This window comes from Dermacentor andersoni, chromosome 2 (genome assembly GCF_023375885.2).
Source record: "Dermacentor andersoni chromosome 2, qqDerAnde1_hic_scaffold, whole genome shotgun sequence".
In the NCBI taxonomy this organism is placed as follows: domain Eukaryota; kingdom Metazoa; phylum Arthropoda; class Arachnida; order Ixodida; family Ixodidae; genus Dermacentor; species Dermacentor andersoni.
Window position 1 is genome coordinate 194,081,172 of NC_092815.1, and position 139,125 is coordinate 194,220,296.

The 139,125-nt window shown below is 46.3% G+C and overlaps 1 protein-coding gene across 7 annotated transcripts; it reads right to left on the minus strand.

Annotated features, from left to right (window-relative positions):
* Positions 1-3,506: 3,506 nt before the first annotated feature.
* Positions 3,507-94,008, minus strand: LOC126540268 (uncharacterized). Of its 7 annotated transcripts, none has more exons than XM_050187066.3 (14): positions 93,278-94,008; positions 88,376-88,532; positions 83,126-83,865; positions 78,877-79,150; positions 65,238-65,650; positions 57,723-58,048; positions 53,329-53,445; positions 45,377-45,463; positions 38,757-39,056; positions 34,648-34,875; positions 26,273-26,299; positions 22,629-22,724; positions 15,575-15,684; positions 3,507-10,656 (listed from the first exon to the last, which is right to left on the minus strand). In XM_050187066.3, the coding sequence occupies exons 1-13, from the start codon at positions 93,550-93,552 to the stop codon at positions 15,590-15,592; spliced, it is 3,135 nt and encodes a 1,044-aa protein (XP_050043023.1). In that variant the 5' UTR covers positions 93,553-94,008; the 3' UTR covers positions 3,507-10,656; positions 15,575-15,589. The 7 variants fall into 7 exon arrangements, with proteins under 7 accessions (XP_050043023.1, XP_050043028.1, XP_050043026.1 ...); XM_055075931.2 differs by lacking the exon at positions 3,507-10,656 and adding an exon at positions 12,022-12,571; XM_050187067.3 differs by lacking the exon at positions 3,507-10,656 and adding an exon at positions 12,022-12,591.
* Positions 94,009-139,125: the final 45,117 nt, after the last annotated feature.

The following is a 139,125-nucleotide window of genomic DNA, read 5'->3' on the forward strand; positions in this document are numbered from 1 at the left end:
TTCTAAAGAAATGGTGTAGAAAGTAAGCTTGCCTTTTTCAACCTCTATAAAGCTGGTTGCGTTCAAAGGTGCATTGCACTACAGAGCCCCTTCGGGGCATCCTTGAGCCAGATGAGAACATGCGCGTGAACACTGCCTCGTAAGCTTCGCTGTATTAGATTCCAACAGGGCACGTTGAATTTGCTACATTCATTACATATAGAATTCGAATCTGTCCTAAACTAGACAGGAAGATAATAATAGCAAATAAGTTAATGAAAGTTAAGAAATACTGTAAAATCATCCGTGTCCATACAACCGTAAACAAGTTCTAAAATTCGGGCTGTTTACGATAAACTCGTCAAAGTTGGCAGCTATGTTCATACTTCTCAACTGGAGTTGTTACGAGCTGTTGGCAGTTTATCTGATACATTTCTACAAAGCATAGGTTATACTACCTTGGTCCAAAGTGTTGTGAAGGAGAACAGAAAAAAGCAGTCTATTTTCGTTAGTGCACGAAGTTTGTAAAGCATGCACAAAAAAAAAAAAAAAAAGAAAGATAGAAACACCTACTTGGGATATACAGAATTTCTAGCAGATTTATGGATTTAGGATTTTCGGATATGCTTTTAAAGGTGTGCATTCGTAGTTTCCAAAATACGTAACCAGATAAATAGAGAGAATTAAGCTGTCAGACAAAATATTTTATTTAACCCCTACAGAAGAAGAAGAAGAAACTTTAGTAAAGAATAGTCCGGCAGTTCTTGATGTGGTGGCCTCAGGTGACGGCTCGAAGTTCTTGGACTCGAGCGGCATCTTCGGCTTGCTGGACGGCCCAGAGCTGGTCTGCCAGCTCTGAACTTCTGATAGCCGCCTCCCAGCGGCGGCAACGCCTACGGAGAAGGTCCCCGGCGGCTCCCGCATCCGGGGCGGCGTCGGGAAGAACAGAGCTTGAGCCTTCACCTGCTCTGGCAACAGCCGCGATTATGGACGCGTCGCCAACGGAGCTGCTTTGATTACCGTTGTTGCCGGCACACTCCCAGAGCATGTGTCGCAGCGTTGCTCTGTGTCCGCATGTTTTACACGCGTCTGTTGGATACAAACGCGGATAGCAGTGGTGTAAGATAGCGGAGCTAGGGTAGGTGTGTGTCTGGAGCAAGCGTAAAGTTACAGCCTCGTTCCTGTTCAATTTATCATGCGGTGGCGGGAATGTGCGTCTTTCGAGTCTGTAGTGTTGGGTGAGGTCTCTGAACGTGGTTAGGCGTGTTTTATTATTTTGACCAGGTCACCTTACTTTGCTTTTTTATGGCTTATTTTCAAACTTGACTTCATCAAAAACCTTTTCAAAGCTTTTTCAACCAATTTGCTTCGTATTATAAGCGTGAAAACGCTGCATCATTGTCGGGACAAGTAAATTACATTTTTGTTTTCTGAATCATCACTTTGGTAAAGAAGCGATGAAAAGAATATCGCGATCAAGAAAGCACTGCTGAATTGCTTTCCCTCTGTTTCCCTGTCAGAGCAGAACAGTGGCTTTCCTTTGCATGTGCAAGCTGTCAGTGACAGACACCGTTGTTTCAAATCTGCCAAAAGGCTCAAAAAGTGTGCTATTCCAAGAACAGGGTCTTTGAAGGCTGACAAAGTTCTGCCATCTACGAGCGGAAAACTAAAAGTGCAATACATGCGTCTCCAGCGCTGATGAAATGGCTGCCATCTATGTTGTAAAACATGAAGACTAAATCAACGCGGCCTTCAAGGTGTTCCAGGCGCTGAAAAAGTGCCGACATCCAGGTAGTAAAACAAAACAGAGCGGAATAACTGCGTATTTCAAATGCTAGCACTGCAACCGTCCATGTAACAGAAGAAAAACTAAGTGGACATGCCGAGTTCATCCAAATTTGATGGCTCATCCTCATCCTTCAGTTTAGTTCTGGTTGACTAAACCTGTGCCTACTGCGTGCGTCATTGCACACATCACGTCGAAAGGTGTGGCCTAGTTCATGCGTCATTGGGTGCATGATGGCACAGCAAAGGAGGAGGTGGCACCACGTCATGAGTGTATAAAATAAAAAGCATTAACGTCTAATTATTGAGGTACTCCCTAAGGAGCGGTCATCTCCTCCTTGCTATTCAACATAGTCATGAAGGGCTTATCGGAGAGGCTCAGATCCTTTCTTCAGATAGGCCACTCACTATACGCGGAGCGATATCGTGATCTAATGCCCCGGAGTATAACTCGCAGAAGTAGAGCACGTGCTGCAATCAGTCCTAGATGCCACGGAGTCCTACCTTGAAGACACAGGCCTCCAACTGTCCCCACACAAATCTGAACTGTTACTGTACAGGCCGGCCAGGCAAGGTGTTAGAGGACTGACGCCCCTTAATCAACTTCTCATATCCCTCTTTGCAAGAAACGAGCAGCCCATTCCTCAAGTCGAATCTATACGAATCTTAGGATTACTGATTGACACAAGAGCATGTAACGCCAAAACGCTCACGCGCATCACGGGCAAAACCAAAAGCATGCTGAGACTCGTTGCTAGAGTATCCGGACAAAAGAAGGGACTAGGTGAAGACAACCTCCTCAGGATCTATCACACTTTCCTAATGAGGCACATCAACTATGTAGCCTGGGGCCCTTAACTGGACCAAAACCGAAAAGAATAAGTTTAACATTTTAATGCGCAAGAGCATCAAAAAGGTACTGGGGTTACCAGTAATCACTTGCTCGGACAGGTTAAGCAAACTCGGTATGCACAACGACACTGATGAAGTGATCGAAGCGCAGGTCACCGCTCAGGTAGTCAGGCTCTCGTCAAACAGGGCAGAAAGACGCATCCTAGACTGGGCCTGCATGGCTCCCAGAATTCTCAACAAGCAGGAAATCACCTTATCATTCCCCTCGCGGGACTTTCTCAGCTGTATCTCCACAGACATCAATTCAAACTGTCCGGACTGTAATGAGATGTATTGTTCCTTAGCACACATGCTCTGGCAATTCCCCGCGTTACCTAACGGATCCAGCAAAGCCGACTGGAAAGAGGCACTCCGGAGCCCATCGCTCCAGACACAACTACAGGCAATCCAGAGGGCCCAAGAAAGCGCGGAATGTCACGGTATTCCTGCCCCAACTTGAACGCGGCCAGCGGCTTCCGTGGGACCTCGATAGGGGCCCCGCGGAAACTCCTCAGGATCTAATAAAGTTAGTTCACTGTCTGTCTGTCTGTCTGTCTGTCCAACGGAATGCAACTGAGTGGCCCTTTGAGTTATGAACTTCTCGCAGACAAGTGAGTGCACCGAGACGCATGGTGCATCTTGATATGGCCTTACCGAGATGCAGATAGAACATAGGCGAGAACTTGTGCAGTCAAGGAACGCACAGAAAAGAACATCTGACCAAAGGGTCTTAATGCTTTCGCATTCCCACACATATGCAGTCTTAAGGGTCTCTGCCTAATTTTTAATAATCTGTTCCCTTTTCGTTGGCATCTCTGTCATGTTTCTTCGGAATCAACAAACGGAGCGCAACAGTTTTCACTGCAATATATTTAAGATCACGAAGCCATTGTTGACAACACAGACAACATGACAACATGTAGTACACAAAGCTCATCAGTTGCTGTACAAAAACAATGCCGATGACAGGGCGATCAATGAATCGAATGCAACAAAAATGAAGAGAAAAAAAAAGAAGGGATGTGGTGAAGATTAAATGAGAGCATGTGCAAGTTCATGCTCATGGGCTTAAAGTGCCAGTGAGTGTAATTATGTGTCAATGAACCTGCGTCGGCAAGGTTGAGTGGAAATGTCTCACACAAATGCTACATTAGTTGGTTAAGCTACCATAAAAATAAGGTACAAAAAAATAGGCTTTGGTGTCAATGCAGCACAATTATTACAACCTTTAACACTCTTTCCTAGAAAGGAGCTCTACCACAACGAACCAGAATTAGAGGTACAGGGAATATACACGAGCACACGCTTTTGCGGACAATAAGACTTTCTTTTCTCCCCAATGACTGAGAGAGATTTGTCACGCTTCTCAACCTGCCAAAATGGGACAAGGTATTGCTGTAGACTGGGCTGTTCTCTACAATAACATGAGCTCTGGCGTTCAGAAGAAAAGAAAGCCTATTACAAAAAGGAATCTACGAGATGACATGTCAACATGTTACACATCAATCAGTACCTTCTGGGGGACAACAATATATTCAGATCACTGATTAACACATGGCATGAATGAATAAATGCAACACATTAAGACAATGAGCACACTACTACTAGCACTGCGCATTCAAACAAAACATGTACATGCAGTGGAAATTGCGCAGCACCAATTTAGCCATGACAAACTATGTGGTCATGACTAGAGCAGCTATCAGTGCACCCTCTCGAAGGAACCCCAATGCAGTCGCTGAAGAGTGTGGGAAGACATCAAAACATGTCTTGTAATAGACTTTGTGGTCACGCTTACTACATTCACAAAAAATGCACTTGTGTGGAGTTGGGAAAATGAAAACTGCTGCAAAACATAGTTTTTACTGGTCCAAGCACGTCACAGTTGCAAAGTTCAGCATATGTCATGGGGCTAAATTGAATAGTTCCTTAGCAGGGGAACTATGAAATGCCATCATACCTTGCGAGCTAATTGCTATTTCTTGCTTACTGAATGACAACCTAGTTTTTTTGATCAGAACATGACTGACACTACAGTGAAAGGTTGATTGTGTGAGAAGGCATTGGCAGATGTCTTTGACAGTTAAGGTAGTTCGTCCAGCACACAGAAACTATTTGCTATTTTGCTGCTGTGCCGATATGCTCAGCATGCCATCATCTCGCCTGCTGATGCAATCCTTAACAATATGTTCTAGCATATTGTTAGGGATTGTTAAGCACTCGAGTGCAGTGCTGCAGAGTAAGCAAAAAGTGATACCGCAGCAATCCGAAGGCTTGGGATGATGAGATCAACATTATGTGGCACACATGTTTGTGGGGCTGCTGCTTCCAGCAAGCATCGTCTATCAGACTGAGCACAAACACAATATATCACTTGCTTGACTTCACAGTGCACCAATCAAGTGCTCCAAGTTAGAATTATGAACGTCTGTACATGCCATCTACATGCGCATGTTGATCCTACATTAGTGTATTACTGAGGCAGTGGCTGCAGTTGTGCTGGCAGCCAAAATATACTTTTGTCTTGCCCTGATATGTTACAAAGAAGGGATGGAGGATTTGAAATCTTTTTTGGCTGCCACTGGCTTCCCTAACAAATAGTGTGGATTTGCCTTTAAATGTTACAATCGCGTGAATCGTTTCAGTCATGAAACTGATTTGGGGTTCCCTTGAGAAGGATGGACTTATCAGCCATACAAAAAATAAAAAGAATACAATATGTACAAGTTATTATACATTACATGTAAACAGCTGATGCTTCATGTGGACTGTTAATCAGTTTCAGGTCACAAATACATCAAGATGACTGTACACTGTGGATCAGCATGATGAGAAGCAAGCAGTTTATGTCTTTTGGTAAGCACCGCCTTCGTCATTAATATACGCCCCCATAAAACATACACCGATACCAAAGAATGTGCAGAAACTGCACACATATTCATCTGAAATGAATGTATGTAGTTTGAATCAGTGGATTAGAAATTAACCTGACATGGTTGTTCTTGAGCCTCGTGTACTTATTTTTACAGTCTTCCCATTACGCAGAAAAGTGCCAAAACACACCACAAGCTTTGGCTACACAGTTATTGGAACATTGTCCTTTTATACCATAAGACGTGACAACACTATTGTACAGCAAACCAGGGTTCCTATTCCTACATCAATAAGCTGATGACTTAATTAATGAAACAAAGCATGAAGGAACTGTGAACAGATGACGAATAATTGTTTTCCGTCATATTGGCCCCAGCAGGCTCACAGGCTTACCTTTCAATGTAGCCCATAACATTACACCACTGCTTTCTTCACATGATAATGACTGCAATGTTCAATCCTTGTGACAATGTCCCACACTGAAAATGGATGCGAGAGCTGCACCACTACCTCCTGCACAACAAGCCTTGCAACAAGTGATTCAACGCTGTGATTACAAACTCCACAGGTTTCTGATGTCAGTGAGGAAAGCCAAGGATCCAACGCACTTTGTGCGAGTGTCCATCCACCAACAGAGTTGTCATCAACTCGGAGAATGCCACTACCACGATGGAAGTCAGAAACCAGATGACTCAATCTCTGGAAATTTCTTATTCAAAAATTGCCCTACAGTTTGAACAGGATGAACAGCTACATTATGGCAGTCAACTCAATATGACTGTGCCATCTTCTATGCATTTGATAAATTTACTGTTGTTTGCCTCACGGACAAGGGCTCCAGAATACCAATCCTTCACCTTTCACACCTTTGACCTGGTCAGTGAATACAATTACAGTATTTTATCGCAAAACTATACAGAAGGAAGCTTCACTAACCACTTGAATATGACGAATACCAGCTTCGTTTGTCCTTGCTCAATCTTGAATGCATTGGAAGTTTTATATTGACGCTGCAGCGCTTCCGAGAAATTGGCTGGCTTGATGCTGGCAAACAAGATTACCCAAGAATGCCAGTATGAGAGAATATTGCAATATACAATTGCCGCTTGTTTGCACTTGCTAGCATAAAATCATTCAGCGATGCTACTTGTAACAGCAAACAGTAATGGAGAGTAGACACATGTGCACTAACGTAACGCGGCAACTAACAAATCATCGACGACTTCTAAAATTTCAGAAACAAGGAAAGCTAGACGGCAGTTATTACACAAACTAATGATGCATCATGCAGCAGACCGTGTAGAAGTCTGCTGCCGAAGCAGATCGAGCTGTTGGCCTCGAAGCCCTTAGATAAGCACTCCCGACAAATAGAAATCACCTGAACCTCGTTTCTTACTTGCTGCATGCTTGCTTCATTGCCGACTCTCGTCCTCTAATGTGCATGCGCACATCTGCATTCCCCATAGGACACTAAAAAGCTGGCTTTCCCGTGTGATTCGGTTAATTCGTAAGGGAGCTCGCTGAATTTTTAAGTGTGAAATAGGGGTAAAAATCTATTGCATTTTATGCAGAACACAGTTAAAAATATAATGCAAGGTATTTTTAATGGTTCTAATAGATCTAAAGAAAGAAACAGTCGTTCACATTATATTCGTGCAAATATGTTGAAATAGGAAAGCACCTTATGCAAATTGCTACCTTGCAATTCTATAAGTGAAAAGAAGTTTGAAGATTACTATTTGGTGCGATCAACAACAGCCTAAAGATTTACGAAGGCACCATTCCTCATATGAAAACAGCAGCATCAGTACATGGAGCACAATGGTTGCCGTATTCTCCCGCGCATAACCCAGTCACGACAACCCACAAATAAAAAACAAAACATGGAATATGCGATATGCAAAAGTAACCACATGAAACAACGCCTCATTATAATCAGGAGAGAGCAAGCATCCAGAAAAATTTTTTTGTACATTCGGGCAACAACCATTTCCCAAATGCTCTTTGCACTCGCACGGTTGATGGCAATGCACAACGGGTTGCTGTGAAGCCAAATAGCAAGGCTACATTTTTTATCGCTTCATCACTTGCATACCCGCTTCAAAGTTCAACTTCTTAAATTTCTAGTGCAGGGAGTACACAAGAAAATACGGCATATGTATGCTATGTGCTCAATCGAGGCAGTGTAGAAAAGTGTTGACAGGCCTGAGGATGCTACAACTGACTTTAAAGTTTTTTTTTGTATGTCACAAGAAAATAAATGCAGATGTGAACATGCCAAAATATTCTTTGTAAGACAGATTTTGCTCAAATGATTGAGCAGCGGAATGATGTGAAGTAACCTTGAAAAACTTGGAATTAAAAAATTTTCTGTTTTTGCTTAAAGGGATACTGATGACAAACACTAAGTCCAACTACAGCAACAGATTGTGGCCCAGAAAGCCTGCCGATGTCCTGTACCACAGTCGTTAACAAAATTGCAACAAGAGAGGGCAGGTTTCCTGACAAAACGGGTGAATGTAAGTTATAAAAATGCAATCTGTAAGTTGCTGCCGACAAAGACCCCTGTGTGTTGACTGCGGTCTTGGAGGTCATGCTCTGGCAGAAACCACCACCCTTGTGAGTTTGGTACCCTTGCGAGTACCAAGAATGTGCGAGGTATAATACCCCAGTCAGACGACCAAATTAATGACAATGACGATCTATGAAGCCATAGTGGTTGGTATGATTCTCGGCATTTTGAACTTTAGAAAGCGTTACTGTTTCATTAGGAAAAAATAGAATGCTTACTTATAAGAACCTTTGCAATTAGAAATAGAAATACTTTAATCCCATTAACATGTATACTTGTTTTGAGCCAATAAAAGCAAGGAACATATAAAACATTCACAGGGTCAAAATGACGGAATCGACGGAAAATGAACATTTCAAGCCCGTTCTGGCTTCATTGATGTCGCAAAGATGCTCATAACAAATGAGGTCACGGAAAAGTGGTCTAAGAATTAGTGCTGATTCATCTGTGAGCATTTATTTAGATGTTCTTGAAGCACGGTTACCGAAACTACACACTTGATTGCAGCAAAGTGAGTTTGTCAAACACACTCACTGGCAAGTGCACCCCGCAGCAAGTGTCACTAGAGCTTTCCATCTCATAGAGTGACACTAACCGCGAAGCGCAGTCACTCAGTGTCACTAAATTTAATCGTTTGATTGGAGTACAAGACCACATTGGGAGACGATTCTGTACTTCTGAAGCGGTGGTGCCGATCTAGTCCACACATTTACGTATTTTCTTACAAAATCTGTGTTCTAGGAAACATTACGCTTTTTACATTTCAAAACACTAATGTGACACGTTAACAGTACCTAATATTTGCCTTTACTGTTCCTTTAAAGATTGAGTATGTAAGTGATTTCTGCTTTTAAGGTTTACTTTTTTGCAACACTTGGCCAATAGTGCAAGAACTTGTAAAAAAGAAAACATGTGTGTTGCCTTTTCCTGCTGTCCCTTGCATCATCCATCATTCTGGCTCGTTCTACAAGGAGGCTGCTACGGTGGTGCCACCTCGTTGTTACGCCGACCCTACACATCCCTCTTTGCTGAAACACAAGGACTGACATTGTGCACAACAAACCACCCTTAAACCAACAAGGCATCTAACTCACGGTGCACAGGTACCGACAAGTGGATCCGTACTGCACAAAAGTTGTGAGCTAAGGTTCACTGACAGCGAGGGGAGGCTGTTACACTCTCGCGAAAGCAGCAACAGAGTGGCACAAAAAGGTAGCATTAGTGACTTCTTAGTGGTGTGAAGTGATAGATGGGCAGGCGGGGTGATGGCACAAACACTTTGCAGTTGCTTGTGCTGCCCTGAAGGAAATTAATTTCTTGCTACAGCTGCCATTCAACATTTCACAACAGTCATCACTTTAAGCACAGTACAGGAAATCTCAATTTGATGAAGAAATAAAGCAGTCTTCAGAAAAAATCGAGGCAACCATAAAATATTCCACGCGTAAAGTATATGCAGTTCCCCACAATCATAATGAAAGTAAAGATATAATTAGCACATCCTAAATGCAATCACAGCATACTTGGAGGATGCAGAGCAGAAATGTGCGAGTCTGTCGGAACTGCCGTAACGCACGCTGTAAAAATTCCAAATAACCAAGGGAACTTGTTGGCGTGCAGGCATGTGGCCACAAATGTAGGAGATCTGTATGTGACACACGCTGCCAGCCTCCAATTATGTTGATGACCATCACAAGCAACGTCTTCCAAATAAAGCGCACAATACAAGGAGGTATGTCTATGCTTCACAATGAGGTGGAGTTCATTGACACAAAACTAGCAATGCCAGGCGCACTGTCGAAGGGACGGTGGCACAAATACCACTCTGCGTGCTTGGTCAAACTTCTTGAGCTTGCTTTGAAAACACGCCACAGTGGGTGCTTCTGATACCAAGAATGTCTCAATGACATCAGTGATGTGCTGTAGTACTGGCTCATAAAGGGGTAGCGCGTGAATTTACAGTGGGAAGTTCGTCTACATAGCTGATGCATACAACAATGTCGCTACCTAGCCAACACATTGCTATACCAGTACTTCACAAGGAAAGACAGGGAGTACAGGAACAGACAGGCACACAGGAGCAACACAGTGGGCATGCAATGGGTGAAAAATGGCCACACAATGTAGCTGAGGTCAATGAATGCGCGTCAATCAGCAAAGAAGGTGAGAAAGAAAGACTGAGTGGGAGACGCACTTTCAAAATCCGGTGCACTTTCTTTTCTGGTGGCGGTAGGATTGGGAAAGATGTGGTGCTGACGATTCACTTAGAATGACGCAGAATGACACGCAAAACCTGTGTCGAAGAGCACACATGGTCGCCGTCTCTTCCTCAGTGGTATAACTGTCTGCCAACTGTGCTTCCCGAATCACGATTCCTTTCCACTGTGCAAGGGATGTGCCATAGAACACAGCTTGAGTAGGGCTGCACTGTACTGGGTTCAAGTCTTTCAGTTCATGGACAGAAAACAAGCCTTTTCACGGCTCTCATAGCGATGACCATCCATGAAGCAAGGCAGTCACTGTAGCAGCACTGAGCATGAATCAGCAAGATCCAGCTGGAAAGCAAAGAAACGATAAAGAATTGTTCACGTTCAACGTGCATACATGCACACATAAGGGAGGGAGAATAGACACTAAAATTTACTTGGGCCTTGCCGTCACCCTTTGTAAAGCCTTGCACAACATATAAGCGATAAGTTTACACTTATTAATGCGAAGCTTTCTTTGCTTCTTCCTTCGACTCTTGCGCTGCTCCTGCTGCTGCTGTTTCCTTGCACACCGCGTTGGGAAGTGGTTCAGAGAGTGTATATACGTGGCAGGACTGTGGCAGAGAGGATAGGTGATATGAGATATTCTTTTGGACCTTTGCACTGCGTCGAATACGCACAATGCCCTCTAAAGCTCCCCGGGCATCGCCACAATACCCTCTAGATGGCTGTAATTATCCGTGACCCCCTGCAAAAGCATTGCAGATACTGCAACGTTCTATTAAAGTGCAACCGTCCAGAAGGGAGATATACAGAATGGCAGAGAGGAGGGGGGAAAGGAGGCAGAGAATGGATAGAACACACGCAGCCACGAAACTCTTGGCACTCTTCGCCTGCAAGTCACATACATGGGGGGAGGGTGGGAAAGGGAAAAGGCAACATGAGAAAGCAAGGAAACACTACTACTTGAGTGCCTTGATTCGTGCGCCCTCAAGGCACCCTAAGCTCCTACTAGACACGACAGTGGTTGCAGAAAAGCTGGATAAATTCATGTTCAAGGTACGGTACAGTACGCTTCTGCTATACCTGAAAAATAAACACCATGCAACTTTGTCAAGTGGACAACTGACGTACAGCCTGCAAACTCAAAGCCACATTAAAGCACCGTAGAGTCTACGCCACCGCACTTAAATTCAACACTTCTGTGCCCGCCATGGTAGCTTTGTGGCTATGGCATTGCTCGAGGTCGCGGGTTCAATCCCAACTGCGGCAGCCGCATTTCGATGGGAACAAAATACGAAAACGCTCGTGTAATAAAGTTTAGGTGCTCGTTAAGGAACCCCAGGGGCTCAAAATTAATCCATAGTCTGCCACTATAGCGTGCCTCGTAATCCGGTTCTGGTTTTGACACGTACAGTCCCACAATTCAAGTGAAGTTTAACACTTCTGCCCCAATGCTACGTGCCGTGTGAGGCAATGACAACAGTAAACTTCTCGGAGGTTATGAGTAATGGCGGACAACACTAGCTCAAACAAACACGTCTCGCTGCATGTTCTGTATACTACAAAGACAAACAGCAGTAGTGCACGTGAGGTAATATTTACCACCAACTCACCACTCTTGTATTGCACTAAACGTTGAAGAAATGAAACATTCGCCGTCAACGTCACCGCTCATTATTGTCAATCAAAGCAAACAGCACAGAAAGCTTCGCTTATGTCGATTCCCACAGTGCGTGGGATCCGCATAATTTTTTTTTTATTCAAAAGTTTGCTTTGAAGCATGGAATGTTTGGCGCGTGCAAGTTATATATACATGTATAGTTGGTCATGTCCAATGAAATCTAACAAGGGTCTATGGTGCCAACCACAGATCCACATAATAGTCAGGTGGGTGGCTTGGTTGTAGGCCCACTTTTGACAGGTAGTGGCGTCTTGATGAGTGCAGTCTAGGGCAATTCCACAAGAGGTGCGGTAGATCTGCGAAGGCAGCTGGGTGAGGGCAGAAAGAACAAGTTGCACTGAAGGCAGGCCTACGGTCCAGAGCCCATAAACAGGTTGCAGTTGGCGTCAATGCAGCACCCACACGTATCCTTCTTAATGCAACCTCTTTGCGGTGGAAGACCGGGTGGGAGGTCTGATCCACACGGAGTAATCAATGGTCATGTGGAGTGTCGAAGGACTTCCTTTTCTGATAGCCAGGTGAGGGCGGGGTGTTGCAGGAAGAGCGGCAGTGGATATATCACTGGAGGTTGGTGACTGGCTGCGTTGGCATGATGTGTGCTGGTGAAGGGTATCGAAACAATTCGCATTGTGCACGGGAACATTGACACTTCACGACATACTTTTTCAGACAAAGGCGATCCGTTCAATACCGTGCAAAGGTCTTTCACTGCTTGGGCTGAATCTGTGAATATAACTAGTTTTGATGTTTCTTGTAGTTCTCATTGCAAGGTGGTGAATGCGTCACATATAGCCTGCAGCTCGGCGAATATAGACAGCAGCATAAGTGGAATGTAATAGTGGCAGTTTACAGTTAATCAAGCCGTATCAAAGGTTCCCCACGCAACCTAGTTAATATGAAATAAAGCAAAAGTTATCTATTCTTGTTTTTCAGTAAAGATATGTCTCTGTGGAGGTTCTGTGTGCTTTCAAAACTATAAGTTAGGCTTGCAATTTATGCATCATGGCAAAGCGTGCTATTGATAACCTGGAGAGATGCAAGTACAAGTAATTGTAAAATATAGAAGAAAAATTGCCCCTGCTTGTGGGTAAGCCTTCCAGAATTGTTTAAAGTGAAGCAGGCCACTGACCAAAGTAAAAATAACAATAAAAAAATGTTTTGGGATCCATACGGATCCTGAAGCATTGTTTTATTTTTATTTCGACCTTGGTCAGTGACCTGCTTCATTTTAAAGGGAAGCTGAAACGGTTTTCAAATTCCATGAATTGCTTGGGTTGGGAAGAACAGACCTATTATTTTCGGTTCTGAAATTTTTTTCTTCGTTTTGTTAATATAAGGGGCGGAAATTGCTTTCTAAATTCCCCCCGTGGACACGCCCCCGTTGCTTCCCGGAGTGCCGTGTGAGGAGGCAGCCGGAGGAGAGAATCAGCGAGAGTGACGTCATTCCCGGGGAGCGTGCTGGCGGACCGACGCGCTGGCATGTGCTGGCGTTTCTTTCCATCCTGTGCTTTACTAAACAATGCTACGAGAGATCTGCCGCCGCTGATGTTTGCTTTCTTTTGCGATTCTCGTGAACTGTGCTTCCTTTTTGTGCTGCGTGAGTGCCTACAGCCAAGGGCGCCCAACATGCCTTCGTTCTGTGCAGCATTCGGCTGTGCGAACACAGGCGGGCGAGAGGATGTGGTGTTTCACATGTTCCCGAAGGACAAGAAGCTTGCAGCGCAGTGGGTCCGTGCGGTGAGGAGAGAGAATTTGGTGCTGACGAAATCAACTGTGCTGTGCTCGGACCATTTCCGCGACAGTGATTATCATCGAAGCTTGACAATGATGCGATTCCAATTCCGGTGTTCCGGTGCCCACATTGATGTACTCGAGAAATGCGAACATTTGCAGCCATGAACATCTGGTAACACAGTTTTAGCGCAGCCGGATAGCCTTACGACCAATGCGGAAACGTGTTGTTGCTAGGCTTGCCTAGCGACATTCGACATACGGCTGCAGTTACTGTAAAGTTATTGTGTTTACCACACGGCGGTGCTAAAACTGCCTAATATCTGTGTGTCAAGACTAGCACGCAGCACGCATACCGAATCTTGATCGAGCCACAATCGCAAAGTCGTCGAACCATAGTCTGAATATTGCACATATAATCGTCCTGCAGGGCCACATCGATCTGGATGTGTATGATAAGCAATTTCCATGACTGTACCTCGCAGCATTGTATGTGCACGCTTTGAAACGTGGTACTTATATTCGCGATCGCGTATCAACACGCAATAAAAAACACCGAACTTTAGACAAGCAGCGGCAAGGTGCTTGACATCGCGGAATTGCACCCGTGTTTACAATCTAATGAGAAGTTAGTGCTTCGACATTCTTCCAGCAGCAAGTTCCCAGTGACACTTTAGCACGTTATTTTTCCTGTCATTGCAACGTGCAGCTACATGAAAAAACATACGTACCAGCTAATATTTCCAATGCGCGAGAAGCTCGACACATCGTTCTCGCTGTTGGCACACTCAACATCGTCGTTGTCGCCATCGTTTTCTGTATCGGCAGTCGGCTCGAACATGTAAGGCGAAGATACAAGCTGTCCGAGACAGCGAGAATGTTCCATAATGCTTACAACTCATATGTCAAGCCAGACCAGAACAGCGTGCTACGCTCTGAAACGGTGGCGCCGACCGGTGATCCCCGTGAATGACGTCACAGCGGTCCCGACCAATCACAGGCTACAGCGGCGTTCGCACGATGCCATGAGGCGCCGGTGCACGTTTTCTTGAAAAAAAACAGCCGCTTGCGTTTGTTTCCGCCCTTTTTAAACTAGGTATTCGTGTTCAATGGACTAAAAACTGTAGTATGCCGCAGGGAACTCATCTTTTCTAAAAGTGTTTCAGCTTCCCTTTAAGCAATGATTTTACCTGACCAGACGGTATTCCGTCGAACTCTTGACTGCCTTTCAGAATGTGGCAATGTTTTCACAATGCTTGCCTGGCTTCAAGTACGAGTGCTCGTGTTCACTTTTGAGTTCTTTTGCACAATCACTTTAACTCATGCGGGTGCTCATGTGTTCAGGAACGGCTGCTCTGCGGCACCGTGCAACAGTGGTCACAGTTGGCAGATTGCTATGCCGTGGGAATCACTTGATGAGCCCCCAAAAGCGGTTGGAGTTAACATCGCAGGTCGGCATACTCACTCACGTGTGCATTGACTCGTAATCTTTGCATACACAGGCACGAGACAGATCATTAGTAAGCGAAGAAGGGCACACGTGAATGTGAGTATTAATGACAGTGGGCGCTGGTGAGCTAGAGTGGAGGTGACTATCAACGGAGTGAGTCCTGGTTAACGTGAGTGCGAATGGAAGTCAGTGACGGTGATTTTTTGTGGACATGAGTATCAACGTGAGTGACCGCTGGCGAGTGGGAGTGGATGTGAGTATGCGAGTGAATGAGTGCCAGTGAGTTGGAAGTGACATGAGTGTGATCGCGAGTGGGTACAGCACTAACCACTTCATGCTTTGCCTTGGCTTTGAATTGTTTTGCATGCCTTTTGGAGAAGCATCTTTAAGCTAATTCGTACCTGGATGGCCTAGAGTCATTGAGATGGCGCCTCGGAGCTGGCTTTGATGTCTTCGAGCAGGCTGCGTGCCGCGCTCTCCATGCTGGCTTGAAGCTGCTGCCCAGTTGGATCTATGGAAGGGTAACACAAGGACAGCAACCATCGTTATGCCATGTTCACCACAGTCGCACCTCTATACAAAGAATGCGAATATAATGAATTATTGAATTTAATATGTTTCTTGTTAACAACAGCATTTTACAGATACAGTTGACTTCTGTTCATTCAATCCTGACGGGGTCAGCAAAAACGTCAAAATACACTGCTGCTTCATTTGGCAGAATTGGCCCGATTATAACATGTCACTGAATTGCACGCACATCCACTTTGCATGGATTCAATGTAGAAAGCTAACACAGAAATGATTAGAGCTCCTAAACAAAGTAGACGTCAAACACGTATCCGATTTTTAATAAGTAAAGCGTAGCATGCCTCCAATTCTGGGTATAAGAAAAAGACGAAACCAGCAAATTTTACCTTCACAAAATGTCAATTTATTTTCTTAATGTTCATCATTATCACTCCCAGACAGCACTTTATCGCTGTTTATGAGGAACCACAAGATGCCATCCTCCGTGTGGTCTGCAGATCGTTTCATATGCTGCACTTATCAAATGACTCCGCAACAACTGCAAACGGGATGGTGGCCAGAGCCTAGACTGACCACTTCACTAGTTTGCCCTCCGACGCACGAAATTCTCCAGAACGCCAAGGTAATGTGACATGACTTGTTGCTGCTAGCTCAATATGTAAAATAAATGATTGTTTGATTGTGCTTTGGTAATCAGACTACAAGCAGTGCATTGTGACATTATGAGACAAGTTTTCTGCTGCCATCCATGGTTGCCCATCTTGTGATGAAAAGGCCATTATGCTGGCTAAGCTGGATCACAGTGTAGGCTGTTGCGAATGCGGTTTCGGTTTCAAATCAGATGGCACCGCGCAGTCAATTTTCAGATGAATTTCCTTGGCAAAAAGGGCACGCGTCTGATTTGGGTAAATAGTACCAGGGGTGCGCGAATATCAAATGGTAGATTTCAAATCAAATATCAAATCGAATTAAGAAAAAAAAAGGCGTTTATCACAAAATTTAGTGCTCACAAATTTTGGTTCCAGAAAAGACAGAGCTTCTCATTCTCCAGAGTCTCCTAGCATTGCCTAACAAGAATGTAACAAGTTATCAGTAACTAGGGCACAGAGAATTCAAAATATACAGTACAGTTTACTCTTGTAAAAGGCAACTCCAAATTAGCACTGATTACAGACCAGTTCTAGTGTATGAAGGTCTGGAAAATATTTTATTGTGGTAGCAATTATATGGAGACCCCAAGCGAATTTTTGCTGTCGTCGCTGTGAGGTTCTATATATATTTAGATACATGTAAGGTGTATGCCATGCTATATGTGATGATGATGATATGTGGTGTTTAATAGCGCAAGGGCCAGGTATGGCCAAAGAGCGCCATGGCAAATGGTAAAACCATGCTGTATGTCACGCAGTATATGTGGCTTATATTGCCATGCCATCCTATCAATAAAGTTGCTCCTATCAGGTCTTGCATTCTTGACAAAATTATTCCTCAGAATTTTGAGAATGGAGGCCCAAAAACAAATGTCACAAAACAAAACACTGACAGCGCATGCCTTTTATCTTAAATCTTCTCAGACTTAAATATGAAAAGTATGAAACAATAACAGAGCTCAAACGTGATAATGATGTAATTTTATCGGCACGGCTGTACACTGGCTCCGGGATCGGCCCATGAAAGACATTTTAAACATACCTGATACGGGAAAGTGGTGGTAAAGCCACAAAGAAAGACATTGGTTTTAATGAATAAACATAAATGAATTTATCCGATGGCAGAGAAATATTCAAACAGAGGACCCCTAGCACAACAGCTTGTTTTTACTTAGTGCGTTTGCATTTACTTCAATTCATACTGCCACTACAGCTATGAGTCTTACACTTCGTGTAATATTCTAAGATGTTGATATCTCATTCATTGCATTGCCCTTCCAGTGAACTGTGAAATTTTCTTATTAACAGAATGTCTGTTGAATAAAATATAGAGATTTTTTCCCTACGAAGTTAAAGAATTAGTGATGTTATGTTGTACTGAATAACATTGAGGCTCTCAGTTTAATAGTGGACCTGTGTTTTAGGGCAAACTTTTAAAGCGGACAATGTTTTGCTTCTCAGTTTTCCTCCAAAATACAGAAGGGTTTTCCTATCTTAAATGCAGGTAGGTTAGCATAAGGCTAATCTGTGTGAAAGATGAAAGCTCGGACCGCGCATCATGTGACACGATCACCTTTATGCACATAGCTATCGTTGGTGCTGTGCAAGTCCATTGCGGTAGACACCGATGGGAAACAGTACTGCATCCGCTTGAATCTAACATGCACTTTTTTTCCAATAGAACGGGTCCAAAAATTGCATGCGCGTTAGAATCGAGTACAATCAAACCCACTTATAACGATACCGGTTTTAACAATATATCGGTTATAACAATGAGAAGCTGCTGCACCGGCGACTTTTGCATGTTTTCCGTGGTGAAAAGATCCGCTTACTACAATGCCTCGATGCAGCATTTTTGGTTATAACGATGAAGTCTGGCTGCTGGGTGTCCGAGCTGGAAGGTAGTGAAATGCGAAATCCTTGAAAATAAAAAAAGAAAATGAGAAATTCGAGCCACTGCACGATGGACTGCTGCTCCAATAGCCACCGCGCACTCATTTTCCAGCCATCTCCACGCGGCTCTCTTCCATCACCCTTCCACCCCTGCGAACAGGAATGGGCTGCGCCCATAACTCTATACCGCCTTACCCTTCACAACACGAATGGACCGTGCCAACTGCGCCGCAAGCAGATTGCTCGCATGTTGCTCACTGGCTCCTCATTCAATGCAGTTCTGCAAACAGCTTAGTAGCGTGCGTTCGTCTTTGTTGGTTGTGTCGAACTCGTTCCTGGCCACGCGGTTTCTCAGCTTCATTTGACTTGCTGCCGAAACAGAAGACGGCTGGTCCATCCACTGATCATCGGCAATGCACCACGTTGCCGGTGAAAAGAAAGCGCACGGCTATAGATTTGGAAACTAAGTGCTTCTAACTGATGAGACGATCGTCGTGAACGTGCTTGCGTCAGATAGCAACGGCGATGACGGCAGCGATGACACGGTAGGGCAGGCTGCCTCAACGTTGTCCTCACAGGTGGCCCGGCAGATGATTCAGTCCCTCTCGGGCTTCATTTTTGCGAGGACCCTTCTGCTGCACTACATGGAGCACTTGAATGCCTTAGAGAAGGATGTCGGCAAGCGTTGCGTAAAGCACGCATGGCTGACAAACATAGGTTTTCTTGTGCAAGCCAGTGAGAAGTACGTGGCGAGATGCTTATGGTGATCTCTCCTCAGTGTTTCTTGCAGATTTATCAAGCTGACAGGCTGCCGCAGCAGGCTTCTCGCAATTTTTAAAAGGCCACTTTTGGGGCTACGATGCCCCGGCTGTACTCGCATGCATGTCACTTGCCACCCGTGACACCTCTTTGCAGTTGTTATGGCAGTGCCATTCTTTAACGCCAACAGCCGTGGTTTGTTACATGTGATCGGAGCGCCCAGGAAGCAGTTAAACGAGAGAACACAATCAGCAGACGGGTGGAGGAAGGTGGTGGGGAAGCGCACTAGCCTCCCCACCTATATAGTTTTCTCACATCAGCTCTGCCATCCCCCTATTTTGATTTTTTCATGCAACCTGGTTATATAACAATTATCGGTTATAACAATAGAAGTTTCGTGGCACTTGAATATCGTTATAAGTGAGCTCAACTGTATGACCCTAAATCTGCGAAGTGCGTACGGCCGCTTCGTACGCGCTTTGCGCCTAGCCGCTGTAGCTTCCTCCAAAGAATGGCTTAGGTTAGTCCACCGTCCATCTTCCCGTATTCTGCGTTTGCTCTATCAGCATAGAAGTGCTGACTGCAAAGACACGCCGAGTACATCACAATGCTGCAATTAAAAGGAAAGCGATCATGTGTGCGGAGACGGACGGAAGTTGGGCTGCCTCCCTGGCATTCGGAATTCCTGCAACTTGCGTGCCAGACTGGTGCCAACGGGAGAGGTGTTCCACTCCGGTGGCTGCTGCGTACGGTGTGGCCCCTGTCTTGAAAGCGATCTGTGATGGAGATAGTCTACGCATCTAGGCGCACCGCACTGTGTTCTTGTCGCTTCGTTCGTGTTGAAGCGAGAAGTCGCACAAAGGTCGATTTGCTCGGTCCTGCTACCGCACTTCCTCACTCCAGAGTTTTGATAAAGAGTTTCCGCGGTCATTGAGTGAGACATGTCCATGTTTGCTTGCGCGCACTTGACACCATGCTTGTTAATTTAATTAGTAAGCATATGTCTAAAAGTTTACAAGGCCAATAAAACTACAATCCTTACTTTTCGTATAGCTGTCTACTAATTTGACACTGCAATCGATGCTTCGCCTTTAGGACGAAGCTGCAACTTTTATTTATCGCGACTTTAGTGTATTGCGAGTAAATATTTGTTTTTCCAAATGAGAGAAAGTTGTATTTCTGTATGAAATAATGAGATGCGCGTTACAATTGAGGGCGTTTTTTTTGTCCTTTCTTTAGGACACAGAAAATGGCCGCACGTTACAATCGACGGCGTGTTAGAATCGAGTAAATACGGTAGGTGCCTTTTCATTGTTAAATTCAGTGTGATTTCCCACATGCCAACGACTGAGAAATCGGGAGGTTACGGCAAGTTTGCGAAACGCTGCCCCTTATCTATGTAGCTGGGCAGCCAGCGCACTAGTCACATGACGCTTTCATGCCTGCTGTGCAAGTCCAAAGTGTCTTGTGACGGGTTGCACGAAGCCACAAACAAGAGACCGATGTGCATCTACTAACAGCGCTAGGGACGAGAGGCCGCCGTATGGTGTCGCCAAGATGGCGACTATGAGAAGCTATGTTGTTATCCCATATACTTCTCGCTTTGGTTTGTGAGGTGGTTTGTCAGCTTTCCGGGTGTCATGTGGCTGCTCTGAATAGAACTGCATCTATTCGGCGACAAACCGCAACTTTAGTAATTGAAACCCGACGAATCAGCGTCAATTAGGCAGTGTGGCCGTGACAAAAATTTGTCACTGCCATGTGCAAAGGACTGCAAGCCATTATGGAATGCTTGCCGCTAATTTGTTTGCACACGTGACTCATTAGTGATTGGTCCCAAGATCATGTGTACGGCTACTGAGGTGGCGTTAAGTTTGTTCCGGCGGCTAATCGGCCCGATCTTTGCATATGCTTTCTCGCTTTCCAAAATACCTGCTGCTTTTGGTAATGTTCTGTGTCTCGTTATTGTTTCAGTCGGCCCTTTTGACCTGGAAGAACCTTGTACCGACAAGGGCAGCCCCCGGCCAGAGCAGCACCGTTCTGTGAATTGTGGTGTTCAGGCACAGTGTGTGTGATCCTTGCATCAGGCTGACGTCTAGGAGCACTCGCAAAGACAAAGTCTGCAACCATGTCCGCAGCATGCTCGGCGTTCCTTTTGTGACGAAAACAATGAAGCGTGGTACTCGCTTGCGTGGCTTCATGCAAGAGAGGCTCCATGGCTCATCCGACATGCAGCGCTGTGCTAGTCTCTACACCGAATGTACGAAAAAAATAAAGAATAGTGAATGTTCAATTCACGAATCAAATTATTCGAACTATTTAATTCAATTTGGTGATATCTGAGTATTCACACACTCCTAGTAAATACTGTAATAATTAATTGTGAGCTACCATTCTCACTTAAAGATCTTCCTGTGGAAGGCTGAAGATAGGTATTTTTTGAAGAGGGATGACTTAAGTTCAATGCATTCACTGCACACCAAGTGACCCCAAGACAGCCACTGCCGCTATTAGAGTCCCCACTGGGGTCAGGCGTGTGGGGCTGAACAGCCAAGTTCAAATTATCCGACCAAGGTCAATTTTAGGATAGAAATATTTAAAGTTTGGGCCCATAAGAGTGCACAAGCACTGGCTAGCACCTTCCGTTGTGATCAAATTAACTGCAAAATTGAATTGACCGGAGCAGAATTAACGGAAGTCTACTGTAAATGCTTATAATGAATAATGAATATAATTAAGATATTTTTGTGCAGAAGACAACTTCTATGCAATGAATTCAAACTGTATTGCCATTTTTAGCAGTTTCTCATTAGATGGGGTAGATCTTTTACAACAGAAAATGTTGTAACCTGCCATAGTAATGTAAGGGCTTCGTTGCTGGTGCTGCTAAGTCCGAGGGCACAGAATCAATCTCTGGCCATGGCAGCTGTACTTCGATGGCGGTGAAATGTAAAAATGTCCGTGAACCGTGCATTAGGTGCACATTGAAGATCGCCAGGTGGTAAAAATGAATTCGAAGTCTCCCACACTACGACGTGCTTCACAATCATATCATGGTTCTGGCACGTAAAACTCCAGAATTTAATTTTTTAATTTAGAAAATATTGTAGCAGGTTCTAGATCAAACCTTTTTTTATCCTTTTCAAACCTGTCAAATATCTTCCTCTTTTCATTCAGGCTTTCTCCAATCATTATACAATAGACTTAAATTGAGCGCTGAACAAAGCTTTGCAGTAAGGGCACCATAAAGCTAAAAAAACGACTTGTGCTTGATATTATTTTATTGCTACTGTTAGTGCTTTACGACTCTTACGAGCATAAAGAAACAGACAAACTTCATGTAGATACCCAAAACAACTACAGACGTTGAGCAGCTTGCTAGTTATGTGGCGAGATCTGGGGGTGGCTTACAACATCCCAAGAGCTGAGAAAAGTCATAATGATTACGATTTTAAAAATACCGACAACTAATGCACACGACAGACAGTCGGTTCGATTTTCATAATGGTTCTCCATGCACTGCATTTTACTTGACATACGCGAATGGGCAATTTTCATTTGCTACATTGTAGGGCTATGGTGTGAATTCAACCAGCGAAGCAAAGCAACAAGCGTAACTCACCGGTAGCCATCATTTCGTCTGCTACACAATCGAGCTTCTCCGATGCGTCTGCTTCCATGATGCTGTCCAGGAGCTTGTAGCTCTCCTCATTGTCCCCTGCAGAAACACTCACATCAAAGAGCTGTGCATGCTTTCACCAATCCTACTTGCACAACTGGCCACACAGATGTCAGAAACAAAGGCTACAATGAAACTATTTGGGCCATCGGCAATGTTACGCTGAACAAGGTAGATCTAGTCAGATCACTGAAGCTAAGCAACAATGTGTTTGCTTAGCCTCTGGGAATGCCAAGTGTTGATGGTTTCTTGCTGTACAATAGTCAGGTCTTCACCTTGGGCAGGACAGTTACAGCATTCACAGTTGTCCGCATTTTACTATCCTCAACGAGCACTACTGTTAATAATAGCAGTAGTGGGTTTTGCGTGATGAGAAAATGATGTCATTGAGCATCACTAAGCAACACTGGTGCACAAGACGTGGGGTCATCTTTTGTCCATCCCAAGCCTTCATTTTGTCCTGTCAGTTTCCGACTATCTCAACTAGTGGAACCTTGTAAGTGAAATAAAATAAGAATTTTAAGCACGTGGGACGCCATCCGCAAGTCCTTAAGTGAACAACATAGTTGGATGGGGAGAAATAGGCAAACATTAGCAGATAAAACACTTTGCTGCCATGCAGAAATGATTACAATGTATAAAAAATCGAGACATTGGCCTAATGAGGAACCTTATTCCAGGTCTCCTGGGCAGTTTTGGCAGACTCTGGTTTTGGCCAGTATGGGCTCTTCAATCTACACTGAAATTTCAGTTCTGAGGCATTCTTGTATTCGGTCCTGTTGAAACCTACCTGCAGTGCTGGTGAATTGATTTTATGAGACTGCTCAGTGGCAAGATGTTTGGGATCAACGGGCAATGTGGCACATGTTGTTGGCTATTGGCCAAGCTCCATCTCCCCAGAACTGTTGCGGTCGAAACAAGGTGGGCATGGCAAGTGCACTGGACGAGCTACTTTCCTTCACAAACCGTGCTTCCCCCTCCTGAACTCGAGTGACATGCGCAAGCACATGGCTGGTTCAGGGACTCCTCATCCAGGGGCTCCAGAACCAAGGGAGCAGTGGGAACAAGCACCCCCACAGGTTTCTTTTCAGGGGGATTGAGAGGGAGCAGAACTGCCCTAACAACCCTGACGGCTGACACCCTTTTGATATACTACATTAACCATTGGTTTTACAATAAAACAAAAAATAGTTTGTGCAGGTGAAATGAGCTGCAGATCCCACCCCCACTCAAATATCACTTCTGAAGCCCTGCTCTTACTCTTAGCTCTCAATTCCACTCAGCGCTGTGTTGCTATGGCAGAAGTCTTACAGGCCCACTACGAGTTGGATGTGAGCCCTTTGCTCCCACCACTTGTTGAGCTTGGTAAACTGCTATCCTATCAGACTAGAGTAGTGTCTATGCATAGCCTATTGTTCTTGCAAAAGCCCTGACCTGTTAAGCTGCAAGTGTATCGCTGTCAAAAAAATTTCACGCATAAACAGGCAAAGGCGTACAGAAGAGAACACAACATGAGCACCAACTCCAACTAAAGGTTTATTTCTGAAAACCAAGGTTATATGCTGTTTATATATTGAAAGTATATACAGTCAACAACCAATTTTTCGGACATGCTCAATAATTCGGCCGTCTTTACGGCACCGCCATGTACCCCGAAGCTTCGGCGCTATGTAACGCCGAAGCCCTTCACTGTATGATTTCCGTTTTGCCATGACCGCAGGTTCGAAACGGCAATAATCGAAACCACAAATGCAGCTATTTTGTTTATCTCGCAGCATCGTGCGTCTCGCAGCATCGAACAAGCACTCTTGCACGCCCATCTGCTAGCAGCTGTAGCCGCTGTGGCAACACGAGGCCTAGTTGCTTCAATGTTCGCCACCAAGCTTCCTGCTGTTCGATGCGGCGTTTTTCATCAAAAGAATTCGCCGCTGTCAGCAATGGCACCGACTCCGCCTTTGTCACCCTCGCTGATGGCTTCGAAGCACATAAAGTACGGCACGGGTCAAACACTGCATAGTGCCTGCTCCCGAAAGCCAGCTTCACCGCAATACAGCAGTGTTAGGCAGTCAAGCATAAGCAATGTATTGCGGTGAAGCACACCGAGAGGGGAAAGGGGGCCACTGTCGTGGGACACAGTATCCATTCTTTAATTATACATGCAGGCACCCATCATTTCCCGTCACAGTACAAGAACCGATACTCCTAGTAGGTGTGCTGGCAGGCCTTCAGAGCTGTTTCAGACGTGCCTGTGATGATTACAGCCCTTCGGGGCAGTAAGAGGCATGCATTCTCTTTTTGTACTGCCCGATTTTTCGGACATTTTCATGGCACCTAGGAAGTCCAAAAAATCAGATGTTGACTGTACATGTTTTCCAAAATAAACCATCAGTTGAAAGCAGTGTGCTGTTCTCTTCGTACATCTTTGTCTGTTTATGCGCCAAATTTTTCGGCATGAAACAATACCAACTTGCTGTGTAGCATCTCTGGGTTAATAAACATGCTGCCGGTAATGATACGACTTTGGAACCTTCTCTGCGCTATGTTTGAGAGTCAACAAACATTTCTGCAGTGTCATACACACTAAGACCTCTACTGACCATTGCATGCTTGGTGAGTGCTGTGTAAGCCAATTTCTACAGAGTGTAGCCACTGAACAATTGTGGTGGCCAACTTACCAAGATTAAACTGTTCAAGCAGTGTAAGAATTGCCCATGTCACAGTGCTTCACACCTACACATGCATTAAGAGAAAAACTTGAGCACCAGGGAAGTAGCTCAGTGGTTACTGCTGTTAAGCATGAGGTCACCGGTTTGATTGCCAGCTGTGGATAGAGGCCACATTCCAAAGCAGGCAGAATGGAAAGACGTTTGTTTACCTAGTATTGGGTGCACGTTAAAGAATACAGTTGGTCAAAATTATTCCAGAGCCACAGCTTCTTAGCTTTCTTGGGAAGTACATAACATTGACTGCAGAGCAGTCAACAGGATTGATTTGACTTTGCTACAAATGCAACCGATCCGTCCTCACAACAATGCTCCTCAGTCTCTTCTTCGATCATGGCGAGCTGCCAAAGCCCTCTGTCAATTGGTCTGTTGAGCGTGCCCGTCTGCCTCAACCCAATGACACGAAGTCAGGCATTTATGTGCCATGCTTTTCTCAAAATGTAGTCATCTACTCGTGATTGATTGCAAGTATATTCATCATACACTCCACACCTAGTACCATGTGACCTCTCTTTTGCTAGCTGTATGCTCTTGATGTGCCATCACACATGTTCCATGTGACCTCCCCCTTTATGCAAGCTCCCTCCCTAACATGCTATGTGCCTCCAGTGTAAACACCGATTCTACAAGATTAAGAAAAAAGAAATTTTCTAGCGGAGGCTCGAGGTGTAGCGATAGAATGTGGGAAGAGGTTAAGCTTGGGAAAGAGTGGTGAGGCTATACTACAGAGGTGCATTATTTGCTCTTGGTTTCATTGCAGCCAGTTCGCCAACGCAAGGAGTATGTGCCCCGACGGAACACACCAAAGCACTCCACTGCACTACAGAACACCGCAACACAGTGACACATGAAAATGTCACTCACATTTTATGCGTGCCACCTCCTTGGAACCTGGAAGAGCAAACAAAATGAGAAGAAGAGGTCAGAAAGTCTAATGTTTCCAATAAGGAGAACTGCCAGCTGACACTCGGAAGGAAATGAAAGCCTCACTTGTGTGAACCAATTAGTCGTATTGCTATTCGAGCTTGCTGGTGATCCATAAGAACAGTAAACATAGCGTATCAGTTAGCGCTAAGTGTATCCAGTTCATTCATTGTTTGACCTTGTCTGCAATGGGTCACGTTTACTGCTCTTTATGTACCAACGAAGTGTCAGTCAAGCAAACTTGTTGGTCAGGTGAGGTGATACCATATACGCTGACCATTTGTCCTGTTTACACAAAGCCGATTTTGACAGCTCAGACAGCAGTACTGTTTTGTGTTGGAAGTGGGCCGTGCAAGAAGCTATCCTTAGAGATCGCGTTGGGCTGCCACTTACTAGGACCCAACCCACCTTGATATTCCTTTGCACCAATTCCCTAGCAACATGGAACCTACGTCTAGATTCAGGATTGGCAACCCAACTTTGTTGGCTTTATGTAAACAAGGCTATATATATATATATATATATATATATATTTATATAGCTTGGACATTTTTTATGGAAGATGCAAAATATGAAGCAGCCAAATTTGTTTTCGACAGAACGGTGATTCATTCTTGGAGTGCCGACTACTGTATATCGCGTTGGTAAGACAGTCCTGCATAAATTGCTTTTCTGACTGAACTGCTGGCTTATTCGCACTTAATTTTACACCGAATTCATCTTCACGGTGGTATTTAACCCCATGCTTAGATGCAGTGCTTCTACATTCCTCACAGAAGAATTCAGATGTACAGACGACTTCCTTTCATTTGACCTTGATGAGACGGACTAAATTGATAGAATTATCCGGCGGGTCGACTTAAACAAGATGCAGGAAAAATACCAAAACACACAGCTGAATTATTTGGTAGTGTTAGCCCGATCCTAACATGCCTCCGAACCCAATGCGCGCCACCTTTTCATGTGTACAAAGTATAAAACTAACACAAAATTGACACTAAAGCTCCTAAGCAACGTTGAAATGCAACGCGAACCCGATTTTTCAGCAAGAAAAATGGGAAAGGGTTACGCATGTGAAGGAAAATGGCGGCCGGTTTTCTAAAGTCAGCTTCACCGCAATACAATAGTGTTATGCGGTAAAGCATACGCCCGCCGCGAAGGTGGTTTTGGCTTTTGCATTTGATTGCACCGCGCAGGCGACTTTCGGCTCAAATTTATTTGAAAAAATAAATAAATATGGGCCTTAGAGCCGGGTAAATACCGTAATCAGACATTGTGATCTCTGATTATTGGTTGAAATATTCCTAGGGCAGGCCATAAATGAATGTTTTCGACGGGAGATGACGTCCTTAAACACGCTCACTGTACCCTAAGCTCCGACGAGACAGACACTGCCACTAAAGGGGTCGCTATTGGGGTCACCTTAGGGGTCAGGCGCGTGCGTACTGACTGGTCAAGCTTGAATTATTCGGCGAAGGCCAATTTTAGAATCGAAATAACGAAAGTTTGGACCGATAGAAATGCATGGGTGTAGGCCGGGACCTTGGTTGGGGATCAATTAACCGGAAAATCATGTTAACTGGAGTAGAATTTACGGAAATATACTGTACACGTCATTTGTGGCATACTGCATCAATAAAAAGGTTTTTTTCTTCAGCAAAGGAGACACTGGTGCTATCTGTCCAAGCATGGCAAAAAGTCTGCTGTGGAGATGATGGAATGTGGAGCTGTTTTGCATTACGTGTAATAAGCAGCACCATTATTAGTGATGCAAAACTATAAGTAAATTGACTATCGACAATATTCAATGTTCTTTAAACTACAGATAGTGTAAAAAAAGATCGATCATAGTCATATCAATACTATCATAGTCAATTTACTGATAGCATCGCAGCACTATTACACTGTTGATGGCATAATACTATTGATAGCTTAAAAAACTATCAGTTAGAATATTATTACATATTACGCATTACAATATTTCACTATGAAGCTATTGATAGCGTAACAAAAATATAGATAGTATTCTGATAGTTTGCTATTGATGGTGCAATCAACAGCTTTGCAATAACTGACTATCAGTAACACTAGTTCATGCTACTGGGAACAGGAAAGCATTCCCAGTCAGTGGCATGAACAAAAAATGTCGCTAAGTTCATGTTATAGTGTTTACGAGTGGTACTTCATGTAATTTCGCAGTATTGATAGTGTGCTATTGATAGTATGATAATGACCGCACTGTAGATAGTACCAATAGCACTTCCGATTGTTCTGCATCCTTAGCTGCTGTTCTTTTGATAGGGACAAATACACTGTCAGTGCTGCATCACCGCAGAAAACAGTGATTGGTGATTTATAGGGTTTTACAATTCAAATCAACACAGGGGCTACGAGAGACACCCATAGTGAAAATGGCTTCGGATTAATTCTGACCACCCGGGCTCTATATGTGCACCCAAACCTCAGCGACAAGTGTTTTTGCAAGCTGCCTGCATCAGAATGCGGCAGCTGTGTCTAGGAACCAAACCTGCAAACCTCACAAATAGCACAAGGACCAAGCCACTGTGGCAGGTGATTGCATGCAGTCCACAGTTGTCTCATTCTACACAAAGCAGGGACATTCTACCATCCAAACATGGTGTTAAGCGAGACCCACCACCAAAAATTCAAGTGTAAGGGTGAGGGAGATGAGCTACTTTTCATTTACGCAGGCTTTTAGACGAAAGTCACCAAGGCCCACCATGGTGTAAAAATTAATGATGCTGAGGCGGTGAATTACATGAAGGTGCATTCTTGCTCCAACACATAATATATAGTACAGAAAAGCCGTCTTCTTGTACATCAAGGTAAAAGCTTTGCTTCCTGAAAGAAACTGGTAAATGAAAGACACTCCACATGTTTTATGCTAAATAATAGTCCTGTGACAGACGTCTTTCATTGTCTTACAAGTATTACAACAAAACTATTAGATAAAGTAACTCTTCTATTGACTTAAAACCACCAGTTTACCGATAAAAAGCACACTCGGTCCATCACAATTAAAAATCTAAAGACTTGACAAACATGCGTATGTGTATTTGCTGCCTTCCGAGGAAAGTTGTTATGCGCTTATGTGTATCTCTTGATGGTGGTGCCAGTTTGCTACATTATATCATTAAGCAAGCAGCAGCCAGTGCAATGAGATGTCCTTGTGCTCTCCCTCTACGTAACTTTTTTGCTTGCCTACTGTTGCAATTCAGCCGCATAATATCAGCGACATTACCATTCAGTGAAGTTATCACACACCACCAATCTATAGCCTGCCAAAGAAGACCGAGCATATGCAATCCCCACGGACAAGCTGTAATCAAAGGGGCTTTAATTAAGTGTGTTGAGCAATTTCCTGAGCAGTCAAAACAGTTCTTTCCTTTTTTTTCCCTCACTCCAAGTTCCTTGGAATTTGAGATGTGATAAGCTACTGTGAAGTACTATAGAACAAAGAGATGATCCATGTTGAAGTAAGAGCTCATATTCAACAAAACGTTTTTCGCCTCAGTGGGACCTCAGGACAATAGCTGGCATGTTTCTGGCTTACACTAAGGCCTGCATTTCACCCAGCAATGGGCTGAACTAGGCTGAACGTCACAGAAGCTTCCCTATGCCATGAGATGCCATGAAGCTGTGCTTATGTCTGTTTGCAAGGTGCTGCGGTTTGATGTCAGCCACCCACAGAGCCTTTAGAACTGGGTCAAAGATACTGTATATACTTGTATATAAGCCGCACTTTCTTTCACTCAATTTTCTTAGGTACGGGTTACACATGAATCAGGCCCATTAACACACTGTACTGCCAGTGCGACAACTGCGTCAGATAATAAAAAGAACTGGTGACAGATATCAACATTTCATTTTCCTATTTATCGCTGCTTTCAAGCTAATCACTCTCGGACGAGCTCAGCTCATCGGCACTCTCACCACTGTTGGACGAGCTCGCCTCATCGGTGTGCATCCAAAGATGGTCGTCCTCTATGTCGTCCATGGCGTTTGATAGCCCTGTGACTCTAAAGCTCTTTGCAATGGTGTCCACTGACACGGAATGCCACGCGTCCAGAATCCAACCGCACACTTGCTGAAGAGATGCTCGCTTCAGTCGCCCTGTAGAGTTGTTTCGTGGTTGCCAGCGGTTATCCACTTGGTGTAGCACTGCCGAAATTCTGTCTTGAATGGCTGGTTTACACAAATATCAAGTGGTTGCAGCACGCTTGTCAAGCCACCAGGAGCTACGGCCAAGTCTGTTCGGCAGTCGGCCAGTCGAGCCTCCACTCGGTCTGTTAGGTGCCCTTTGAAGCTGTTGAGCACAAGATGGGCTTTGCAGAAAAACTAACTGGTGCCATCTTGTAGCACTTTGTGGGACTAAGCGCATTTCAAAAAAAAAAAAAAAAAAAAAAAAAAAATTGCGTATGAAAGTAGGGGGTGCGGGCTATACATGGGGGCGGGTTATACACGAGTCTATTTGGTATATGTGTGCATGAGTGACTGGATGGTGCCGCCTTCTAAACTTTCAAATTATTTATCACTGCTTCTACAAGACAAAGTGGTCAACACACATGTGCAAATTACTGTGAAAACTGGAATGTAGGTTGATGAGGAATAAAGGTTGACCTGTGGCATTGAGGTGAATAAAATGAAAAAAAAAAGAACTATATATATTGTCACGTGGTAGTGACGGTGAAGAAAGCAGCAATACGGTGGAATACAAAACTAGCTTTTATTGGGCGAACCTGTGCCCACAAAAACAGGCTACACTTATAGCACAACGATAGCGGCGAACACGGTCGGCGATCGTCGGAAATCTGATCAGCGAGTCAGGCGCGTCGGCTTTTATACAGCAGTCGTCGAATGTTCCAGACTAATCGTTCGGACCCGCGTACCTTCCACAAAGTTCTACACCATTCGCGTCACGCGATGAAATCAGATAACACAACGTTCGGCGACAACAGACAGCCGGGTAGAAGCATCGATAACATTCCAGAAACTTCGGATACATGCAGGCGCGTCCCGCGCTATGCGATTAGATTTGTTAGGTGGCGAAACGTGGTCGCCCGATAAAGATAAGTACACGTGTCAATATATATATATATATATATATATATATATATATATATATATATATATATGCGTATTTCAATGCAATAACTACAGACGATACTTTATTTGATACATACGCTCTTTTGTCATCAGAAGCAAAAACTGCACTTCCAACTGACAGGATGCTCATTCGGGTACGATTGCTTGTCACTTATGTCATCCTACAGAACATCATTGGTGATGTCCAAGGAATTTGTTATGCAGGACTAGGCATGCGCAACGATGTCATCGTGCGATGAGCGGCACACACTGTGCCCCGAGGTGCTCTTCGACGATCACTGCAGCAGAACTGCAGGCTTTGAGTGATGCAGGGTTTGAGTGACGTAGGTTGCCTTGGCAACAGGATCGCCATCGGTGCATCGGCGTGACCGCTCTGCCGGAGTGACAACGGCCAATGCGTGGTGCTACTGCCATGCCGACGCCTCCACGTCCGCTTGGACGGGGATCATGAAGTGGCCCATTTGTCCATATCGTCTGCTACGGCCAAAAAAGTGGTTTGCAGCGCCTGAACTTTACCATGTTGTAAGCTAATGAATTTGGGTAGGAACCTTTTGAAAATTTGCGTCATCCCAAAATTTGTATCAGGCACGATCGCATTATCGAGATTCTAATGTAGCACGCTGAAGCACAGCAAAGGGTTGAGACATCGTGAACTAAACCACAAGTTGAGGGATGTCCTCTGAGTTTGGCACTTCATAGGTGCCAAAATAGGAAGCAGTGGCATCTACGCGAGCATTCAAAATCAAATCTGAATTGCGCGCCACAGTGACGTTCAGTTGGCAGAGCATTGTGCATGCCCTGCTGCGCCACAGCCTTTGCAGTGCAAGGCGTTGAAGGGGGAGTGGGAGCACTCCAAAGGGGATCAAAGGCGATCTTTGAATTGCCAATAACTCTGCTTCAGTTGAATGCATTGAATAACTTCTTGCTTCGAAGTATTTCTCAAATGGTATATTTTTACGTGAAACATATTTCTCATTTCTCAACTTAAAAAATGTTTCAGGACCCTTTTAATCCAATACCTGTTAAATTTACACCCCGAGACAGCAGTTAGCGCACTTTGCACAACATATACATAGTCTACGTGTTAACAACAGCAACAATAAAAAAAATGGCGACGCTTTTTCTGTTTTCTTTCTTCCTCGTCCAATAGTGCCCAGATGGCAAGAGAAATTGTGCCAATGACCGCTACAGTTGCTGACCGTCTATTAGGACCTCACGGGGACTGCGAAAATGTTCGAATAAACAGGTGTCCAAAAAAGCAGATTAAGAAAAAAAAAAAAAAGAAAGAAATCCTTTATTTCCACGCACTTATTCGGGCTCGGCAGTAGGTTTGAAGAAATCGTGAATGCGCCGTTGCACGGTGTTCCATTTACGCGCAATCAGATAAGCCTGAATCTCGGAGAGGGTCGCATGGTCAGTGGCAGCTAAAAGTGCAGTCACTGCTTGTACACGCTCCGCATGCGACTGCAGCGTAGCATATGGTGCGTCATCTTCCGACTTGTATCGTCCGGTGGTGCAGCAGAAACCTGACGAATGATCTCGCCGTCGCCGAGTTCTGTGCATATCAGTACAGCAGTGTCAGCACCTGTGAAACTGTCAAGTGAGACGGTGTCCGGAATCGCAATGCAACCACTGCGCAGGTCTCGGCAGAACATTTTCGGCGTTAGTAGGCAGCACATCGGAAGACGACAAATCCTAGGCCTTCCGGCACCCACTTGCCAGCATTCCCCAGCGCAATCTGCGCGGGCACTGTCGGCGCCATTTGACACTTGATGCGATGTTTCCGTATGCTGCGCTGGATTCCCGCAACCTCGACACAGCACACAAAGAAAACATCACCACGCCGTCACCATTCGCACAAACAAAAAACGTGGCCTACTCGCAGCGTCGTGCACGAAGAAAGAAACAAATTGGCTGCTGCAGATTCTACTGTACTAAGCTGAGACCGGAACTGCTGTAGCCACGAACCAGGCAGAAACGATGATGATGAGCGGGGATTTGCAGTAGCGCCACTTCATGGGGTAGCAAGGAGGCTCCGTTCAAAACAAAAATGGCGTTCAGCAAGTCAAACCATGCACCGTCAGAGTCGGTGCATCGTGCTCTCGATCGAGTTGGCTCAAGGAGTGTCCGAAAAATCAGACGAGAGGTTGCAAGGTGTCCAAACTTTCGGCAGTTGTTATACATTATGGTCTATGGGGAGAATGGCGGTGCCGCAAAGCAGACCGAATAATTGAGCATGTCCAAATTTTCGGAGTCCAAAAAATCAGTCGGCGACTGTGTATAAGATGAGGGGGCATTTCTCCTTTAATTTTTTTTAAGGGGGAAAACACCATCTATATTCCGGTTTTTATGGCAAATAGCATATTTACTCGAATCTAGGCCGACCCTGATTCTAAGCCGACCGCCAAATGTCCGAAGCAAAAAAAAAAAAAAAAAAAAAAAAAAAAAAAAAAAAAAGCTTATCTCGAATGTAGGCCGAACAAATAAGTGAGGGCAGAGTTCACAAAATGAAAACAGCATTTATTTAACATGAACATGCCGAGCGCACTCTACGTCGTCATTGCTGCTAGCCTTATACACTTGCGGACGCGCGCAAGCTTGCCGCGTCCACGCACCAACGCATGTTGCTACACGGCTCGTACATGTTGAAACGCAGCGCGATCTCAGTGAACAACTCCTCTCTGTTGTCGCACGTTTATCGTCCTTATTGCTGCCATTTCCTCGTTGCGGCAAATGCAAAAAGCTTCTTGAGTTACCTCCTCCAATGATGGATGTTTTTCTCATCGATGCCGAAGTCCTGCCCGGCTTGAATGTTTGACGATGCCTCTGCAGCTAGCATAAATTTTCGACTGAAAGCGGTACTGCAGTGGCATCACCTGTTTGGTGTCATTACGATAACGCTGCGCCCCACTTCAGTTGGCTACTGGTGCAGCTAGTAGTGGCTGCAATACTGACTTTTCGAGATGGCCCTAGCTATGCACCACATTTATTATTTTCAATTACAAACTGGGCGTTTTTTAAAATCCCTGAATCTAAGCCGGCCCTAGAGTTTGGCATATATGATTATTTGAAAAGAACTATCGGCCAAGATTCGAATAAATACGGTAACAAGGATAACTTGACTTCAAACATTGGCATCAAGGCTCTTTCCAGAAATGCCACTGACAGAAGGAGATGAAGTCACTTACCGTCACTGAGCTCATCGTCCTTGATGCTAAGCAGCACAGGACTGTCCCGACCCTCGGCCTGGAGGCCCTTGGCAAAGTCAGAGCCATAGCCAAACAGGTCTCCCAGCTGCTCTCCAGTGGCTTGTGCTCCCTCGTTACCCCCACCGATGCTGGCAGTGAAGCATGACAGGTCCCCAGAGTGCAGCCGGTAGACTTCTTCCTCGGCCGACAGCTTCGCCTCCTCACACGCTGGTCCCACGGGAGAGGAACAACGAGATGTTAAGAGGTTCATTTCCACATTCTGAAAATGGTACGACTGTATACGGTGCGAGGGCCTTAGAATTCAGAGCAAGCTCCACCCACAAAACTGCATTTTCCTTCCACGCTCCAAAATATAGTTGATGATGATGTGTGGTGTTTGATGGCGCAAGGGCCAGGTTTGGCCAGAGCGCCAAGCCAATGGTAATTAGATCAAAGTGAAGCGATATATTACGAGCAATGAATGTTACAGGGCTGTAAAGGGGCCTAAAAGACGGTCACTGTAAAGTGTGTAAGAGCTACATGTAATAAAACTATGACAATGACTATGAAGTGTGCCAAGGACGCGAAAGGTGCATTGTAAAAGAGTTACGATGTGCTAAAATTGGTCATTTGGATAAAAATTCGAAAAAGCACTACTGCCCTAACAGATTCCTTGAAGCGCAAGGACCTGAAGGCGTGTGCTATACAAGGACTACTATCACAGCAGTATCCTCTAGAGAGAGGATGCGCTACGATACTATTTGGCCATTAACATGTAAAACCACATCATTCAAGAAACCTAGGACAGCTTTGGTGGTAAAAAGGGGTTCCTTACCAAGAAACATACCGGGATGGAGAGGGAGACAATATCGGTATGCTAGAGGAAAATGTTTCATTCTTTCTCTTTCGGCTTCCAGACACTCCACGAGGACGTGGAGGATGGCGAGCCTTTCACCACATCTACCACAGGTAGATGAACCAGGAGGTTCGTTGCCAGTAAGCACAAAATTGTGAGTACCATATGTGTGTCCTATTCTGAGTCTACAGAATAGGACATCAGTCTGTCTTGTTTTTGTAACAGGGGGCCAGAAACCTATCTTTGGCTTAATCAAGTGCAGCTTATTATTTGTTTCTTTGTCTCACATGTGTTGCCAGTAGCTTCGCAGTTTCGTTCACAAAAAAGACGAGGTCTGTGGCTCCAAAATATAGTTACCATGCATACTAAAGGAATTTCACCCAGGTCGGCCTCTTCTGCGAAATCACAGAAATGAGTGAACATGATTGGCTGGTGCATATATAAAAATTATTTTTGAGTTGGATGGCACTGTGTTTACCACTGCTTTTTTTTTTAGGTTTTCAATGACTGCAGTAGCAACCACCGTGTAAAAACGTGAACTGTGTGCACCAGAAGAAAATGTAGCTGATTTCACATTGCCCCAAAATGAACCAATACTTTTCATCATGTGTATTTGAGGCTGATTTGAGAGGTAACTGAGATGTATATTTCAAAACCAGTGGCCGTCACGGGATAACCTACTAAGTAGACACGTCGCCTTGAGCTTCAGATACCGATTTCAATCTGGCATCGCAATACGTGCTCTGAAATAGAAGCATGCGAGTGTTTGAAAATTTAGAATGCCAGCAGAATATTTAAATAAAGAACATGCGCTCGTGTGTCTCAGCCTGTTCTTCACCCTCGTCTTGTCTGCAAAAAGCTGCCTTCATGTCCTACCAACATGCCCAACAGTCACCTTACGTATACTCAATTTGACATACAATCTTTCAAAATTTTATAATAATCCAGAAATATCTAAAGCAAATCAAACACAATGCTGGCCATGTGGGAGCAGATGCAATTGCTAGTGTCTGCCTCTATGTAACCTGTGAATATATGCCCGATTTTGAGCTACTGAGCGTGTTCCTGCCATGGCATTATTTAGCGCATAAGGTAAGCTTAGCCACTGAATGACTATGGTTTTTGGGAAAGCCAACCTCTTGGTAGCAGAAAAGGCACAGTCTGCATAGAGCACGGGAACAACTTAGCACAACAAAAGGAAGTGGAGGAAACTGCGGAAATAATCGCAATAATAATGCTTCTTTAGCGAGTATAATTCCAATGAGCCAATCCACTACAGAAACGCCTGTCCATGTGGTTTAACTATGCTAATGTGCCAGCTTCCTGCTGTACACTCATCTGGCCCCTCAGCAAAGAACTTCATGCTCCTACAGCATATCAGGCTCAGCTAACGGGGAGCTTTAGAAATAATGTCCCCAAGTAGCTTTGTGTACCCCAGAGCCCAAACTCCTCTGTACGTCTTTTGCATTCTTTTGTATTTTCCTTGCTTCCCCTCTGTAGGCCTGGCCGATAGCATCTCTCTAACTTTGGGTCCATTTCTAAATCTTGCTGTTCACGCCTGTGACAAATGCCCAGAACTACAAATTTTTTCTCTTTCTTTTACAAAACAACGGGTGAAGAGTAAGGACTGTGTTGGCAATATTTATGGGCTGTTTGTTCAGTAATAAATAATAACGAGTAACAAACTTTCCGCTATGTAGCCTCGCAAAATGCACTGCTCATCACTAAGCTTCCCGTTAAGCTTACATACAATGTGGTGACAAACACTCCACACAATGAAATTTCACGCATTGGCTTTCTACTGCATTTTGTTGACCAAAGCAACAGCAAAGCAAGAAAAAATTTTCTGTACAACTGGCACAATTAGTACTAGTTGTTTCTGGTAGCACCAGATGGATTAGTCTAGCGGTTCTCAAGTGAGACCCTGTGAACATCTTGGAATTGTAAAGACATTTCTGGAGACCTGGGGTCCATGCAGCCTTTACTTGTTACTGTGATAGCAACTATAGGGTTGCTTGTGGTGCGATCCCGCTACCACCGTTGTGCTGTCCTGGTATTGAGGGCACGAGCACATGGCCCCTGCGTGAAGGGTTACAAGGCCTCCGAAGACGCTCAGTGTGTTTGGCTGCAAAGACGACGGAGCCAATTGGATGGACGCACCCTCACGCTTGAGGTGCAATGCCTGCAACGTCGCTGCTCGTGCTTGTCATTGCACCAAGGTTGCGACAAGCCTGGTATTTGGCAGGGTTCCCGCTATGCAGCAGCAGTTGTATCACATGCTGCGTTGATCTAATAATGTTCCTTCGCATGTTCTTAGATCACCGTGTGAGGAGCTCGAGTGTGACACGAAAACTTTGCTATCCCTTTCAATGCTTTGTTTTTGGGGCGAAACTACCAATTTATTTAGTGAGCACGTTCAATGTTATTTTGGTAGTTGCTGTACACAAGGAAAACGAGTGCCTAGAGGATAAAAACTGGAGGGGATTAGACAAAGTGCACGGTACAGAGTACAATGCCCAAGAACCAAAATGAGTGGGTGGTAGTGAATTTATGCACAGAGGAAATAAAACTGACTGATCTTGAATAGATGCATGAATAGTCAAAAGTAGAAAGGGGCAGCTAAAGCGGGCTTAGCTATTGTTGTTGCACGTCCTTGTGTCACGGACAACACTGTGCACCCCTCCTCCAGCTCAAACACACCGTCTTCACTTGAAGCCTGCCATCACGGTCACTATTCCACCTGGATTAGTGTCCTTCGAAAGCAGCTACCATATCACCAACGTCTACTTCTGAACATTTAATTCACGTCCAAATTTTTGCGCCATCTTTCTCCTGGATACAACACTACAGACCCTTTAGCTGTTTACTAGCATAGGCCCTGGATGGCTTCCAGTATCACCCACTTACAGAACCCGCTAAATTTAGAAGGGGCAAAAATCACAAGGGTGAGTAGCAGGAGCGCATTAAAACAGAAGCCTGCCGATTTTCTTCCCTTTTTACCTCTGTTGATAATCAAAATTTTACAAGATAGGTTTGCTGTAAGTTACACGAAAAATTATAAGCAGTACGCACCTTTCTTTTATATGAAAACGTAAAGTGAAGCTTCCTGTACATGAAACCCTAGAAAACAAACTTTTTGTTCAAGCATAGTAGACTGATAAGGCATGTGGCCGGAAGTTTCTTGGGGCCACAAGATTGTTGCTGTCATCGCGCGCGCGCACTTGGAACTGCCTATAAATTGTTAGCCACTCACCAGGCGCACTGGTTGTGGACGCGGTTGTTCCAGCCACCGTGGAGACGACGCAGTGCTGGTGGTGGTGCTCGGTGCCGTTCCCCGCTGCCTCGGTCGCCCCGTCCTTGAAGATGCCCCCCGAAAAGCCAAACACAGCATCGTCGGGCATCTTGATGTTGCCCAGGCCGGACGCCGTCACGCCGTCGCCACCGTCTCCACCGCCCTGGTGGTGGTGGTGGTGATGGTGGTGGTGACCACTGGGCACATTGAGCAGCCCGCCGGGGGAGCAGGGGGGCTCGGTTTTCTCTAGCTGGGTGGTGCCTGGGTGCAGCAGAATGACGCAGTGAAGTCGCACACGTGGGAGGAGAAGTAGAGGGGACTCGCACCAAAGTGAATGCAATGCCTATATACTCCGTCTCGACCAATTCATGCAGTGCAAGAAAGGCTAGGGTACAAGTCAGCCAATCAGCAACAAGAGCTGGCTGTGTGTTCTAGAGAAGGAAGGACCCACGCATCGTGCGCTACTAATCCTTCAGTGAAGCTTGTACTCAAGTGTCACACAGAGCCATCAGAAGCTTTGCCTGAGATGTTCACAGCAGCGCATAATATTCCCAGAATGTGCTTCTTCACCAAGCCAGAGACGTGGTTCAAGGCCCTTTTAAGACGAAGGGATTTGCAAGCTTGGCTCGGTGATAACGAGCATTTCAGCAAGTGCACTAAAAACACAAAAAGGGAAGAAAGCATAACACACAGAGTGCACTGTGTGCTTGTTGGTTCTTGCCTTTTTAAACATGTTTTTAATGAATAGCATTAAAATGTTCAATAGGTTCAATGCATCGAGCTTTCAACTACAATGACGAAGGGAAAATCTGGCACTGCAGGTATTCCAGCCACCATGGGAGTGATAGGCAGGATACATTTTTCTACGAGTTGACATGGCTTCATATACACAATCAAATGCAACTTCTCTTATTTTTTGTGGTTCAGCTGTACACTGTGCTAGTTGCACAACCTTTATTTAGAGCGTTTGATTGTTATTGCATCAGCAACAACTGTTTCCTTTTGTAATGTAATATCAAATGCATAGGTAAGTATGCATAAGTAAGTCTCAACACCTCGGGATATGCCTGTCGCTAGGACCTGATGCTGCATTATGTAAGGGTCCATTTTATTCAATTATAGCTATTTGCTTATCACCCATCCTAGCAAGTGGCTGATACCAGCATTAACGAAGGCATGGTACTATGCCATACAATGACAAAAGACACAGAGAATGAAAAATGCAAAGAATCATTTTGTAATACGGCTGCCGGGTGTTACGGCCGCTCATTTGATTTCTGTGTTCACTACGGCTGCCACCCACATGCATAGCTAAGAGAAATGCACATGGTCTTCTTGCTTATGTTTTAATGAATAGCGTCACACTTAGTCTTATCGCTACAAGATGTCAAATTTTGCTCTGTGTCATGATGTCATAATAATGTTGATGATGTAGGGCCTCGCATTTCAAGATGACTTAGTACCACTTTAAAATATCTTATAAGCATTTCCCAACCTTCATATTTGATAAGCCTGATTCTTTTACATAGAAGAAACATCTAGTTGACTTTATACAACTTCGAAAAATATGTCAGTAATTCTCTAAGCTATGACGCCAAGTTCACGAAAAATGTTTTTTGAGAAGATTTAGAATGCAGATTATCAGTCTATTTTCTGTTCTATCAGTCTATAAAGCAAATTTTTCTAGGCAAATTAGGGTCCTAAAGAATGCGTAATACTTTTTAAAATAATTTGATATTTGAAAGATTGTTAACAAATGTAGGTCTCATGCCAGCACTTATAATTGAAGTTTGGCTCCCCATAACCAAACAATTTTCAGCAGTAACATAGAAGAGGTTTTCATCTATGCAATGAACCAAAAATAATGAAATAGAAATAATTTGGAGAGTGTAATAAAAAAAAGAAAGCATGCTTTTCTGAGAGGTTTGCCTTGCTATAAAACAGAGCCATGTCAGAAGTTTTCATACAATTTCATTTTTGGTCATTCATCACATGACCAACTAGGCATGAAATAAGTGTACAATGTTTTATTTAAAAATATTTATTAGAAAAAGAATTATGCTTTTTGGCATATGAAAGAACAGCAAAAGGGGGTTGAGGGCACTCTCAGGAAATCAAAAAGAATGAATTGAAACACCAGAAGCGCTAACAAAAAAACATCCTAGAGCGCTAAATATCCCCCAGAGTCGTAGCTTGTCTCCTTCCGATTCTTAATTTTGTAAATTTTGCCCACGAAGCACCTTGTATTGCATTTTCTAGCTTGTTTTGCAGCATCAGTATGGTAAAGGGCGGCCTTTACGTTGAGTGACCAGTGATTTGTGAGACAAGTTTTGACAGTGTAAAGGTGAAGTTTTATTCTGTATTGTTTCAGCGTACCAAGTATGCCTCTCTTGCAACTGCTGAAATTACAAAGAGCGTCATATTGTTTGCTTTTAGTGCAGAGCTTGACTCCAGAATGCTGCAGCCACCCTCCATATTAATAACCAAGCTTCAATGCACTTACTAAAGCGCTCCTGTCACCGTGTCCATAGCACACTGTGATTTTTACGTACCAACTTCCAGCAAGCTTCTACCTGCCTCGCCTTTGCCCTTCGAGCTTCACCATACTGTAGCTACTAGTATAAATCAGGATACTACAGTGTATAAAGACAACAAATAGAGACGCTCCATCGTTCTTCAATGCGCAAGAAGTATGCAGAGTATAAACACATTGCAGAAGTAGTGTATCCTCCATGTTAAAGCTTATGTTTATCACAGATGGAAACATTTAAGTTCTTACTACTTGTTAGTATTTCATATTAACATTAAAGAACAAGAAGATGCAGTAACAGCTCGGCCATTCGACTCTCATTAACTCTTTCCATACCACACCCATTGGGCATCGTTAGTCCACTAACGATGGTTTGAAAGGCCATTTTCGAGACCTTCCGCGCTGCTCATGGACACACTATGCTACAGGATGTGAAGTAGAACTATATTTTTGTTTTCTAAGCAATTTGCTTTCTCCACCAGGATGCGATTTTCGAACACGCTCCAAAGTTTTCGCAATCGTCAAAGTAAAAACAAAAAATGGTTGCTCACTATTGATGGTTTGAAACGCCGCTTTTGAGACCTGCCATGCAGATCACGGACACTGTGTGCCATAGGACATGAAGGAAGAGAACTATATTTTTGTTTTCTAAGCAGTTCGCTTTTTCCCTGCCACGTGCGAATTTTTGAACGCACTCCAAAGTTTTGCGATCGTCAAAGTAGAAAGCAAAATACCAGCTTCAGGGAGCAGCGCGCATGCTTTGAAAGATCGCAGATATCGTGATTCCGCTGTATCTGAAGCTGATTTTATCGATGGATTGGGCAGCAGCGAGTCTGAGGATGAGGCCTTTTAGTTGGACTTTCACTCTGAGATCGACGATGACGTAAGCCAGCCTGGAACATTGTGGCAGCAGCCTAGCATGACAAACTGTAGTGCTTCCTCTTAAAGTTTTGTAGCGGAATACCTGTTCAATGAAAAATTTGGACTTTTGCGGAGATAGTGCCTATCAGACGGCAATACATTTTGTATATCTCATAACTTTTGTTATCTTTTTCTCAGTAGATACAAGCTTGTCTTTATAAACCGTGTTCAATTTTACCCCACAATCTTTATTCTGGCTTTATTCTATGTTTTTTTTATGACATACATTTCGTTAATAAAACTATTATGCATGAAAAGTGCACTCATTCTGCTTTTTGTTTACGTCATAAAATATTGAGTGCAGCAGTTCTTTAAAAAAAAAAAAAAACATCTGTTGTAACCTACAAAAAGCACCTATTTTTCTCATCTTAGGGAAAGAGCTAATTCAGAAAATCGGATAATTCGAACTCGTCCTCTGGTCCTGGCAGGCGTTATTTGATGCAATCAAACTCTCCTTAGTTTGAATGTATTTGGCCGCACGTCGATGAATTCTGACAGCTCTCGGAGCTCAGCGAGCGCCGCAAATGTGCGACGTAAAAGAGCAACGGCGTTAGCGTCCAACGAAAATGAAGCGGCGGAGTCCACATTGCTAGAGACATTAGTGGAAATCATATGTGAATGACAGCAGGGAACGCTATGTGCCTATTTGTACATTTAAAGCCTTTATTTTTTCGTTTACCACCTCGCATAACACCGTGTTGGTCGCGTGCCCTCATAACTGCATAATCGCGACCCATGATCGCGTTGATAGCCACCATGGTTTAGGCCGGAGCAGTTGCGGAAGACAGTAGTTTCGTTTTGAAACGGTGCACGTGTTGGCTGCGTGTCTTCCAAACTGCGTAGTCACCACCCAAGATCGCGTCCGCAGTTGCTGCAGCAAATGGCCGTTTTGTTTTTATGGTGCGTGCGTTGGCCACGTGCCTTCAGAACCCCAAGGTCTCCGTCCACGAGAGCGTCGACAGCGGCCGCGGTTTCATCTACAGCGGTTGTGGCAAACAGTTGTTTTGTTTTGAGTCGGTGCAAAGGTCTCAAGGATGAAGAGCACCGGCTACACAGCGAAGGATGGACAATTATTTGGCGACTGGCTCACTGGCAAAAAAATAATCTGGATGTGTGCACAGTAGTGAAAGGTGTGTCTCAGATGAAGGCACGTGCAATGGCTGCGCTGCGAAGGAAGTCGCTAGGCCTTCACTACTACGAGTGCTAATCAGTCACGAGATGGCGAGGATTGCAGCTTCCGCACTGCGTTTGTGCAGAATAGAAACAGGATTTTCCTTTTCATTCAGCAAATAAAACTGTCTTGACGTAGTAAGCATCCGTTTACTATTTTCTTGGTACCCTCGATGACTCGACATTCGGGTAATTTGGACATGTTCTTCAGTCCCATCAAATCCGAGTTAACGAAGTTTTACTAGTATACAATTTGGGCATTTTTATGTTACACGTGAAACTGTTACCGTCAGTTTCAGTATCAAGGACACTGGGTGGGTTACAAGCTTCACTATATCTTTTGAAAGGAACAACATAGGCACATAGTTAATTAATTTTTGTTGCAAAATGTTCTCTAATGAATTGCACATCTGATTAAAAAAAAAAGTTTTCTGAAAAAGAAAAAGAATATGTGTACAACTGAGCCGTCTGTGCTCAAACTTTGAACACCACATTAGGCAGTTTACCTATCTAATAATGCATCTGCCTGGTGCGTTCAGGTGAGCGTGAACCAAACTACAAGTTAGCCATGACAAAGTGAGGACAATGAGCCATACGGCCTGGCAGCGCTATCTGCTGGCAAAGCATGGAGCCAGAAATTTCACCACTGCTCCCAGTGTTGCTTGCTGTGCTTGACTATTATCATGATAGTACAAGAGAGTTTTCACCTTACCAGAACAAATTGTGCACGTACCAATATCAAACAATAGTTAACAAATACGGACTTTGCGTAAGAGTTAGGCATAATGAAGTGAGGAGTTCCGTATCATAACTTCTTCCGTTCATGTTGTTATACCAAACACGCCACGCGAGTCCCAAATCTTTTAGTAGACACTGCAAATAAAGATAAAATGACGTATAGTATTGGGCATTTTACGTAAGCATCAAACAGCGTTTTATGCCAACTTAAGCATATTTGAGAAAAGAAGCCCATGATTTGGAAGATGTCAGTGGAATCCGAATCCATTTTGAAATGCAAAATCCATTCAATGTTGAAATGAATTTTAGGAAAGCCAATGGAGATTCAATCAAGATCAACAAAAGGTAACAATTGGAATGAATGGAAATTCAGTGGAAGCCACATGAATCAAGAGATGAAATAATTGTTCCACTAGATGACATAACAACGTGCCGTAAATTGTGTGCACAAGATCCAGATTGGTTTCTGGATGTCCGAGCAGGCAGCTTTTTTTCTGTGCAGCAAGTGAAGAACTAGGTGTCCAACTTGCCTAAAAGTATGCTTGCTTTGTCCTTTTCCAGCCATTCTTTTCACTCTTTTGAAGTGACATAGAGTTGCTGGGCATCCTTCAATTTACAGTGAGCCATGCTCATTACACATTCCTTTCTTGTGTTTACCCAAGACTGCATTAAGGTTTGGGGTGCCACTTTTTTGCTTGACTTAGGTAGTATTATACAGATTTCTTGCTTGTTAACGATCGTGGCCACCAAGAAAAGTATGCCATTTTGATGCTGCTTTGTCATAAAATAACAGCACACGCACAAACCCCACATAATTTTCAGTAAAGGAGTAGTCAGCAACAAATGCCTACATACTAGGTTACTTGCTTTGTGGAACTGTTAAGTCCGATTATTATTCTGTTCAAAACAACAACAGCCACCAGCTCTATTTGAGCATGTCTCATAGCTAGGTGAAAGCAATGATTGTGATTCTCAGTACAGGGCCAATTAGTAAGGAACGCACATTTGGCTGTCTTCTCGTTACATTATAGAGTTGTCAAACATGTTCATTATTGCCTTCAGATACACAGTGGTTGAATGCTTGCTGCGAGTCATTTCTTGTGCGGAATCAGCAATAAAGCCTTGAAACTTTGCAGTACATTGACTTGTTTGTGGAAACACATCAACCCTATTTCTGACGGTTAGCTGTGCTCAGCTCAGCTGATCAGTTCAGCAGGCATACCGGCAAACACGTTGCTCTTGACGCTGTCACGTGGCATGTCGGCGTCATCGTCCGAAAGCATCGCAGCGTGGTGGTTGTCTTCCAGGCCTGAAGTGAGGAACAAGCACAGCGGCAATTGGTACCAGCACATGCTCGCTCGTAATGAATGCTGTCGCACACGTCTTGTGATGCGCACACTGCTTTTCACGCACTCAAAAGTGCAAAGCAAGCGGGTAAAAACAATGATGTTCAAGTCATCATTCCTTTCTTCTTGGTACTGATATATAGCTTAATACTAGCAAAGATATTAAAAAGAAAGACATTAAAATCGCCACTTGACGGAAATGACACTGCTTTTGAAATGAATCATAGCCTTGGTCCTTTGGCATCATTGTGCTGAATTTTTAAATTGAAGAAAAGGGTGAAAAGTTGCAAGGCGGGTCATTTTTCTTATTCTACGGTGCTGGATGTGAAATCACATCACTACAAACAAGAAAATCAAACGACAAGTAAGCATTGACAATTAATGGCTATCACAAGGCGTGAAACAAGGACATGTGTTCAACATGGGAGCAGCCTGAGAGAGTGACAATTGCAGCAAGTCAGCCTACTGCCCAGAGCACGAATGGCTTGGCAAGTGAGAAAAATTTCCAAGCACTGCTTTTCTGCAGTAAAGAATTGCTGACATCACTGACGACTGTAGATAAGCAGAAACATCAGCACTACGTATCTTTCACACACTGCTAATATTTGTCCAATAACTAAACACTAACTATTATGACAAAAAAGACTGTCTTAATATATTCAAATTCATAATGCTGTGTGTGCATCCTCTCAGCTGCTTTCAAAAAGATGCGCAGTTTTATTCTGTTTTACTTTAAACCCGACAGGCGCTTGACAGGCATGAAGTGGAAGTAATGTACTGTCCCCATGCTTGTAGTATCTTAATTTAATTGTTCAAGGCCAGAGGACATTGCAGATTTGACCATACAAAAGGACTCATGAATGCGAGAATATACATCCAAGTAAGTTAATTTTTTAAGGGGGAGCGAATCAAAAACCTTCAACTAACAACAAACCGAAGAAACTGTGATAGATTACTGGAGACGTTGCCAAGAGACTTTGCGAAATTAACAGACCCGAATGTGTTAGAAGTGAGACTGGTCGCCCTGTCCAGATTACGCATTCCTATAGCCACATCTAGATGTTGGTAAAAAGACAGCCTCAGTCATGCGCATAATCAAATGAGTGCAAAGCTTTACCTACAGCAACAGACGAAGAGAAATAAAAAAAGAAAACTGCAAAAAGCTAGCGCATGCCAAAATGAAACGCAACATCACTGGGAAAGTCTTACAGCCCCTGCACGTGACTGTGGTGTACCCAAATGCAGTGACTTGTGGAGACTTTGCACTCTTCTAAGGGCGTATTCGCACTGGTGATTGACAGAGCTCGCATGACTGACTGCAACTGTGCAACCACTATTCACATCGGAAACCGCAACCTGCCCGTTGCCACACCAAAATGTCTCGTGATTAATACCATTCTTGCTAGCTCTAGCCGCCATAACAATGTAGAATAACTGTCAACATGTTCCAATGTCCTGCTCCTCTGCCACTAATTGGTTCAGCGGCTTTGCAATTGACAATGTGAGGCTGAAAATAGGGCAGCGAGCAACTGAAAAAAACAAAAACAAAAAACAGTTGCTCTCCTACCAAGGTGATCATTTGCGACTGGTCTCTTTTCAATCAAATTAACAGTGCAACCTCTGTGAGTCGCTGAGGTTAATGAGCCCTAATGGTGTGGCATTGTGTTGTGCTGACTGCCATGACTACACTGCCATTCTCAATAAGCATTTGTGGCCTAGAAAGCAGTGTCTTTGATTTCAGCAGAAAATGGAGTGAACATTCAACCAGGATTAAGCTGTCCCTGCTAAGCAATGCAGTGCGGACTGAATGATCTGACTGTTTCATGGTAACATTACGGAGAACTGATGCGACGTGCAGATTGTGGTACTGCCCTACTGGGAACGTTGACTGTTGTGCACCAGACCACTGTGTTAAGAAGGCAGCTGTCTAACTGCCCCCATGAAATGTCTTTTATGCAGACAGTGCATCACATCCCTTTACAACATTTCCATATAAATACAGTAGAACCTCGTTGATATGTTGTGCTTACATACGTTTTCCTGGAATCAACGTTCGCAATAGAGAACACAAAGAAATGACCCAACAGCGTTACGCTTAATTTTTACCAGTCCACACGTTCCCGGAAAACACAATCTTCTGTCACCAACATTCAGTAGGTCGCCAAACTGCGATCGTATGATACGTTTTCCGGCAACTAGATTTCATGTTAACAAGAAAATGCATGAGACATGCGAGATCGAGAACAGTATATAGCTGCCCACCACAGGAGCTTCACTGCAATACTCATCCGCCCATCTCACATGAAAGCGCCAACGCGCACTCAGTTTTTTATTCTGGTACCACCAAATCTCCTCCCAGGTTGTCACACGCGCCATTCACAGCTATTACCATCAACCGTATTGCAATAAGCATCTACGCTTACCTGTTTCACAGCGTGTGGTGCCATTGGAAGCATAGCGCATGCTTTTTATAGGTGATAAATTAAATGCACCGCCGTTTTCTGCTAGAAGCTGCGATCATATACGTTTTCCGGCTGCTAGATCCCATGTGAACAAGAAAAAGTGCAAGGCGCGCTCAACTGGGAACAGTATGCCTGTCTCACGTGAAAACGACAGCACACACAGTTTCTTATTCCAGCGCCAGCAAATCTCTGCCCGGGTTGTCGAACGCTGCATTCACAGCTGTTGCTGCCAAACCTTATTGTGATAAGCATCTTCACCTATCTCTTTTACAGCACGTGGTGAGTAGTGCCATTGGTAGTGTACTGCACACTTTTAGTAGGCGATAATCCAAATGCGCCGCCCTTCCCTGCTGCAGGCAGTGTGATGTGGGCATCACATTTCGCTTTGGTGGCATCCGGCGTCGCCCACCAGCTCGATTTGGTCTCGGTTTCCTGTCGCCCTCCTTGAACACCACGCAATAGGAAAACAACCACATGCGTCTCGGGCTGCCGGAGCAGCACCAGATCGGCGCGCGCTGGCGTCTTGTGCCGCAACGATTCCCGCGAGGCTTCGCATTACGTAGAGGTCAACGATAGTTGAGTTTGCCTAATTTCTTTTTACTTCGTGTCGTACGTTTTCCCGGTTAGTATGTTTTTGTCACGTTTTTTTTTTTCAATACATAGGACGAGGTTCTACTGTATATAGCAATATTGCTTGTGATTTTATTATGTGCCATTATAATTGATAACCTTGTGCTGCTCCCACGAATGATGGCACTAGAACAGAGCAGCTCACAAAACTAAAGGTGCACATGGGGGCATAAAGCAGGAGAAGGCAATGCAATCTGTTAAGCTCGCAGAAAGGGTTGCAAATTTGCCAAGCAATGTATGGTCTGCTGAAAAACTTGCAGACGAGTATCATCAAAGGTAGCTCAACATGATGAACAGCGCAAGTGATATGCACATGGCACAGTGCTCATGTCACTTGTCAGCTGTGTTTCCATGTTGAACACATAGCTAACCAACACTAATGTGAAAGGCAGGTCGTGTCGTCGAAGGGTATGGAAGAATGAGTGAAAGTTTTCTATTCATTGAATGAAATACTCCTGAACGGATTTATATGAAACGCTTGTCAACATGTGCTAATGCGAGCTAACAAGTGATAATGAATGTGCCAAGGAAGTGGGTGCAGTGGAGGGGACCCTTGGCAGGTGCCCCTGTGTATGCCTACTTGCAGAACAAAACCAGAACAGTAGAATGCAGCAGTACGGCAACATGCAACACTCCAAGAATGCCACACAAACAGCGCCATGACATATGGTGTCCCGACCCACTTATCAAACATCTATTGTCTAGTTTCTCAGAATAGGTTATGACAACTGCTGCCATTGTGCTTTTCATAACAGATATTTTTTTGCCTAAGTCTTTTGCTGCTTAACCCTTTCCCGGACAGCTTAACAATATTGTTCACCTAATGAAAACATAAAAAAAACGAGACAAATGTAAATATTAGTCTGTGCCTTTAAACTTACCTTTATTTATCTACCAGATAAACTGTGCTACTCATCAAAATGTTGATCGTGATTTGCAGAAGATGTCTTGTTGACAAAACCCGCAGGCGTCATTATTCTCAGTATACATAATGGACATATTCTAGCCACTGTGAAAATTGTTTCGTTTGTTTAGGCAAGCTCTTGTTTTTTTATCTACATAGAGGTGCATTTCAAGAACATGCACTGACCTTGTCAAATCAAGTATCTCACACCAGCCTTGTGGCCTACATTCACCTTTAACCAGCAGCTGAACAATATTTTTGACTTACTGTATCCTGCTTAGATTTTGCAGAAACACTTTCCTATTTCGTTTGACATGTATTTGTGCAATATGAAGAATAAATAAAGCAACAAAATACCAGACCAGGTGTTTCGCGTCTTGTCATTAAAGGCCCACTGCAACGAAATCTTGAACCAAGTAAAAAGCTTACTTTAAGAGAGCATAGATATAGAGGAGCCTCCGTACAAAATTTGATGTTCCATATAAGAGCGGAAGCATTACGAAAAGCTAAAAAAAAAGAAAGGCTGTTTCTGATGCCAAAACTGAAAAAGGAGCTCAGCCATTACTACTCGCCGGAAGTGACGCATGATTTAATGCACGGCACCTCGGCGTTACCTCCAAGATAAGTCCTCACCTCAGATATGTTTGCTATTCATACTGCTCCAAAATGCACAGTCTGGATTTGGCTACTATCATTGGTCAAGCTGGCACAGGACAAAGCCGGTCCGCACCACGTAGTACGACCAGACTGGAGCGCGCAAGCAGTGTTACGCACTCCAGCTATTGGCGTACATATGCTGTGTGCTGCAGACGCCACAGGCGGCACGGGGGGCAGCAATGAGCCTGTTCGCTGTTGAGACACTCGGACAACGGCTCGCTCCGACTGGTCTCTGTTGGTGACCTAACCCCAGGTGCTTGGCGATGTGCGCCAGCCCGAGCGTCCGGTGCCCGCGGTTGGCTGCGGCACACTGAAATACCTCAGAGGCGGCGTGTTTGGATTTATGTGCTAGTGACAAACACACCAGGTGCACGCATCATCTGCTTGGGTGCTGTCTAAAGGCTGCTGACAAGAAAACTACAACTACCAGCCCTGCAGCTTTGCAAAGGTTGGTTCAGTGGTATATACAGTTGAATGTGACTATATGGAACCTGTTTATATAAAATTATCCCTTATATCGAATGATTTCTGAACACCATAAATTTACAATGAGAATATACAGCAAAAATTAAGGTTACATCAAATAAAAACAGCAGCTGCCAACATATTGAACTTTTTAAAAATTACTTTTTATTTAGAAAGTTTGCCAACAGTATAAACTATTAAATATATAAATGTCGGCCAGTTTTGGCTATGTACATCAATTGTGCTCAATGATATCGAACTTAAAACAGCGCAAAACAGCCCGAGAAGTTGTCTTTCCTACATTTCAGCTGGACAAGCTGCCAATGTCCCCTTGGGAAAAGTGTTTCAGTCTAGCTGCACCTGCGCGGTTCTGTTGCACCGTGCTTGAGCACTGTCCTGCAAAAAGGTCACTGGCTTGTGCAACACACGAAGCGCAGTCACTGTGTAAGCTGAAGGATCGGCTTCAATGTAGGTCCATTTTCGGCAGCACCCACTTGAAGGTCTTTGTGGCAAAGTCTTTTTGTGTCATTTTCTCGAGAACGAACTGAACTGTCCACCCAGCGTCGATGGCGAGCTGTGACTTGTGCTTCTCTTTGCACAGCAGTCTGCTGAGCCGGACATTGCCTGGCTGCAGCCGCGCATGTAGCTCTACGATTCGCTTCTTCAGCAGCTGTTCCCAACTTGCGAGGAGGCCCCATAACGTGTACCGAAAAGTAAACACAGGTAGTATTGAGATTGTGCAGTGCACACAAACATCACTTGACTCGTGGCTCAATACAATGCAGCTGCTACGTGTCGTGACACCTAGTGGAATATAACGCAACTGCAACACAAATTTTGAATGTATCGACACTACAAATAGCCCAACACGATGCTTCTGCTGTTGATGATGATTTATTGGCGCCTCCTTTGAGATGGAGCAGTGACAAATAGTCACCTAGCCTGCTTGATTTAATCATTCATGCCATATATGTTTTTCATTCTAGCATTTTTGTATACATCTCCTTGATGTTCTTTTTCTACCTCAGTACTTCTACATCTGCCTTGTGCCGATACCTATGCAACTTGTGCATGGCCTGCCAGCTGATGCAATAATATGCAACTGCAATGCAAAGTGCGCACATATCGACGCTATGCGGCGTGCATTTCGCATTGCGTGACTTCTTGTGCGCTAGGGCGTGTGTACAGGGCATCTTTGCGCAGCAGCTAGCAAGCATAGGTGTGGCTCAATGGTAGAGCTGCTGACTCCCGCGCAGAAGGTCCCGGTTTGATCCCAATGGGAACTGGGTATTTGCGGTTCTCAATCCTGGCGATAGCTGCAACGAACACTAGTGGCGGCAGACAACATCGCCAACCGAGACGGCTATTGAAAGGAGCCTAACAGTTCGCACTGTAAAAGTGACTGGTTTGTCACACAGCGCCTGCCCACAGCCAATCAATTTCTCGTCAGCTTCATTTTCTGCATGTACGTGGCACGTGGAGGTTTGCTTGCACTGTTGTTATCTCACGTGTTGCCTTTTTTTTGTGTGTGATGGCTAAAACAAAGTGGCAGAACCTGCCATCTACCAAAAGGTATAGATTGTTGAGTTGAGTGCAGAGAGAAAGGAAATACGGCGTCGCCGCAGTGTCCCGAGATGACATTCAGAAGGAAATGATCCAAGATTGCTTCCGTTATGCTGGTTTCAGCATTCCTGGTGACGACAGTGGAAAGTCTTCCAATGAATGCAATGAATCCGTCGCCAGGTATGACAAAGTTTGGAGCGATTTGTCAGCATTTCCAGAAGGCATTGATGGGCCAACAGCTGACAAGTTTTTGTCCACGGACAAAGCTTGTGGCTGCAGCCACGAGAGAGCTTGAGAATGAGGAATTCATCGCCGATGTCGTGAACCACAACACAAGTGAAGGAAACAGTCAGTACAACAACCTAAATCCTGCGCCCACCTGCTGGAACTTGATGTGTGTGTGTGCCCTGTTTTAGCGCTCCAACCTGAACGTGGAAGGTTGCTACCTTAGCTGCTTTGAGTCCTTGGGCAATGCGTAAAAATCCATGCTCTCCCAGAAGAAGATTCAGGACTATTTTGTGCCACAGTAAGCCACAATTAGGTCCCTTTCGTCAATAAAGTGCTGTTACAAATTGTATGTGCTTTTATGTTGTTAAATACTTTTAAGAGTTTCATATCGAAGTACACGATATATTGAATACCTGTTTTTTTTTTTGTGAGTTCAATATATGTGGGTTTGACTACTACTCATTTATAACAAATTCAGCTAAAGTTAAATTTTGCTGCAGTTGACCTTAATAGTCAAGCCATTTTTACAGTCCATTGTGTATGCTACTATTATTTAGGTGTTGAACAAAGCAGTGTAAGTTTGCCATGTGCCACCCATTTGAGCTGTTTACCAGACACAGATGCAAAATGAAGCCACGAAAGATGGTCCTCTCCTACAAATGAGGCATTTGCCATACAAAGGCTGCTTATATCCAGAGGAAAAATATATCCGGAGGAAAAAAGGTCGTCCTTCTCCTTCTCGTCACTGATGAGAAGCAGACCCCTTCATCACAAGTAGCCTGACCCTTGCTTGCCTGTAAAGTGGGGTCTTTTTGTTTTCTATGGTGGAAAGTAGCATGCCTCAGTTTCCCTATTCTGACTAAAGGGCCCCTAGGCCAGGAATTACACAGTGGGGGGAGAGGGGGAGGGGTCGCCTCACCGGAGGCCATGTTGCTGGTGTCCTTCTGGGAGAGCTCGAACTCATCCATGGCGTCGAGCAGCTCGTCCTTTGGCACCACTGGCTGGCTCTTGGTGCCAACACCACTGCAGGGCACCGCTGTTCCAAGGGTGGACGAACAGGGGGCAGAGCAGAGTTTTGCCACGCTTCTTGAGAGACGTAGTTGGCATATGAGCTGACTGGTGCACTTTGGCAATTAGTATCAGTGTTAATTAGGAGAAAGCTATCAAGCCATACAGCAGACTTACGTTTACTCGACTCCTGTTAATTCACTCCCGACAGAATGTCCCGGCTGGCACTCAAACATTTTTATGGGCCCAAACGTCTATTCTACTGATCTCAAAATTGGCCTATGCCAAATAATTCGAAATTGACTGTCCTAGTACGCGTTTCCTAATTTTACGCGCGTGCATGTACCGCGCATGGAGAAGCGGAGAAAAGACATCTGTGTTTCGGAAAAGCTAGCGAAAAGGAAGGTGGTAAGATGAAAGAACTCAGTTGAGGGATGTTTAAAGCCAACAAAAGAGTGAGGATCTATCTAAAAATTTGAAGGCCTGCCAGTAAACTTATTAGGTTTCTTGGTGCTAGTACTGTGCCCAGAGACGGTGCATGTGCATGAGTAAATTGAGAAACACGTGCTATGTCCTGTAACAATGGCACATTTCGTCGCTTGGTACACTTCACCACATAATACGGCGGTATTGCAGCGAAACTAACTTTAAGCACAAACATTGCAAAGTGAATAAACGGTCTACTATTTCCGTGTTCTTTCTGCCTTTTGGTTAATTCGACCAGCCGAATAAGCCGACTTATTTCATTACTCCCGCCAGGACCTTATTATTGGAAGTCGACTGCATATCTAGTACACTGGACCCCTTTACATGTGTTCAGTAAAATCCCACATTTTTGGTCAGCACTGCATATATCTCTTTCATTGTGCCGGGTAGCATTCAAATTAGATTAGGAAAAAGCTTTAGCTCAAGGTCATCACTGAATTCCCTCAGCAAATGCATGTGAGATATGAAAATGCTTCCCACGGGCAGTTGCTGGTCCAATTTGAACGAAATTTGATGAATTTAGGAGCGAAAGCTAAATTGTGTGAAGAAGCCATCAAATCTCAAGCTGTCAGCGGTGCCATTTTTTGAAGACCTCAGCTGCCAACTTGTTACAGAATAAACTTGCTCCTGCTTGCACTTCCCCATGGATTGTATGCCCCCATCTACCAGAAAAACAACAAAACACTGAGAAAATTAAAAGTACTGTCGAAGAGCAGAGCTCAATCTTGGCCGTTTTTACCAGAAAAGGGACAGACGAATCCAGCTCATCCAAGGCTCGAAAGGAGTTAAATGTTGGTTAAGTAAGCCGGGACAACCTGTATATAGGGCTTTTTTGAATAGAGAACAATGTGGTTGTTAAGTTGGTGCATCATACTTTCATCCTTGCTGTCATCCAGTTCCAGCGCTGTCGTTTTCCAGTAGCTATGCACCAAATGGCCCAAGTTATGCACGATATTGAAGTATTCATTGCTGGTATAAGTAACCACTAGCAGCTTCGATCTCGTAGCATAATGTCCAGTGTGAAAGAATACAGAATTACAGTGAAATATGCAGTAGTAGACAATGGATTAAACAAGCCACCCATTGCTACAGTGATGAAATGAGACAACAACACAAGTCTGAGTGAATCATTAACGGAGTTAAGACATCAATGAGCAATGTAAGATATTGCGAAACGGCGCAATGACACAAGATGTTAAGTTACATATCTTAGGAGAATTTTATCACCATTGCCGACCTTGTACTCGGTACTCGCAAAGGAATTGGAGTGAGTAAAACAACTCACTAGTGGACTGCTCTCCACACAGTCCCAGGCTGACCAATGCAGCTTCAAAGCCATTAAATCACCACAAATCTGCTTTCTTAGTGGTGTCTCCCTTTTCCCTAGTGTGCTTGATCATTGCGTGGCACGGCTGATACTGTTGCCCGCAGTGGATGACGCTAATGATCCCTGCACTGTCCAACCAATGCAGCACTGAAACCCATCAGACATCGCAACGAAAGCTTCGCTTTAACATCGCACGAGGCGATGAGTAACAACCGATTGTCCATTGCACTGCTACATTTATATAAATTTGACACATCTGCACGCATGTGTTATGCCTGAGAAATGAAGCAAGATCTGGTACGGCGTTTGAAATTTTGGTGGCAGTATCACTCAATAGGCAAAGGATTGATAAGAATAACTATTAGACAACTAATGAAGGCTTGTAGTTTTATCAGCTGAATATATTGCAGTAAACGTTTGCTTAATAATTAAATTAACAAGCGTGATGGCATGCATGCACAGGTAAACATAAACAGATCTCAATTGATGACCGTAAACACTCAGTACCACAATGCTGGCGCGATGAAGAGGGCTAGGCAGGGCGCAGTGAATGCTTTTCCCTCACCTCTCGCTTTTCTGCTTCTACTTCAATGTGACTCCAAAATTCGAGATTACGCAACGTCCAGCACTAGACACGTGGGAAGACAGCTCATTACCTTCATTAGCTTCATAAGGCTGCGTATGTGCCCAGCTACTCCGTGTGCAGTGACAGCTGGACTAGAGGGAGAGGAGATGCACGCTTTTACAATTAAAACAGCTACAAGCCCTTCTGACTCCTCAATACATTTAGGAAACGCCACATGATATTGAGAAACCGCTGGTACTCCTACCCAAACTTTAAGAGAACTTCAGGGCCTTCAGAAGTACTCCTGTAAACTTCTGAACAAAGGTAAGAAGCTTGGCCCCAATGTGGCGGAGCATGCAGTTTGCCTGTTGCTACAGATACGTGCTTTCTGCAGTGTCACTCACTGGCAAACAGGACATACAGTAAAACCTCGTTACTTTATTAAATTTTCAGCTTAACGAACTTTTCAGAAATCCCCTGCTGACTGCTTATAGTTTCAATATAAAAATTTATCAGTACTACGAACTTCAGAATACTGAACCTTTCAGAATAACGATCATTATTCAGTTTCTGTGTCATGTTAACAATGCCTCAGTACCATCTGGGAATTCTCAGATTTCCATGTATCTTTTACGGCAGCCGGAACAGTAAGCTAGCAGATGACAAGGTGCAGAAAGCAGACACTGTGGCACATGGGTTCGGAAAACCCGAGACGGTGCTGAAGAGAAAAAAAGAAAACACCACAAAATTACTTTTTCTATCATAGAGGCGATGATACATCAGGTTTTGCAAGCACATGCTGTGCCCAGTCATGTGCTGCCTAGCAATGGAGGCGCATCTCTTCCCTTTTTCTGTGCATCCCTCTTATTTTGTGCTTTTTTCTGCAGTTGTACCAGCTACCCGTGTGGAGAAACGTAACCTCCATGCTTGCAGGGATTATACACGCTTGCACTTTAGAATAGTTGAGGTGTCCGCCTCAAGCCAGACAGTTGCGATGTCCTCGACAAGGATTGTGAAAAACAAACTTAACAGAAAGAAACAGTAGGCTTAGCTTAGCTTCTTTGCTGGTGTTTTTCTCAGTGTCAGTGCCTTTTTTGTGCATGCCGCTCTATATACGGTGCTGCGGTGGTGCAATCTATGATAAATAGCAACAGTACAGTCGAAGAGCCAACAGCGATGTTTTTGGGGATAGCTCATACAGCGACAACTGATGGGTTGATGGGTGAAATGGTTAATTTTGGGGCTTTCACAATAACGACCTTTCAGAATAATGAGCAATTTGCCATGGTCCCCTGAAGTTCATTATATCGAGATTTCACTGTACAAGAATGCCTGGTTATGAAGTCCACCACAAAGAGGCCTTCAATGAGTTTGTCTTTATGACGTTTTTTATTCATGCATGAACCCAAAAATCTTGCAGAATGGATGTGTGCAAAAGGTACCTTGTGTAGTGTTAAGAGCCATGCTCTTTCTACCCTCGTCCCCTCTCAATTTCGCGCCTCGGTATGTGACGAGCTCCACGATCAGGAAAGCAATCTTTGCGAGAAAGCCAATGTCTTGATGTCAGGCACTGCTCAACTAGAAATGACAAAGGGGAATAGAGCCACTGCACGAAGCGGTCTAACTATGGTAACAGGTTTACTTATCTACAGACATCTTTTTCCCAATGGCCCCAATTCAATACAGCACTGTGGGTCTCTGAGGCTTCACCAGCCTCTCTTTACCAATGCAGATGCTTTGTTGTGCCCGCATCAAGGTAAAGGATCTGCTATGGTGGTATCTAAACAAACGTACCAACTTGGTGCCATTGTGCAACGTTAGTTTGAGTAATAAAATTATTACTTTTTACCAATTTTCTGACAATTACTGCTCTGTGCTCCAAAATGAAGAATAAAACAGCCACTCAGCCAAGGGACTGCTGTTTCACCTGTGTGCTGCAATGCAGCAGTGGTCCCTGGAAGTGGTGGTGGAGGGCTGATGGGCAGCGGCGTGCCATCCTCGAGGGCCAGCGTGATGCGTGCTGCTGGGTTCCGCGCCCAGGTGCGGTACAGCTGCGTGAGCACCGCCTGCATGTGGTGCCAGCCGTCGGGTGCGCTGTGCGCTGCTACTGAGCACAGCGCCTCAGAGAGGTCACGGGCCCTTGACATGCGCTCCTGGTACTCGCGCTGCCCTTCACCCGCCCACCCTTCGCTGACCTCGCCGCTGGCACCACCGGTGCCGCCAGCAGTCAAGTCGATTGGGAATGGGCCACACCTGGTGGGAACACAAAGCAAGGTGCTGTGTAGTCAAGGTGCTGTGCGGTCATTTATGTCATGTCGGGCTTCAGAGGCATTTGCTTGTGAAACTCTGAACATGTTCCTTTGGAGATGATCTGATGTGCAGAGGCTGTAGAGTCACCTCCCATCACAGATATGTTATTTGTTTGCTTACACTGATGGTTGTTAAAAGTGCTTTCTCCAGCTTTTCTGGTGTCAGTTTTGGATAGTAACATCGTGTTTATTACAACAGACTTCCGTTAATTTGATCGCTAACTAAGGCCTCGGCCTATGCCCATGCATTTCGAGGGGCCCAAACGTTCGTTTTATGGACCCTAAAATTGGCATTCCCCGGATAATTCGAACTTCACCAGTTAGCATGCATGTGCCTGACCCCTATGGTGATCCCAATAACGATCCCTTTAGTGGCAGCTTCTGTATTGGTGGATCTTAGGGTACAGTGAATGCGTTTAACAAACGTCAATACACGTTGAAAATGTCTATTTTCGGCCCGCCTTAGGTATATTTGCAAGCAATAATGGTAGCTCACAATGCCTGATTACTTTATTTACCCGATTTTAATGCGCACCTTTTGTTTTCCAAGGAAATTGGGCCGAAAATTGCCTGGCCGGTGCAATAGGATACAAAACCAAAATCACCTTTGCGGCATTTGTGCTCATTACCGCATAACGCGGCTGTACTGCAGCGAAGCTGACTTTAAAAATCATGCTTTTAAGCTGACTTTAGAAAACCGGCCGCCATTCTATATAATCGGGTGCGTGTTAGATTTCTATTTCCTTTAGGAGCTTTAATGTCATTTCTACATTAGTTTTCTACTCTGGACACATGGAAAGTGGGCATGCTTTTGAGTAGGGGATGCATTAGACTTGGCAAACATGAACACATCTCACTCGATGACTGCGGACACTCGCTGTCAAAACGCTGGTGTGAGGAAGAGCGACAGCAGCTGCAAGCAAATTGCCCTTCGTGCTGCCTCTCACTTTAGTGCGAACTACGCACTGTGAACATGGCACATGCAAGGACATCAGCCCTCGGCGCGCCTAGACACTATCGAACACAGATCACCTTTAAGATACAGCCCGCGTGGCCGTGCTCAGCCACGCCATATGCAGTTGCTGCAGGAGTAAGACATCCCCACCCACCCCCACTGCTGCCTTGCGTGCAATGGAAGACAGCATACTTTCTACCCGCCTTCCTCCCTTGCACGTGCGAGATCGAGCCACCATCCTTCTCAGCTTGCCCTAGCACCCACAGCATATGGTACACAACAGCGATGTTATCGCACTTGGACTTTATACGGAACATTACAGCCACGGCACCGCCACTGGCGCAAACGCACCTGCAGAATCCATATAGTTACTGCTACAATAAAACCGAAAAAACATTCGGCAGCATGTTACATTCCTGCAACACATGAAGACGAAAGCCTGCTGCACACTTGGTAATAATGCATTACGTTATACAATTGAAGTGGTACGACTTCCTGCAAAACATAACGAGCCGCAGTGTGAAGTACATGTGTGATGCCTTAGGTCGACCTCCTGAACGACACAGGTGAGCACTTAATTCACTAACTAAAGGTGCAGCATGCTTGTCGCCAATAAGTGCTACAAATGTATAGCACAACCCAAACACAATTACGTTGCATCTTCTCAGCAGGGGAAAGCAGCACTCGTGGTTGAGCGCCTTGCTCCTGCCGTTTTGCACGTCACATCTCGTTTATCGCTTGGCGAGCATCCTCGGCTGTAGCATACTTCTGAGGCCTACCACGCAATCCGCTAGGTGAGCGTCCTCCATCGCCGTCTCTCTCGCTTCACAGTCAGCTACTGCCACAACTGCTGCCCCCGCCACTTGATGTAAGAGACGCAGCACCTGTTTATCTGTCTGCACACGCCACTCGTTCCTCTCTCCACCTGCCGCTCACTCGCAGGTCCTGTGGGTATTTTTGTACCACTTGACTAGGTGCCGCGTCTTTTTCAAAGCCATTGCGCAACGAGCCACTTAAGGCCTTCGCTTTAATAAAATAAGAAAACAAAAGGCACAGCCAGGAGCACACAGATGCTCGTGCTGCTTTTGTGAAAATGGCGCGAGCACACTCCGCTCCACCAAGAGGGAGGCTTGGAGAAGCACCAGACCTCCTTGTCTGACCTCACTCACCGGCTCGGGTGACAAGATAAAAGGATGTTGCTGCCTTTACTTTTATTCAGGGGACTTCACTGGGTGTGGTTGTTGGTATCCATTGGTGGCCAGAATACGAAAGCTACTTTTATAAGACCTCCAAGACCAACCACACATGGCCCTGCACTGTGCCACCTATCTTTCACTGATGCCTGCCATAGCCAAAGCTGTTTTGCCACAGCATGGAGCACTTCCACTGATTCTTCCACTTTTGCCACAATTTGGCAGAGCAATTTGCGTGAGTATCACAATGGCGCAACTGATTTACAATTTGTGCCCTTACTTCCACACTGTTGTGTACATCAAAGTCATGGCCCTTACAGGCCTAAGGTCACCTAAGGTTACCCAATGCCATTACAGCATCCATGAACTTGTGTGTGAGGCAACAGCTCGTGTCTTTGTCCACCTCCTCTTTGCTTTCGATGTCTTGAGCAGTGTTGAGTTTGACAACAATGTCCAACACTCTCAGTGGTTCTGATGTCTTGATGCTATCATTGCAGGCCACATATTTATGAATTTGTGACAGGTGACATGGCTGCACGTTCATGCCTTGGCATGCTCAACGTAGGCATTCCTGATGGATGATGGCATGTCTGTAGTGCGCCATTGCAGCGCTGGGATGTAACAACTTGGAACCTAATGCACTTGTCTCTATGGAAATTAAATGAGACCAGCGTTTATCAATGAGGTACTACTGCACTATGTCTTTTCCAAGTCCAAAGTTCAGGTGTCATGTGGAACTGTGTCAGTGTTTGCCTCATGTGACTTTATGGCTGTCTATTCAGAATGTATCATCACCTAGCCTATGTAGGTAGAAATTTTCGCTTCTTGGTACACGATCTTTGCATTCAGTAGCGCAGGGCAAACACTACCACAAGGACAAAGAACAACACAAGGTGCTAACTTCCAACCATGAAGTTTAGTGGAATTTGGAAGTTAGCGTCTTGTATTATTGTTTGTCCTTGTGTTTGTGTATTCCCTGCGCTACTCAATACAAACACCAATCCTAACTCACCTAGCCTAACTCATAAGTGCCCTACTGCTGTACATAGCATTACACAACAGAGGCAAGGGGGCTGCTGCCGCGATGACTATTGCAGGGCTGACATGCTTCTCCAGTGCTTCCACATGTCTGCTGTGCCATTTCAACTTTCCTGTTTGGCAAGATATGTCCTGCCTTGGTTAACGTTAATAAAATGCACAATGCTCTACTGCATACTTCTTGTGTGGTTGAAGAAAGTGTCACGAGGTAGGAGAGCCAAATTGTCACTTTACTAGTGTGTTCACGTGCACTATAACCAACTCCCTTCTTGTGTATATTTCACTATGTAACACACAATACAGCCCAGAAATTGCACACCAAATACATCTTATTTTCGTCTGCATCATTTTTCTTAATGAAAAACTGCACCAATCTTTGTCTGATGCTGCAACTTCACGGCATTATGCACCAGCTCATCTTCGTCAGCACTGAGATGCTTGAGTGCTTGCTCGCTCAAGTTGCTCTATATGCAGTACCACTTCTGCTTGTTGAGGCACTCCAGTGCATCTCTGGATGAAATGTCCAGTGAGGTGTCACTGTTGGACACATTCTCATCGCGATCCCCCATTGTTGCCACACTAGCTTCGACAAAGCTACTATCATTACTTAATATAGTTGTCTACTAATTCGCTGTCGCAATTGATGTTTCACCTCTCACGCCAAACTGCGACATTTTATCTCAAGTACAGTCAAACCTCATTAATACGTATACCTGCTTAATGAGTAATTGCGGCTTAAACATAGTCGCAAAGATTCCCCCACCCAGCCCACATTGAAACCCATGTATTGGCTGACTGCTTAAGCCGTAATCGCTCAGTGCCCACCAAACAGTTAGTGCATGCTATTTTCTTTCTTTTTCTACACGCACAGGCACAATATCGTCAAAATCTCATGTGCGCAGACGTTCGATTCTCATGTTGCGACACCAGGACAACAGCCACCAGCGATAGTGACGTTAAAACATGGCCACCACGACGTCTTTCCTGCTCATACAGCTGTTGCTGATTGCAGCGCACAAAAGCATGGCTTTCGAGATTGGCTTCCTGTAAAGCGAAGAAGCTGCAGGTAGGGGTGCGAATTTGCTGTCGCCATCGAACCCAACCCAATCTGATTCAAGAAGTAACCGTGCAGAAGCGCATTTAAAAAAAAAATACGTAGGCATTTCTATGCTTATCCAACAAGAAAAATGTCCCTTCGTATGTCCGTCCTGTAAGACGACCGCTTTCAAGATAAAGCCTGCAGCAGCAAGTGACTTTGCCTTCACGCTGCTTGTCGCTTCAATGCTAAGGAGGTGGCGAAAACGCAGAGGTCACAAGGCTCTTGGCACAAGCTGCACCCTGCACTTCTCGCGGATAGCTTTCAAGATTTTCTCCCCACGCTGCTTTCAGAAATGCAGCGTGTGGAACTATTAGCAGTCTGCACTCTCTGTCTGCATCGCAGATCGTTTTCAAGATACGGTCCATGTGGCGGTGCCATATACGCAGGCACCGCCGGTGTACGTTTGACCGCGGTTCATAATGGTTTGACCGGATGGATAAGGCGCTAATGAGCAATAACGGCTTATAATGGTTGGAACATCATCAGCGCAACTGGTGCCGCCACCTGCAGTGGTTTGCTCGCGTCATCAATTCAAATTGCGCTACTGTCGGCAGCAGTTCATGTCGCCGCAGCGCTGTTGTTTGTACTGGCCGGATCAACTTTCATAACATTGATAATGACACCGGGCTGCGTGAAGGTGAGCAAGTGGCACAATGCTTACCCATTCTTAGACGACTCATTTAGAAGTTTCTGCGTTAATTTTTTTCCTTTATTCCACCAGTGTGTATGCGGTCGTGGTGTTGTCATGGGGTTCAAAGGTATGTTATCAAGACGTCGACTTTATATCTGCGGAAATCTCAGATAGTGATAGTGTTGCCGCCGTCGCACCTCACGCATCTTCAAGCGAAAGTGATGATGACAATGACAATGCGGAAGTGGACAACGACCCTTCATTATCAGACGCGGCGCATGCTTTGAGTGTCATGCGAGCTTTCGCAGAGAAGCGGGGCCTCGCGGACAAACTCGCTTGCAGCCTTACCGAGTTTGAAGGTGTTGCGGCAAACCACTACGGCGGCAAGTGAAGATCGCCAATTTTTCGCTGCCTAGCCACAAGTAAAGCCTGTCTGACTGTGTGTGTTTGAGAGCATCGTGACGTAGTTCTTTTCTGGTCAGTAAGTAGCTTCTAAACTGGCATAGCTGGTTAATTTGTACATCGTTTAGTGCATAGCTAAACGTAATTCCCAGCCGACTACGTATTAACGAGGTTTGACTGTACCCCATTAGCCCTTTGTGATAAATCAAAATGGCTCAGGCCTCACCCATATGGGCATAAAAACAGATTGGAATAGCTTTAAGTTATACCAGCCCTGGGGACTCCTGCTCGCTTAATGTACTGCACTTCGCACTTCCCTAATATCTAGTTTGCATGCAGCAAACACTCTATATACAACCGCCCTGGCTGTTCCGACAGCAGCGACAACAGCAGGAAGCGGCCGCGCACGCGGTAGCCACTTGCCGGAAGCGTTGAAAAGTCCAATGTTATAAGCGTGAAAATTCTGTGCAGGAGGCACCGTCACACGGTGTGCTGCATGTGAACAACTGCACTCTTTTTCAGAGAACGAATCCACTCACTGTCTGTGGCCACTGCTGGAGCACACATGCTGAAACCGTTCCGGCACAGTGTGGCACAATTTTGGTAAATTTTCTGGGTTTGGTGCAGTTTGGAAAAGGAATTTGCCTTTGTATCAAAACGGCACAATTTCCACAGAAGTCCCACCTCTGAAGCCAGATACATAATCTTAGATTAGATAGAAACAAATGTTAGGAACTGTGTTTGTTCCCATATAGCTATCAAAATAGTCTATTTATTTCAAATATGCGTATGAACCTGAATATTCAAGAAATTTTTGAATATATAGTTTTCAAATCAAATACAAATAATAAAAATGTAACATTCTATGGTGTTTGAAATTTTTAAATACTCGCACACCCCTGCTGGTTTGCAATAAGAGCAGAGGCGATATACAATTACACCTCGATATAACGAATTCAGTAAATTCGGCAATTTGCTTTCTTATATTGAAATTTTATTGTATTGAAATTTGACCTTTTATGCAAATGAATACAGCCGCAGATAAATTTTTCTTACGCGCAAAGGAGCCACAGAATTCTCTGAATTATTGGGTAATTGAAAGAAAGCTAATTTTAATGAGAAAACAGTTCATTTTGATAAACTTGGGAGTTGGTGACGAATGATATGGCTTCATGCCATGTACGTCGATATCTTCTCAGCAGTACAACTTAAGCGAAACGAGCCATGCTTTCACGTGCACTCCGCCCCTGCGGCTGATAGCGTCGCCCACACTGGGATGACGCTATCAGGAAAAGTGCTGGCAGCGGGGAGCGAATGCTACATCCGCCTCTCGCTCTAATGGTTCACCGAAAATCGTGATTGCGCAACCTCAAATTTCTAAATGCGCTGTAAGACAGCTTACACGGTGCGACGTCGTCTCGGCCCGCTGACTCTTTGCACACGTGGAAGATTACCTTTAAAGCACGGTGCGTGGCTGCGTATGCGTTCAGCTGCACTTACAGCCATGCGCAGCCATGGCTGAGACGTGTGCCAGAAATCAAGATGCGCATAAACTTGCCCCGCACTCCCCCACCTCGATAAGGCGCTTGCGTTTGGCCGAAGGTCTAGAAGAATGTGGATGTATGCTGTACTTCTACACATGTTTGCATGCATTACGTATGTCGCTTATGATGATGGTGCTTGTATAACACCGTCTAACATTGGCAACAGCTTCACTATACATACGGAAAGGAGGCAGATTTTTTTTTTTTTACAGTGCAATTCTAATGTTGTGCAAATGAGGTTAGACAACACAAAAGGTCATCTGCCACTGACCTCCGCCATCGCTGCGCCACTTCGTCGAGTGGTATCTCGATGTTGCGGGCATGCGCCACGACGAAGGCATGTGTGCATGGCAGCCGGTAGGTCTGGCGGAACACGCAGTCGCAGGCGAAGCCACCAAGGGGTAGCGTGCCCTTTCCCGCAATAGAATTGACCACGAGCTGTGAGCCCGAGGCCAGCACCGAAAACTTGTGTGAGCGCGAGATGCGTATCTGCACCAGCACGTGGACAGCGGCATAGTCACAGCAGGCGGCGATGAGGCGCGCCTCGTAGTCGAGCAACTGGACATGGTACTCGCGGATCTCGTCCAGCATTGCCTCAGTGGTGGTCTGGGCGAGCACGCCGTGCGCCCCGTAAGCCAGGTTGCACACGGCCTCGCACAGGCTGCGAGACTGGTTGCACACCGCCTGCAGTGCAGAGGAGCAGTTAAGTGACTTCTCTTACCTACTTACCGACATCACAGGCTTCAAATGGTGCAACAACTGAAGAGAGGGAAGGATACAGAAAGTAGTTACAAACAGGGGTGTAAGTACAATATTATGCAGTACTTAACAAAGAGTGGTACAACAGTGAAGCAGAAGGATATAAATGTATGTCAAATAGAACACTACACAGTACAAAAGGACAGACTGGTGGGCTGGTTGGAATGAGATTATTTACACAGTAGTGCAGAAGCACATGTAAAGTGAAAGAAAAAGACGGGACACAGCCCTATGTATCTTTTTCTTTCGTCATCTGTGTGCCTCTGCGCTACTGTGTAAATAACATTACACAGTAGTAAGCCAGAGGCAGATTACATGAGGAAGTACTTGTTAAAAAAACAGTAGATGTTGCAGCAGGATTGAGAAACGGGCTAGCTGGTTCACATTAATCTAGAGAACTTGAAGTGCAACGAAAAGACAAAAGACAAAGAAATGACAGGACAAGGCAGTTACTCACAACTGAAAGATTTATTGAACAGGTTTGACATATATAGTCAACAACCAATTTTTTGTACATGCTTGATAATTAGGACCCCATTCAGATGCAAGGGTCTAAAGCATTGCATAATGCCAGTTCCTGTATGTCAGCTTCACAGCACTACAGTGGCATTACACATTTAAGCATATGCAGTACAACCAACGATTCAACGAGAGATTTTCCGGACATGCCTAAGAATTCAGACGCCTTTGCGGCACAGCCACGGTATCCCAAAGAGTCAATCTATAAGAATGTCTGAAATTTCGGACGCAGAAACCCTTCACCATTTGCCATGGCCGCAGGTATGAAACGGCATTGATCGAAGCCACCACCACCGCCATTTTGATTATCTCACTGCCTCGAGCAGGCGCTCTAGCATGCAGACCCGCTGGCAGCTGTTTCCACCACCGCGGCAACGCTAGGCCTAGCTACTTCGACGTTCGCTACCAAGCTTTTTGCTGTTCGGTGCAGTGTTTTTCATTAAAACAATTCGCTGTTGCTAGCGATGGCACCGACTACGCCTAATCGCTTTGAGGCTCGGAAAGCATGATGCGTTGCATGCCAGTTCCCAAAGTCAGCTTCGCCTCAATACCGCAGTGCTACAAGGTGAAGCATACAAGTATTGCGGTGAAGCATACTGAGTGGAAATGGGGCAATTGTCACAGGAGACTGCGTATTCCTTAATTATACACGCGTACACTCGCCGTCTCATGTCACAGTACGAGCACCAATACGCCGAATAAGTGTACTGGCAAGCCTTCACAGCTATATCGGACGTGCCTGTGACGACTTGAGCCCTTCAGAGCAGTAAAAGGCATGCATTCATTTTTTCGACTTCCCAAATTTTCGGATGTTGTCGCGGCTTCTAGGGAGTCCTAAAAATAGGACGTTGACTGTATTACGGTGAAGCATACCAAGAGTTTAAAAGGCCCACTGTCACGGGACATAAAATGTGTTCCTTACTTTACATGTGCGCACCCGCCGAGACTCCCGTTACAGTAAGAGCACCAAGACACCTAAAAAGTTGCATAATGGCCATTCTCAAAAGTCAGCTTCACTGCAATACAGCTGTGCTACGCGGTCAAGCATATGCAATATTCCTAATTATACATACGCGCTTTTGCCGTCTCCTGTAACAGTAAGAGCACCGAGATGCCTAATAATATAAAATAGCCTATAAAGCTATTTCGAACGTGGCTGTGGCAATTTGAGCCCTTGAGGGCAGTTAAAGGCATGCATTCATTTTTTTCACACTGCTGATATTTTTTTAGACTGCTGGTTGAGGAACATACAAAGGAAGAAACAAGCCGAGCCGGCCAGATAAAAAAAAAAGCAGTGCTCTGTTCCTTTATCTGGCCGGCTCGGCTTGTTTCTTCCTTTGTATGTTGTGCTGTACCAGTTCTAGAATGCAATACCAACTCGCCCAATACTCAACGCTAGCACAGCGCTCTGTTCCTTTATCTGGACGGCTCGGCTTGTTTCTTCCTTTGTATGTTGCGCTGTACCAGTTCTAGAATGCAATACCAACTCGCCCAATCCTCAACCCTAGCACAGCGCTCTGTTCCTTTATCTGGACGGCTCGGCTTGCTTTTTCCTTTGTATGTTGCGCTGTAATAGTTCTAGAATGCAATACCAACTCACCCAATCCTCAACCCTAGCACAGCTCTGTTCCTTTATCTGGACGGCTCGGCTTGTTTCTTCCTTTGTATGTTGCGCTGTACCAGTTCTAGAATGCAATACCAACTCACCCAATCCTCAACCCTAGCACAGCGCTCTGTTCCTTTATCTGGCCAGCTCGGCTTGTTTCTTCCTTTGTGAGTTGCGCTGTACCAGTTGTAGAATTTTTAGGACGTTGACTGTATACATAAAAAGTGATTGCCCATGTGGAGCAAAAGAAGGAGTAACAAATCAAAATGATAACCGAGAGTTAACCTTGAAGAAACAGGGAAGGTAAAGTCAGATGTGCACGTGTGCCAACAATTAGGAAAAGTGAATTCATTATGTTATAGCAAAAAAGAAAGGTGGTTAATGCAGGCATCTTTTTTAATATGAGAGGCCTCCACTAATTCCCAAGTAGGCTGGTCATTGCTTTTAAAAAGAACCTCTCTCTCATTAAACGTAGAATAACACCTATACTCTACAATGGGCAGCCAGGTGCTATGCACCAGATGATAGTAAATGCAATATCTAAGGTTATTTAGCCAAGAAAGATAGTGGCTTGATGCTCACTGTCTTCCCACACATGCAAGTGGGGAGAGGGAGAATGAGATTGGGATTATGACCGTGGCAACATGATCAAATGCACAGTGGAAGGGGGGGAGGGGGCAGCAAGAGAGCACATGTAATCCTCCTTTAGCTGTGCATAGCTGTCAGCATGAATATGTGAACTGCGTGCCCTATTTGGAGCTAATCTGTGGTGAGTGTAAACTTTGGGCAGACTGATATGGCTGGTGGCTTTATGTGTGGTGCTTTCCAGTGTGCCTAGTGCTGGAACTACACAAACATTTGTGTAGTTGCTAATGCTTCCGTCACTACTGATACTTCTCCTTTCAGATGAAGGCAAAACTGAAGGCGACTTTTACTTATATAACCAATACTAGAAAAAGTGTATAATGACTACCAAAATTTAGAGCACCATATTGAATCTTGCTCAATTTCTTGGGCAATAAACATGCGCCTAATGCCCCAAATGATGAATGTGGTGTTTTGTGGCGCAAGGGCCAAATGTGGCCAAAGAGCGCCAGGCCGGTGGTAATGCGTTCGCAATGAAGGTATGAATAACAAAGGGCAGATGTTACGGTGGCTGTAAAGGGGCCTAAAAACAGTTGCTCTAAGGTGCATAAAACCTATACAAGATAAAACTATGCCGATGGTTAATGGGCTGTACAATGGACACGAGATACACGTGAAATAATGATGATTTAGTGAAATATCTCACAGATATACTTTTTCCAATAAGCACTACTGCCTTAACAGAGTCCTTGGGATGCAAGGGCCTGTAGGCATGTGCTATGCAAGACTACCATCACAGCGGCATCCTCTAGAAAGAGGATGTGATGTGCTATGAATTTCTGGGGCTAAAAACTTGCAAGTCGACATCGTTCAAGACATTTAGAACTGCTTTGGTGTCAAACAACGGTTCTTCACCAAGAAACATTGCTGGATGGAGAGGGGTGTGCTGGCGATATACAAGGGGAAAATGTCTCTTTCTCTCAGCTTCGGCTTCCTGACACTCCAGGAGGACGTGGAGAACGGTCAGCCTCTCACCACATCTATCACACGTTGGAGGTTCATTTCCGGTCAGTAAAAAATTGTGGGTGTCACAGGTGTGTCCTATCCTGAGTCGACAGAACAGGACATCAGTTCGTCGTATTTTCGTTTTCGGGGGCCAGAAACCCAACTTTGGCTTTATCAAGTGAAGCTTATTCGTAGCTTCCATGTACCACAAGCGTTGCCAGTGGCTTCGCAGATTCTTCCATAAGAGAGGCTTCAGATCTGTGACAGGGACAGCAGCCGTAGGAATAATAGCTTGCGAGGTGATTGATGTAGCCATTTCGTCAGCTAGTACATTCCCCTCGATGCCTCTATGGCCAGGTACCCAACATATGATGACATGCTGGTGAGACATATACGCTCTACAGAAAATGGAATAGAGCTCAGTAAGTACAGGGTTTTTTTGTTTACAGAGTGACTTCAAGGCTTTTACGACGCTTAAGGAGTCTGTAAATATAATAGATTTTTGAAGATTAGATTTTCTGATACGTTTCACAGCCGACAATAGTGCATGGGCCTCAGCCGTAAGTATACTTGTTTCAGGGTGCAGTACACCGGATTCCGAGAAGGATGGACCAATGGCTGCATAGGACACCCCGGTATGCGACTTAGAAGCGTCTGTGTAAAACTTTGTGCACGAGTACTTGTACTGGAGCTCCAAGAAATGCATTTTGATATGTGTCTCTGGCGCATGTTTAGTGACCTCTACAAAGGATGTGTCACGCTCTATCAGCTGCCACTGCCATGGCGCTAACAGTTTCGCTGGAGCCATAAGACAATGTTCAAGCACCAGAACACCCATTTCCTCACTGAGGTTCCTTGCACGCAAAGAGAACGGTCTTCTCGCTGCAGGTCGATTATTGAAGAGTATGGCATCGGTCATATCGTTTATGCATGAATAAGAGGGGTGTTCGCGGTTAGAATTTACTTTGAGGAAATATATAAAACTGCTATATGATCTCTGAATATGGAGTGACCATACATTTGTTTCTGCATAAAGGCTTTGTGCGGGGCTTGTCCTGAAGGCTCCGGTCGCGAGGCGGATTCCTAAATGATGGACAGGATCCAACATCTTTAGAGCACTTGGTGTAGCGGACTGATATACTATAGCGCCATAGTCAAGACGTGAGCCGACAAGACACCTATACAAGTTCAAAAGACCTTTCCTGTCACTGCCCCATGTTGTACTTGATAGAAGTTTCAATAAGTTCATTGTTTTGAGGCACTTAGCCTTCAAGTATTTAATATGCGGGATGAATGTCAGTTTTGAATCCAGTATGATGCCGAGAAACTTGTGCTCGGCGCTTACAGGTAATCTGCTACCAGAGAGCTCAATAGCAGGACGTAGTACTATTCCTCTCTTATTTGTGAAAAGAACGCAGGTACTTTTCTGTGGGCTCAACCTGAAACTGTTTTCGTCAGCCCATTTCGCCACTTTATTTAAGGCATGCTGGACATGGCGTTCGCAGATAGTTAAGTTGCATGATTTAAAACCAAGCTGCACATCATCTACATATACAGAGTATGACATCGTTTGTGGGATAGCCATGCCCAAAGAATTCATTTTCACAATAAAGAGTGTGCAGCTTAGCACACCACCTTGTGGAACATCAGTTTCCTGGGTGAAAGACCTCGACAAAGCATGGCCCACCCTTACACGAAATGTGCGGTTAGAAAGGTAACTTTCGATGATACTCAGCATACTGCCGCGGATACCCATAGTGGAAAGGTCTCGGATAATACCAAAGCGCCATGTGGTGTCATGTGCTTTCTCCAAATCAAGAAATACGGAGAGGAAAAACTGTTTGTGTATGAAGGCATCCTTTACATTTTCCTCAATACGGACCAGGTGGTCTGCGGTTGACCTGCCTTCTCTAAAGCCACAGTGGTAAGGATCTGATTGGCCGTTGCTCTCAAGGAGATATACTAAGCGCCGGTTTATCATCTTTTAAAAAAAAAATGGCTGTGGCTTAGCTAAGGTTAAGCCCAGGATGCGAAGCATACTAGCCTTTATTTTAGTTGTTGAACCACTGTTTAGCCTGGTGAACTGCTGTTGCTTGGCTATATTTGGTTCTGCTAGACGAAGAAACAACTCATGCGTTACTCTGCTTTGCGACAGCGTTCCCGTCGACCCGCCAAGGGGTGTAAGACAATGGGCTACGGCGCAGCGACTATGCGCCGCGCATTGGACGCGGTGAGCGTCGAGCAATGCAGCGTTCGGCGCGGCAACGAAATGTGCGCCTGAGCAAGCGACGCACGCTTGAGCCTTAGAAACAGCTCGTTTCTAAGGCAACACCGCATTCACTAGAGGCGCTTTTGTACCGCCTCGAAGCACCGTACTCGTGGCTCAGTGGTAGCGTCTCCGTCTCACACTCCGGAGACCCTGGTTAGATTCCCACCCAGCCCATCTTGCAAGAGTTGAGCCAAAGCCACCTAGAAAAAGCGCAGCTGCTTACATACCGCTGCGACGCCGCGAGCGACGGCGCGAGTTGGAGCCCCGTTTCTCCTCTGTCGTGACGTCACGGTGTCACGTGGTATTGAAGGCGACACCGCCGCGCCTGAGGAGCTGGGTTGAGCTCTAGTAATATGCTTCGCATAAAAGCTTGCAAAGACAGCTTGTCAAAGTGATAGGCCTGTAACTACTAGGTAAGGACGGGTCCTTACCTTGTTTGAATATAGGTATTATTACAGCTTCTTTCCAAGAAGATGGAATATATCCAGCCGCCCACATGACATTATAAAGTGAGAGAAGTGTTTTCTGTGTTTCAGGGCGGAGGGACTTGATCATTTGATATATGATACGGTCACCACCTGGTGCTGAGCTGTTGCAACAAGCAAGAGAAATTTTAAGCACAGCTAGACTGAACGGGCGGTTGTAATCTTTATAATGGCCACATTTCCTATCAAGGGGCTGTCGCTCTGCACATTCTTTGAACTTGAGGAATGATTGCGTGTAATGAGATGCACTGGAGATATAGGCAAAGTGTTCACCCAGACAGTCTGCCTGGTCTTCCAGGCCATCTCCTTGGGTACTTAATAAGGGCAGGGGGTTTGTCTCCCGGCCTTTTAGTTTATTTACCCTATTCCACACCTTTGCCGCATCTTTGTAAGAATTTATCCCAAATATGTAACGCACCCAGCTCTCTCTCTTTGCATGTCGACGTGTTCTCCTGCCTTGCGATTTGGCCTGTTTAAAATTAATAAGATTTTCAGCTGTTGGTGAATTGCGAAGCAATCCCCAAGCTTTGTTTTGATTTTTGCATGCTTTTCGACATTCGTCATTCCACCATGGGATGCGACGGTTCTTTGCCAGTCCATTAAATTGTTTAATGCATTTCGTAATGCACTTTTTTCCATGACGGGCACGACCGCGAGTACGCGGCCTGCTCTCCATCACAGTTTACACAATGCAAAGAGTTCTTGCAAGCTTCAGACGTGTGTTCATGGGCACTGCACTTCGCACATGTTTGGCGGCCTCGGCAGCTCTGCGAGCTGTGGCCAGAACGTTGGCATTTGAAACATCTGAGGGGATTTGGCACATACGATCTAACACGGAGCTTGATGTACCCGGCCTCGATTGACTCAGGCAGGACACTTGAATTGAAGGTGAGTATTAGGTGTTTGGTCGCAATTTCTTTACCATCTCGCCTCATCTTAATTCTTTTGACATTTATAACATTCTGTTCACTGAAGCCCTCCAAGAGTTCAGCCTCAGAGAGCTCCAGCAAATCATCGTCCGAGACAACGCCGCGGGTGGTATTCATTGTGCGGTGCGGGGTTACTACTACTTGGGTCTCCCCAAATGATACTAGTTTACGCAGTTTCTCAAATTGTTTCTGATCGCGGAGCTCCAAGAGGAGGTCACCGCTAGCCATCCTCGACGCCTTATAACCTGGACCAAAAACTTCAGTAAGGAACTTCGATACAAGGAATGGTGACATTGTTCGCACTGGTTTAGCTGGTTTTTCAGAATGGATGACGTGGAAACGAGGGAAAGATTCTTTTTGCCGACCAAAAAATTGGAATAGTTCATCGGTGCACCCTCTTTTCTGAGGGCGATCAGGGAGTTGAGGAAAGGAGCTACCCATAAAGATGTGATATTTCGGCAGTAACGCCAGCCACCCACCGTGCAGTCCTACAAGGGGACGCTGCAGGACCTGTGAGACACGGCCTGCAAACGCCAGCTGTACATTACCACTATAACCGAATATGAAATAACCTAGGTTGGCTATTCACACAAGGTTAACCCTTGCTGCCTGGAAAAATTGGAAGTAAGTGGAAGCTAGGAGAAGACAGGAAAGATGAAAAGTCAGAGAAAGACAAACTGGAGAGAGAGACACAGGAAAAGGCAACTACCGATTTCTTCCGGGTGGGTCAGTCCGGGGGTGCCGTCTCCATCTACACACCTCTTTGGCAGAGGCCAAAGAGGTGTGTTGCCTCCGCCGGGGGGCCTTAAAGGTCCGAACACCCGGCATCAACTCAACCTCCAGGATCCCCCTTTCCCCGGACACGGCTAAGCCACGCACGGCTACACGCGGGAGGGTCCAACCCTCATGTGCTCGTGTACGTGGTGTCGCAACACACCAAACGCCTGCTGACGCCGACACCCCTGCGGGGAATGCCCCAAATTTACAAAAAACATTGCTGCTGTGAACAGGTTGTCACCTACTGTCTAACTTTGATGCAAATTTAAACCAAACCTTTCTCTGCAGCCGCCAGTGAGTTTTGATGCTGCATTGGTTGGGCTTTGTGGAAAGTGGCTGGCTGATAGCCTCGTCCTACTGAAGTTGACGGTATCAACCGAGGCGACGGAGTGGAAGCGAAAGATTCGCAAAGCTTCTTTTTGTAGCGTTGATGTGAGCATATCACTGACATGATATGAAATTGCATCTTTGGTTGCTGATAGTGGGTCGTCCGGTGGGTCGAATTAAACAAGATGCAGAAAAAATGCCAAAACACACCACTTGGCAGTATTTACCCTATTCTAACAAGTCTCCAAATCAAATGCACGCCTGCTTTCTATGTGCACAAAGTAGCAAACTAACATAAAAATGACATTGAAGCTACTAAACAAAGTAAAAATCTATGTGCATCCAATATTTGTTCAAGAAAAATGGGCACGGTTGTAATAAATTGGCAACCGTTTTCCTAAAGTCAGCTTCACCACACGGTTTTTAAAGCTAGCTTCATCACAGTACAACCATGTTATGCAGTTTTCCAGTCCCGTCCAGTTAGACTGCACCGTGCAGGCAATTTTCGGCCCGATTTTTTATGGTAAAAAAAAAGTGTGCATAATAATTCAGGTAAATAATGTAATTAGAAGCTGGGAGTTACCGTTATTGCTTGAAGATCTTCCTAGGGCATGCACAAAATAGGCGTTTTCAACGGGAGAGGATGTGTCTTCAACGCATTCACCATCCCCTAAGCTCTGCCGAGACACGCTGCTGCTAAAGGATTTGATATTGGGGTCACCACGGGGGTCAGGTGCTTGCATACTGACTGGTCATGTTCCGATTTATCTGGCGTAGGCCAATATTAGGATCGAAATAACGAATGTTTGGGCCTATAGATATGCATGGGTGCCGACCAGGACCTTTGGTCGTAATTAAATGAACTAAAGAATCGAATTGACCAGTGTCAATTTAATAAAGTCCACAGTGCATTGTTTTCTCTGGTTAACCCACAAAAACTGCGCACTCGTTATATTTAGGAGCCCATTAAAATTGGATAAATACTACAGAACGGGGCAGCAGTGGGTCTGGGTGGTGTTTTTTGCCTTAACTAAACTGGCTTGTTAGATAACTGGAACTATTTTGTCAGTACTGTCAAGGCCAACTTAACATAGGTCAACTGTATCACAGTTAACACCTAAACTTTTTAGGAATGCAAACCAGCACTGCGAGACAATTTCAAAAGTGAATGGTGTGCATCAAGGCAGATGTTGTGAAAGCAACAATGCATGCAAAGCATTCCATTCACATAGTGCTAGTTGCTTACCTGCCGCCCCAGATAACTTTTGGTTGCACCTGTCATGGTGGTGTAATGGCTCTGGCATTGTGCTTGCTAAGCCCGAGGGCACGGGATTGAATCTTGGCCATGGCAGCCCCGCTTTGATGGAGGCGAAATGCAAAAGCGGCTGTGTAACGTGTATTGTGTGCAGGTTAAAGAATCCGAGGTGGTTGAAATTATTCCGGAGTTTCGCACTATGGTGTGCCTCATAAACAATGACGGTTTTTGCACGCAAAACACTAGAACTTGATTTTGAACGTTTGGTTGCAACGTTTCTGGCTCTCGATTCTACTGAAAAAAATTGGCAGTTTCACCTTAGGGCAAACCACTGAAAATGATAGTAAGGTATAGCGATTCGCCGAAGGCATCTCAGAATGCTGGCGTGATGAGGAGCGCTGCAAGTACTGTTGCAGGTGTCACACCTTGAAGGTGCACCAGATCAGACTGAAGGAAAATCGCTGCCATTTGTCAGTGCTAAAAAAAAGTGCGAGATAGACTTAGCTTCAAGTTTACAATTGGTTCCACTCAGATCAGTGAAAGCACCAAGGTGTGATATGTGCACAATGCTCCTGCCAGCCAAAACGCTGCCCTAGCCCCAGCAGAGCCATCTGAGCAGAGCGCCCCGGTGCGTTCACTTGGCTTTGCTGCTTTTGCCTCCAAAGGTACTGCGTGTCTCTGGAGAGTCAGGATTTCCAATAAAGTGAAGACGCTTTCAGCACTCGCCAGTTTATATTTAAGACTAACGATATATGTGGTTTAATGTCACTAACTATAAACTAAATAGTGAACATCACAAACTTAGTGGCAATTATAACACAATTCTTGATACCTGGCATCAAAACTGCGTTTTAAAGAATTTATTTAAAGAACAGCAGAAAGGTTGACCTTACCTACTTTACTTTGGGGAACAAGGATGGCCAAGGAAAAAAAGCAATGAGTGCAGTTGCATTACTGAACCTTTGTTCTCCACTACAATGTATTATTATTATTAATAATGTCAAGCTTGTATAGTCGAACCCGACTATATCGAACCCGTTTACATCGAATTATTCTATATATCGAACAATTTCTGGTCACGGTATAGTTACAATGAGTATATATAGCAAAAATTACGCTTACATCGAACAATTATTGCAGTGACTCCCGATATATCGAACGTCAAGCGGCGGAAAAGTGCCCCCAGAAGTTGGCTTTCCCTCACGGTAGTGGGGAAACCCGGCGACGCGGCTCCATCTAACCGCTCTCCCTACCGTGACCACGCTGCCTTGGGCTGTTCGGGCGAGCCGTCGGCACTCCCCCTGTCGCGCATAGTGGAGTCTATTAGGCCACATCCTCCCTCTTTCTCTATCATCTTTCACTTCCCGCTCCCTCTCCCCTGACGACGCTTCGCCGTGCTCCCTCACGGGTTGCAGAATCAAGCGTCCTTACTTTCTTTAGATCACTATCTATCGACACTCCCCAGCAAAAAATGATCCTGGCCCGCCTACAGCGCTTGCTCAGACAGCCAATCAGAAGCTCTTGTGCTCTCTTCGTGCAAGATGGCGAAAGTGCGAGTTGTCTGGCTGCTTTTCTGGTTCATCGTGTTTGCGCCTTGTGGGCCTTCTCCCGCAGTGTTGCCGTGATGAAGCGGTAGAATTCGCCTTTCGTCGTGAAGCTCGAAATCAAAAGTCGCGTCGAACGCGATGAGAAGTTGGATGTCCCTGCAGCGTGCAAGATTCCAAGGAGCACTCTCAGCACGATTGGGGCTAAAGTGGCCAGACTCGCAACCTGGTGCCCATGGCGCCCGACACGTACGCACGGTCGTGTACGAGGGGTTCTTCATACGTGCCGGTTTCCGCGTGCTCGGTGATGAGTGTAAATTCTGATGAATGCGACGAAGCCGTTGCCGGTGTTGCCGAAGTTTGGAGTGAGCTGTCAAAATTTCCGCGACATTCGAATCAACGGTGGACGAGTTTGTGAGTGCAGATGATGGTGTCGCGACCACGGTAGAGCCCGGAAACGAAGACTACATTGCCGACATCGTACCGAGCACAAATGAAAGTAGGCACATTGAGGAAACCAACTACGGTCCTTTGCCCACATCCTCCGAAGTGATTGGTGCACTCGCGTTAGTCCGGTGCTTCTGCGTGAATGCGGAAGGTTGCGGCCTCAGCTGCTCCGACTCCTTAGACAACGTAGGGAAGTGCGTGCGTCGCAGGCAGCGAAATTGCCCAAGCAGAAGAAAATGCAGGACTAATTTATGCGAAACTAAGCTAGTTTCTTCAATAAAGTGATTTTATAAATGGTGTGCTTTTATGACATCCAATTATTTAGCAGGCTTATATTGAATTATGCTCTATATCGAACTGATAGGCGGTTTTTTTGCGAGTTCGATATAGCCGGGTTTGACTGTATACGAAAAAAACTGGGCCATGCAGGGCAGCATTGGGACATAAGTGCGCACCCCTCCACCTTGTACAATGCCAGTTAACTCAAGCTAACAACGATTTTATAACCCAGAACAAGCAACGAGTCTCTCTCACTAGTTCGAGTGGCTTAACTGAAATGGTTTAACATCCCAAGTGACAACAGCACATACTGCTATGAAAAGTTGTGGGTTAACTGCAACCCCCTGGGGTCCATATAATGTGAACTCAAGTGCAGTACATGAGTGTCCACGCATCTCTCCGTCATTGGAACACTGCTGCCTCAGCGAAGAATCCAACATGCGACCATGTGTTCAGCAAGAAACATCAAGGCCACTCAGCTGCAACTGCAGACCTGTTTACAAGCACTTTGAAAGCTAGAAGATTCCCAGGATTCCTTATTTAATCAAGTAAAACCCACTTACTTTATAATTAATTTTTTCAGCTCTACAGGGTGCGGGCCTTGCGAGAAGCATGGCTACTTAATGAAGCCTCTAAAAGCACTCAGAGTGCCATGTGAAATAACACAACCACTGGCAGCCAACTACAAATACTTTTAATCAGTCATCCTCAATGCTTCCAACTTTGAACTTCTGCCCAGCTGCATGTTTCTTATGTTGTTTCGAATATGCAATCAGTTGGAGCCTGGAGGCCACAATACATGCTGTCGGATACTTCCCTATCATCGAAAGCACAACACAGGTAAAAAATGTGCCACAGCGCAGCCAATATCATTGACATCCGCTAGATTTATGAGAAATGGTACAGTGGGATACAGTGATCATGTCATAGGCAGGAGAGTAACTGGTGCCATTTAGTAGTGGCTCGAAAAAATTACTCAGTGTGTAGGTGATTGCGCAACATTTCATAAAGCCATCTTTTTTTCAGGATTTTCATGTTTCAAAGTGGACATGCGAGGCTTCGACAAGCAAACGCGGCAGTTACTGCAGTAAAAAACACCAGCTGGGTTGTGTGGTGTGACGCACCTGCTGGAACTGGACGAGCGCCTCGACGCGGTCGTTGACACCTGCACACCAGGGCACGAGGCCCGACCGGCGGAAGCCGGCCCAGAGGTCCCGCTGCTCGTGCCACACGTGCTGGAAGTGGTTCGAAAAGCGCCCCTTGGCCATCAGCAGCCGTCGCAGGTTGTCCATGTAGGTGCGCTCGTGCAGGCATGCCAGCATGGCACGCAGCGTTCGGCACACCCGCTCCTGCTCCGACGGCGGCATTTTCAGCTGGTCCATCTTGCCCAGCAACGAGCTGCGCGGTCAGGTTCAGACTTTGTCAAAAGCTCTGCAGCTACTGTATATGTGGACCGACACGCTGTCCTCCAGAGTGCCGAGGACCCCGTGTAAGTAATAATTGTGGACTTTATTATAGCGTCCCAATTCAGCACAGTGGGGTATGAGATACCACAGTAGTAAAAGGCTCTGGATTTTTTTACATCAAATAAGCTTTTTTTTACATGCACCCAAAGTAGTATTCTTGCATTTCAGCACCAATGAAGTGCAGCCAGAGTGGCTGGGAATAGAACCTGTAACCTTGTGCTCGGCAGCATAACTCCGTAGTCGCTGAGCCACCCGGCAGGTGATCTCATGGAAGTAGCCCCGACAGCAGGATGGACAAACGGATAGACAGCCACCATCAGGGGTTATGAAAGAGTGACCGAATACCACAGACCTGGTGCTATACTTTCAGAATGGGCCGAGAGAAAGTAGAAAACGCAGAAGGTACTAGCAAGAAAATTAGGTGATACAAAGAAAAGTAGAAGGAAAGTATAGGGGAGAGAATATTGCAAGACCAGTGAAAGAAGGAAAGAGGAGAGAATAAAGGGAGTTACTTTATACTATCAGCAAACAGGAGAAGGTGCCCATTCTGAGGGTTTGTAAATGAGTGCTTACAAAAGGTGCACAAAAGTTGAGAGTACCTTGGATTTCCTTTAATTCATATAACTTTAGCTGCTCTTGCCTTAGGACATGTCATGTGTTCTTTTTAAAGGGGCACCAAAGACAAATATTAAGTTAATGTGGACTGTTAAAATATTATTCCAGAAGCCTCGAAGTGCCTGTTTTATGCCGAGAAAAGACTTGGTTAAAGAGAATATTGTGTCTGAAGGGTGCACATATATTCAGTGCAATTTAAATCACCTGCCCCTGAGAGGGGAGTTGTAATGATGCATACACCATCCCCGACTTTTACTGCCGTTGGTGAGTTATATGGTGCCCGACAGATAGCACTACTATTTCTTGTGCAAAATGCAAAAATGTCGACAGAAATCGAGCCAAGACAGTGGAAAATGGTAGGGAAAGCTACTCACAGTTTGTATGCGTTTTGCAAGCCAGAAAAACCAGTGCCGCAATATGCAATAACGAAACTACTGAAATGCAAAAGCGCAGGCAGCGCAAAGTCGAGCACGAAACCTTTCAACTGCTTGTGTCGTATTCAAGGGTAACGTCAAAAAGTTATTCTTCCTAAGATTCGAACATAAGTTGACAAGTGGCATTTTCTTCTGTCTTATATTGCAATGCAACAATCTTTTTATTATTAATGGTATAGTAGAAGTGAGAGAATTATAATGAGGAGTTTCCACATCGTCAGGCTCATACTTGAATGCCCTGCGGGATCTCAAATCATGCCCTACGTTTACCTCAATGTCTTGATTACTAAAGCTCTGTTCACAATCACCGTATTTTTGCGATTCTAAGCACCCCCCTCAGGTTTCGCGAAAAAATTGGGAAAAAAATTTTGCATGCGAATCTAAGCACCCCCTTATTTGTTAGGAAGAGCGCGCAGCCAAGGCCGCGAAGCGCACTTGCTCGCTCTGTCATCGAGCCGGAGCCGTCGGAGTCCCGAGGTCGAACGGCGTCCGCGGCGCAATTTTGCCGCTCAGCCGGAAGAGCCGCGCAGACTCGTGAGCGGCAGTGATAGTGACTGAGCATCCGACAAAAGCGGTGGGTTCACTGTCTTCACCGATTTTTCTTTTGGATGTTTGCAAAATAAAATGTTATTTCTCGCACCCATCTCGTCGTGATGTCGCAGCGAAAAGAGGGAGGGAGGGGGGTCATTCTAGATTTTTCGAATCTAAGCACCCCCCCCTCACTCTGGGCATCGCGATCATGAAAAAAAGGGGGTGCTTAGAATCGAGTAAATACGGTATATTGATTCTTTACGTGCTCCTAAGCATTAATCTATCACTTTAGCTTGACTTCATATTTGCCTTCAGTGTCTCTTCAATGATGGGATTATTCTCTATACCTGCACTGTTTTTGATTCTTGGCTGTTGTATTTGGAAGTTAATTTTGTACTATTATTTTTTATTTTTACATTTGTGACAGCCAATATTCTGTTTGAATAATTAGCAGCTGCAGAAATCAGTAGGTGAGTGTAAACAAATTCGTCATTGCTTGGTCTTGGCTATGATCTACGTGACTTGCTCACCAAAATTGAGGCTGTCAATAATACATCTTAAAATTGACCATATTTTTGTGCATTTAGCACAAAACAACAATTCTAAAAATTGAACAGTCAAATTGGTGTGCAGGTTATATGCAAATTTTCATGTGGCTTCACGGCAGCATGAATTAAACAGTGAAGGTGTGGTTCCACAACATTATAGGCAACACCGCCGTGAAACCATCTTTAGAGGAGCTTTCTGGCTGTATCACCGAAGAGATGACAAAGCTACTACAAAGATTTGGGATTTGTATGCAGTTATTTCTGCAGTTTATGTGTGTACTTTTTTTGCACACAAACACACATTGATTACACATACTGGTTACACACAAACATGTAACCAGTATAGAGAAATATGAAGTTGAGCCTTGGATATAATGAATTACAAGTTACTATAACAAAGTAAACCTAATATTTAGTCGGTCATACTCATGGGTATCCCTGAACGAGAAGAAAGGGGGTTAACCGAGGGGCCCGATTTTTATTAGTCATATCATAAGAAGCCAACAAACACTGACACCAAGGACAACATAGGGGAAATTACTTGTGCTTATTTAATGAAATAAAGAAACTATACATTAATGGAAATTAAAGTGGATGAAAAAACAACTTGCCGCAGGTGGGAACCGAACCCACAACCTTCGCATTTCGCGTGCGATGCTCTACCAATAGAGCTACCGCGGCGCTGTTTCCCCATCTACTTTCTTGGATATTTATGTGTCCTAGTAGAACCCTGGGAGTGTAAGCCAGTGCCACCACTCACAGACCTTGGCGGCGGACGTGGAACGTCTTTTTTGCCGCAGGCGTCACGGGAACGTGATCTTTTTCTGGGTGAAGGCAACTGGGCAATAAACCCACATATGCTACCTGAAGGCATCAATGTAGCCGGATTCGAGACACTCGTTATGTAATGGACGAGAAGAAAGGGGGTTAACTGAGGGGCCCGACTTTTATTAGTCATATCATAAGAAGCCAACAAACACTGACACCAAGGACAACATAGGGGAAATTACTTGTGCTTATTTAATGAAATAAAGAAACTATACATTAATGGAAATTAAAGTGGATGAAAAAACAACTTGCCGCAGGTGGGAACCGAACCCACAACCTTCGCGAAATTCACGGTATTCGGTACTCAGCAAGAGCAGCCTAAAATGCCACATTCTTGACATGCATACGTGGTTTGTGTCTGTCGCTTGGCTTGTTTTGGCTGGCACGGCTGTGTAGTATTAGCGACAGTCCAAAGCACAAACTAACATGTAATTTATTGTCATTCCTGCACAATGTATCAGCAAGGCAAGCCTCCAATGGGGCATCAAAATCTGCAGGATACCCTTTGCTGGCCCTTCAGTGGCACTGCCCACATTTCTTTCACGTAGACCTGATCGTCAATTGGCGTGTACACTTATAACGAATATAGAATACTATAATGAATGCGCTATTGTGTAGGATGTGACTTCATTTTAGTAAGATTCGACAGTACTTACGTCAGAAACCAAGACCTTGTTTCTGAACGTGATCATAAAGTGGAACAGGTCTACATTGATCAGCAAATAGTACTAAAATTAACACTAAAACTCATGCCAATTTCCACTTTAGTCTTAGTCACTCTGTGTGAAGCTGCATATAAATGAACCAGATTTCTTTTTTAATAGCAGCTATGTGGGCTAAGACTACAGTGTGCAAGCGTTTGTGCACCCCGACCTTATTCACACAGCGCATGCCGAAACAGATTCACCAAAAAGAACAGGTGCACCAGCATAATGAAGGGGAGAAGCTCACCGAATGACGTGGTAGTGGCACAGAAGCGTGGTGCTTGCCTGGTCGAAGAAGTTCCGCAGGCCCTGCAGCTTGAGCTGCTCTTTGCCCAGCAGCAGCAGACGCACCTGGGAGGCCACGGGGTTGGCCTGTGTGAATACGCTCATCAGCAGACCGACGACAAGCCGCACGGGCCGCATGACGAGCGCGAAGGCAAATGGGCAGCCCAGGCCAGCCGCATCGTGGCCGCTCCACGAGGCAAGCGAGAACCGAGGCCGCCCCCCGGGCCCCGTCACCATGGCGGCGAATGTGTAGCCACTGTCGAAGAGCAGCAGCTCGGGGAACTGGCGTAGCGATCGGCGCATGGCACCCGTCTGGAAAAACACAGCTGTCACGGCATCACCGGCGCCCACGATGACAGAGACTGCAGCGTCGGCATCTGCCTCCTCTAGCTTCTCGAGTTCACGTAGCAGTGACGCGATCTCAGTAGCCTCACGCAATGAGCTGTCCGTGGCTGCACCATTGCCACTGGCACCACCCAGGGTAAGCTGCAATTGCCGGGCATGGCGCACACTGAGCGCTCGGAACTCCTCACCAACGCCAGTGTGCAGTGGATCCATGCCATCCTCATCGTCATCGCTTTCGTCACTGGAGCTGGACTCGGGTTCACCTCCCTGCTCACCATCGGCTTCAATCTGGGCATCCCCATCACCGTCGGCCTCCAGGTCACCCAAGTTTGAGTCTTGCAGTGCTGTGAGGCCCTCCTGGCGAAACGAAACGGGCCATAATGACAAACGGGGCAGCACCATAAGTGGATTCTTCTATCAATTACCAAAGCAAACAAGACGGTCTGTACAAGAAAAACAACAAACAAAGCTCTGCCATCTCTGTGCTGTGCTGTACGTGAATAGGTGCTTTTAAAAACTACAAAATATTGCCAGAAGCTACTGGGATATTATTGTCTAATAAGCCTGCTAAGATGTCCAATTGTGTATACATGTGTGACAACGACAAAAGAGTGGCGGAAATGACGGCATGGTGATGACGTAATGATCATGGTGGAATAACAGTGACAATGACAGCATGACACTGTTTCTGAAATTATCTCATTTGCTCATGCCTCCGTTCCCATGCTGCTTCAGTTCTAGTGGCATCAGGCATCCAGCGATGAGAGCTATACGAAATCAGTGGCTTGCAGTGCTCCATTAGCCCACTTGCGAAATACCGATAAGCTAAGTGATCCCAAAGAACATAAAGGCAGCACATGAGGCCACAAACCTCTTAATTGTGCGTGTGCAAGAGTTAATCTCAACAGAAGTTAATGGCAAGATGGTTTCCTACAGGACCTTAAATACTAGGCACGTAGGAAGACAGCCTGCACAAAGCCACTAGCCATCTCGGCTTGCTCCTTAGTGCTGACACCTGCCACAGATGACGTCCAAAATATAGTGCCTGGGGCAGCCATTGTGCAGCCATGGCTGAGCCAAAGGAGGACTCGCCCGCTATTTGCACCTAGCGTGTGCTTGATCACGTGACCTCCAACATTGGATGTGCGGGAAGACTGCATGCATAAAAGCGCCATCCTTCTCAACTCACTCATGTGCCTACCTCTGCACCTTGCAGAGGTGGGCACCATGCAGGCCACTCACACTGTCGCCTGCACCTATCCACCAATACATCCAGTGTGCCTGTGCTTACCGGAATACCAGACACGCTTGACACTGCAACAGAATGCTCTCAATGCATGCTGCTTGGATGGCTCTCGCTGGTGATCGATGGCCAGGCAGCTAGCGGATTGGTTGGAGATGCTTTGCATGCTGGCTCCAAGACACCGAAAGTAGGCAACACGACGTCACATCATGACGCAGAGCCAGTGAAGGCGGAGCTTAGCCCTAGGGGTGGGCAAATATTCAAAACTTTCGAATAACGGATCGAATAGTGTCCTAATCGATTCTGCCTACAAATCGAATACTCATTACCCATACATGCAAATATTTTTTGAATACTTTTAGTACATTTCAGAACGTAAACTGTGCCCAAATTAGCATAAAACAGGAGTAAACGTACGGTACATTTTCACCCCACGGGCATGGTACAGATGTGAGAACTTGTGCAGTGAAGCAGGCTATGTCGCTTAGGTAGCCATACTTTACAGGCTGTACTGTGATCGTTCGCACCCTCTGAAGAGCCCTGTAACCTGCTGTGGTGGTGCAGAGGCTTTGGTGTGCGCTGCTAACCCCGAGGATATGGTATCGAATTCCAACTGCAGTGGCCGTATTTCGATGGGGGTGAAATGCAATTAACGCCTGTGTATTGTGCATTGGGTGCACATTAAAGAACCCCAGGTAGTCAAAATAAATCTGCAGTCCTCCATTACAGTGTGCATCATAATCATATCATGGTTTTGGCACGTCAAACCTAAGAATGTTTTTTTAAGAGCCCTTATTTGCTTCTAATGTTCCATCTGTGCTTTTAATAAACAACGCTTCCTAACGTACTATGCAATGACAGAAACTTTATTTTATAATATTGTGATAATGGCTGTTCATTATGAAAACTAAACGAAAAGTATTTAAAATTCGACTCGACTCACTTCCGGCACTATTCGATTCGTATTCGATTCGGTGTCAAAAACCTATTTGCACACCCCTACTTAGCCCAAATCACTCAGTGAACAAGTTGAAGAGGAAAAGCTTGGCTAGGGACGAAGGTAACTTGTGATTGTCTGTAGCTCTCTTAATATGAGCCACTTCACTTCAATTGTGACGTGAATCTTTTACTGTAGCTGTGCCTATACGTCTACAAAATTTGTCAAACTGTTTCAGGGACTACCCAAATAGCAACTAAGCAGACAATGCTTTGCATTGTCTGCGGTAGTTATGCCAGATATGGTGGAAGTCCGAACACAGCACACGACTGCTGATCTCTCGTTGTGCCTAGGCACCCAGGTGCATCAACACATCACTCGCTTAATGTTTGCTGGTCGATGGGTGTCTCTCTTGACATGGTTTCTCATTGTTCTGTAGGTGATTTGAGCTGCTGAAGAACGCTTGTGTTTCGTGGACATTGGATGCTTGAACACATACTCGAACACAACCAATGGTGGTGCAGTACACATTGCATAATATTCTTTTTTTTATTTGACCACTATTCTTGTAAGTCTTTTTTTTTTGCATATATAGTGCATGAAAGTGTCTTAGTTTGTATGTCAGAATGCGGTGTTAGTAGTACTTGCTGGGCTGGGGTTAGCATTTATCTAGTGCATGAAAGGCTCAATTGCCTTTGGTGCATTATCCACAACCAGCTGCTTCGACAGACTGGTAGGGGGGTAATTAAAGAGAGGAGGATGAGGGGATTAAGGTATGCCTCAATGCCTTTGAGCGGGCCGTAACCTGTCCAGTCATCCCTACGCCTCTCCCCCTTTCCACTCACGATAGTTGCTGGCAGTGGTGTTCCACTTGCGATGGTTTCCGGTGGGGGCGCTCGCGTTGCGGCGGTAGCAACTGTTGGCTCCTCCTGATGGGAGTGCAGGTCTTCTCTCTGGGACGAGCACTGGGTACAAACACGCTTTACTCTCGTCCACCAGCCCCTTCGTGTCTCCGACTTGAGCTCGTGCACGGTGCCTTGGCCATATGGTGAGCGCGTACCTTGTGGTAATCCTTTCCGGACACCACCGAAGAGCGGTGCCTAGCACTCGCACGTGGTCAAACTGCACTGAGGCACACTTACCGAAGGCCCAAGCCGAAGGAGAGCTCTTGTGAGTTGGCGCATTGGCTGTTGCGAGAGCAAGCACACAGCCATGGGGACTTTTCCTAGCGGCAGTATAGATGCCCCTGTCTGTATTTTTACCCGTGGCGCAGGGGCCCTTTAGTTCCCGCGAACCCCGGGACCGGGCACTTGTGCAATGTTGGGTGACTCCGGAGACAATAAATGGTTTTCACCAACTCAGTGCAACACTGTTTTCCTGTGTGCGTAGCACTCGGCAGCCCCTTTGTCGGCTGAGTGCATGTGCAGTGGCGTGCTAAGCGACAGCTGACGCAGCCCTGTGGCTCGCTAAGCTCGAACCTGTAGTGGTTGATACTCCTGTGAGACCCTAGGACCCTCATACATATGAACTCTATAGCTAATAGACATGCAGGAATTGTTCGCTGATGTGCGGAAACGATACAAGCAAGGGAAGCAGATGACCTGGGTGCTGGTTCTTTACGGTGCTGGTTCATACATCACTTCCTGCAAGTGGCAACAGCATTTTTTTTCAGTTTCAGTATAAGACGCAAATTTTTGTGAGCGTATTGCGACAGATTCACTTTATGTCAAGCAAAAAAATTCACCGATGATTAATATACTCCCTAATGCAAAATTTGAGTGCAGCTGTATATGTGTTTTCCTTTCACAATATACTGAGGCATTGCATTGATCACCGCACCAACTGGCAGAGCCGTGACGCGCGGCCCTAAATATAGACTGACCGCACAGTTGCCGCTTCTCGGCAACTGCAGCTTATGAAACTGTAACCTTTACCGGGAAACGCTTGCGGCAAAAGCTATGTGCGAAGGTGAACTTTTTGGTTCTTTATTTTATTCCCTCCGCACGGCCGGTGCTGTGGATGCGTGTATGTGAGTGCCATGTGGTGGTGCTTCAAGGTGGCTTCCTCCGCTTTCCTCCTCCTGCTTCAGCTGCCCCCTGCTCCTTCGCTTTTTTCCTCGTGCTCTCTTTGCTCTCGCCGTCTTTCATCCGCCGCTGTGTTCTGCGTTTGCTCTTTCATAGTTCACTGCGCTCGTTTGCTCGGTTATGCCGAGGGAGGATGAGGCACACCGATGCTCAACGCAGGAATGCACGCCTAAGAGCTGCGCTCTAAACCTTTCCACAGATTGCTGCATGTCTAAACAACCTGAAACTGGGCTTTTTATGCAGTCAAGAATGTCATTGCAGTTGGCCTTTAAAGTACCAAATTTAATCTTGGCATTGCTGTAGGACATAAAGCATTTCCAAGTATCACACTATGCATAGAATAGAAAAACATCACACTTCAATGACGCAGCAATAGGGAAATGGACAGGGAATGTGTTGTAATTGTGATTACGGGCTGAAGATATATGCCAGTCTTACATTTTACTGGGTCACGCATGGCAGTTGTTGCTTATTGGGTGGTTCGTGTTTATTGGGTAGTTTCTAGCGAAGATGCCATATTACTAAATTGTAAGCACTGTTTCTAGTAAACATGCCCAAGTAAACACGCAGTTCTGAAAACAGAGTAAAAACTGAAGGCCATACCTGTGAGAGGTCGTTGGTGCTGTCAACTGCATTAGTGTCAGGGGCCTCGGGCGGGTCTGAGTGATTGTGCTCCAAGTTCACCTTGATGAGAACCAGCTTTTCATTCTGCTTGTCGAACTTGATACCCAAAGCTGCATTGCATTTTTTGTATGCTATCCTGCACAGTGAATAGACATCCAGAGGGCTGTCATCGGTATTCTTGAAGTCTTATGCACATCTAACAAATGTGGCATGGTCTTGGCTTGTAGCGCGAAGTGAACACGGACACAGAAAGGAGCAGACAGGACGAGCTGTCTGCTCCTTTCTGTGTCCGTGTTCACTTCGCGCTACAAGCCAAGACCATGTTACCGTACCAACTCGCCCAACTGTCTATACTTTTGCATAACAAATGTGAGTTGCTATTTTGTTGAAAGGAGCCACAACACCAAATTTTCAAGCTTGAATTATGCATTGCATGTTAAACCAAATGCATCTGACAGCAAGCTGGCAAAATTTGAGTGAATTCGGTGCAGTGGAAATCTTGTGTATTTAAAAAAATGTTTTTTTATGTTGCAGTTGCACAGCAATCTGGAAAGACTGATGGGTGACAAAGTGAAGTGTGTTCTGCATGGTCAATGTGAACGGTATATGCATGATTTCGTTTTCACATCAACATATCAGTCGGCAGTTAGCCCTAGATAGTTTCTGAAGGTGGTCTTGGTTCGTGCCGTTTTTATCACACACGTGAAAGAATTTCGGGTGCAATGCAACGTCGACACCTTTGCTGCTCTGTTGGATGCCAGAGTGGACAGATCAAGGACAGCCTACCACGGTATGCACATGGTTTCAGAATGTCTCACAGCAGACGACACAGCCCCACACTTTCTGATGTTACACAAGTCATGCCAAAATGGCAGTCACTAAAATCGGGCAGGGCTTGGGGGCAGCAATTTCAAATTGCAATTTTTTTTTTGTGAGTATAAACATATTGGCCCTCGTGCTCTCTGTTAGAATGATAAACCGGGAATAGTGAAACAACCATGTCACGGCACATTTACCAACTACATGAAAGGACTGCAATGTGCATTTTTATCATCATATGCTCCACGGTGCAATTTGAACAGGACTGATGTGTGTCAGTCGTGTTTGCACATATCTTGTCTCATTATCTGCGCTCTTCTTAATGCTGAATGAAATCAAACTAGCCCAGCTTAGAACTATCACACCTATGCCCAACTCATGAGCCCGCAGCAGTAGCTGTTGAGGGTACTTTCAAATCGTAACATGTTAGTGCAGTTTCACCTTGATATAACACAGTAAATATAAAGTTTGGTTGGTCTTGCTTTACTTCAATTAGCACTCTACTGCTATAATGAAACGTGAAATGCTAAATCCAAGAAAATATTGGTTACATTGTAGTGAATGTTTGTTTGTTTACAGCTTGAAGAATGCATTCTAGTAACAAAAATGTCGAACACTTGATGCAGCACATGCTGGACTCGCACACACGTTTTTGCCAACAGTTGGGCTTGGCTGGCCCATAGCCAGCAAGCCAATGTGCTGATGTATCACACGAACCTCATAGTGCTTATTAACGGCTGTTCAAAGCACATTTGTATTCTAATGCTGCCGGCCTGTCAGAGGTATATGCTTGCATTTGTTTTGCAGAGACCCGATCACAACTTTTTACTGCCAATATCAGTGTATGCACTTATAACAAATGTGGAATATAATAAAAGTATTTTCATTTCAAATGGGACTTTGATATAATGACACTCAGGAGTATGTCAAATTAGGCCACATCACAAAGTGGCTTGCCTTACTAACCCTTCCTAATCACTTCAGTTATTCCATGCAAGTTGCCTATTTTTTTCTTCAACACTTGTAACAGTCATGTTAGTTTAGGCTTCATTGTTTATTTTTTACATAACGGTCATGCCACCACTGTTGTTTTGACCCAATGCAATGCCATATGTAACCTTACAATATCTAGAGGAAGCATATACAGGGTGTCCCAACCATCATGCACCAAGATTTAAAGATATGCAAATGCCATGTAGCTGGACAGAACCAAAGCAATGTTGTTTGCCGTCGCGCAGAGCTACTCAGATTATTTTTTATGCCTAAATACATTAGTCTTAAATGTTATAATTAGATGAAAAGCCTCAATGAGAAAATTGTAGACCAACATGAAAAACTCCCGGTACAGCTTTCTGTTGCTCAATACGTGCTACATAAAAGTGTTTTTCCAAGCGTGAAAGAAGCCTGCAAATACATGCAAAGTGCCTCAAGCGGCCAATCACGCAGTAATTTTACATGTATTCACGGGCTTCTTTCAGCCTTGGAAAACACTTATGTAGCATATATTGAGGAACAGAAAACTGTATCAGGAGTTTTTCATGTTGCTCTACAATTTTCTCATTGACACTTTTCAACGAATTATATCTGAGAAGTTGACTGATTAATTAAAAATAACTATGTCATTAGGCGGAATGCAAAAAAAGAAATCCGAGTGTCTACAAGCGACGGCAAACAATATTCCCTTGGTTCTGTTTAGCTACGTGGCATTTGCATATTTTAAGATGTTGGTGTATGATAGTTACGACATCCTGTATATGGCTCAAGTTACGTGCATGGAAAATTAATGTGCATCCCACAAATAGCAGCTGCAGTAATTGCAGCAGTAAGGTTACACTCCAAAATGCTGTTTTTTTTTTAGTGAAGTGCAAATGAAGCAGCATTATCACACTAAGCTATATAGTGTGCCACAAACACTATGTTATGTGAAGAGACAAATGGTTACAATAAACGACAGAATTTGTCCTGTTAAGTGAGCAAAGTTCGTGGCAATGGCAAACTTTTGTTTCATCATTCAGAAATCTGGTTTATATGTTATAACATTCAAGGGCATGGAAAGCTCTGTGATTTAAGAATGTTTCATATGGGTGTGATGAGAGAGTAATGGCTGAAGGATGTGAAGGATGAGGTAACGTAAAGTATGAATGTGATAACACCCATCATGCTACCCACAGCGTGCTAATTCTGGGGTAGTCTAATCATAACAACGCAACCTCGTTGTGGTTTTTAATGTGCAATTATGCTCATAAGTTTGGAGGCCATGGAAGTACGCGGCAAATAGTGTTGATGATGAAGCTGCAGAGCAGCAGCCACATTTTACAAGGCCCGAACTCAGCACAGTTTCTAAATTACAGACATGACTGGTCGCACTGCAAACACTAACGGCTGTTGAACAGTGACATTCAGAATGTGGCCTTCCTGACTTTGAAAAACACATGTATCATTTCGTGTAAATGTCATTGTTAATAAGGCCATACTCTTGTCTATAGTTTGACAACTCATGAACTAATTTGTGTCTGCTTTTTCTTTGGGCGCAGAATAGTGATTTTACAAATTTGTGCAATTTTTGTCTTCAACACGTTTTTAATCAGGTTTGTTAGTCTATACTTTTTTTTCGAGTAGTAATGCTTACTGTATTCTGTTGTATAACTTGCTCAATTTCGTTCCCTATGTTCATTTCTTCCCCTCCCGCTTGGTTTTCGAAGTGCAGTATGTACTAAATAAATAAAATCAAAACATTTCAACATTCTTAGTTACCGTCAACATGCTTCTTTCGTTTCTATACACATTTCTAATGCGCCTGTCCATTGTGAGTTCTGCACAGCGGCCCACTCTCTGCACAAACCACTGTCACTGGCTGAACGCTGCCATAAACAAAGTGCTAGTCAATGTCTCTCTTTCAAAGTGCCAGTACTTCCAAGCATGTAACAAACTCCAAATGAAAGGTTGCACGCATGATAGCTTCACGACAGCTTTCTTTTTATGGCCGACACTAGTTTGTGTTAGGCATGTCCTGCCCCACAGAAAGCATGGGCAGCATTTACAGCCCAACCAGTCATGGCAGAAGCACCAGCAGTGGGACCAGCTACTTGCACAATTAAAAAATGGCAATGAACTCAGTCCTCGGGAATCGTGGCTGTGGCGTTGAGGCTGCTACGAATTCTGATGAACAGCATGCACATCGGCATGAAGCGAGCGAATGAGCAGGTCAGCGAGTATGAAAGGATGCACATGCGCAATGCTACACTCTCAACAGCATCGTGCATGTGCCATTTGCTCCCATCATCTCCAAACTTATGAACGCGACTGTACATACAGCAATCAGGTTCCCAGATGAGCCAGGACCGCAGCGGTACAATAACATGATTCTATTCTACGTCACTGTTTACAACGTCTACAATGTCACTGTAAGTGGCATGCCAGCTACCAAAACACTATAGTTACTGATACCTTCCTGCTTATTGCACTGGCGCTGAACTTGGTGCAATGCTTTGCTTCTTATGATGAGTAGCGCCACAAAAGTGCTACTAAAATGAAAAAAGAAAAGGAAAAGTGGCTTAAAATGCACTGATGCACGACCCAACAGTAAGTAAAAGCTTTGCAGCTTCTTGTCAACATGTTGGTGCACAAGAGCATTAGGTACTTCAATTTCTGCTAGGTGGCGCACCGATGTGCTGAGGTTGTAGCACAGAGTTTCAATTACTTCTAACTGCAGCGGCACTTCATGCTTCGCCTGTTCATGGTAGAACTGGACAACCATCTAGAAAAGGTATACTTGTTCGGAACAGTAAGCTACGAAAAGCGGCTAATATTTACTGTTTAACTGTCCCCCACTGAACCAGACAGTGCGGTCAGCTGGAGGTACGGGCACAGCGCACAGAACGTTTGTGCAAGCTACAACATTCGACAACGAACGTGTGCCGCACTACGCGCATAGCACCCCACGAAAACAATCGCGGAAGCCGTAAGCACAAATGAGAGAACAACGTCGCGAAGAAGCCACAATCGCCGGAGCACCCCAATGCACACAAATATCTGCTCCAACGACACGCAGGCGGGACTCACTTTCCATTGGGATCGTCGCGTGCCTTGCTCTTGCCGCGCGACAGTACGCAGCAGTACTGAACGTAGGTGAACTGCCATTTCTCATCCACGGTCTCCGGCGCCGGCAGCTTGGTCTTGCACTTGAGCCGGCTCTGCTCGAGTTTCTTATTGTAACTTTTCACCGACTTGGACGCGTAAACCTTAAAGCCCTGCTCGGTTGCCTTGCAGAACTCATCCAGCGTGCTCTTCCATTCGGTAAACGAGTCGAATGTGTCGCCAACTTTTAGTTGACGCATGATGCAGCACTGTGGCGGTCGACGCGTTGATCACTTATCGCCCGAGACAAGATTCGCACCACGCGCGCACATCGGGTTAGCCTGGCACAAGAGAAAGACGTGGCAAGATGGTTGGGTCGGGTCTACGTCGTGAAGACCGCTTAAACTTCGCACTGAACGTTTTCTGCATCTAGAGACAGTCGTAACCTGGCTTTAACAACACTCGGTGGCACTCCTGTCTCAAGAGACGCAACACACGCCCTGCTAGCTTAGCGTATCACTAGCGCGGTACTTAGGCGCCGGGAATTTCGAAGGTTTCAACCGTACCACCTCATTGTTTACAGAACCTCGGCCACCAGCGTGGGTTGGAAATTGTCAAGCGAATCGCGAAACCATGCCAGAAAAAGCGGCGTAAGAAATCGCGGAACGCGCACCGCCATTTTCAGAGTTGCCTGACCCCGGAAAAGAAAGTGGTTGAAGTGAGCGGGCGTGGATTTTAATGGCTACTGATAGAGGTATTGCTGCATTGGCTGATAGCAAGCAAATTTTGCGGAGGTGCACGTCGCGTTGCAGCATGGTTGTTAGGGGTATTAGAATGGAAAACTGGGCTAGTTGAATCAATTTCTACTTTCAGCAAAGATACGGACACATGTGGCTGAAGCACGTGTCGCACGAGACGTTCACATGACGCTCATCTGAGAGAGATAGTGATCTAAGGAAAGGAAGGACGCTTGGTTCTGCAACCCGTCAGGGAGGCGTGCGTCTATTTGTCGTACAAAAATCCCTCACGTGACCTGATCCTAGGTGCCTAGGGACAGCATCATTTAGGGAGTTTTGAGAAGGCGCGATGTTGGCGCCGAGCGACGCCGTGGCGTGTTCGTCCTCGGCGTGATCGTTCTCTGGGCCGCGCGTTGTTCAACATTGCTCATGTAATCGTGCGTGCGTTGCTTGTGTGTTGGTTGTAGGTTCTGTGTTACTTGGCGGAAAGCCGTGAGTAGTGGCGGTGCGGCAATGCGGCTTTGGCCTCGATGAGCTCTGGCACTACAGAATCTGCGTTGTGTGACCCGTGCTTTCTTGAGAACCCGGCGGTGGTGACAATTGAAATATCGAAGTGGCCTAGCGCCTCGGCAGCGAAGTTCTGCGAACCGCGATGTGGCGTCGCCGTGTCCGACTTTGCTTAACGGACATCGAGGCATGTGCTGCTCGCTGCAAGTCATGTAAATGCAATTGCGTCGACCGCCCACTGTTCAGCGCTGAATGTGTGTTTGGTGTGCTGTGTTTGAAACGAGTGATGCAGCCGTGCAGTGGGGGTGGCGGAGGAGCAGAGTGGCTCCGTTTGCGCGTTCACAGACATGTGCTCCCGTCTTGGTCTCATTAGCGGCTTTCGCGGGACTGTGGTGTGCTAGCTCCTTGCCTAGTATGAAGTTTACGACGCTAACACACAGCATGTTCACGTTTTTCCGCGCTATATGTCATTTGCATGACGGCCGAGTTGAAAACGAGACATATAGTGTTCTTTGCGTTTGTGTGTTGTAAATTACTTTCTATTGTGGAAGTTCTGGGAGTCTTATTACGCAAGGAGTGCGAACGTAAACATAAACACATATGTGTGTAAAATTTTGAATTACCCATAATACCCTTTACGACTGATAAGTGGGCTACACGGCCTGTGTGAATCGGCTACCGTATGTTGCGACGCTCTTCCGTGTGGTAGACTGATGCATGGTGCGCGTTTATTTCTGTACTGTTGTAAAAACCATTTGTTTATTCACTCAATACAAATGTACGGCTTCTTCGCCGCAGTACGTTTTAGTTACGCGGTGAAGCATACTAAAAGTGGGAGGGGGCCACTATCAGCCAGCATAGTATGTCCACTTAGGCGACCTGAGAGGCGGCGGGTTCGCGAGTGTATGATTAAAGAACTCTTATTATGTCCAGTGACAGTGGCCCCTTTTCACTTTTGGTACGCTTCACCGCAGTACATTGCTTAGAGTTCACCGCGAAATAATAGTGTATTGCGAGAAAGATAATCGTAAAAGGCCTAATTATGCAATGTTTCTTTTGTAGATTGCTACACCGCAATACAGGGGCGTAAATAAGCATCGTGCAGTAAAGCATACTAAGAGTGGAAAGGCACATAGGTTTACACTGTGCTCATTACTTTCAATTGTGACATAATTTGCAAGTGCATCTGTGCTCGTGGTAAGCTTCATTGACAATTCTTTGTACATTACAAATTAATATTGCAATGAAGCTTACTAAAGCACATTCACCATTATGGTACGTGTTATTCACCTTCAATGCAGGAGCAAAATGCAGATTCTTGCCACTGCTTTTGGCTGGACCGCACATGCTCTTTGAGAATTGATTCATTGTTCATAAGTGCACTGGTACTTTACTCTAAACTGGCGGGCTCAAGTTTATATGAAAGCACAATTTTTATTAAGGGGACAAGATGTTGCCAAGATGGTTGCAGCACAGCTTTTTTTTTTTCTTCCAGGCACCTTTTCTACTTGAAGCTTTCATTGCAGTGTTTCGAACCTCATTGAACCAGCGCATAGCGTATATAAATATTGGACACTGATTGGGAACATCACTAAGTTCATGCCTATATATAGTAAGAAGATGTAGCACGACCAGACAAAATAAAAGTAGGGGGTGGGCTGTAGCAATACTAAGTGTTAAATGGTGCTTTATCCTTTCCCTTGAGTTTTCTCTTTTTGTGCTTTTTATGCATCCTCCGCAGTAACCATGCGAGTGCGGAGCTTGAGCTTGTTCGTTTCAAGTCTCATGGTTGTTACTAACAGAACAGTGTGATAAACGAACAAGGGCTTGGAGGCATCCATTCACCTTGCTTGCCTCATGGTGCTGCTTCATAAGCACCGTGAGCATCCAGGCCAACTAGGAAGGGAGGTTTGTCGCAATTACTTCCGAACTTCATTGCCACCAAACCAACAGGGCTCTCAATGACAGCTTTTGGACAGTAGAATGCTTGCACCCAGCAAAGTCTTAAGAAGGAAGCATTCAGGATGTGCAAAATAGGCTTTTGAAGCTGGCAGCATTACTGAAGGGGCTTTGCCCATCTGCCCTCTTTATGGATACACAAAGATGATTTCCTCTTTAAGAGGGATTGTTTCAGAGGTCGTTACATGGCAACAGTGTTGGGTGTTTAGTAGCTTGTCTTTGCCCACTGTTAATAACCTGTTCCTTCTCCAGTGCCCTTGTGAAGTGCCTACTTTTTGGACACAATGTGCTCTCCATGCATGCATGCATTTTTAGCTTGTAAAGACGTCTATTACCCCTTGCCTCAAGCTGGTCCTTGCTGGTATCACCCATGAAGGCATTCGGGAGTATGGCAATGTACGCTTACTGTCGATACCAGTGAAACTAAATTAATGGAGCTTCTGTTCTTTTTTTGTCCACTCCATCCTTGTTAGTTACAATGAGCAATGTCCGAACAGAAGGCATATGTAGTTGGTTGTGCATAGCCTGCGCAATAAGACTTGTTGGCATGTTATGACCTTAGCACAGTGTTTATATGTAAAAACCTTCTGATGTGTTGATGACTTCCTTCTCTTTATCATACTTTGCCTGGTGGAGCCAGCAAGTGGGTCAACCAGATGTTCAACAGGCTTCCCACTGGTTTTCCCAGAGTCTCCTTACCAGGGTGCTGCTCATAGATATCTGTTTTCTTGACCTTGCACTGCACTTCAACCATGGCCACACCTGCTAAACCTATAGCATGCGATCAAAAAAGTGCTATATATCATATTGCTCCAAACTCGTAACATGTGCTACAAGGCCTTGAGGAACGCCCTCATTTATTTACGCCCTCATCATACTGTATGAAGCTTCGCATGATAAGTGCGACAATTAACATCTGCTGGTTTTTCAGTGTTCCTGTCCAGCTTGCTGAAAGCTATCCTGAGTGTTTCAAAAGCAAACGACCGCTGCTGGACAAGAAGTGCTTAAAACAAGGGTCGCTATAACCACATATGTCACACGAAATGAAGGCGACTGAGTATACAGGCGGTTTACGTCATATCCGACAAGCTTGGTTCTCCCTTTGCTAGTGAGTGAACTCAACTTGCCCCGAATACATGGCCTGTGACAAACTATGTGCCAGATGCTGTGTCCCCTGCAAAGCTGAAGATGTGTATGAGATCCTGACACCCTGCAGCGGCTTCTACACTGGGCAACCAAGCTACTATAAAAACGACTGCCTTTACTAATATGCTAATAACATGAAAACGGGCAGAAATTTGGCTATTCATTGGACCCAACTGCAGGTGCAAGCCACCCTTCCACCAGATGTGTGTTGTTCACAGAAACTGGAGCTATACAGATGCAGATAAAAACAATGATGTTTGAAAGTAGTAGAGCTGCACTATATTCTGCACAAGCAGTGCTATCTGCAGCGCTGGTACCTTATAGCCACAATACAAGGCTGCACCACCATGCAAAAGCACTATTCTTGAATGATTAACTTCTATTATATTTATGGTGGCCATATATTGCAATTCCATATCATCCACATTGTGTGCAATATGGTTAAATGTCAATTATGATAGCCATTCCTGATCTGAAATGCAACAAAAGAGCAAATATAGGCAACAAATTACAATTCAAAGAGACAAAACGCAACCAGTGCACAGGATAAGTGACAGACTTCCTTTTATTGAAAAAGAAACGTGACATGTGTCATGCCACCACCAGTGGGTAGCAATCTTTCAAGCTTGGGTGACAGAGGCAAAACTTAGCAAAATGCTACAACCACGCTGTAAAACGGCCTTGGACACAAAAAACCGACATCATATCGTACAGAATGAAAGGGCAAGACTTCATCTAAGAACAGTCTATGGCACCACATACTTGAAATGGTGTAAAAAATGTTGACATGCCCTACCCATAAAGAAAAAGCAACAAACACAAAAAACACGCCTTAAAATGCAATGTGCAGAGTCTGAAACCAAGAAAAAACAACCTGAAAAAGGTTTCGCTAAGTCTTGCAATGATTAAAATTGTATATGTATCATCACTTCTTAATGAACCTGCACAGCTGAAAAGGAAGGAAGGAAAGCTCAATAGCAGGGCTGCAGAAAATGTCACCGAATAAATATACTTTGCTTACCAACGATACCTGTGGTTTAGTTGTGGTCTGTGTATAAACTTTTCTTGTTTAGAATGGCTGAGCGGATAGGGAAAAAATGACCATAAGAGCACCAGGTGTATGCTTAGTCTACGCACAAAAAGCCACTGCTTTCTTACTTTTTTTTCTCTGTATTACTATTCATGGGAGTATTTAGGTGCCTTATTAGCACTGCTAACATCCCACTGCAAAACACAAAATTGGGCAAGTTGTGGCATAAAGAAAATTGCAGTTTCACTCATAATGTGAAACAATGATGCAGTAGCTGGTGAAATATGCACAGGAAGCTTACTTCATGCAGTGTTTGCTGAAGTGAACACTTGCCAATGCAAGTCGGTAATCTCCTTAAAAAAGTAAAATATGTAAGAGTCCTATTTATTTGTGGGAGTTGTGCCTCAGTGTTGAAGTGGAAAGACTCGGCTTTTCTTCCTCCTCTTTCATATCCGGACTTAGCCACTGATCTACACCAAAACAACCCTTCAGCTTCTTACTGCTGAATTCGTTTTGGTTTTCTCAAATCTATATTTGGGCTACGCATTGCTATGTCTCGCGCTTTGCTTGAGGAAAACAAGACACCAACAGCTCCATCCAGTAAATCTGAGAAGCCAAGCACTAGAAGAAGATTAATGAAGCAGATGCACCCAATCATTGTCATCACATGCAAGAAGAAAACTTAACATAGGACTGCCTTCACAAGTGGGAAAGTGATGTGCAAGAACTTGAAGGTGTGGATGCCAGCTCTATATACAGTACGCAGACATTGAGCAGGTGTTAGCCAATCTAGGCACCTGTTGGCTAGATCACGCTCTCCGGGATCAGTATTAACCACGACTGTACCTTCAGCAGAGTGGCTGAAATGTAGAATTGTGGACTGCCACTCTTTTGATTGTATGTTTAAATCCTCACAGCACAATGAGAACTTTATTTGCAATACTCTAGCAAGAAATTCGGGAATTCCAGTGACAACACCAGTAGACATCAGAACAACCAGGGGAGTTAGCCCATAGCAGCTACTGCTGTAAAAAATAAGACTGGCATAAGCACAGGAATTGAGATGGGCATACTACATGCCTTTGTTCTGGTAGTGGTCCACTACTTTGGTGCTACAGTTAATGATCTCCACTGTCACTGGACATAATAAGAGTTCTTAAATTATACACTAGCGCACCCGCCGCCTCTCAGGTCAACTAAGAGGACATACTAATTCTGGCTGATAGTGGCCCCCTCCCACTTTTAGTATGCTTCACCGCGTAACTAAAACGTACTGCGGCGAAGAAGCCGTACATTTGTATTGAGTGAATAAACAAATGGTTTTTACAACAGTACAGAAATAAACGCGCACCATGCATCAGTCTACCACACGGAAGAGCGTCGCAACATACGGTAGCTGATTCACACAGGCCGTGTAGCCCACTTATCAGTCTTAAAGGGTATTATGGGTAATTCAATATTTCAGACACACATATGTGTTTATGTTTACGTTCGCACTCCTTGCGTAATAAGACTCCCAGAACTTCCACAATAGAATGTAATTTACAACACACAAACGCGAAGAACACTATATGTCTCGTGTTAGCTGCTGTGTGTTAGCGTCGTAAACTTCATACTAGGCAAGGAGCTAGCACACCACAATCCCGCGACAGCCGCTAATGAGACCAAGACGGGAGCACATGTCTGTGAACGCGCAAACCCTAAACCACACACATCGCAAACCCAAATACACATTCAGCGCTGAACAGTGGGCGGTCGACGCAGTTGCATTTACATGACTTGCAGCGAGCAGCACATCCCTCGATGTCCGTTAAGCAAAGTCGGACACGGCGACGCCACATCGCGGTTCGCAGAACTTCGCTGCCGAGGCGCTAGGCCACTTCGATATTTCAATTGTCACCACCGCCGGGTTCTCAAGACAGCACGGGTCACACAACGCAGATTCTGTAGTGCCAGAGCTCATCGAGGCCAAAGCGGCATTGCCGCACCGCCACTAAGCACGGCTTTCCGCCAAGTAACACAGAACCTGCAACCAACACACAAGCAACGCACGCACGATTACATGAGCAATGTTGAACAACGCGCGGTACAGAGAACGATCACGCCGAGGACGAACACGCCACGGCGTCGCTCGGCGCCAGCATCGCGCCTTCTGAAAAATCCCTAAACGATGCTGTCCCTAGGCACCTAGGATCAGGTCACGTGAGGGATTTTTGTACGACAAATAGACGCACGCGTCAGGGAGCACGGCGAAGCGTCATCAGGAGAGAGGGAATGGGTAGTGAAAGATGATAGAGAAAGAGGGAGGATGTGGCCTAATAGACTCCACTATGCGCGACAGGTGGCAGTCCTCAGTAAAGTTGCCAGCGTTGTAGCGGGCGCTTATAGGGTGTCTATTCCCGTGGAACTTATAAACTCCAGCAGGCTTCGCAGCGCAGGGAGCTGTGGACACACTGGGAACAGCAGGTCAGTCTCTGTGGCCGCTGGAAGGCCGTGGCGTCTGTAGGTGTTGATCACTGTGGAGCGTTCCTGCGCCAAGGATGGGCAAGCACAGAGAAGGTGCTCCAGAGTCTCGGGGTCCCCGCACCTCTTGCAGGCAGGCGACGTGGCGCGGCCCTTGGCGTACAGCCGGGCCGCAGTCCAGGTGCAGCCAGTCCGCAAGCGCAGGAGTGTGGAACGGTCTCTTCTGGAGAGGCCGTTCTCTGGAAGTGGCTTGGGGGCCCTGTCACTAGCCACTCGGGGGTCCGGGTGAATGGAGGTGAGCAGGCACCGTAGCCGATGTCTCGTGTAGTCCGAAGCCGCTACCGCTCTGGTAACCGGGACTACATCATGATGGGCAGCTTTGGCGTAGGTATCCGCCTCCTCGTCACCGGCTACCCCGACATGTGAGGGCAGCCAGTGGAAGGATATTGGGATTCCGGCGGTGGCTAGAGCCGTTAACTTGGCAAGCAGCAACACCACTGTAAGTCCTGCCCGCCGAGGGTTGACGAGTGCCTGGAGCGCTGGCTTGGAGTCACACACCACCGCCACCGGCTGCTGGAGAAGGTGCTCAGCAAGGAGGTCGGCAGCCAGGTGCAGCCCCGCGAGCTCAGCTGCAGTAGAGCTTGCTGTAAACGGGAGCCTACACTGCCTGTGACAGGCGAGAGTTGGAACTGTGCATGCCGCTGCAGCCGACCCGCTGGGGAGGACTGAACCATCCGTGAACACCAGCAGGTGTCCTTCCAACTCCTCCTGGAGCTTGCAGGCTGCCGCCTGCTGCAGAGCTGCGGCTGGTGCTCTCCGCTTGGCTAACCCCCTGAGGGTGAGGTGCACATCCGGAGGTCCGTGATGGGGAGGAGGAAGAGCCACTGCCACAGGTAGTTGGGGAACTGTCTCCTCATAGAGGCGACACAGGTTGCCCATACGTGAAGCCGGCAGGCTCCGGAGCCGGTCTAGGAGAGCCTGGCCGTCTGCTGCGCGATGTAGCCTGTCAATATGCCCCAGTCCCCGTTGCAACATGAGCAGTGACAGTGGCCATTCGCCGGCCTCAGCCAGTGTTGCGGCGATCTTGGAGTGCCTTGGAAGCCCCAGGACATTTCTGATGGCCGTCCTGTGCAGAACCTCTAGTTGTGCTTTCCTGGCATGCGTCAGGGAAACCAGCGGCAGGGCATACAACAAGGACGATGTTGCTGCAGCCTTGTTGAAGGCGCAGGGCCCACTTCGTGGAGCATCCTCGGCCTCGTTGAAGGAGTTGGCCCACGGCTGCATGAACACGGCGCACCTTGGCGCTGAGGGCTTTAGTTGCCGGGATCCACGTCAGCCGGTGGTCTATGGTGAGGCCAAGGTACGTCACTGTCTGCTTCTACAGAAGGGGGTCGGTGCCGATTCTCAACTGGTGGACGCTGAGGCGGGAGGCAGCCCTCGGGTGTATCAGTAGGGCCTCCGTCTTTGCAGGAGAGACGGTTAAGCAGATGCTCCCGAGGAATGTTGTCACTGCGTCCAGGGCCCCCTGCAGTGATGTCTGGACGGCTGGAAGGCACCGCCTTGGTCCCCAGACCCAGAGCGCCACATCATCAGCGTAGATGGAGCATTGTGTGTGGTACCGGGTGTCTGCCGTTAGTGCGGCTGGCAGACCTGCCAGGGCTGCATTGAACAGAAACGGGCTCAGCACCGATCCCTGCGGCACGCCGGTGGTGATGACTCGAGGGGTGCTGAGCGCCTGGCCCACTCGTACTCGGAACGTTCTTCCCGCAAGAAAGGCAGAGACAAAGCGCCTGAGGCTGCCAGTGATGCCGAGGTTATCTAAGGAGCCCTCGATGACCTCGTGGGGCAGGCTGTCAAAGGCGCTCTGCACGTCAAGCAGCACGAGAAGAGCCACGTCACCACTGTTCTTTGCATCCTCCAGTGTGGCCACGACATCGGCGATGGAGTCGGCAGTGCAGCGGTGGCGCCTGAAGCCGGTCTGCTGCTCCGGGAAGTAGTGCACCTGCGCGGCGATCCACTCCATGCGTGCCAGGACAATCCTCTCCATCACCTTACAGGCGGCAGAGGTGAGAGACACCGGCCTGTACGAGGAGGGTGCCGCCGCAGGTTTCCGTGGCTTAAGGACTGGTGCCACCACCGCGGTGAGCCAGCTGTCTGGGAGAGCCCCAGTGCTCCAAATGGTGTTGAAGTACTCCAGGAGACGGTCTTGCTCTGCATCTTGCAGGTTCCGAAGCATCTGGAACGTGATTCCATCCGCTCCTGGAGCGCTCCGTCGCTTGCTTTGTCCTAGGGCGGCCTTCAGCTCGTGCACCCGGATGGGCTCGTAGCAAAGAGCATTAATCTGCTCGAGCACCCATTCCGGATGGTGACAGGTGGGGGGAAGGTACCGAGGCCCAGTAGCTGGCGGAGACAGGACCCGCTGTACCAGGGGCTGGGCGGTAAACCGGTCGGCTAGTAACTCCGCCAGAGTAGATGCGGAGATGCCCAGGGAAATGGCTGCTGACAGCACCTGTCGTTGTACACGAGGTCCTATCAGCAAGGCCCTCAGCAGGCGCCAGGCACGAGCTCCATCCGGCGCCCTGATGATCGTGGCACAGATGCCCTGCCAGCTTTGGCGCCTGCGTTGCCGGGAGTGTCGTCTGCAGGCGGCGTCGATGCGACGATGTTCCGTCCAGTGCTCCGCCTGATTGGTTCGCAGTGCTCTACGTTCAGCCCTGCGCCTGGCAGCTCGTAGCTGGAGGTGCCGAATGTCTGGTGCTGGTTGGCCCTCCTGCGCAGTGGACCAGACTGTGGCTGCCCGGCCGCTCTCCGCAACGAGCTGCAGGAAGTCCGCGGTACTGGTGTCCTGCTGGCACAGCTTACGGAAAGCACTCCAATCGACAGTGGCGTACACGCGCATCCTGGGTGTCTTGCCCCTGAACGGGGCCAGCACGATAGGGAAGTGGTCGGACCCCCAGGTGTCCGGTTGCGGTGTCCAAGTGTATCGGCAGCCCTCAGTGGCCAGGCTCACGTCAATTGCCGTGCTGATGGCACGGGATGTGCGCCGGATGGAAGTGGGAGCCCCGGTGTTTAGAACCTTCAGACCCAGCTGGTTATCGCCAGCCGTTCTTGCGCAGGAGCGAGCAAGAGCGGGCGCGAGAGAGAAAGTCTGGGGGCTTTTGCTCCTTGAATATGATTCTGCCTAGGCCACGGAGCAAGAAACTCCGTGGCCTAGGCACTACGGAGGAGGTTTTTTAGCGCGGGTTGTAGGCGTTTGTCTCTAGCCGTGCCGGTATTGTGGAGAGATGTCGAGTTTGTTTACGCTCGGACGCTGGCTGCCGGCGCGGTAAAATAGGTGAAGCAGCAAGCACAGACGCCCGATGTGGCGACCGCTGTGTAGGACAGGCTGTCTCGCACCTGCGGCGCTCGTGCTTAGTCAGTCGTCGCGGATCATAGCTTGCGACCGTAGTAGTACCCGGGCCGCATATATTGAAAATCTAGAAGCAACCTTAGCAACCGCGGTCGAATGCAAGTGGGTGAAAGGCCGCCGGTGATGATGACTGACTAAAACCCCTTAAACTTCGTAAAGTAGCGACACTCTCTTCCTCCGCCTTTACTCCTCCTCGTTTCTTCTCTCTTTCACGCTCCCTCCTCGACCGTGGCGCCGCCTACACTGCTGGATGGGTGGATGGAAAGTGGGAGCGTCCCCTTTGAAACGGGGGGATGGCAATTTCCACCATGCTCAGCTTTATATATTTGCTTACCTGTGTTGTGTGTTATTAAAATTCGCCATTTTCTTTAAATACGTCTTCCTACCCTTTTAACCTTATGTCACCTCTCTGCTTTTGCGCCACCAATCCTCCAATCGCCTTTTGCTAAGTTCCACCGCATAATTGTTTACATGACTATTGTTATCTCTGAACCCTAGGGCCTCAGGAAGCGTGAGTGTGCCCGCATCGACATCGGGATTGATACCATCACATTTTAGTATGAGGTGTTCTATTGTTTCTACATAGCTCCGCGTTCTACGACATCCTGACATAGCTTCAAAGAGTAGGGCACTGCCTCTTGAATTATCATAAAACGCTTCCTTCCTGATCTGCTGTTTCCAGTATCGATATAGTTCCACAATATGCTTCTTTTCCATTGAATTTATCCAATTTTTACCTTACGCGTTTTTAACCTGTCGTTTAATGCCCTGTCTTTCTTCGTCCTCGTGTCTGGCATACTTACTGGTTAGCTTACTAGTTCTTTTCCACCATTGTGAGTCAACGCCCTTTCTGTATACGTATTTATATACCTTAGCTGCCCGCCTGTCATCGTCCAATTTCCTCAGGCGTTTTTCGTATGGGATTTTGCTCTGAGCTTCCCGTGCTTCGAACGATGCCCAGCCCCAGGCACGTACCCAGGATTTTTTTTCGGGGGGGGGGGGGGGGGGGGGCCCACCACCTCCATCATCATCATCACCACCACCATCATCATCAGCATCATCATCAGCATCCTGTTTTATGTCCACTGCAGGACGAAGGCCTCTCCCTGCGATCTCCATTTACCCCTGTCCTGCGCCAACCGATTCCAACTAGCGCCCGCGAATTTCCTAATTTCATCGCTCCACTTAGTGTTTTGTCGTCCTCGATTACGTTTTCCTTCTCTTGGTACCCATTCTGTAACCCTAATGGTCCGACGGTTATCTAACCGGCGCATTACGTGACCTGCCCAGCTACATTTTTTCCTCTTGATGTCAATTAGAATATCGTCTATACCCGTTCACTCTCTGATCCAAACCGCTCTCTTTCTCTCTCTTAACGTTATGTCTAGCAATCTTCGTTCGATCGCTCTTTGCGCGGTCCTTAACTTGTTCTCAAGTCTCTGCCCCATATGTCAGCACTGGCAAAATGCACTGATTGTACACCTTACTTTTCAATAATAATGGTAAGCTTCCAGTCAGGAGCTGGCAATGTATGCCGTATGCGATCCAACCTATTTTTATTCTTCTGTGAATTTCCTTCTCATAATCAGGGTTCCCTGTGATTAATTGACCTAGGTAAACGTACTTCTTCACAGTCTCTAGTGGCCGACTGGCGATCCTGATCTCTTGCTCCTTTGCCCGGCTATTTATCATTATCTTCATCTTCTGCATATTAATATTCAGCCCCACTTTTACACTCTCTCTGTTAAGGTCTCCAATCATTTGTTGTAACTCGTCTGCATTGTTGTTGACTAGAACAATGTCATCGGCAAACCGAAGGTTGCTGAGATATTTGCCGTCGATCTTTACTCCTAAGCCTTCCCAGTTTAATAGCTTGAATTCTAAGCACGCAGTGAATAGCTTTGGAGAAATTGTGTCTCCCTGTCTGACCCCTTTCTCTATAAGTATCTCCCTGCTTTTCTTGTGTAGAATTAAGGTAGCTGTAGAACCTCTGTAGATATTCTTAAGCGAAGGACGAGTCAGTAAGACGAGAAACTATTTACACATTATATTTACAACAACGGTTGCAGCGCTGACCGGTTAGATTCACAGCGCGAGCCCAGTTCGTTCTTCCTCCTCTTTTCTGGAGTGATGGCGCCCACGCACCTCGTTCAAACAAACAAATACCACACGCATGTAGCAATATTTTTCAAGCTTTTTACGTAAGCGTTCTGTAGTCCTTCATTACGTAGTGCCTCTATGACTGCTGGTATCTCTACTGAATCAAATGCATTTTCGTAATCTATATAAGTCACATAGAGAGGCATATTGTACTCTGCAGATTTCGCGATAACCTGATTGATGACATGGATGTGATCCATTGTAAGGTATCTCTTCCTGAAGCCAGCCTGTTCCCTTGGTTGACAAAATCCAGTGTTGCCCTTACTCTATTGGAGATTATTTTGGTAAATATTTTATATAATACTGGGAACAAGCTAATGGTCCTATAATTTTTCATTTCTTTAACGTCTCCTTTTTGGGGGATTAGTATAATGTCTGCATTCTTCCAGTTTTCTGGGACCCTTGCAGTCGATAGACACTTCGTATAAGGAGCCGCCAGTTTTCCAAGCATTATGTCTCCTCTATCTTTGATTAAATCGACTGTTATTCCACCTTCTCCTCCCGCTCTTCATCGTTTCATGTCTTGCAGGGCCCTTCTGACCTCATCGCTAGTTATAGGATAGTTTCTGTATCCTGTTCATTACTGTTTCTAAGTGAGGTATCGTGACTCCTCTGGGTACTGTATACAGGTCAGCTTAGAATTTTTCCGCTGCTTTTACTATATCTTCGAGATTGCTTATGATATTATCCTTTTTATCTTTTAGTGCATACATCATGGTTTGTCCTATGCCAGGTTTCTTTTTTACTGATTTCAGGCTGCGTTCATTTTTTACGGCTTCTTCAGTCTTTCTCACGTTATAGTTTCGAATATCAGTTATTTTCGCCTTGTGGATCAGTTTTGACAGTTCCGCGAATTGCGTAACGCTGTGCGGCCGCCAGGCTCATACAACCGCGTAGAACGCAGGACTCTGCGGTTCTAGACGTACTGCGCTCACCGCGAAAGGTTAGAAAGACACCCACATAAGCACAGCACAGAAGTGGCTACGTGAGGCGGTTCGACCGATAACTGTAGAAGCGTCATTCAAAACAAGTAATTCCTCTCCACTTCCGGCGGCGTTTTCTCTACTTCCTTTTTAAATGAAAAGGTGTTGATCTATAAATATTTTCATAAACAACGGTTAACTTTTTTATTACTCGCTTTTGCTTGCACTTTGGTTGTTGCCTTGGCTCTCTCCCTTAGTAGATCGCTTAATTTCTCAACTCCTTGCGATTTTTGTTTCCAGTTGCCAATTTTGCACGAAAAGTGCTATACAATTAGGGAAAAACAGACGAGGTAACGGGCGACAGTCATCTTGCTTATGGGTTTAAGGGTTATTGCAGGGTTTCATGATGGACACTCTTTCACATTATTTTATTTCCCACCTTATCTAACCCATATCACGTGTGTATGGTTCCGGGAATCTGCCAGCGTCGCGGCGAGCCGTAATTCAAGGAAATAACGAAGCAAAGGCAAAAGTTAAACGCAATTGGCGTTTTCTCCGGCCGCAACTCGTTCCATGAGAGTACAGACCAGCTGAGTAACAGTCGCATCCCTCTCCTGGTCCCAGGATCAGCCTAAACAGAGAAGGTTTAACTGACAAAAGCAACAGCTATGCGCGTGACGGTTGAATAGATGGTGACAAATGAACGCATCTCGAGTTAATCGCGCGGGTGCGGAATCTATGAGAAAACTGTCCTTCACATTACAAGAGATGCCGATAACTATACCGCCATCTAAAAGGAGTGAAAAAGGCAGCATAATGCTGACCGATGAACAGCTGCCAAGTCTCAACATTGATCTGGCTGCGCGTTAGGAAAGTGTGAGGAGTGGTGGCGTGGGTGGGGAGGGGGTATGCCACTTGATTTCGGGGGGGGGGGGGGCCCGGGCTCCCCCGGCCCCCCCCCCCCTGGGTACGTGCCTGCCCAGCCCATATCCCCCTGTACTGCTTCGTTTGTGGTTTTCCCGTGGGCACCTAGTGCTAATCTTCCAACAGCTCTCCGATTTACTTCTAGTCTCGACTGAACCTCTGCCCTTAAACACAGGACCGCTTTCCCGAAAGTAAGCCCCGGCACCATTACTCCCTTCCAAATATCTCTCAGTACCTCATACCTGTTGTACCCCCACAATGCCCTGTGTTTCGTTATCCCGGCATCTCTTAGCCCTTTTGCTATGAGAGACTGTTCGTGCTTTTCCGTGTACATCTGCCCTTTGTTTATCCCTACCCCGAGATATTTGTATTGGGCCACTCGGGGTATTTCATCGCCTTGTATTGTAAGCTCCTGATCAGTTGTATCGTTGAAAAACATCCCGCCGGACTTAGCTGCACTAAAACTGAAACCTAAGCTGTCTCCTTCGTCTCCACAGTAATTAAGCAGAGTTTGCAAATCTTCCTGGCTATCTGCTAACAGTACAATATCGTCCGCATACATTAAACCCGATAGTCGTTGCTCGAGCGTAGCAACGGCGCCAACATGCGCTCCTCAACAGCAAAAATGGCGCTGATGCACGGCGCGAGGGCCCACGTGATGCTATTAGGCCAATAGCGACGTGGCGTCGGCCTCGGCCAGAGCGTGCGAGGAGGAGGCGGCATTCTTCAAAGCGTGGTACCACTTTATGAAGTTTAAGGGGTTTTAATTATGACTGACTCAGCACCAGCGCCGCAGGCGTGAGAAAGTCTGTCCGACGAATTCAGAGGCAAAGTTCTGACTGCTGTTGCAGAAGACGCGGGGCGCGGTAGTGCTGAACTTATCGTCACAAGTTGGCGGCTGGGCGTAATTTTTTTCATTCAGTCGTGTTTTTTTTTTACTGATTGTAACAACGTGCCATTATTTCGCATTATTGGCGGCGCCTCCAGGACACCAAAGAGGCAACGGGCAATATATATAGGCAATATCTCTCGACCACTCCAAAAAAGAGGAGCACTCCACCACAGAGACCGAAAAGGGATGTCTTTCGTGTATTAGACACACAGAACAAACATATTCTGCAATATGGGCACACTAACATTGAAGTGGAGTGTCAGGGGACTTATACACAATCTAGATAACGTTAAAGATGTTTTGTAATTTAAGTCCAAGATTGCTGTGTCGCAAAAAACAAACCTAAAATCTACACAGGCAAACTTTATTACACAATATGCCATTTTCCGGAAAGACCGCGACATCGTCGGGCGGTGGCTATAATAGTAGATAAAAGTGTTGCCTGCTTGCAATTACAACTTCGAACGTCCCCAGTTGTCGTCCGAGCACCGCTGTTCAATAAGCTGGTGACTATTCCGTTTACATCCCTCCGAGCTATCAACTTCACAGAACAGAATTTCAGTACCTTATCGATGAAGTTCCTGAAACCTATATATTAGTATGGGATCTAAACGCGCATTGCACCTTGTGCATGGGGAGACCATACGTTGTGATGCGAGGGGTCGCCGAGTAGAAAATGTTCTTTTTTTCACAGGTGCCCAGATTGCAAGCCGATTTAGTCAACTGGATGCGGTTTCGCGAACTTACGCAGTTGACTTGGGATGATGTCCGTGCCCTCAGCATTGATGATGCCGTAGCATACCTAACAGCGTTTTACAGCGAAGCTGTATATGGCTAGCCGATTCGTACGTCCGTCCGTCCATCTGTCGCCTGTACACCGAAGAATCCCCCGGCGCAACCCGATGTGTCTTTCTCTCCTTCATCTTTTTCTCCCCATTTCCCTTCCCCGTGCAGTGCTGTTGAGGTGTCCTCCTGTGAGAGACCGTTACGGCGCTGCACTCATCTCTTCCGTCTCCTTTTCTAAAATCACTTCACACACACACGGAGGAGAAAAGAAAAAAAGGAGAAAGAGAGACGCGCGATTGGCAGCGCCAGTAGTGACGTCGTTGATCTCCGTCGCAGCCGAGTGCGCGCGCAGCAGTTTCTCTTCGGCTCCGAAATGGGTAGGCCACGCGTCATACGTACTCATGAGGAGCAGGCAGCTTTCGATCAGCAACGACACGAGCACACCCGGGAACGAGCTCGTCTACGCCGTGCCGATGCTGCAGCCCTGGCACAAGAACAGGCTCGTGCAGCTGAGCGCAAGCAGCAACTGCGTACCGGGGATCGAGCAGCCTACCAAGCCGGGAACCGTTGGGATTAAGCCAGTGATAAACACCGGGGCCGCACGTTTCAGCTTCTCTGGTTAACCATCTGAACGGAGTGCTTGGGCAGTGATTTTTCTTATTTAAGGTGCATTAGTAGGCAGCCCAGAAACTAAAGGCTCGACTTCTAAACGATGCATTCCCTTGTGGGATGAGGATTATAAGGAAGCACGAAGGAGGCAGGACAAGGCGTGGTGCCTTCTACGTGGATATTCAACGGCAGAGAGCCACAAGGCACGCGAACACGACGGATTGCTAAAAGAGATAGCTGGCAAAAGAACATCTCGGGCATTAATTCATATACGCAAGGAACAAAACTAAGGAACAGGGTAACAAATTAATAGGTCGCCCTTCGCACCATTTCCTATTGGTTGATGATCAACGCCAGAGTTTAGAAGACCAGGACAGTGCCCTTGGAGAGCATGTCGAGCGTGTTTCTAGTTCAGAACATTACTCCGAAGCTTTCCTGAAGCAAAATAATATAGCAGAAAGTAAGGCACTGAATCGAAGGTGCAGCTGCACTTATAGCCGTCTTTTTAGCGTAGCTAAGCTCAGAGTTGCTTTGGATATATGTTAGGAGCCTGCCCCGGGAACTGATAGGATTATGTATCTAAAGATAAATAACTTCACCCCGATATAAAAATGGTTCCGCAGAGTTGTCCCTTTTCAACACTATCTTTGTAATAGGATAAATTCCATTAGCATGGAAAGAGGCTATTGTAGTCCTTATCTCGAAACAGAGTAAGGATCCATTTTCTGCGGAAAGTTACTTGCCTATAGCGCTAACAAGCTGCCTCTGTGAAATATTTGAAAGAAATGTTCAATCACTGGCTTTTAGACTTCCTTAAATCAAACTGTTTGACCCTTATCAATGTGGATTTAGAGAAGACCGTTCCACATCTGACCACTTTGTGAAGCTTTTGTTCACAAACAATCCTTCCTGTCGGTGTTCCTCGATATAGAAAAAGCTTATGACCTCACCTGACGCTACGGACTGTTGTGAGATCTCTCGGAAATGGGTATTTATGGCAACATGCTTACCCTAATAGAAAATTATTTACTGAACCGCACATCCCCTGTTAGAGTTGGCAATGCTCTGTCCAGGCCATTAATCGCGGAAATTGGGGTACCACAGGATGGAGTACTTATGGTATCTTCGACTGGTCGCCTCTATTCCCCGAAGCAGAGTCGGGCAGATCAGGCGTTCCCCGAGCTTAGAGGTAGAGGACAAACGCTCAAACCGAACCTGCGACTCGCTCTCGGAGGAGGAAATGGCAGATGCGAAACCACATGACTACTGCCAACGTCCGATGGATGGATGGATAAAACTTTATTGGTTCTATTTGAATGTGGTTGGGCTCCTAGACGTCCGGGAGCCCCCTGGCCGACATCTCTAGGCAAGCACGGTCCACCAGCCAGAGCTGGTCATCCGAGCAAGTGGCCCGAAGAGCGGCCTCCCACGAGGAAAAGGAAGGGTTGGGAATAGGCTCTACCGCCATGGGCGTGGGGCAGCTCCACAGACAGTGGAAAAGATCTGCCCGGGGCGCCCGGCAGGTGGTACATTGTGGATTATGGAGACCGGGGTGAAATAAATGTGCCAGATATGGAGAAATAAATGCTTTGGTCTGGATCTGGCGCCAGATTGAACTCTGATGGGCGGTAAGGGAATGGTGAGGGGGAGGTAAATCTCGTCTGCCATCCCTGTAATACGTGGTAATCTGGTGGTAGGTACAGATCCCCTCTCCTGGCTTTTCCACGGGGTTGGGTGAGTGGTCGTCCAGGGTCCGGAGGGAAAGACCTCGGACATGCGCATTAACGCGCTCGTTCCCGGGGACACACTCATGCCCAGGTACCCACGTGATAGTCACCTGGTGAGGAATCGAAGGAATGTTTTGCAAAATGTGTGTGACCGTCTTAGGTGCTACGCCTTGAAGGAAGTAACGGTATGCACTTTGGGAATCTGTGCAGATTTCTGTAATGGTAGAATCCGCAGCCGCATGCGCCACTGCTAGGGCTAATGCGACCCCCTCAGCCACATCGGTGCGCGCTGTTTTAATCGAAGCAGAGATGTTAATGCGTCCGTCCTCCGTCATGGCAGCGGCCGTGACCGTTCCTTTGAGCGGACCGACCGCGGCGTTGACATAAAGGACGTCTTCGCGATCTTGGTAACGTCGGGTGTAGTAATCAGCCCGCGCCTTACGTCGACCCGGATAGCGGTGCGAATTCATGTTTCGTGGCAACGGTTTGAGTTGCATGTTAGCTGCGAGTCTTACAGGAATGGGGAACCACGGCTCTTCCATCGGGATCGTGCCGCTTGGCTCACATCCCAGAGTTCGGAGTAGGTTTCGCCCAGTGGGTGTTCGGGTGAGGCGTAGAAGCTGATTACTCCTCTGTGCCTCTATGATTTCCTGGACGGTATTATAGAGACCAGTCTGTAGGAGGCGGGTAGTGCTAGCGCGCATCGGCAGCCTCAGTGCGGTCTTAACCGCCCGCCTGATTAGACGATTAGCCTGATCCATTTGTTTTTGAGTGAGGTGGTGATACGGGAGGTGGTAGGCAAGGCGACTGACCACTAAAGCTTCAATCATTTGCATGGTGTCCTTTTCAGACAGGCCGTGATTGCGTGACGCAATCCGGCGAACCAGCCCTGAGATTTGTTTTATTTGTTTATCGAGGAGGTTCAGTGTAAAACCCGCATCTAGGTTAGATTGTATGTGCAGACCAAGGATCCTTATTCTATGTACATGAGGCACTTGTTGATCGTGTATGAACAGGTGTATGCCTGGGTCGCCTTTGTGGGGTTTAATAGTGAGCAATTCGGACTTTTCTGGCGAGCAGAAGAGCCCCATTATGCGAACATGCCGTTCGATAACGTTGATAGCTGTTTGTAGGACATCTTGGGCCTCCCCAATACAGCCTTGTGACACCCATAGAGTCATATCATCAGCATAGAAAGCGTGGTGCAATTTAGCGATACCTGCGAGCTCTCTGGCGAGTGGGGCCATGGCTACGTTAAATAATAGTGGTGATGGGACTGCTCCCTGGGGTGTGCCCCTGTTTGGGAGGGCAAAGGCGGCCGATGTGAGTGGACCTAATCTAATCTCGGCGGTACGATTTTCCAAGAAAGCTTTGACATAATGCCAGATCCTACGGCCGCAACCTGTGGTAGCAAGGGTCCTGAGGATATGGTCGTGTCCTACATTGTCAAAGGCCTTTTGTATGTCTAATGCTAGGATGGCTCTGGTGCGGGCTGTCCGTCGTTTGGGATTTAATAAGGTCTCTTTAATATGCAAGAGGACATCCTGCGCCGATAGGTTGGGGCGGAAGCCAAACTGAGTGTTGGGGAAGAAATGCTTAGCTTCTAAGTGCGGTTGTAGTCGCCGGACAATCACGTGCTCAAAAAGTTTGCCTACACAACTCGTGAGCGAGATAGGTCGTAAATTCTGAAGCAGTAAGGATTTATTCTGTTTCGGAATAAGATTAATCTTGGCGTGTTTCCAATCGCCAGGCAGTGTGCCCTTTCGCCAGTGTTCGTTAAAGAGATCCGTGAGCTCCTGCAAAGATATGTCATCTAAATTTCGGAGGACTTTGTACGTTATCCGGTCGGGCCCTGGTGCAGTGTCCCTGGTAATATAGCCAAGGGCCTGTTTCACCTCCGGCAGTGTGACATCTGCATCCAGGTTTTCGTCTGGATCAGGGGGTGTTAAAGGGGCTGCGTTCGGATGTGTAGGTATGGGCTGTGGAATATACAGATTTTTGATGTGTGCCATAATATCCGTGCCCTTTTGCTCCTCTAAGTAAATCAGCTTTTGAGTAGTAGTGTCCGCGTGGGTTTTGGTGGAAGTGGGATCGAGAAGAGCCCTCAAGAGGTTCCAAGTGCGTTTTGTGCCCAGCGTTCCTTTCAGTGTGCCGCAAAAGTTGGCCCAGTTTGTTTGAGCAAGCTGGGTGGCATATTGTGCAGCCTCCTCCGTGACTGCAGCGATACAAAGGCGAAGTTTGCGGTTTAATCTCTGGCGCTTCCATCGTTTGGAGAGGCTTCGACGAGCCTCCCACAGATGGAGGAGGTGGGGGTCTACTTGGGGGGCATTCTTGGTGTTCTTAATCTTTCTTCCAGCTCTGTCGAGGGCATGTTGTATCTTTTGAGTCCAAGACTCCAAGGTCTGCGGTGTGGTATCCTCCACGGCGATGTACGAGCGGAGTTTATCCCAGTCAACGAGGGTCTGAATTTTGGGCCGAAAAATTTTGGAATTTTGCGTTAGGATTGTTTGTATCACGTGGTGATCGCTGCCTAATGTGTCCGGCAGGACCTCGTGTGCTTTCACTATCACATGTGTGCTTGTCATCGTGAGGTCTGGCGTGGTGTCTCTTGCCGTACTGGTGCCCACTCTCGTTGGTATAGTGGGATCTGTGATTAAAGTAAGTGTGTGGTGCATCATAGTGTTATGTATAAGGTTACCCTTCGGCGTGTTATTTATATAACCCCATGTCGTATGGCGGGCGTTAAAGTCGCCCACTATGATTCGATGTGTATAGCGTGTTTGAGCAAAAATTTCCGATATCCTTGTGCCCTTGTCTTTAGGGGGACTGTATATGTTTACAACCAACAGCCCTTTTCCCGATGTGGGGTTGGACGGGATAATCTCGAGAGCGGTGTACTCGGTTCCTCCTTCTGAAGGACCCCCGGTAGGGGTTCGGTCTATGAAGGGGAGGGTTTTATTAATAAGAATAGCGGTACGCGATGTTACGGATGCCACGTGATATCCCTGCAAGAATAGAGACGCGGACCCTGTTTCCTGCAGGGCCAGTATATCTGGCGGCTTCGGAAAAAGTTGAATGTATGCGGCCAATTGGGCGAGTTTCTTTTTGATGCTTCTACAATTCCATTGCCATATGATTAGGTCAGATAAAGTTTGGTTTCCGGGTGGAGGAGTTAAACCCACTCTACCCGAATTCTGTCGCTTATTGGAGTTGGCCATGTTGAGTCGTTACGGGGGTCGAAACCCCCAACTGTGGGCTGGCCACCTCCGCCGTGGGCTGAGGGGAGTGAGCGGCGGCGGCAGGTTTGGGCTGTTTATGCTTACGGGTGGGTGATGATTGGGAATGCAAATCGAAGAGGTGATTGATTGCAGATTCTATTTTGTCGATGCGTTGATTAAAGGCGGTCTCCACTCACTGTAGGGCCTGCTCTTGTTCCTTAACCATTTGTGTTTTGACAGCCTCGAGGCTGTCGCTTACAAATTTTAGAACTAGTTGCGTGAGGCCTTGTGTGAATTCTGGAGTTTGGAAATATTGTGCACAGGTCTGTTGTGAGAGTACTGGTGCATGGGGCGGCGCTGAATGGGGAGGTATTAGGGAGGCCTGCTCAACGGGTGACTTACCAGTGTCGGCCAGCGGGTCCTGCCGTTGCTGCAGCTGTGAGTCTGGATCCAGGCGCCCCCCGGTTGCCAAACCAGATGAAATCTTCAGACCCCCTCTTGCCGCCGAGCCAGGCGCGTGGGCGGGCTCTCGTTGTGGGAGCGCCGGCCACGTGGCGTCGCTTCTCGTGCCGCACTGCACAGGAGGGCGTGGCGGGTGGTTCATGAGTGGTGTCGCAGGTGTCCGAATGGCAGGAGGTACTCGGGGTTGAACACGTGCTTGTTTGGTTTTCTTTTCGTGGTAGGATATTCTCGGTTCCTTCGGTCGAGCGGTGCTGTGAGGTGCTTGGCTGCAAACATTCTTAGGAATGTCGTCAGGTTGTTGGTTTGTCGTTGATATCTCGGTACTCCGCCTCGGTGGAGTCGTATCGGGTCCCTTTGGGCGCTGGCACCGCTCTTTCACCGCTCGGGGCCCGAGTCTCCTCTGACGAGCCGGGCAACTCAGGTCAATGGTGGGATGGTCATCGGATCCGCAAGTAAGACAGCGTGGAAGACAACCTTCGTGGTGTTCATCTGGGTTAAGCCAGCCACAGTTCCCGCACCGCCGTTCTTGTGGGTATGGGCATATGTCATGCCGATGTCCGGTTTGGAGGCAGCAGTGGCACACTTGGGTGACTGGGCGGAAAGGTCTGCATCGAAATTCTACGCCTTGAAAGTACACGTAGCTGGGAACTCGCCTGCCCTCGAAGGTGTAGAGGCATGCTCCGTTCGTTCCGAAGGGTCTGGCTTGGATTATGTTGATATCATGGGGGTAGGTGACCGTATCGTTCATGAGGGCTTCCTCGGTAGGTATAGGTAGGGCGCCTGTGATTATCCCCTTGCAGGAGTTGTCCGGGGAAGCCACATACGCAGAGACTTGATACGATTTGTTTGCGAGCAGGAGCGTCTGAATGTGGCAAAGCTGTTCCGCCAGGTCAGGGTCCGGGGTGCTGACCAGTGCGATGTTCTGTTCCTTGCGTACTCGTATGCGCGCCGTCGGAGGCAGCGGGGCTCGGAGTGCGGTTTGTATCGCGTCTCGCAGCGGTAAGACCGCTTCTTGTTGTAGTGATATACCTCCTCTTATTCGGAGAACCACCTTGCGGTCCCCTGCGGGGAGGCGCGGCAGTCGAGGCCAGCCGGGTCCGTGTCGACGTTCGCGTGAGTCGAATGGGGCGGGTGGAGTCTTGAAGGACTCCTCGGCGACAACCCTCCGTCGGCGAGCGTCGACCACCCGGTACCATGGAGTGTGAGGCACGGGTGGCTGAGGATGTGTGTCATTGGGCATGTCGGCTGCTCCGCTCCGGCCGGGGCGGTAGTCGCAGAACTCGATGTCGCGTTCGGGCTCCAAGTCGTCTGCATCCATGCAGTCCAGTTGGCCTGCCGGGTCGGAATTGCTGGTGGCCATCTCCGCGGCTCGGGCCCCTACCCTGGGAGCCGCGTTGCAGGGTGCGTCGGATGCCGACGCGGCGTCCGCGTCCGCCGTGCCGCTGTCGCGGTGGCGCGTTTAGGCTTAACGCGGTGACCGCGGCTTAGGGATTTCAAACGGCCGTCTCGGGCTAAGAAAAGAGTCGAGCCCGGAAATATTGGTGTCAAGTAAGAGCTGGTGACTTGCCAGTGACGATGGTTGTACGATTTCGTGCCGATGGTGAAAGATGCCGGGTGGTTGAGGGTGGATAGCGGAGCCCGCTGCGACGCGATGTGCATCCTCCGTTGCCCAGGTAGCGTTTTAACGTCCGATGTTTCACCTATCCAAAGCTCCCGGCGCTGCCGGGAAAACCGGCGGACGCGCCGGCGGGACGAGCGTTCGTCGAGACGCCAGTATGGCCTCCTTCTAGCCACCATAACGCCAGCATGCAGTGGCCTAGGTTGCCTAGGTTACGGTGGGCCGTCGCCAACAGCAGCGACGCGGCGCTGCGATGACGTTTCAATCACGACGACTGCTCTGACGACAGGGCCCGGAGCGCCTCAGAGCGCTCGAAGATGGAGTAGAGCTATCGAAAAGAACCAGCCGAACCCAGGGTGCGCACCTTCTTTTGACCAGCCGAAGACCACGCCGCTCGCGAGAGCGCTCCAGAGCGCTCAAAAGCGACCAGCCGAAGATGGCATTAGTTGCACCCTTATTAGCGTCGACCTTGGCGTAACCTGCAGGACGAACGAGCGGAGCGCAGCGGAGGATGAAAGACGGCGATAGTGAAGGCACCGCGAGGAGTAAAGCGGAGGAGGAGATTATGGCGAAAGGGTGAGGGGTAAAGCGGAGTGCTGCACGGTAGCGACCCACTACGAGATGGCGCCATGGTAGCGTGCGCCATCACCCGGTCGCCAATGACGTCATTACGAAGGCATGCGGCAAGTGCATCCACCGATACCATATATGGAAGCAAAGCGCTGGCGTGGGCTTCGGACCCACTGCGCGTGCGCCCATTGCCTGCGCCGCCGCCGCTAGAGAAGGAGCTCTTGTGCGAGCCACGCGTTCACGCTTTCGTTCTGAACGATGAGCGACGCAACCGGTAGGATCATAATAATAACAAAAAGCACCTAAACAGCTGCACTCAAATTTCGCATTAGGGAGTATCACAATCATCGGGGAATATTTTCATAGTAAAAATGAATTCGTTGCGTTCACTCATTCCGCAAAGTATATTATATTCCACTTACGTTGATGACGTGCAGATCATGTAGCCTCGCAATCTGCGAACGACCGGTTCAATTTCACCTGAACAAAGTATCGAGAGGGACACAGGAGAATGGATATAAGCTAAATCCCTTGGAGAGCTCCTCCGACCTTTATTCAAGAAATAGAAACATTGGTCCAGACCTTCATAGTGAGCTCCAAGATCAACGCCTACCTGTAAACAGAGAGCACACACTTTTAGGCATCATATTAGTCATGAAGTTAGCCTGGATTCCACACCTGGGGCCCCATAACGTAAAGAATGTTTTTATTCCAATCTCCTGACGTCAAACTTGCGTAACCGCCGACGCAAGCATCGAATAGTGACCCGCAACGTTGCCTGAACAGCCCAACCAAACGCTCTCCTAATTTATAGGAGGTCGCCTTTTTTTGCTTTCAAGATGAATAACACTGTCTACATTAAGCGGTTTTTCCTTTGCAATTGGCTGCTATAGGAGGCGAGGAGCACGCTCAAGTGGAGAGAGTTTCGATGCCGCCTAGCTAGGGCACTGAAAATAGATAACCGGATGAAGAGGGTGGTACCGGCGTCTGCGATTGGTCAGCTATCCCTTAGCTTGAGGTGTCTGGTCGAAAATCGCGGCAACGTGCAACGGATGGTTAAGAATGCTGCTAAAGCCGATACCTAGCGAAGAAGAGTTGGCAGAGCGAGGCCGTAACCCTGTCGAAAGTGCTCGAAAACGTTACATGGCCACGCAAGAAATCTTATTATAGGCAAATAAACGCGCGTTCTCCGGCAGGCGCGAGTAGCCAGTGCCTGAGCTATCAGCGGCAACCATATTTTATTCCTTTCGGAACGGGGAGCCTGCGGTTATTCAGAAAAACATTCAGTTCTGTTCGGCATATTAATGCATCTTTAACGCGTACACGTCACTTTGACGCGGTGAGTTCTCGCGGTTTTGTGACTTCGCGTGACAGGCAGGTGAAGTGGGTCCAGCCCGAAAAATTTTGACCAATAGCAGAAGGCTAATGACGAAAAGGCGTCGAATAATATAAATAACTAGTTTTCTTTTATTCGATTCAATCATGCATAATCAGTCTGTATACATCATGTCAGATAGGGAGCTATCACGGTTTTCGTGACGTCGAGTGACAAACAGGCGAAGTGGGGGTGGCCCAAAGAAGTTTTTGTCCTATCACGGAGGGCTTATTGCTGAATTGGAACAGCTTTACGTTATAGCGCCCCTGAAGTACACTAAAAATAATTGCTTAAAGACAATGAACATTTTTAAAATTCAGTCCCACGCAGCATGGAGTTGTGACAGGAAGTGTACTATGGAGCTTTACAAAAGCCTCGTTCGAACACGCTTAGATTACGGTGCCATAGTGTCGATCGGCTACTCCTAGCACCTTGAAGATGCTGGATCCTGTCCATCGCCTAGGTATGCGCGCCTGGCGACCGGTGCCTTCAGGACAAGTTCTGCAAAGAGTCTGAACGTTGACGCTAACGAGTGGTCGCTTCTTCTTCAGAGGGCGCACTCCCGTTTCATGTACTTTCTGAAAGTGAATGCAGACCGCGACCATCCCTGTTATGTGACCATATAGGACGCGACATCTGCAACGCTCTTTAGTAATCGACCAGCAGTTAGAGAACCATTATCTCTTCGCGTAAGGAAACTTTATGAGAAAATGGGAGTTTCAGTTCTTGAGCATAACCTGATGGTCTGAGCGAAGCCATTGCAGCCGTGGCAGTGGCAGCTCGTAGAATGCTATACATCGTTCGTAGAGGTGACAAAACACGTCCTAGAGGTACATATTCGAACGTAGAGGTGACAAAACACGTCCCAGAGGCACATATTCGAACGCATTTCCTAGAACTTCAATCGAAGTACTCGTGCATAGAGTTTCACTCCGTCGCTTTTGGTGAGAGGCTGACCATCATTCACGTCCTCCTGGAGTGTCGGGACGCAGAAGCCGAGGGAAAGAGACACTTTCCTCTAGTATACCGGTAGCACATTCCTCTCCATCCGGTAATGTTTCTTGGTGCAGAACCGTTTTTTGACACCAAAGCAGTCCTAGATTTCCTGAACGATGTTGTGCTACATGTTTTTACCCCAAGAAATACGAAGCGCAGCCTCTCACGATATTCTTGTCTTGCTTTAGCGCAAATCAGTCCGAATATGGAGGAAAAGGACAGGTGACAGGATGAGCGCTAACTTCCAAGTGGTTTTATTCCATGACTCCATTACACATTATATGGGCTGCTCATAGCGCACGTGACAAAAACAGTTGAAACAGCAACCTCACAAGAGCACGCGACCACTTTAGAAAGTCAAGTTCCTTGCCCGATAAAGATAAGGAGGGTGTACTCACGCACACCTTAACTCATTTGGTAATGACATCAGCTTAAGTAATCTCGCGCATGAGTTCACTGTGGCTGCGTCGTATAATGACGCATCTTTTAAAAACAGGTTTGCATCCACAAGTCTTGCAATACATGGCAAGAAACCCACTTGAGGAAATTTTATCGTTAACATTGTAACTACGCTCGCGCAAGCGTTCATTGATACACCTTCCGGTATGTCCAATGTAGGCACCGTTGCACGACAAGGGATACTTGTATACCACAGCTCGAGTGCAATGAACATGCTTGTAAATGTGTTTTTTCCCATACTGGTTACTTTTCCTTCTTCGCCCGCCACCTATCTTTTTTCCTTCATACTCGAACTGAGTTGCGCGAAAGCAACACAAGGATATGGTGCACCAACTCGCCCATTCAATAATACTTGTTATCCTCTCGCCAGTGGATGTCACTGCATGGGCGTCCGGAAGGGGAGACAAGGGGGGGGGGGCGGCTGCACCCCAGCTGAAATTTCAGACAGTGTCGTTTTCTGCGCTAGCAAAAGGTTACACAGCTTGATTAGCAGGATAAGGATACGTCCCTCATATCCTTATGAAACGCCCTTCAGGATTCCGAGCCAACTTTGCATGTTGCGCACTATGACTAATCTTGCCGGTCATATGTCACGGCAGTGAAAGACTGTCAGTAGTGGCTTTTGAAGATAACGAACAATTCCGAGAGAAAAGTTTGACATTTTCTTTTAGAGCGAAGCTTTTTTTTGCCTGTTTCTTCTACTTTCGCGCTGCTGTTTCCTTGCACGCCGCTTCTGGCGGTGGCTCAGAGCGTGTATATAGGCGATAGGCGCCACGGCAGGAGAGTGACAGAGAGGATAAGCGGCGTGAGAAGCACGTTTGGACATTTCCAACGCGTGGCGTGTGCACAATGCCCTCTGGAGTTCCTGGGTGTCGCCACGTTATCCTCTTGACAGCTATAATTATCCGTGACCCCCTTCAGAAGCATTGTAGAAACTGCAGCGCTTATGTTTCTGCTAACGTGCAAGCCCAGAGGGGACGTAGATAGAACAGTAGATAGGAGGGGGAGAGGAAGCAGAGAATGGGTAGAATCGACGCTATCGCGAAACGAGTCAATAACAGCCTTAATACCCCCTCGCACTTCTTATATAGGGGAGAGAGCGAGAGGGAAAAATGGCGTGAAAATGCAAGGAAACTGAAGTTACGGTACGGTAATATTCTGCTATTTCTGAAAAATAAACATCCAAATTTGTAAAGCGGACAACTGACTCAGGGAGTGCAAACTCAAAGCCGCATTAAGACACTGTAGGGTCTAAGCGACACTGCGTAAGAGGTCCCACGTCAAATCAAGACTTCTATGCCCGCCGCGGTATAGCTTGGCGGATATGGCATTGTTCGAGGTGGCGGATTCAACCCCAAGCGTGGCAGCCGCATTTCGACGGGAACGAAATACAAGAACGCTAAATCACTTAGATTTAGGTACACGTTAGTCAAGGAGTACAGACCACTTATGTAAATATCCTGGAAAATATCTACAGAGATTCTACAGCTACCTTAATTCTCCACAAGAAAAGTAGGAAGATACCTATAAAGAAAGGGGTCGGACAAGGAGACACAATCTCTCCAATGCTATTCACTGCGTGCTCGCAAGAAATGTTTAAGCTATTAAACTGGGAAGGCATAGGAGTAAGGATCGACGGCAAATACCTCAGCAACCTTTGGTTTTCCGATGACATTGTTCTATTCAGCAACACTGCAGACGAGTTACAACAAATGATTGAGGACCTTAACAGATAGAGTGTAAGAGTGGGGCTGAATATTAATATGCAGAAGACAAAGATAATAATGAATAACCGGGCAAGGGAACAAGAGTTCAGGATTGCCAGTCAGCCTCTAGAGTCTGTGAAGGAGTACGTTTACCTAGGTCGATTAATCACAGGGAAACCTGATCATGAGAAGGAAATTCATAGAAGAATAAAAATGGGTTGGATCCCATACGGCAGACATTGTCAGCTCCTGACTGGAAGGTTACCGTTATCATTGAAAAGTAAGGTGTATAATCAGTGCATTTTACCGGTGCTGACATAAGGGGCAGAGACTTGGAGACTCACAAAGAAGCCTGAGAACAAGTTAAGGACTGCACAAAGAGGGATGGAACGAAGAATGCTAGGCACAACCTTGAAAGACAGAAAGAGAGTGGTTTGGATCAGAGAGCAAATGGGTATAGCTGATATTCTAATTGACATTAAGAGAAATAATGGCACTGGGCAGGTCATGTAATGCGCAGGTTAGATAACCGTTGGACCATTAGGGTTACAGAATGGGTAGCAAGAGAAGGGAAGCGCAGTAGATGACTGCAAAAGACTAGGTGGTGTGATGAAATTAGGAAATTCGCGGGTGCTAGTAGGAATCGGTTGGCGCAGGACAGGGGTAATTGGAGATCGCAGAGGGAGGCCTTCGTCCTGCAGTGGACATAATATAGGCTGATGATGATGATGATGATGATGATGATGATGATGACACGTGAAAGAGCACCAGGGTGTCAAAACTTATCCAGAGTCTGCCACTACAGCATTCCTCATAATCCGATCGTGGTTTCGGCACGTACATCTGCATAATTTAACACTTTTGCCACGTTGCGATGTGCCACGTGAGGAAACGATAACGCTCAGCCCCCTCAGAGATTATGAACAATGGCGCACAATAACGCCTCAAATAAACGTGCCTCCCTGTGTGTTCTATGTACTACGCAAGTGGTGCACGCAAGGTACCGTTTAACGTCAAATGACCCTGCTCGTATTGAACTAAACGCTGAAGAAGTCAGACATCCACCGGTAACATCCCCGCTAATTATCGCCAATCAAAGCAAACAGCATAGAAAGCTTCGCTTACATCGATTCCCACAGTGCGTGAGATCCGCATACTTTTTTTGTGAAGAGAGCCCGTGACTGGAATGACCTTCCCACCAACGCCGTGCTCCAGTCCGATTTATTTTGTTTCGAGGCTGTCATCTAATCCACACTTCATTAATGTAACCGCCTATCCCTCCTCCAATATCTCATAACTGTAGTCTTAAGGTATGATAAAAGTTTGTATCGACACCGAAACCCAGAGATAACCATTCGAGTCCGTGAAAAATTATTAACTCGGTTTTCGAATTTTGTCAATGCTCAAGTAAACTATGACCTAGCTATTCTGGTAAGTGACACTGTTATTAAGGACATTGAAATGTATGACACGACAAATCGCAGCACCTGTTTAGAATCCGCTCTGCCAATCCGGTTAACATGACCAAACACAAAACCGAGTCTTGCCCTGCAAGCATGCCGCGCAGGTGGGTCGAATTAATGCTAACATTCTATTTTAAGTGGCTCGAAGGCGTAGCGTCATTGGATTAGCCAGGTGGGGGGGGGGATTGGAGGGTCGAACCCCCCTCCTCCCTAAATTTTCTGACGAAGTCCTCCACCTTTCCCGCGGAACAGATAGTTTCAGGAGATGGGCTCCGAAAGAGCGACATAGAATAAAGGGAAAGTCCGAGGAGGTTGTCATGTCAACGTACCTAGAACTTACGTTTATCCAGTTTGTCCAGAACTGCTGTCGTCTCTATAGTAGTAGCGTTTACTTGCCTTCTCACGTCACCTTTTGCCTATCCCCCCCCCCCTTGTATAAGAACTGGGAGAGAATAGTGGCAAGGCTGTTAAGCACTCGTTTGGCGACTGCGTCGGTTCCACACTTTCTCCGCCTCCTCTCTACTATTCTATTTAGCTTCCCTCTGGACATGGGTATAGTAGAAAGGTAAGCGCTGTAATTTCTGCCGTGCTTTAAATTTGCAGGGGTCACGGATAACTACAGCTGTCAAGAGGCTAATGTGGCGATCGACGCCCAGGGACCTCCAGAGCTCTCAATGTGCATATTCGACGGGGTGCAAAGGTCCAAACGTGTTTCTCGCGTCTTCTTTCACCTCTGTCACGCTCCTTCCATGTATATACACGCTCTGAACTACCCCGACACGGGCAAACTTTCTAAAAATAAAGAAAGGCTTCGCTTTATTAGAGCTCTGACTTGCGCATGGCAAAATATACCAAAGACGGGGGTGCTGGGCCAAGGAAGCTTAGAAATCGCCACAACAAACAGGTGGGAGGGCAGGTAGGAGAATGGCCTTGAAGCCCACGCAGAAAAACGTTATAGGAATGTTAGCGGTCGCCGCGCTGTTCAACAAACCGATGAATGTTGAAGAGTGTGTCAGTGACTAACGGAAAATAATGTTAAGAAAGGTAGTGGAGTGATGGATATCAGGAGGGGGGGGGGGAGGACGTGCATAAAAGGCGTCAAGAACGAAGGTGGCGGATAATTATGGACATAGGGCGAGCATCTTAGCTCAGCACCAGACAGCCGTAGCTAGTCGCCTAGCTGAGGTTCACCAACCAAGCGGTAACACGTGCTGCATGCGGAGGAGAGCCCATCTTAACTAAACGCCTCGGCAATGTTCAGAATAGACGAGTGTCAGGATACACGACGCTTTCAAGCCTCTCGGAGCTAGTGGCCCTTATTTTACTGCGAACAACGGATGCCATAATTTTCACAAAGGCTTCTAAATAGGAAGCAGCCATGCTTCGGACTGTCTGTCTCATCAGTTCCCGCGTGCGATCAAATAACAATATGCATCGCGTGATGACCATACCACAAGGGCAAGTTACTTCCAAACATCTCTCCAAATAAACCGGACAGCAGGTCACCAAAGTGAATAAGACTTTAACAGAATTTGTTGCTGGGCTAGTTGGCTCATGCTTAATAACTGAATACTTGTAAGCGCAATTCCAAGACGGGACAGAAGATACGCACACACAAGAACAGGACAAGCGTTAGGATAGGGTTTGTCCTGTTATTGTGTGTCTTTCTTCTGTCCCGTCTCGGAATTGCGCGTACCAGTATTCGCGCTTGTCCTGCTCTTGTGCGTTCATCTTCTGTCCCGTCTTGGAATTGCGCGTACGAGTATTCAGTTGTTGAGTAAAACTTGCATCATATGATACTATCGAAGTTATAGCGCAAAGCTTCGCTCCTTTTTTTTAAAATCTAGAATATAGCATGCTCACAACGCTGAAAGTGCGGTTGAGTGATAGAAAACTTGCAAAATAGCCCCCGCCCCCGACTAGAAGGTCTTGCTGGAAAACAACGGTGATCTCCACTGTTACTTGGGCTGCAACAAGTCTGGCCTGCAAACGAGAAGACACACGATGGTGTGCTGTTTTGGTTTCGTATGGCCCCGTTTCTTAGCGCTGTTCGTTTTTCCATGTCATGTACCAGCTAGGTCATCGGCATACATTATATCAACGCATCAATTCGTGAACGAAATTTAAATTATTGTTCAACATCATCATTTTTAAATATAGCAGAAGCATGATAGCGTACTTTTATGCTAAGTGGCTGCAAGACGTGCATCCTCGTTGTTAAAGCATTCTAGCCCGGGGCACACACACACACACACACACACACACACACACACACACATATATATATATATATATATATATATATATATATATATATATATATATATATATATATATATATATATATATATATATATACATATATATATATATAGAGAGAGAGAGAGAGATGGGGGGCAAAGGAGGGGAAGGAGTGGTAGCTGATGGCGGAAAACCTCCCTCGAAATAAATTTCTGGTTACGCCACTGCGTAGCGTCTACGTGACCACGTAATCATCGAGAAAGGCTTGTTGTTAACGGCAGATGGTACAGGAATAAGACTCAAGAAAAAGGTATCCTTCATCATACTGGGCACATCCGGTAAAATAATGAAACATTCGCTCTTAATGAAGAACTTACGGTTTATTCGGTGCTGGTCAGAGGATGGCGAAAGTATAGTTGGTATTAAAAAGTTCATGATAACGCGTGTTATGGTAGCTCTTCATATGACGCGTTTTTCCCGCTGGCAGCATCGAAGTACCGCAGCGTGCTTACACGTCGGGACACCGGCGCTCTGCGCATCTTGCGGAGAGGCCTTTCATCCATCAGTATCTTGCGCATGGCCACACCGACGGCATCCTGCGGTGCCACGGTCACGACGTCGCCGCCACGGCGCTTGTTCTCGAAGGGCCTTGCTTCGAAGCCTATGTCGGCTACGACGTAGAAGGCCCAGAAGCATAACACCGACACACCCAAAAGACCGAGACTGAGGAACATGACGTGGGTGAACGTGCGGAAATCCTCCTCGCCCGAGTCGAGGAAGCCGTTCCGGTCGCTGCGTAGCTTGCGCACTGGGAAACCCGCTTCCGTCTCATCGACGCCTGTGGCCGCGGCGCGATCCGACGAAATCGTCGTAGTCTGCGCTGCCGCCGAGTGTTGAGGGGCCCGATAATAGCCACCGGAGCCACGTGACCTGTTTGTCGCGTCGCAAATCAGTGCTTCGCTCAGTGAAAGACGCTTTGGCATCGTAGGCGGGGTGCCACCAGGCGAACCTGGGGAGCTGCCCTCATAGCGCGCAGCCGACGGCCCCTCCCGCGATCTTTTGAGTGAAGATGCGGTTGCCGGGAGTCGGTTATTTGATGGCCGGGCCACATGGAAGGTGCCTGGCAGTGATGTTCTCCTAATTTCATTCAACGCCGCTGCCCTTCCCCAACCTTCTGTACCAACGGTTCGTCTACTAGTCTCGGGGGTCAGTTGGCCACTACGTAAACCAGGCCGCGGGGACGTAGCCTTTGAACGGCCGGTTCGCCCGCTCTTGATGTTTTCGGTGGTGCCGTCAAGGAGTCTTTGAAGCGCCGGATGATTTGATTGGCCGGGGACATGCGTGTTGGTATGCACCCAGGCGAACGCGTAATTCAGTGTCGAAGATGGTCTAATTGGCGATACCAAGTGTGCAGGAGCCGATGCAGTCCTCCGGGGCTTCCTGGAAGTCGCCGCCGAAGGACGGAAGCAACTTGTGCTTGACAAGGATCGGGAGATTCGGTGGCATGTCGGAGAATTGCGAACATTTGGAGCAAGAGGAGTAAGAAGGCCACACGGCTGAAGACCAGTGACAGCCATGATGTTGAATCACGGCAGACTTCTTCCTCCTTTTCTGCTTTGCACATTTGCGCGGCCTATTATTATACTTTTGGGTGTGGCTAAAGGCACGTCCAAAGTCTCCCTTCACCTTTCTTTAAAGGTGTGTTAGACGGCTGCGGATGTGTCCTGTGAGAATACGTCTGACGATTTCGTTGCATTTTGCTTTTTTCACATTAAGATACGTCGGGCGTAAGCCTGTTGAAGAGGTAAGTGCATACTTCCTTCGCTTCCTTCGAAGAGGTAAGTGCATTTTATGCGTGCTGCGGTGCGGTGCGCCTGAGTCAGCGCAGGCAACGCAGATCAGCGAGTGTTCATCAGCTGCAACAGCTGCCGCATCTGCTTCCTTGATGTGTCGCTCTCCCAGCAACAAAACGCATTCTATTCAGTGCCCCTGGACGCGATACTATGAAAACGTGTGCTTCTCCAATAGCCCAATGATGCAATTGCTCCCCGCTGTCGGCCCACTTGTGTGATTGGTGCGAATGCATCCATGCTGCCGAATTTTGCCATTACCAAAACGTAGAATGCGAAACCACGATTCACGAATTAGCAGAAATTTTAACTTGCCAGATCAGAGAAGCGCTACTCTTACGCAACTCTTCTTGGAAGAGTTATCTCCACTGACCGCTGTGCAAGTCACCTTCAATTTTCGTTCACAGACAGGTGCGAGTGACCTTTGCCGTTCAGATTGCTTTTTCGCTCAAAGCATTTCTTCATTTACGCTTCTTTAGGAGAGTGTTTCAATCATAAAGCTATGCAGACTACTAATAAATAGTTTAAAATTGGCAGCGGTAGTTATGGCGTCGTAAGAGACTTCATAATTCTGCATACGTTTTGTGGATGCTCGGCTCTCACACGTCTCCTGATGGTGTTGTACAGCTGGTGGTACCTGGCCGATCCCTTCCCGGTAAACCTACAGGAGCAGGCTCCCCATTCTGGAGGAGAGCGAGGCGGGTTAGTAGGGGCGGTCAATCCAAGGTGTGTTCCAGCCTATCGATGTGCAGAAACCCGCCCTGCTGCAGGAGAGGCAGGGGCCATGCTCCCGCCTCCGCAAGTGTGGCCGCTATCTGCGAGGACCAGGGCAGCCCCAGCACGCCCCGGGTGAAGCCTCGGTGGAGTCCCTCCAGCTGTCTCAGTCGTGTTGGCGAGAGGGTCACCAGTGGGAGGGCACATAGCAGCCTGGTGGATGTGGCTGCTGCTGCATGCATACATAGCGCTCAGGATGGCGAGTATCCCCGGCACCCCAGAAAGATACTTCTCACTGCTTTCTGGACTCTCTGGACCTGCGCCACGACAGTCTTCAGGATAGATGTCCAGGTCAGCAGGTGGTGGACCTGCCGGCCGAGATAGGTCACTGTCCTCCGCCAGGGTATCCTTGTGCCACCTATGATGAGACAGGCAGCCCAGCGCCGAGTGACAAGCAGGGGGTGCACCAGGAGGGCCTCGGTCCTGGTTGGAGAGACCGAGAGGCCCATGGTTGTGAGGTAGCCCACGGTGGTGTCCACGGCCTCCTGGAGGCAGATGCGAACAGCAATCTCGGGGTCCGCAAGTGGCGCGGACGTTCCGCGAGTGCGCCGATACATGCTTCTGCGAGGCCGTCTCGTGAGGCTTAGAAGCAGGACACCGGAAGGGACGAACACGATCGTTCGAACGCGCCACCGTTCTCATACGAGCAGGCTTTGATGTCCAGCATGGGGCGAGCATATTCGCTCGATATCCAGACACGGTCAGTAGGACTTCCTAGATATGTCGCGCGCCCATCGGCATATGCTGTGGATAGCAATTCGGCTAGCAGGAGTTAGTGTATGAAAGGTGCAACAAATGTCCTTCTGATTGTTTGGCTACTGTGTTGTTCACTTGTCCCAAAAGCATGTGTGAGACACCATGACGTTTAAAAGAATTTTCAGCTATTTCCGTATAGTACACACTCTCGTACTTTGATGCTATTTCTTCTAGCTGTTTAACGTAGTAAATATTTTATAAATGGGGTTCTGTGCAAACTTGATGGAGAGCACTAGTTCAATGGCTCACTTCGACGGTATCCTGTGCCGGCGTGGCTGGGGCTTCGTTTTTCTGCCGAAACAGCTAGTGGCCTGGACCTGGACATTAAAAAAGTTATTAGTCATCGCTTGTACATACATAATTTCTTGCATGCCTCCTAATTACGTAATTAGTCTTAAATAACTTCCTAAATATTATAATCAGATTAAAAGTATCAATGAGAAAATTGTAGAGCTACATGCAAAAAGTTACAGTGACGTTTCACTTCGTGAACGCGGGTGACGCGCAAGCGTATGGGTGCTATGGCGCACACGACGCTGTCGACCCTCGGTGCGCCTAGGTGCCTACATTGTCCGCATCGCAGATCGTATTCAAGACAGGGCTCGCACGGCCGCGCCTTATGCAGCAGCTGCCGGAGTAGAACGCCCCGTTGTAAGTATTCGTTTGCTGTCTACATTATTTAGGCCCAAACAATGAAACCTTCCTTTCCTTCGAGCGCTTCCGAACCTTACGTGAGGCCTCCTTACAGCGAAGGACCGATGGAGGAAGCAAGCGTGCTCTAAAAAGCTCCCTTCGCCCGTCCTCATGTAAGGAGCGGTTGTCGCATGCCAGGGTTCGAGATGAACTCTTAAAAGCTTTACGCGAACACCATCATTCAATAAAAGATGTTGTATCGTTACACAATTTTTAAATTGAAGAGCTAATATAGAGATGTGTGGGCGTTTTTTTCTGGTTTTGTTCACTAAACGTGAAGAAAGTACCATATTACAGTGCAAAACTTGATGTGCTCCAGCAACGCTGGCACGCCGGCGTCGTGCAACGCCTAGCAACGCCTAGCAACGCTTTCATGCCGCACGCGTGACTGAAACGAACATGCCTGGCAAGACGTACCGTGCTCGCGCTTCTCCGCAGATGGACGACAGCGCGCATGCGCAAGGAAACGTCACGTGGCTATGCGTTGAGGTGAAGTGCTGGTCCAGGGACGTAAGGACGGCGTAAGGACGCATGGAGGTAGCTTCGGAGCTACCTTACGCTGAGGAAGCACCAAGGAAGCCTTCGCCGAGGGCCCCTCAGTAAGCAAGCTTTCAGAGTGACATAAGGTGGCCTCACCGCAATGAAGGCTTCCTTACTGAGGTAAGGAAGATTTTATTGTTTGGCCCTTAGCATGGTGTCAGCGCGCAACGGCAAACATGAACACTTCACACACGATGATCGCGGGCACTTGCTGCCAAACGGTGGCGTCATGAATCGCGGCAGCAACAGCGAGTGAAGTGACCATCGTGGTGTCTATCGCTTCAACGCAAACAGAGCGGCGAGAACACAGCGCACGCAAAGCTACGAGGCGTCGGCCCACCTAGGCCGTGCCCCCAAAGCAGACCGCTTTTAAGATAAAGCACGCGCGCGACGGAATACCGCGGGCTTCCTCTCCTTGCGCACGCGAGATCGAGCCGCCATCTTCAGCTCACCGTCGCACGCCTTCACTAGCACACGCAGCGTACGGCGCGCGAGGACGATGTTATAACGATACGAATCAGGTACGTATATGGATCACAAAGAAAACCTGTAGCAACCACAGAACACTTACATAAACTTAGAGAAGGGAAACTGTACCCTCCACAGTGCAACGGAAACAAGAGTATCGGTGGCGTTGTGAACCAAAGTATGCGACCGAGAGATGGCGCTGGCAAAATCGAAACTATTATCGTCATTATTACGTGGTGAGCAATATGGCCGCTACGGTAGCGCCTACTTGGCTCGCTCTCTGGTTTTGAGCGCTTTGTTACCGCTTTCGGGGCGCTATTAGTGTGTACGATACTCTAACAAGACTACAGATATCTTTATTATGTCGCCAGCTGACAGAGGGGCCTCAATTGCCAAACAAGTAAACTTCAAACAAGTAAGCTTAGAATGCTTATTGTCAATGGTGAATGAAGCAGCGTTTCCTGCTAGCATAAATGGTGGGCCTCCTAATCAAAACAAGGCTCCAGGTCCCACAACGAGCTCTTAAAGTAGGCCAGCCACAGTTGAGTTGTAATTCGAATTGGTAATTTTTGAAAGCACCACAAATCAATTTTTTATGCATGTGTGTGTGTTTGTGTGTTGTGACAGTGGTATAGTTGTTGCAGCCATGATTTAGGCAAAATAAGTCTTTTAGAACATCGGTTACAGGAAAGATTTATTCCAGAGAACAATGCGAATGCACCTTTGTAAAGGTCACATTTCCGTCCTAGTCTTAGCCTGTTCTTTCTCTGCGCTGTATGCTTTACTTGAAACTCAAGTGTACTACTTTAACTGATGCTCTGGAAAAATAAAACTAATCGGTCCGTCTATCCGTTTTATAACCGTATTAGTTACCATTTTAACTAAGAAAATTTGACTTTTGTTTCATTAATAATTAATATATTTAAGTTGTCTTTAAAGAGGTTGCATTTACTAAGGATTCACTGTATTATTCATGCTCGTGGCAACCATGCTAAATCACATTTGCATTTGTGAAATAGATTTCATGTCTTAAGGCTCCCTTAAATCTGTGAGCCATTACGCAAGGTTGTGTCTGTGTAGAGACAGGAAACAGCCTTTCTGCATGCAGTTTCATCTTGCTTAATACGCAGTCTCCACACACGTCCGCTCACTTCTGCGGCCATTAGTACTGAATGCAACCACATTTAGTGCAGTTTACGTGAGGCGACAGTGGCAGCTGTATTCATTCGCGGAAATGGCATATGTGACTTTTGTGTATGAATCCGTGCATTTTATACCAGTGAAAGTCTACTAGTACATGAGATGCGCATGCAGTGCAATCTACTCCTGACCCGTAGAACAAGGGAAATAGAAATTAACGTGCATTTGTTGCAATATTTCAGACAGACATGCTTATTGAGTGCACTGCTACAACTGGAATGCGTGGATGAGGATGTTAATACTGATCTACTAGTATCACAAAACAATGGTTCTTTCTGACTGAAACTGTAGTAAAATTTATAGGCACCGTGCTCGAACGTTAATGGCTCAACAAAATGAGTGCACTGCACCGTATTACCTGCACTCAGTGTGTGCATAGGCTGAGCTGCAACACCTATTTAAACTGTATCTTCAATCCTTAAAAATAAAGGGGCGTAACAAAAGGCTGATCTTTCTTCCACACATGCACAGCGACAGACGTCAGGCTTTGGCTACTAAGCATGAGGTATAGCAGGAGCAAATCCCGGCCACGGCGGCCGTATTTCTATAGGGCGAAATGTGAAAACACCCGTGTACTTAAATTTAGGTGCACGTTAAAGAACTCCAGGTGGCTCAAATTATTCCGGAGTCCCCCACTTCGGCGTTCATTTTATTACCTTAAAGGCCCCAATAAATGGGGTGTTACATAAGGGGTGGGAAGAGTACAAATACATAGTCACAATAACAGGAAGCAACGTCGTTAGGAAGGCCGTTCCAGTCTGCAGCTTTGCGAGAGAAAGAAAGAATGTGAAAACGTGACAGTGCGTGAGCGTGGACGGGCAACCTGTAGCTGATGGCTGGCGCTGTGAGATAAGCGTGTAGGGCGAAGGATATAAGGTGCGATGCGCATAGGGCTATGAAAGAATTTGTGAAATAAAGATAGGCTGGCCACACGACGACGGATCGATAAGGGGGATAATGCGAATGCAGTTTTTAAGGAGGAAACGCTGATATGAAAAGAATATGACGAGTGGATGAAACGAGCGGCGCGACTTTGTACAGATTCGAGATCATTAATAAGGTATGCTTGATGAGAATTGCAAATAGGTGATGCAAATTCTAGTTTCGACCTGAAAAATGATTTGTAGGCTAATAATTTTGCATGTTGAAGAGAATGATGTAGATCATCATACCTTGCTGGTGAAGAAGCGCACTGGCACGTACACAGAGAAGACACACAAGACGACACTCGCTGTCTTCTCTGTGTCCGTGTCAGTGCGCTACTTCACCAGCAAGGAATGATGATCAATCACCAACTAGCCCAACTTTCCACAATAATAATGTAGATGGCGTTTCAAGAATGCTATCGTCCTGTTCGCGGATGATATTATGTTAGTAACATGAAAATATCAAGAAAGATCGATCGAAAGTTTTAGTCCTAAATACTTGCTATATGGCATGTAAAACGCTATAATTTGTTTGTTTTTTTATACGTCAGACTTTCTATGAGAACCTCCAATAGTATTTCATTGCCAGCTTTGGTACACATCAATGTTGGTGAGGGCTGATGCTATTTGATCACTAGAAATACTTATGCTAGAGCCAGCTTAGGCAAATATAGGTTGCCTTGTAGCTTAAACGGATTGTGAGGGAGAAATGCATTTCTTTGTGAATGTTGGGATAATTATATGGTGCTGGTGATATTTATTGACAATAAGTATTTAGTTGCACTGTATTTATTACTTTTTAAATGATTATTAATGTGGTATTTTTACAATACTGCAAGGCCAATAACCAACGGCTTGAAAACGGCTTACCTAATTGGGAAATTGGCACAAGAAGGACACTGACTACAGTAAAAGTGACAATTTTACTGTGGTCGTTGCCTTTCTTGTGCTTTTGTAGTGACAGGCAAAATAATAATTCAACCTTCCAATACATAGTTATGGTAAGTAGAGCTAACTATACCACCCGCGAAGCTCAAGCAAGCCTGAAAATTTAATGTCTGCACTGCATCTACAGCAATGCCTTTCATGGCGGCTACTAGTCGTAAGTGGATAGAACATTAGCTGAGCTACCAGCTGGCTTGTAGAGGTCTAGGGCTACAGTACAGCTTATAAAAGGCGACTACTAGCTGTGGCCTTAGCTAGATAAAGCTGGAAGCTAGACGACTACTATAGCTAAGTGCGTGCTTCATGGGCCTGTTTTGCGCTAGCTGATTCCAACTTGCGTCTGCGAATTTCTTAATTTCGTCATTCGACCAAATTTTTTGCCGATTTGTACTGCAGTTCCCTTCCTTTGGCACCTATTCTGAAGCTCTAATAATCCGCCGTTACATAGCTTGCCCAGCTCTATTTTTTCTGTTGTTATCCACTAGAATATTGACTATGCCTGTTTCTCTCTTTCACATCGGTGTCTTAAAGTTACGCCTAACATTTTTTATTCCATCGTTCTTTGCCCATTCCTCAACTTGTGCTGGAGCATTTTGTTAACCTCCAAGTTTCTGTCCCATCTGTTCGCAGAGGTAGAATGCCATGATTGTACACTTTTCTTTTTAACGGCAGTGGTAAGCTCCGAGTCAGGATTTCATAATACCTGCCGTATGTGCTTCAACCCGCTTTTATTCTCCTGCAAATTTGCTTCTCGTGATCAGGGTTCTCAGAGAGGGACGCACGGATATGTGTATTCCTGTACAGACACTACAGGCTGACTGCCGCTCATGAATCCTTGTATTCTCACCAGGCCATTTAAGATTACATTTGTCTTCTGCATATTAGCCTTCAACCCTACTCAGTTTCAGTTATTTTCAGTTAGGGTACTTAATCATTCGTTGGAATACATCGCCAGTGTTGCTGAGCAGGACAATGTCATCTGCAAACCGAAGGTCGTTGAGGTATTCGCCGTTGTTCCTCACTCCTGAGCCTACCCAATCTAATAGCTTGAATTGGGGGCGAGCATCACCTCTGGAAAAGCTGGCGCTGCCGTCTTTGTGACGTGGTATGAGGGATCACATGGGCACAACGGCCGTGTTGGCTGCTTTGGAAGCGCCGAGGCAAGCTGAAAACGAAAGTTTAAAGTCCCAATGTGCTGCTGTTCTCATAATGTGGGGAGGTTTTCCCTCTACGGGTGTCTACTTGACAACATTTGCAAGCACTATTAATAGGTAGTGGCTGCCTTTGAAGGGGTTCAGCATAGCGGGCTACAGCTTGGTGCCGCAGTGCCGGACGCACGGAACGGCGCCCGGTGTCAGTCTTCACACGTAACCGCAAGACAAGAAGCTGCGTGAAGCTTTTATCGCGAAACTTAGAACCGGCAAGCAGCCATCGGCTACAACTCGGGTGCGCAGCAAGTACTTCCGCGAGGAAAATTTCTGCTACGGCATCAGGGCTGCGATGTTTCCGGCGAGTAGCAGAAAGCGTGCACTGTCGGCTAACGTCATGGAGATTTGGTCTATAAACTTTTTGATGCTAGATAGTGGCAAGTTCACTGAAATGGAAAGGCAATGGTAAGAAGCACATTATAAAAAGGCGTTGCATATGCTCAAGTTTGCGTTAGCACCATGCAATGAATGTACTGGATTAAGAAAAAGAAGCAGCGAGAAACTGCTCGCTGATGAGACCGATAAACAAACAGTGCAAGGCAACCTGAGAAGTAATGATACTGAAACGTCCAAGAATTTAGAAAGAAAAAATATGAGATTGAATCGTCCCGACGGCACATGACAAGACTCCGTAGGTGTCCGAGACCCTAGCTATAACGAAATGATTTTTCAACAGCTCTGATAGTCCACGCAACAATGGTTGCATGTGCACTGTTGATCAAACGCTCGCATGTTGGAGCCTAAATCTCACGGTACGAAGCGGAACATTGTGCCCGGACAAGTATGCAGAGCGCAGTCAGTCGTTGCGAACCCGTGCGATCGCTGCATTGAGGCTTCATTCTTTATGCTGCGTTTAACTGTGCCGATAACCCACTATATGAACGTATTTTACATAGTTTGCTCTGAGCGATTGACTACGTTTCACGCAAGAGGCCGGTTCGGGGTACTCCATCGTGGCGACCGCGCGCAGTGGGCGTTCACCGTAGATATTCGGTAAAGAGACAGTGTCTGTAAACCGTTATGTGCTTTCTCTTTGGCCAAGATTATTATTTTGGCAGTAAAAAACTTCCCTCGTTTCCAAAATACTTACAGAAATGTCCAGGAGGGCGCCCACGAGGTGGTTTTATTGAGCGCGGACAGTCAAACCTATGAGTAGCGCGCCGCGTTATCCCTCATACTACGCAAGGGAGGCGCTTCCGACGCATGGCGACTCCCTAAGTCCTCGTCCCCAATACTTCTAAGCATGAAGTAAATGGCATTGGGGAGATTGGGTCTTTTCGCCTGACCGCTTTCCTGATAGGTGATCTACTTATCTTGTGGAGAAACAAGGTATCTGTGGAATCTTTGTAGGTATTTCCCAATATATTCACGTATGCCTCCTGTGCTCCTTGATTCCGCAATGCCTCCATGTATGTTGGTATCTACTGAATCAAATACCTTTTTATTTTCTATCAACTCTATATATATATATATAGGTTAATTGTACTCCGCAGATTTCTCGATGGCCTGACTCATGAAATGGACATGATTCATTGTACCATAATTCTTCCTGAAGCCAACCTGTTCTCTTCGTTAAGTCAAGAGTGCTGATTCTTTTAGAAATTAACGTGGTAAACAATTTATACAACACTGAAGGAAAGCTAATGGGCCTATATCGGTTCAATTATTCACGGTCTTGCTTCTTATAGATTAGCATAACATTGGCATTCTTCCATATTTCTGGTACACTTGACGTCGTAAGGCAATGCGGATAAAGAGCCGCGAGCTTTTCAGGTATAATGTCTCCTTTATATTTTATTAACTTAATTTACTGTTATTCCGCGTTCCCCTCCCGCTTTTCTCCGGAAGATGTCTTGCAAGGCCCATCAAGCTTCATCTATAGTTATGGAACGAGCCCTTGTATCCTTTTTATCACTGCTTGCAATAAAGGTTGTGTTGCTGCTTTAGGTATTGTACCGGTCAGTATGTAATTCTACTGGTTTAACCATACCATCGGAATTCCTGATGACATTACCTTGCTTATCTTTCTCTTCGTGCTTCTTGCTCTTGCGCCTGGCCTATACCATGTTTCTTTATCACTTATTTCATGCTGCTGCCCTTATTGCGGCTTCCGCAACCTTTCCAATGTAACAGTTGCGAATATTTCTTACTTTCTTGTTGTTTATAAACTTTGACAGTTCAGTGAATTTTATCTGGTCTCTTGAGTTAGAGACCTTCATGCTTTGTCTTTTTTTTAAAATCCGGTCCTTTGTTATTTGAGAGAACTTGCCTGCTGGTTGCCATGGTGCCTTACCTCTCACTTCTAATTTCTGCGTCTGAAGTCAGCCTATAGTTATGGTTTTATTCATCCCCTCTATGTTATCTTCGTATTCCTTCTCTAGACGTGCATATTTGTTTGCGAGCACCAGCCTGAATTCGTGTGTATTTACCGTTACTGCGTCTGGGTTGACCTGTTTCTTTGACTTTTCTCTCTTCAAACAGAGAAATTCTTGGCCGTACTAAACTACAATGACTACAATTTCCGTGCCACTTCCCCGGCACTATGCTGAGGTAGGCAGAGTGTATAAAATCTATTTAATTTCTTATTTCTCCATTAAAGCTTTTCCAGGTCCACTTTCTGCTACTGCGCTTTCTGGAGAAGGTGTTCACTATTCGGAGACTATTCGTTTTCGCGAATTCTACCAACATCTCTCCTCTACTATTTTTAGAATCGATGCCGCAGTTTTTAATTGTTTATTCTCCAGCCTGCCTTTCCCCTCACTTTTCATTGAGGTCGCCCTCGAATACAGTACACTGAGCTCACACCTTTCTCATTGTCTTGTCTTGTCTTGTATCCTAAACAGCGGCGCGTACCCACTATGGGGGACTGGCCAAGAAGCAGGCGGTTTTCCGTATGCTTAGAAGTAAAGCGAAACTAGATTTGAATTGTGGAGCGTGGGACTATAAATCTGTAATTTACTAGTGTAATGAAAATATTGCTAAGAATTTTGATAAAATAGTTAATGTAAAGAAATGAAATAATAGAAATTATTGATAATTTTAGAAATTCAGCAAGGTACTCTTTTTGTTTCTCTAATAAAATTGTAAACTGCA

Bases quoted from the DNA above. Each gene is read 5' to 3' on its own strand.
- LOC126540268 (XM_050187066.3), bottom strand. From the start codon at position 93,552: ATGCGTCAACTAAAAGTTGGCGACACATTCGACTCGTTTACCGAATGG. The intron at 58,049-65,237 runs GTCAGTGGCAGA...TGTTCCCACCAG, and splicing joins GTGGCGCAGCGATGGCGGAG to GTGTGGCCCATTCCCAATCG. The intron at 45,464-53,328 runs GTGAGGCGACCC...TCCTCACTTCAG, and splicing joins CACCAGCAACATGGCCTCCG to GCCTGGAAGACAACCACCAC.